Genomic DNA, 133,027 nt, shown 5'->3' with positions numbered 1-133,027 from the left:
ACATCAGCTCACTTCCCCATGCTTTGCACTCACATTTGTGAGTGTTGTTTGTTTTGTGAGGATGGGAACATTGTGCAGAACACGTATCAAATGTAAAAGTTTCACAAAAACTTCCCACATTTGCACAAATTTCCCCCACCGACTAAAGCAGTTGTGCATTTCAAGAAAATAGTGCATTTCTCATGTACACATTTTGCGAACGCAACTGCAGGTTCAAGAAATGGCAAACATTTTCTCAGAAAATAAGATCCTTTCCACATTCAGGATTGCAACTGAGAATGAGATGCTGGTTTTCAACTTGTTTTCTTGTGTTGTAACCTGGCAGGGTAGAATCAGCTTAGGCATTGGATTCCAGGATTTGGGGGTGGCGAAGGGGAGGACTAAACTGCACCATATTTTCAAAGGACACTATGTTCCAAGGTACTCAGCATTGAGTTGCATTTTGCCCCGCAGGAGGCGGGGGGGGGGGGCGTTGGTCTCTTCCAGTTGATTTCAGTGAAGATATTGTCACAATAGGGACAATAGCTGGAACATTGTATAAAAATTAAAAAGTTTCAAAAACTGCTCTACTTTTATGGAAATGACATATGCAAACAATCCCACCACCTACTTTCTGACCTCTGGAAATGTAACAGAAATTAAATACTGGCTCACAAAAATGACTTGTGGGTAAAGACTAATGCCTCCCTCCCTCAAGACAAGTGTCCAGTGAAATGCTTCAGTCTCCGTCTTCCTACATATCCCTTGAAAATCCCAACAGACTGGATAGTAACACCAGACTACAATGGCATGGTTCTTGTGAACTACATTTTCCCTCATCCTCAGCCCACTTCTAACCTCAAATATTAACAGGGGACTGAAGAGAAATGGTTCATCACCTCCTCCCCCAGTGTCCCTGCTCCACTGAATTCAGCAGTCTCCATCTGTCTACATGATGGCCCATGCCCTTGAATAAGACACCAGAAGACAGGATAGCTACACCGGGCTGCACCGCTATTAACCAGCAGGGTCCGTCAGCGGTGCTTCTTTCATGCTGCCCACTTCCACTTCCTGTCGGTGAGAGCTGCAGGCCTGCAAAAGGCTCATTTCAATCACCAGCCTCTAAAGCAGATGGTTGATTTTGACTCATATCACTTTTCAGTTTTCATTTATTGTTATGTATCGATAGCCAAAGATCTCGGGGTGGGTTGCAAAGATTAAAACCCTTAAAATACAGTATTATGCATAACAAAAAAACAGCTTAGCTATAAACAGACAACACACACACATATTCACACAAGCAATTTTAATCACCAGCAATAAGAAATCCCAGGACCCATTGAAGACCCGGTCATGTGCTGCCAAATGCCTGAGAGTAGGGGAAGGTCTTAAGCGGGTGGCAAGAAGTCGGCCATGTTGGCACCAGGCAGGCGTCCTGGGGAGTCCGTTCCACAATCAGAGGACCACCGCCAAGGAAGAGCTCTGCTTTGACGCCACCTCTGAGCCTCCCTTGGAGGAGGCGCCCCGAAGGTCGCAGCGTATGGGCAGGCTCGTGCCAGGAGAGGGGCTCCGTCAGGCGCTAGCACCGATATTACCCTTCCTGCTGTGCTGCTGGCCTGAGGGACTGGTGCTGCCAGGGGCCGGGTGTCTCTCCTCTCCCTTCCGTGGAGCGTTCAGGTCTTGAGCTCTTTTCTCTTCCAGCCTCTCTCTGAATGGATTCACGGACGCAGGTGGGAAGGAAGCCGATGCGTCCGTCTCTCCTGTGCCCACGCTGAGCGTGGCAAAGACGGTGGCTGAGTCAAGGCATTCGGTTGCTTTGTGGATCATCACGGCCCAGAAAACGAGCATTTGCATGCCAGCAGTGGAGGGGGTGAGATCGCTGTAGCTGCTATGCACACGCACACACACACACTCATGGAGAGAGAGAGACCCATCCCTGACCCATTCTCCAGCTGTTTGAATCTGTTGAAGTTAGGAGGGCAGATGGGTAGCTAGAGTGGGAGAAGTTTAGGGCACGTAAGTTACAGAATTCTGCAGAGCAGCTTTTCTCAAGACACAAAGTCATATTATCTTTTCTGAAAACAAAAATATAAACAAGAATGTGGCTTTACACATTGGTTCCTGTGTTTGAACATTCAGAATAGCAGCATAACTTCAGGTAGAAACATGCGGTTGGGAGCTGTGGGCTGTGCAGAGAGAAGGCTTAATAGAGTCATAGGTACTGCTGGAGACGCCCTTAATCCTCCACGCAGAGTCGCGAAGTATCTCTTTTGTTGGGGAAAGAAATTGGTGGATTGCTCTCAGTAGCTGGAGATCCTCAAATCTTCTAAATGGCCAGGAAATACCAAAAAGGGGCACTCCTCCCTCCTTGGGAGGATTTACGTAGGATTTACATAGACTATTACGGCGAAAATAAAGGGGAACGCAAATAAAGCGAAAATAAAGGGCAACGCCGTAGCCATCGCCATTTGTGTACGCGTTTTGGGTTTTTTTTTTACCCAGACGTGATAGGCTACGTAAGTCTTTATGTAGCCTATCACGGTTGAATACAGGGACGCAAACGGCAGCGGCTACAGCAGCCGCCATTGGCGTCCCTGTTACCCAGTGGCCGGATGTCCGGCTGCTGGCAGAGCCAGCCGGCGGCTCCGCAGAATCCCCGCAGAGTGGAGCCGGCCGGGCAGGACTCTGGGGGGAGGGACGGAGCGCCTCCCCCCCCCACCGCAAAGCAGATCCGTGAAACGGTAAATAACTTTCGTACATCCCTACTTCTCAGTCTAATAATGCTGTTTATATAATTTTGTGCCCCGATGTCAGGATTGATTCTGAGCACAGGGAGATAGCAGCTCAGATTCAGAAGAGGAGCAGCCAGAACTGGGGGAGGTTTTTTCACAGGCCAGTTCAGATATGGGTAGGCGTGCTTGTCAGGTTAGCAGCTCCCAGATGGCCGGGCATGAAACCTCATCCTCATCCTCACCCCGCTCTGTGAGAAGCAGCGAGCAGGAGAAGGAGGGGCTTGAGGACTGTGACCTAAGAGATGCGAGGCGGAGATGCAGAGCTAAGAGGGAAATGTCAGGGGCAGAGCTTAGATGCTTGATCCGGTTAGCGATGCGTGAGAGGCTACTATGCAGGGGAGCAGCAGGCGAGGGGCGGGACCACCCTCTCTAAGTGAGCCTAGTCAGACACCCGCCCTTTCAAACTGCAGGCAACTTTCGTTTATCCCATTTGAATCCCCTGGAGGCATTCCTTTGTAGCCAGAGAGTCATCGAGGATTTGCATCTGTAACAAACCTGAGAATAATGAATTAAAGGCATGAGACTGAAGCTCCTCTGTGTGTGTGTGTGTGTGTGTGTGTGTGTGCGCGCGCTTGAGGAAGGAGGGATTTCAAGGGAACCCTGACACCCTGTCCTTTAGCATGTGTTGGACAAATGATCAGTGAGCACAAAAGTCAAATCAGAACCAAAACACTTGAGGCCACCCCAGTATCACTCTGTAATCTGTCCCCTGAGGATCTGAGTTTTATTGCAATAGGTGTATATTTGTACTCTGAGAGGGCAATATCATTATGTCTTACTTTGTCAGCAAAAGGCATTTCGGATTTTTACCTGTATTTTGACAGTAACTCTCCATGGGCTTAATGGAAATTTGAATTGTCAATGTTTCTGTAAAAAGACAATATTAGCAGGAGATAACATCTATTTCCATTAGCAAACAACTGGCTCTTTAAGAATTAATACTGTTCTTCAAGAACATGGTAGCTACAGCTGAGATAAATTAAGCAGAGTTTAATTCATTCTGTCCTTGCATTGTGAAGGAGGAGCTAAAGTATTTGATCACCAGGTGATGAAGAAATTGCTTGGCCTTCAGTTGGAAAAGTTGTATGTTTTCTAAATCATTATTTTTGTAATCCAGTGGAATATGTAGTGAAAGGATGTTTATTTTTGAAAAGGTGCTTTGGGGATTGGAAGATTTATTGAATCACCAAATGAGCACAAGGATTTTGACTTGGCAACAACTCATTCAAAGCTCAACAAAAAGATTTTCCCCAAGAACTTAGAATCTTATCACAAATAGACTTGAGAAAGATTTTGTGTAGATGAAACAGAATTCTACCACTACTCTGTAGTACTGGGTTGGGCAGCTTGTGGCCTTCCAGATGTTGGGCCTACAACTCAGATCAGCCCCAACCAGTACAGCCAATGGTAAAGGATCATGGGAGTTATAGGCAAAAACACCGGGAGACCTGTAGAATATTGAATATATGTGTGTGTGTGTGTGCTGTTACCGTGTGTATTTTAAAACACGGAGAGTAAATTACTTATGTATATACACTGGGTTTTCATTGTGGTTGTATTGTGCTTGAGAAGACCTTTGATGTGGTTTAAATTTGGATCCATGGATCAAGGCGGACAAGTAGGCTTGAGCGCTATCAGAGCTGTTCTCTCCATTGCAGTGCATGCGCCTATGTCCATTGTTACCCCCAACTTTACATCTCCCTTCCCCGTAGGATTCAGTTTAAAGCCCTCCTGAAGAAGTTCTTTGTGCTGTGGCCAAACACATTCTCCCCAGCCTTTGTGAGGTGCAACCCGTCCCTTGCCAACAGCCTATCTTCCAGGAAGTATAGCCTGTGGTCCCAGAATCCAAATGTCTCTCGTCGGCACCACCTTTGTAGCCAGTCACTCACCCAGAGTATTTTTCATTCCCCTTCTGTCCCTCTTCTAACTACTGGAAGGATGGATGAGAAAACTATCTGGGCCCCAAGTTCTTGAGTTTCCTTCCCAAAGCTTCAAAGTCTGACGTGATTTCTTTGTAACTCCGCTTGGCGGTATCATTTGTTCCCACATGGATGAGAAGAAAGGGATACCTGTCAGTGGGCTTTATGGGTGCAGGCAACCCTTCAGTCATGTAAAATGACACAATATTGGGCAGGATAGCTAATATGGGAGAGAGAAACAAAATTCAAAGTGATTCTGCATTGAGCAGGGGGTTGGACTCGATGGCCTTGTAGGCCCCTTCCAACCTTACTATTCTATGATTCTATGATCTTGATAGGCTGGAGCACCGGGCAGAAAAAAACAGAATGAAATTTAATAGGGAGAAATGCCAAGTTCTGCACCTAGGAAAAGAAACCAAATGCACCGTTACAAGATGGGGAATACTTGGCTCAAAAATACTACAAGTGAGAAGGATCTTGGAATTGTTGTCGATCACAAGCTGAATATGAGCCATCAATGTGATGTGGCTGCAAAAAAGGCAAATGCTGTTTGGGGCTGCATTAGTAGAAGCACAGCTTCCAAATCACATGAAGTACTAGTTCCCCTCTACTCAGCACTTAGTGTCACTTGTACTCAGCACTTAGCATTTAGTGCATCACAAACAACAGATGAGCCTCTCCAGGGAGCTTCAAACTATCTGAGGCTTAAGAGGCAGTGCACCTCGTAGTTACAAACTTAGTTACAACTTACAAGTACCTCAAAGAACTCTACGGTCCTTGGTCAGAACTTAGTTAACCAAACGTGGTGCCTTAAAGGACTAAATATACAGTTAGTCTCTGTTTGTTCCACAGCTTCCCTGCAGCCAAGCCTGCTGACTGTGCAACGGGCACACGGTTTCAGCCAGGCTCAAGCCAGGACCTGCTGTCTGTATGAAAACCTCCAAAACAGTGAGTAGGACTGTGCAAGGGTGACTGCCCCCTATCTATGCCCTGGACAGTGAACTCCTATTCCCTGAATTCTACCCAACACATACGCACAACACACGGCCAAGCACTTGGCCAGAGCACTTGACATGTGTCCCGAGGATCGAGGGTGCTGTTGTATGTGCACTAGGGATGTACGAAAGTCACTTACCGTTTCGTGGATCTGCTTCGCGGGGGGGGGAGGCGCTCTGTCCCTCCCCCTGGAGTCCTGCCCGGACGGCTCCTCTCCACAGGGATTCCGCGGAGCCGCCGGCCAGCTCCACCCACAGCCGGACATCCGGCTGCTGGGCAGCAGGGACGCAAATGGCAGCGGCCGTAGCTGCCGCCGTTTGCGTCCCTGTACTTAACCGTGATAGGCTACGTAATTTACGTAGCCTATCATGGCAAAGTAAAAAAAACGAGTACGCAAATGGCGGCGGCTATGGCGGCCGCCATTTGCGTTCGTTATTTTTTGCCGTTCTGGCCTACGTAAATATTTATGTAGGCTAGAACAGCAAAAAATAACGAACGCAAATGGCTAAAAATAGAATGGCTAAAAATAGCGAATGCAAATGGTGGCCACCGTAGCTGCTGCCATTTGCATACGCTGTGCCCAGCCACAGCTGGCCAGGAGACCAGCCGCCCCTGCCACACCTGCCGCCCCCGCTGCACCTGCCGCCGCCACACCTGCCACCCCTGCTGCCACCGCCGCGCTGCCGCCACACCTGCCACTGCCGCCACCACACCTTCCGCCGCTGCCCCGCCACCACACCTTCTGCCGTGTCGCACTTGCTGCCCCCACTGCTGCCCCCGCCGCCCCCACCACCACACCTTCCACCACCACTGCTGCACCTTCCGCTGCCACACCTGCCGCCCCCACCGCCCCCGCCGCCCCCGCCGCGCCGCCGCCGCACCTTCCGCCGTGCCACACCTTCCGCCGCCACTGTCGCACCGCCGCATCCGCCCCAGGTAAATGCCGTCCTGGGGGATTCCACGGGGCGGGAGGGGGGAGGAGGCCGTTCCTCCATGGATTCCGGAGGGCCGAATGCCAGTGCATTTGGCCTCACTGGAATCCGTGGCAGAATTCTCCGCCATCCCTAATGTGCACATAGAGTCAGGGATACATATGCAACCACGCCCTTCCTGGACACTGGCAGGCTCAGGGGTTTTATACTTTCTTTCCTTCCTTGGGGCCTATGGCATCAAAGAGGGGTTCAATGTGTTCTTTGTCGATGGTTGTTTACTGACAGACTGACGCAGTCTTCTAATTCCCCAACACCTCTCAAGGTTGCAAGCATGCAAAGTACTGTTCTTTGCTATTAAAACAGCTGTTGATGCCCCTCTTTCTTGGCCCATCTCCATCTTTCCTACTTCAGCAATCTTCAGCACACACCAAAGCATCCCCATTAGGCCTTCCTGTAACAAAACCATACCCTCTCCATTCACACTCTCCCCTTCTCCTGACCTGGGCTAGAATGTTTCCATCGACACTGAATGTTTTGACTAAAAGGATTTACAATTCAAGATCCTTTCAGGGTCACAGTGATCCGGGACAGTTCCATTAGACAGAAGGAGGAAGGGACAGACAGCAAGCTTCTGAAAAGGAAGGAACTTGGTAAGAAGAAGCAATCTTTACTGATAGTAAGAAAGCTTGATTAGGTGAATGAAAGAGTATAAATGAAACTATATATAAAATGATTGATGAAGGCAAAAGGAGAAGGGGACGGCAGAGGATGAGATGGCTAGATAGCATCGCCGATGCAATGAATATGAACTTGAGCACGCTCCGGGAGAGAGCGGAGGGCAGGAAGGCCTGGCGTGCTCTGGTCCATGGGGTCACGAAGAGTCGGACACGACTGAACGACTGAACAACATCAACAATAAAAGGATTGTATTAAGGTATTTAGGAGAGCAATTCAGTGAGTTAAAGTATATAGCACTTCAAGTCCAGTCTTTCTGCACACGTATCTGTAATGTGTCACCAGAGCAAGGGTGGGCAGAATGCAGATATCCAGATGTTTTGGTGTTCAGCTCACAGAAGCCCCTGCCAACATGGCCAGTGATCAGGAATGCTGAGAGCTGAAGTTCAAAACATCAGGATAGATCTATTTTCTGCCCACACCTGTTCTAAATCATGCCGCTTTCCAGAATTAAGATATGCAATCCGCCAAGGAATCCCAAAATTGTTAAACAGACTGTCTTAAACAGAATGAGGAGACAATGAATGAATCTTGAATATCCAATCCAGACGGTTCTTCAGACTTCAAAATTAGTTTCCAGCGCAAGGCATAGATTTTCTGTTTATTGAATGTCAGATATATGGTCGGGGGGGGGGGGTAACATGGAGGATTTCTCTTATGTGTTCAGCACTGTGAGATCAAAGGCAGAGCTAGCACCGGAGACTCTCATGTTTAAAGATTCTTTTAAAATTAATGATGAAAACTATTTTTGTGTTCCCCATGACACATCCTATGTGTGCAGATGAGTAACAGTGAAGGGTGGTAAGTGCTGACTGGTGAAGGGGTGGTGGCATAGATGGGGGGAAGGGTGCAAAGGCACAGATGATGCAAAGTGAAGAGATTGGGGTGCAGACTGGGGAGATAGGGGTGCAGATGAGCAAAGGGAGGGGTGAAGACAGTCTCTCTGGCAGGCATCTCTCTCTCTCACACACACACACACACGTTACTCATCTGCACACATAGGATGTGTCATGGGACACACAGTTGTGTGTGTGTGTGTGTGTGTGAGAGAGAGAGAGAGAGAGAGAGAGAGAAAGAGAAAGAGAGAGAGGGTGGAGGTTGGATCTGCCAACCCCCCCAGCCAATTTTCAGAGGCAGTGGTGGGGGCTTTTCTATTTCAATACAATCCTATAGAGCAGAGCTTTCCAAACTGTGTGTCGCGACACATTAGTGTGTCGCCGGCAGTGTGTAGGTGTGTCGCGCGAAAATTGTGTGGAAGGGCACCGCGGAGTTCCCTTACTCACGTTTGCTTCGCTTGGTCCCTCCCCTGGAACTTCCTAAAGCAGCTAATGTTAAAGCAGCTTAGCTGCTAAGGCTTAGGTGCTTTAACATTAGCTGCTTTAGGATCACGTGGCGTCTTGATGCAGGACGCACGTGACTGGCAGCGTTGGAGTGGTACGGCGAGGAGTGTGGAAACGCTGGCTGCACGAGGAGTGTGGAAACGCTGGCTGCACGAGGAGTGTGGAGAATTCCAAGTTAGCAGAGCAATTAGTCGAGCAATTTGCAATCAGCTCGGGCGAGAGGGTTCCCCACATCCTCGGTGTGGCTGCAGGGCAGCGGGGGAGAACAACGGCCTGCTGGACGCCCCCAGAGCAGGGAGGGTTGCGCCGCACAGGCGAGGAGCTTCGAGCCTGCGATCCCCAGAAAGGTAGAGGCGCGGGGCGAAGAGAGGGGAAGGGAGGCACTGCCCTGGGAGCAGAGCTCGGCCGACACCGGCGCGGAGAGCTGGCAGCGGCCACCAGCCCTGCATGGTTTCGGGCATGCCCTTCGCGGACTTCTGGCCAAAGTACCACACAGGTGGAAACGCCACCTGGGACTGCACCGAGTAGGCCGTCCGCCATCTTGGCCAGTCGGAACGGAGCTCAGTTGATTTCTGCCATTTATTTTTATTTTTACTCTGCTGTAATTGTGGATTAACCACCCACTGGCGGTGTACCACCGGAGAGTGCTGGAACTAGACTCTGGACATAGGCATTGCAAATATTTACAGCAGTATAGCCTTGTAGTGAGACATATTTATTTACACCATTTTTGTTGGACTTTTGCTTCTCTACTTCATGTGTTTTTGCAGCTGAGCTCCTACCTGGACCTATGTGTCCTAATATGTATTGTAAATACTTTAGTTAATTTTGTTTATTTTTCACATTTTCTCCTAGTCCTGATTCCTATCTTTGTCTCACTTTATCGCTGTGGGAGTGGAGCGCAGGTGCTGTTATTTTCATAAGAAAAAACAGAGAAAGATAAGCACTAAAAACATGAAAGTATGGTACCAAATAAATTGAAGTGTCATTTTACCTCAAAACACTGTCATTTGTCAGAAAAACCAGTAGGATACTTTATTGAGCTTTCAAAATCTATAAAGAAGCAGTCTGCATGATTCACAAAGAGAATGAAGACACCAGAGAAAGCTCAAAAGGAAAGTTACTTGGTTGCTCAAATAATTGCCAAAAACAAGGACCCACACGCTATGGACAACACCACCACAAAGGAATCTTGCTGTGCTATTGTTCAAACAATGTTTGGGCCCGAATTTGAGATAGAAGTTAATAAAATCCCTTTGGCAGATAACACAATCGGAAGACGTATTCAAGACACGTCTGATGACATTAAGCAGCAAATGAAGGATATTTTTCAAGACGATAATATGATCTTTACATTGCAATTAGATGAAGCAACAGATGTCAGTGGGTTAGCACAATTATTGGTTTTTATACGCTTCATTCATACTGACAGAATTATTGAGCAATTCTTGTGTTGTTTAGAACTTCCAATGAGAACTAGAGGTGAAGATATATTTAAAATATATCTTTTGATTGCTTCATGAAGGAAACTTTTGATTGCTTCATGAAGGAAAATAATTTGCAATGGTTAAATTGTGTAGGAATATGCACAGATGGCGCACCCTCAATGGTTGGTTCAACAAAAGGTTTTATAGCTTTAGCAAAGAAAGAGAATGAAAATATTATAATTACTCATTGCTTTTTACATCACGAAGCACTAGTCGCACAAACCATTGGAAATGAATTAAGAAAAGTTTTGGACAAAGTGGTTCAAATGGTCAATTACATTAAAAGTAGACCTCTTCAATCAAGATTATTTGCTCATATTTGTGAAGACATGGGGGCAAGGTTTAAAAAGCTTCTACTATACACAGAAGTTTGTTGGCTCTCAAGAGGTCGAGTGCTTTGTCGTGTATATGAATTGAGGGAAATGATGCTTAAACTTTTTGAGGAAAATCAGCAGAATGAATTCTGCGATCTAATTCAAAGCAAACTTTGGTGCACAAAATTGGCATATCTTGCTGACATATTAGAACATCTGAATAAAATAAACACCAGTATGCAAGGAAAAGGAGAAAATATATTAACAGCGGTAGATAAAATTTGTGCTATGAGAGACAAAATAGCAATTTGGAAAAGGAAAGTGAAAGAAGGAAATTTTGAAATGTTTTCCAAAACTGCTGAGTGCCAGCTAAAATGTGATATCAGCTCGCTAATTGTTAACCATTTAACATTGCTTGGAGAGAAAGTTCATCATTACTTCCCAAATGTTGAAATCCAAGACTATGATTGGATCAGAAATCCATTTCTTTCAACTGCAATGAGGAATTTTTCACTTATTGAAGAAGAAGAATTAGCTGACATAAAAAATGATCGAAATCTGTTAACGATGCATGAACAGGGTGACTCAGACAGCTTTTGGATTCACATTTCAAAAATGCATCCAAACATAGCTAAAAAAGCGTTAAAAATTCTTCTGCAGTTTTGTACTACATACATTTGTGAAGTATCCTTTTCAACGATGGCAAACTTAAAGACACTGAAACGTGGAAGCTTAAAAATGCTTGATGACGAAATGCGAGTGTCTTTATCTAATATTCCACCAAATATTGAAAAGCTGTGTTCATCCCATCAACCTCATACATCCCATTAAAATGGTAAATAGTTATTGGTGTTATTCAACTTTTTAAAATTCTTGCACATATTTACATACTGTTACTCATAAATGACAACAATGTATGTTATTATCTTACAAATCATATATTTTTTTAAATATAAATGAAAGGTTTTCATGAGATATGTTGTATCCCCATACATTTCGTTATTACAATTTATGTATGTGTCCGTATCTCTTATAACGGGTTAGTTTAACCTCCGGTTTGCTAGTAAAACTGAGTTACCGTGTCACGAAATGATGCATGTCTAAAAAGTGTGTCACCAACACAAAAAGTTTGGAAAGCTCTGCTATAGAGAATAGCTTCATAAGCTTGTATCGGAAAAGAAAAGATGCCCCTGCCGAAAATAAGATGGAGGAGGGCAAATCCAACCCCCCACCAAGAAATCTGTTGCTCCAAGGCTTCTTTGGGGAGGGAGATTGGATGTGCTGGATGTGGGCCACCTCTAGCTGATTTTCGGCAGGGGGGTCTTTTCCTTTCCAATACACCCTTATGGAATGATTCTCTATAGGCTTGTAATGAAATGGAAAAGCCCCCCCCCACCCGCTTTAAAAAGGAAATCCCATTCTTTAAAAAGGAAATCCCATTCTACCAACTACAATAAAGGAGGAACAGGACCTCACCAGTGTTTTAAGCGAGTAGCTATAATTTCTTCAGAAATGGTGAGCACAAATCATCACCAACCTTATTTTCAGATTCATTTTGACTGAGTGAGATTTTCTTTTCTTTTCCACTTTAAACTGACCTTCCTCCCTCATTGTTTTGCCAATCCTCCTGAAATTTTCAGGTTATGTAAAACCAACATTTCTTTCTTGCACTTGTAAATTTCAGAAAGGTTGGTAAAGCAACCCTGATTGTATTAATGTTCAAATGACCAACCTCCCAATTACCCCTTTATAATGGTTAGAACGCTTATTTTACTGGCAAAGCCTTAGCTACCAGCCATGACTGTGGCTGGTAAATCACTCTCTGGCCTCTCTGCTGTGATTTTGTCACTGCTTAAATCAGCCTTACTCAACCTGGTGCCCTCCAGAAGTATTAGGCTACAATGCCCATCATCCCCAGACTGGGGGTGATTGGAGTTGCAGCCATGGCTGGGGGTGATAGGAGTTGCAGTCCAACACATCTGGACAGCAGCAGATTGCAGAAGGCTTGTCTATACTTTCTACACTTTACGTTTTACTGTGGAATATGACCAGAGGATTTCATTGTATTAGCTGTGGCACTGTACATGTTACCTCTTTTGTGCTAAGTATTTTAAATTGTATGTATCATAAGGATTTATGATCATTTTTCTAGTCTTTGGTTCATCCTGAATTTGAGAGTTCTTCATTTCCTTTTATAAAGGAGATGAGATGAGACGTGGAAGCAGGGCTATTGCACCAGCCCTGTTGAAAGCCGACTTCATTTTTCCTCTTCCCTCCCATTCCTTTTTCCTTCTGTGTTGTGTCTTTTTAGATTGTAAGCCCGTGTGCAGGGACTGTCCTGTTTTACTGGTTATATGTAAGCTGTTCCAGGAGCCTTTTTGGCAGAGGAGTAGGATAAATAGGAGAATGTGTCTGCATTTTGGTGTGTACTTCTCTTAATACATTCAATCTGAGTATGTAATTTTCATAATCTCGTGCATGTTAAATGCTATTTTCATTAACATATGCATTTCTGTGAGCACATTTTGATTTGTGTGTGTGTGTGTGTGTGTGTGTGTGTGAGAGAGAGAGAGAGAGAGAGAGAGAGAGAGATGGGGAACTCCATTGCAAATGGGGAACTCCATTGCAAAATTCGGAGAATTTTGAATTAAACAGAATTACTGTATTTAAGTTTGCATATTGGTCCTGAGGTGCAAACTTAGATATGTTCACATTAACATGCAAACTGAATGAACTTTACACCCTCCTTGTATCAGGATCCCTCTCCCAGGGCAGTGGGTGGTTGACGGCTCAAGACAAGAGAGGATAATCCAGCAGGAACATCAACTGGTGCGGCCTTCACTTGCCACCATCCCTTTCCTGTCCCATCCCACAGGGGTCCTGGTGGCAGATGAGCCTGTTGAGGGCTTCTGGGTTGGGGTTCTCCTGTCATAGCAGGCACTGACATCTTCTTCACCCTCCTGGTCCTTCCCAGAAAATTATGGTTCCTCAGTTGTTGCTGAGATATATAGCCTGAATCTCCTGAGGAGAGCTGAAATCTGGGCTGGGAGAGAGTCTCTGTGGGGGCTGGAATGCATGACGTTGTCCAGGGAAATGGGCTCAGCAGTCTGACAAATTGGTCCCCTACACGATGAGATTGTTTTCGAAATACCTGGAAAACAGTTTTTACCTCTCATAGTTGGGCAGAAGGAGAGTGTCTCAGGGATCTTCCATTTACACGGAAAAGCAGAAGGTTTCCAGCATTTGGGAAGAGAAGCAATCAGAGGAGTCAACGGAGCCAACTTCCCAGCATCTCCTGTCTCCCATTCATGTTACACTTTAATCAGCTTTCCCTACATCTTTCTAGGGATGGGGCAACTCAGGCTGTTTCCTGTTCCACTTTTGCATGTATTCCCCCATAAGCCCTTTCCATCCCATTTCCACATCTATCAATGAATTTTTAAAATCTGCATGAACATTCACGTCCAGTAATGGTGAGAAATGTCAAAGCAGGGGGTTTTTTTTGAGGGGGGGGAACTATTTCAAAGATTGTTAAGAGGCACCAAGAAAAAGTGCAAGTTGGTAGTGTGAGGGTGGAGAACATAATGATTTTGAGCAGAAATCAGTTGCTAAATTTATTAAATTGAAGTATCTTTGTAGAGCAGTGCCTTCTCCCTTATAAAAGGTGCTCAGAGAGACTTACATGAATATGAAGTTAGAGAACTGAGGTCACAAACCTGAACTCAGTTCACACATATTTTCTGGGATGAAGTGATGTTGGGAAGATGCTAATCGAAACACACAATTAGTGTGTTGAAAGAGTGTTTAAGCCTTCCACTTATCACTTCTTTTAAACTACAACACCATACCACCAAAACTGTTTTAAGCATCTCAAAATCCAAAGCAATCACAGGTAGGTCCTGCAGTATGCCTGTTGGTGGAAATCTCAATGTAGTAGAGAATGAATATTTTCCTTTCAGACTCCAAACCCATTCTATCACAACCAAATGTGTCATATTAGAAAGCAACCCCCCAAAATCTTGCATCATGCCTGCTGGTGGAAATCTCGATGTGGTGTTGAATGATTTTTTTTTTTGTCTCATTCATGACGGTGCAATTCAAAATCCAGAATAAAAAACCTGAATTCCCATGTTATTCAATCTTACACATAAAAAATATTATAATGATGTTGATGGGTTCAAGAAGGGGGCTCCCCCTCAGTGTTCAACCCATCCTGCGAGCTACTGATGTAAGCAACCAATAGGCATGAGTCAACAGTAGGATTCCTCTAGCAATACAGTAAGGCTCAGATGCTTCATAAGGCAATACAGGACCAAGACAACGTGGAGAGCATCTTTGCTACTCCCAGGGACTCCATCCTCCCAATCTGGATTTGGGGCTGAAAGACCCAGAAAAAGTGATAGCTTTAGCTTCTGGTCTTTTAAACCAGCAGGTTTTTTGATGATCAAATCTTTTTATTTCGGTGCTCTGTTGAGAGATGGAAACAGAATCTCAGCATACAACAACCTCTCCTCTTCCACTGGTTGGAGCATGTTCTCTATCTCTGGTCCCAAGGGAGCCGCAGCAGAGGTGAAGGTGACAAGAGCATAAGTAACATCTGAGTCCTGTGAAAGCAGAAAGAGGTTGAGGGCACCATTGCTTGGGAATTAAACCAGGAGCCAATCGAGAAGAAGGTTCTTCTCCCAATTCTTAGAGCTGCTTTACATAGCTAAAAGGCTTCAGTTCTTATGGTGTGCCCCCAAGGAAGGAACCCTAGGAATGTTAATGTAGTCCAGTTTTCTGGTTTTAACTAGGGATGGCGGAGGCATCTGTCTGCGTGGTGAAATCTGCCAAGCTTTCAGTGTCTCAGTCCCATGTGCTTGGGCTCACTTGTCTGCAAGCTGGACCAACTTGACACAGGTCAAGTCAGGCCAGCTGCCATTCCCAGCCATCCTGTATACAAGTCTCTCCTTCTCCCCCCACCCCAGGGAGGGGAGAAGGAGAGATTTGCACTCAATGACCCTGGCACTGCAATTGCCCACTATAGGCAGCTGTGTGCACCCTGTCTCTCCTTCTCCCTTCCAAGGCCCAGCAGGGAGAAGGAGAGACGAATTATGCACAGCCACCACCATGGCTGGAAGACCAGGTATTCCAGCAGGGAGCCTGTGGATTGGCTCATGAATGCAAGCTGAGCCAGGGGGCTCCGGGAAAATCTGTTGAGTCCCAAGCGGGCTGGATTTCCCCCTGCCAGACATCCCTATTTTTAACATCAGCCAGATAGATGTCCCTGGGAAGGTCACAAGAAGGGTATTGTCAGGAGCGCCTTGGCGGCCTCTCCCAGTAGATTCCAATAGCCAAGACACAGACAAAAGCATTTCTTTTCAAAGCTTTAATCCTTTTACAACTTAATGACTCTTTCAGATGCTAATTCACCAGCGACTAAAGCAAGGAACAGCAGAGTGGCCTAAGCTTCAAGTAGTCAGTTGATCCCCGTTTGAAAGAGAGTCACTTGAAGACCCAGAACTTATGGGCTAGGGAGAGATCCTCTCTCTTTCCCTTGGGTCCATGGGAGGCGGCCGTTGCTTGCGCGCCAAATGGGCGCTATGCCTCCTTTCCGCACCCTCCATCGCTCGTCACTCTTTGCGTCTGCGTCGAGCGTCTAAGAAGCCCCCCTCTCGCACTTCCTCACTGCCAGGGTCGCTCTCTATCTCTGGAATGCTGGCAGGAGGAATCTCTGCCAGGTGCTGAGCCTGTGAGGAATGAGTTGGCCCCTCTCCCACGGATTGCTGTTCCTCCTCAGAATCTGAACTGCTCTGAGGCTCTCTGGGCTCTGTTTCCACCCTGACAGGTATAGAGATGGTCATCATCCCCTTTTAACTATCCTCTGCATGGGGTTATTCAGGGGCATGGTTCCTACACAGACCTGCCTTTTAGCTGACATAGATAATAGCTGTTGCTGTATCTTTTGTCCATGAAATTTCTAAGCTTCCTCCCTTCCTCCCTATGTCTAACCCAGTGCCGTCATCACCTCTCATACTAGCAAAATCCATTAAGATAGCTGTGTACATTTCCAGAGCTACACGGAGGGACTGATCATCAACCATGCAGCTGACCCATCGTTACCTGGGCCTGCAAGGCCGTTGCTTGGGGATCCAGCACTTTGTCCATCTGTTCTCCTGGCTCAGATCCTTGCTGAACTTGTGTTGCTTCCAAAGTGGAAATAAAGAAGAGAGAAAAGAGTGAAAATGTATTTATTGCCTTACAAACTGAAATCCAGGCCAGAAGGTGTAGTTTCTGCTTCCACAGACCTCAACCCTGGCCATTCTCTCTCTTTAAAAACAAGATTAAATATTGCCTGTATTAGCAACCTCCTCTTAGCATATAAAATGAAAAGAGATGCCCACAAGCCCTGTCACATACCGTTCTTCTTCCTCAAGCAATAGAAAGCGAGCAGGACCATCACAATCAGAAGTGGAATAGCCAAGCACATGTATACCAGTGACAGTTTCGGTGAAACTGAGAAACATTGAAAAGGGAAAAGATTGGGATTTGTATACTTTGTTTTTTAACCTGCCTTGTTCCTGAAGACTCAAGGTGAGCAGGTAATGTCAAATCAAATCAAGTCCTAAAAATACTTAAAGCTTAAATACCTTAAGTTAACCAATATCCTCTGCCTCTAAATTCTTGCCCAATTTCTTTCCCTATCCCCTGCAAGTAATTAGTATCAGACTTCTGCAGACAGGTTCAAGAAGAAGGAGGTTTGTGAGCTGGAGAGCAGTCACAAATGAACCCCTCTCTCCCTCCCTACATTCCCTTCCCATATGAGCTGCTCACATGAAAGGGATCACCAGAGCATAGAGGTTGAGAGAAAAAAATACGAAAGAAAGAAGATGATATTTCAGGTCTCCTGGTGAAAACAGGGTGTTCCTCTTAACCGCCTGCTGTGGGACACACAGCTGTGCCCACTTATTTCAACCAACACACACAAAAGGGTTATGCAATTTCTAGAGTGATCTCTTGTTATCCCAAAATAACTCACCTGTGATGTTCACCCTCTGGCTCCAGGGAGATATGATCCACCAATCACTCACTTTTTCCTCATAACTGCAAGCAAATTCCCCAGTGTGGTAGAGTTTGGCTGATGAGATGCTTGCAGAGGCATCTGTGTGGGTGTTTCTGGGTTCTCTGGAGCCCTTCGGAGGCTCTTCGCTGCTGGGTGTCATCTCAAGCTTGTCCTTGTAGAAATGGAACCTCTTCTCAGTGTTGCTCCCATTGGCTAAGCAAGTGATGACCAGGGGGTCCCCTTCCCTCAACACTCCAGATGGAGGATCCACTTTTAGCACCGGAGGAGGAGGACCTGGGGTCATCCACAGAAGGGAGGTGATTAGCGGTTGAGCAAGGAATGGCTACGCGATTAAGAGACTGGGGTTCACTGGCTTTTACCAGGTGGGAAGGTTCAAGGCCTGCAGAGGCGAGGCAAGGGAAAAGGGTCAGGCCTAGAGGCCTGGGTTTTTTGTTGGGAGGGGGTATCTCTGAGAGGAGTAGTTTCATTTCCCACGTTAAATTTCATTTTCATTTCCCCAGTTAAGTATCATTTCTTCAGGTTTGAAACAGTACTTTCAGTTTTAACGGAGGAGGGTATAAAAAAGAGAGAGTCAGAAAGACCAGAGCAGTAAGAGCAGAGTTAAGAAGAGCAGAGCCTGAAGAGGGAGCAGGAAGAAGCAGCCTGGGGAAGTCTAAGTACAAATAGGGTAAAGGAACTTGAGTTTTGCAACTTTATTTTCTCTTAATGCTTTTGTATCACTCACCTCTACTGTGTAAATACTTTTAGTTGTGATTTGCTTGCTTTAATTTACCAGTAAACTGTTGTGGTTAAGCCCTGTGTCTAGAGTGTCAGTCACCCCATGCCTATAAGCCTAATCCTCACATTATTGGAAAGGGGAAGGTGAAAGAAGGAAGGTGAAAGAAGGATTTCTTGCCTCTTAAGGAGGCAAGAAATCCTTAAGGAGTTGCTCAGGGGGTCCAGGTCAAAAGAGGAATCCTAGCATCAGGAAACCATAACCTGGTCTGACTAGAGAGTTGTGGGCCAGGCTGGGAAGTTTGGGGCTCTCCAGGGGTTTGGAAAAGAGTCTTTCCTCACCCTACCTGGAGATGCTGAGGACTGAACCCAGAAAACTTTGCATGCAAAGCAGGTGCTTTGCCATTTAGTTAGAGCTCTTAACACATGGAGAACAGATGAAAGAGGCACCCAGGTATCTAGTCAGTCTCCTCCAAAATGGTGAGCTATATTTTATTTCTATCAAATTACCATTATTATTTCTAAATTTGCATATATATATATATATATATATATATATACACACACACACACACACACATTTTCATATGCAAATTGATGTTATCATTTGTACTGGGTTTTTTGTAAGCGGCCACCCTGTTTTGACATGATCAGTGTAATGTGTAGCCTGTTGGGACCTGACTTGCCAGAGAAGAAGTAAAAGCATGTACGGATGTAATTCCAATAAACAGGTTTATGCCTTTACAGCCCCAGTATAGTTCCATAGATAACAGTTCACAACATCAGACTTAAACCAGGTTGAGTCCATGAGCACCAAAACAAAGAAACCCCAAACACCCCTGCCAAGCTGGCAGAATAAATCCCAGTAAATTCAGAAAGCCCAGTACAACTTAGGGAAGCTTTGCAGGTTATCCAAGCATTGTTTCCAGCAAAGGCTCTAGCTTAAATATAGGGGAGTGGCCACTAAAGATCAGTATCGGACACTCCATCCTGGCAGGACAGCCTGCCTCTTAGGCAGTCACTGCATCTCAGAGGACGCCTCTGCTCCACCCTCTTTAGTTCACGATGCAGTAAAGGAGACACCCCTGAAACATCCTGGCCCAGAGAGACCTCCTTCTGCTGCCCTGTTCCCATGGAAGGTTCCCCTGGTCAAGAAGCAGGGGCTTCCATCAAGTTCAGGTCTCCCAGTGTGGAGATAGATTAGATAGGCAGTCCCACCATTCTGTGTCTCCCCCCGCCAGCCAGCCTGGCAAGTAGAAATGAGTTCTCAGGCTCCTGACTGGGCCTGATTCTGCAGCATCTCCTTCTGACTCAGAATCAGAGTTGGAGGCTACAGCTGGGGCAAGGCCTCATATAGCCTAGGCAGACCCCCTGTTTGAAGTCGGAAGCCTTTCAAGTAACAGCCTGTGTGGGAACCGTAGCATAACAAAATTCAGTGGCCCGCAAAAAGCAAGCAGAAGGGAACTATCATCAGAGATAAGACCAGGGAAGTCTCCTAGACCAAAAGATGGCACATCCCTCCATTTCTTCAACTTCTGAATACTTTGCTTTAAATTGCATTTATGGATCCCATCTTATATATATAATTCAAAGTCAGGAGTCCGTTGGTCATCCCTTTTGGACTGCCTTTCCATTGACTGATCCTCATGAAACACACTTTATTGGAAAGCTCTTGACATGCAGATTCCACAAATATCAATGGTTTTCATTATAACACAAAGTCAGGAGTTTATCTATGTCCATAAAGCCTTTTTTTTTTTTTTTAAGAATTGGGCTATCTTCTGTAACAACGTACTGTGAAGTTTTATTTTTAAAATAAAAAATGTCAAGTATAATTAAGCAAACATAATTAATTGCAAACTGGAGCAAAATGAAATATGAACACACACAAAATCTCTGCACACCTTTATAAACAGAGGTGCAGGCCAAAGTACAATGATATACCAGTAACATACGGCCTGTAAACAAATCATGAAGGGATTAAGAGATACCTGCTCTTTGACTGTTTCAATGAACATGGCTAGTTAAGTTACACTTTTTGTTAGATTTTATTTTTCTCAGTGAACCTTGTTCATGGGCAAGCGGTTCTCTTGTTACATGTAAAATAATGCTATCACCTTGAATAGTTTAATGAAGAAGAAAATACGGAACATAACATAACATCCAACAGTGTCATTGCCTTTGCACAGCAGATAGCAACTTTTTTTGCCCCAGACGGCTGCATGGACAATGGGCAGAGGTTGCACCCAAACACATATGCAAATTCAAGAAATAAAGCAGAAGACACACCCTTCGTGTCCCTGGAAACAGCATCAAAGCGACAAATCAGAGACTGTGCTGACGATGCCACCCACATGCAAACTGGACATGCAGGTAGAGCCAGGGGCATGTCCATCATACTGCCACACCCACAAAGGCAAGGAAGTGAGAGAACAAACACACTCATGCTCCTGGGCTGTCATGGCCTGAGACCAATAGCTTTCAGGGAGTGATGTTTCCAGTGGCAGCAACTCTGAGGAGGAATCAGAACCAGTTCCCAGACAGTCCTAGTGGGCTCCTCCAACTCAGATTGCCAACCCTGTCCACTGGATCCCCAGGAGCTGCTCCTGCTCTCTGATTCTGAGAACTGGACCTCTGTGTCATGAACAAGGACCCAGAGCTCTCATCCCCAGGGAAGGAGGGTCCTGACCCTTTGCCCTCTGAGGAGACTCCAGAGTTAATGGTTCCAGGAGACGACTCAGCCACAGAGAGGTGTCAAGACCTAGTTAACCAGAAAGAGCCCAGGGAATGGCTTCCCTGGGCCCAGAGGAGGTTCTCATTACCACCCTGAGGCTCTGAGGGTTGGGGCCATGAGGACACTAACATACCCAGCCACTCCCACGTTGTCACAGCCTGACACTGCTAAAACAGAGCAGAATCCTTTAAGAGACCAAGCCTCAGTCAGTATGCAGATGGGGCCAACCAACCTAAAGTTTGTTACTCTCCTATTTAAGCCTTAGTCTTGCTCTGGTCCTTCTTGGAGCAGCGTACTGACAGCTGGAGCTATCCATGGTGCTGATCTCTTTCTGTTTTCCTTCCTAAGAAACCTGACCCCTGCTCAAGATGTGATCCATAGCAGAACTCTGCAATCCAAGATACATCAAACACAAATGAGAAGGTGCTATTGCATTCATGCCCTTCTTCTCACTTCCTATTGGGGCATCCGGTTGGCCACTGTGGGAACAGAATGCTGGATTAGATAGGCCTCTGTGTTGATCCAGCATGACCCTCCTTATGCCTGGTGAAAGCCAGACTAATGTCCAAATGAATCAACCCAGTTTAGCTTATCCTTTTTCTCAAAGGACTTGTCCTCCAGACCTCGTATTGCCTTAGGGCTCAAGATATTTGTAAATGAGGACTAACAACTAACTACATTTGATCACATCCAGCCCTAGTTAACATTAAAACTCCTTTCTACCCCTCTTCTCCCTTTGTTCTATCTTTGCCCTCTCATCATGTAAGCTCTGTGGGGAGGGAACTGCTATAAAAATATTTCCTCATGTTACTATTGAAAGGACTATGCAGATTGACAGACAGACAGACAGACAGACAAATGTTGGTGGTGAAGAAAAAAAGATATCAAAGAAATTAAAGAACAGGGTGGAATGACTGCATAAGGGAATTCAAAAGGACATAAGAGCCATACTGGATCAGACCAAAAATCCATCTAGTCCAGCATTCTGCTCACACAGTGGCCAACCAGCTGTCAATAGGGATGTCAGAAAATTCCACCATGGATCTTGGTGAGGCTGAATGCCAGTGCATTCAGCCCCCGAACTCCGTGGCGGAATGGCCTGCCACCCCCCCGCCTCCCTCCTGGGACGAGACTTACCTGGGGCGGATCTTCCGGGCGGCGGCGGCTCCGGTGGTGGCGGTGGCGGCAGCTGGTCTTCTGACCGGCTGCCGCCGCCACCATTTCCAGTGTTGAAAAAAAAAAAGATGTGATAGGCTACATAAATCTTTATGTAGCCTATCATGTCTGACTTTAAAAAAAAACAAAAAACGCGCATACACAAATGGCGGCATTCCTTATTTTGGGCCATCTTAGTCTACGTAAATATTTACGTAGACTAATTTTATTTTATTTATTTATTTATTTATTTATTTATTTATTTCTATACCGCCCAATAGCCGAAGCTCTCTGGGCAGTTCACAAAAATTAAATCCAAGCAACACACAATAAAACAATTTAAAATATACAGAACATTAAAACCACAATATAACAATACAACCACAATAAAACCTAGCAGCAGTACAGGAGTTTAAAATACAGATTTAAAACAGCAAAGATAAAAATTTAGAAAGCTAAAATGCTAAAATGCCTGGGAAAATAAAAAGGTCTTCACCTGGCGCCGAAAGGAATACAATGTAGGCGCCAGGCGAACCTCACTAGGGAGCTCATTCCAGAGCCGGGGTGCCACAGCAGAAAAAGCCCTCCTCCTCGTAGCCACCCGCCTCACTTCCTTTGGCAGGGGCTCACGGAGGAGAGCCGCTGATGATGATCTTAAGGTCCGGGCAGGCACATATGGGAGGAGGCGATCCTTCAGGTAACCTGGCCCCAAGCCGTTAAGGGCTTTGAATGTTAACACCAGCACTTTGAATCGGGCCCGGAAATGGACTGGCAGCCAGTGCAGCTGGAAAAGTACTGGCGTAATATGAGCTCGCAGGCCAGTCCCTGTTAACAATCTTGCTGCCCTATTTTGGACCAGCTGAAGTTTCCGGACCGTTTTCAAAGGCAGCCCCACGTATAACGCATTGCAGTAATCCAGACGAGAAGTTATCAGAGCATGGATAACTGTAGCTAGGCTATCTCTGTCCAGATAAGGGCGTAGTTGGTATACCAGCCTAAGCTGATAAAAAGTGCTCCGTGCCACTGAGTCCACCTGTGCCTCAAGTGACAGTTCTGGATCCAAGAGCACCCCCAAACTACGAACCTGATCCTTTAGGGGGAGTGCAACCCCCTCCAGAACAGGTTGAATATCACCTAGCCGGGCAGACAAACCACCCACTAACAGTACCTCCGTCTTGTCTGGATTGAGTTTCAATTTATTAGCCCTCATCCAGTCCATTACTGTGCCCAGGCACTGATTCAGAACAGTCACTGCCTCACCTGGTTTTGATGTAAAAGAGAGGTAGAGCTGGGTGTCATCTGCATATTGATGGCACCTCAGCCCACACCTCCGGATAACCTCCCCCAGCAGTTTCATGTAGATGTTAAACAGCATGGGGGATAAAATAGAGCCCTGTGGAACCCCATGGCACAATTGCCATGGCACAGAGCAGTAATCCCCCAGCACCACCTTCTGGAATCGGCCATCCAAGTAGGAGCGGAACCACTGTAGTGCAGTGCCTCCTACTCCCAACCCAGACAACCTATCCAGAAGGATACCATGGTCGATGGTATCGAAAGCCGCTGAGAGGTCCAGGAGAATCAACAGGGTCGCACTCCCCCTGTCCCTCTCCCGGCAGAGGTCATCCCACAGGGCGACCAAGGCAGTTTCCGTTCCAAAACCAGGCCTGAAGCCCGATTGAAATGGATCTAGATAATCCGTTTCATTCAAGAGTGCCTGGAGCTGTCCTACAACCACCCGCTCAAGCACCTTGCCCAAGAAGGGGATGTTGGCCACGTAGACTAAGATGGCGAAAATGAGGGGGAATGCAAATAGCGTCCACTACACTATTTGCGTTCCCCTTATTTTTGCCGTCTTACTCTACGTAAATCTTTACGTAGACTAAGACGGCCCAAAATAAGGAACACAAATGGCGGCAGCCGTAGCCGCTGCCATTTGCGTACGCGCGGGTTTTTTTTTTTTTTAAGTCAATGTGATAGGCTACGTAAAGATTTACGAAGCCTATCATGGCTGACTACACAGACGCAAACAGCGGCGGCTACGGCCGCCGCCATTTGTGTCCCTGCTAGCCAGCAGCTGGATGTCCGGTTGCTGGCGGAGCTGGCTGGCGGCTCCATGGAATCTCCATGGAGCGGAGCCGGCCAGCCAGGATTCTGGGGGGGAGGCATGGAGCCCCTCCCCCCTGGCGAGGATTCCGGGGGGAGGGACGGAGCGCCTCCCCCCCCCAGCGGAACCTGGCGGAGCCAGGTAAGGGCAATTTCGTACATCCCTAGCTGTCAACCAGGAACCCACAAGCAAGGCATGAGCACAACAGCACCCTCCCACCCATGTTCCCCAGCAACTGGTGTACATAGGCTCACTGCCTCTGGTACTTGAGGTACCATAGCCATCAGGACTAGTAGCCATTGATAGCCTTCTCCTCCAGGAATTTGACCAGCCCCCTTTTAAAGACATCCAAATTGGTGGCCATCACTAGTATTTTCACTACATCCTGTGGTAGTGAATTCCATCCTTTAACTATGCTCTGTGTGAAGAAGCCCTTCCTTTTATCTGTCCTGAATCTCCCACCAGTCAGCTTCATGGGATGATCCCAGGTTCTAGCATTTTGAGAGAGGGAGAAAAATGTCTCCCTACCCACATTCTACACACCATGCATAATTTTGTAGACCTCTATCATGTCTCCCCTTACCCTCCTTTTTTGCAAGCTAAACACTCCCAGCTGTTGTAACGTTCCCTCATGGAGGAGATGCTCCATCCCCTTAATCATTTTACTTGCCCTTTTCTGCACTTTCCACAGCTCTACAACATCTTTTTTCAGGTGTGGTGACCAGAACTAGACACAGTATTCCAAGTGTGGCCACACCATAGATTTGTATAGGGTCAGTATGATCTTGGCTGTTTTATTCTCAATTCCTTTTCTAGTTATGCCTAACATGGAGTTTGCCTTTTTTACAGCGGCTGCACATTGACTTGACATCTTCATCAAGCTGTCCACCACAAGCCCAAGAACTCTTTCCTGGTTGGTCACCACTACGTCAGATCCCATCAGGCTATACTTAAAGATGGGATTTTTTGCCCCAGCGTGCATCACTTTACATTTCCTTACACTGAACCCCATTTGCCATTTAGATATGCCCATTCTCCCAGTTTGGAGACATCCTTTTGGAGCTCTTCACAATCCTTTTTGTTTGTTTGAACCGTTCTTTCCAGCCAAACTTCAGAAACTGAGCACAGCTTGCCACTTGCCTTTCCAAGTGATCTACACTGAAAAAGTAGAGGGAGAAACTGGAAACAGGCTCACTCCATTGGCTCTGCTAGAGACCAGCTCCATTTCCTCCTTCTGTTCCTGAACTATTTCAGTTGTAGCTGGTCATTCTTATTATTTAAAAAAAAAACAAAAAAAACCCTGCTATGTAAGTTTAAGAACTGGTGCCTGAGTTTGGTTCTTTTCCTCTTCCCTCCCCATCCCATTTCCCTTTTGTGTTGTCTCTTTTAGGTAGAAAACCTGTGGGAAGGGCCAGTCTTTCTGGTTATTGATCCTATGTAAGCTGCTCTATGAACCTTTTCTGATGAAGAGTGGGGTAAAAAATGGTTAAAATAAAGAAGCAGGTATAATAAAAGGATTCCTCACCTGTTACTGAAATCCTAATAAAACTGCTGTCTGGAGATTTGATCTTCCGTCCAGATTCCAAAACATAGTACCTGCAGCCAAAGTCATGTCCATCATCTTCTGGAAACAGGGGCAGGGAAATTGTGAAGTTGACCAGAGAGGGAGAGGGACTGATGAGACCCCCCAGGGCCTGGGCACTTCTCCCCCCGGGGCCTGGCCATTTGCTCCTGAGAAATCTGATTCTTAACACGTGATAGTTATCAGCAACTGAGCACGTGAGGTTTATGGATTCCCCACTTCTGTAGACATCTCGCATTGGGGAAACAGAGAACTGTGGAGGTTGAAGGCCACCTGAGAATGAAAGTGGAAGAGCAGACAGAAAGGCTGGGACTCAGGAAGGTAAATCGAGTTGGCTAAACCTACAAGCACTTCTATCTCCCAGAAATGTTGGAGGTACTGACACTGGAGACTGATGCTGGAATAAGAAGATCCCCTATTCTCAGGGGCCAAGGAAATTGACCGGTTTTTAAAAAGTTGGGTAACTCACTTGACCAGCTCCATATCTGAAGCCTAGGGTTGACCATCCTGGGGAAATATGGCCCTTTGGGGGGACGATGGAGCCACATGACAGACCCGGCTTGGCTGGCATTTGTGAGCCAAGCTGCCCAAGAGCTCCCCAAACCCAGGCACTTTTTTGTGCAAAATGGCTGCAGGCGGCAGCGGCAGGAGTCCCCACTACCACCGCCGCAGGGTGCAACCCCCTCCATACTCTCCTCGCCAACACTGGCAAGCAGAGCATGAGGGGTTCGCCCGGGGCACCGGCTGGCACAGCTGCTGCTGCCACCACGTGCAAAGGGCTCCTTGTCCCGGGTGGAGCAGAAGGATTCATTTTGCACACAGCGGCAGGGTTGCTGCGCACATGTCACTCCTTCTGCCCCCGGGGCCTGGGAGGAGGAGGAGAGACTCGCCCATGGAAGCCCTGCCGCTGTGTGCAGAATGGAGGAGGAGAGGGGACTCCCACCCCCATTGCTGCCCTGCTGCTGCCAGTGCACCGTGGAACTCCCCTCTCATCCTCCTGCCCCCCCACCAGCTGACAGCTGCCCTAGCAGAAGGCCCTGGGTGCGATCTCTGACATCCCCTGGTAAGGCTGTAAAAATTCCTGCTGGAAATGCCAGAGGGCCACTGCAGGTCAGCGCCAACGACACCGTGAGAGGTAGACTGATGGGTCAGTACAGCTGGATCAGTCACAGGCAGCTTCCCATGTTCCTACTTTCAGAACCTAAGTAGCCAAACATAGGTTATGGTTGATCCATTTATCTCTCTGTTCAAACTTTCCCTTCCCCACCAAGTAACTACAGCTGCCTCTTCCCCACATCTGAAATCAGAGGTCCCAGCTCACACAGGGCAACTTCTAGGCAGCTTTGACCCCACCCACAGTTCAGAGTAGGAGGTGTATGGATTCCCCACTGTCTGTTCTGGTGGGGAATCCGTGGCGGGGGGGAGGCGATCCTCCCCCCAGAATCTTCGTGAGTGGCTCTGCTCCACAAGGATTCCGGGGTGGGGGGGAACCAGCTTGGGGGCCGCTTACCTTCCCTCCTGCCAGCCGGAGCCGTTTGCCTCCTCCCTGTCCCTGCCGATTCATTGCCATGTCTTTTCTTAAAAAAAAAAAAAAAAAGCTGATCGGCAGGATGTGCCCATAGACTTATATGCAAAATAGAGCCGTGAATTTTGCATATAAGCCTATGGACACATAGACTTAGATGCAAGTAGGGATGTACAAATTACTTACCTGCCGTTCTGGTGGGGGGAGGTCCGCGCAGGGGAGGCGATCCATCCCTCCCCCTGGAATCCTCACTGGCCAGCTCTGCTCTGCAGCGATTCCGCAGAGCCGCTGGCTGGCTCTGAAGCCCCAGCTATATGGCCGCCAATGCCATATCGCTGGCTGGACTAACGTACTGCGGCCGCAAATGGCATCCAGCATAGCAGACGCCATTTGCATCCCTGCTTTAGCCATGATAGGCTACGTAAATATTTTTTATGTAAAATTGCATCGCTACCCTTTTTGTGATAGGCTACGTAAATATTTACATAGCCTATCACGGCTAAAGCAGGGACGCAAATGGCGTCCACTACGCTGGACACCATTTGCGGCTGCAGACCTGCAGCAGATGGAAGTCCGGCTTTGGACGGGCCCGGCCGGCAGCTCCGCAGACTCGCCGCAGAGCGGAGCCAGCCAGGGAGGATTCCAGGGGGAGGGACAGATCACCTCCCCCCCACCGCGGATGCCCCGGACCGGAACGGTGAGTGGGGTTCGAATCACAGCAAAGAGCAGGGCCAGGGACGCAAATGGCATAGCGGATGCCATTTGCGTCCACAGTCCATCAGTCCAACCAGTGATATGGCAATTGCGGCCGTATCGCTGGGCCTTCGGAGCCGGTGACAGGCAGGATCCAGCCAGCAAGGACTTTGGGGGGACGCGGAAGTAAGAGATCTTCTCCTCCATGGACTTTGGGGGGACTGATTCAGTAGAATCTGGCCTCATTGGGGTCCGTGGAGGATTTCTCCAATATCCCTAGATGCAAGATTTATGACTCTATTTGCATCTAAGTCTATGGGCACATCCTCCCAATCGCCATGTTTTATTTCTTTTAGAAAAAGAAAAGACATGGCGATCGGCAGGGACAGAGAGGAGGCGAACGGCTCTGGCTGGCAAGAAGCAGTGGAGTGCCGTTCCAGTCCTCCTGGAGCAGAGGTAAGCGGTCCTGATCCACCGCGGATTCCTGTGGCTGGATTCCAAAGAATCCGGCCTCATTTGAATCCGCAGCAGATTTCTCTGACATCCCTAGTTCAGAGCACTGCAAGTCTGGAATACACAAGCTGCTGTCACCTGGGCTTCATTAATCAATGAGCCCACTGGGCCTTTAACCATTAGCACCCAGGGACTGGTTCACCTGTCAAGATTACAGGGACAAAGCTGCTCCAGTAGGACTGAATCTCCCGCCCTGATAGCAAGAGCCAACAGGCACAGCTGTAATTCCCAGCAGTCTTTTCATCCACTCGAAATATTTCATAAGGCCTCATCCGTGTACGGTACAGCTCCTTGGACATCTGGTTGTGTTGTTCCTTGTAGAATATGTAACGTGACACATTGAGCCCTCCAGGAACTGAACAGGTCAAGGTAACCTTTTCTCCTTGGAGATATACAGGGTGCAGGGGAGACACAGAAAGGATCGCAGCTGCTGGAATTTCTGAAGATCAGAAGGAAGAAGGGGGGGGAAGAGGGAGAAGAATCTAATCAGGGAACGGGTATAAAAGATTGGGCTCAGCCTCAACCAATTTGGTCTCGCTCCTTGAGGGAGTATGCATGTGTACCAGCCTGGAGAACTGATTATTGGTCCTGGGGGTGACATCTCATATATCTTGGGGACCCAGATATGCACTCAGCTGTGGCGAAGGTGTCAGCTTCAACCAGCCGAAGGGATGTGTGAGGTTTCTTTTGTTTATTATTCTTTCTGCATCCATTTATCATCTCTGTGTAGTCAATAAAGTGTTAAACTAATCCATTTGTGACTTTGTTTCACTTTGGCAATCCTTGAATCTGGTCTGGCTGTGACCTGACAGAATCAAGGCCCCTAAATTAATACACACCTAAACACATATGCACATTCATTGCATAAAACAGCACACACAGCCTCAGTCTCTCCAGAAACAGCATCAGACCTACCACTCAGACTGTCCTGATGATGTCACCCATGTGTAAATTGGACATAGGCAGAGCCAATCCATGGAGGCTGAGCCATGCGCACATGCATCACATCCCGAAATGCACAGAAGACAGGGAACAAACAAGCACTTATTCCCAGGCTGTCATAGCCCAGGATTGAGAGCAAGATATGTCAGATAAATTTGTTGGGAGGGGGGGTTTCAATGCATTTTCATAGGCTCAGCACCCTGGACATTGTTTCAGTTCCCACTGCAGCACCCAGCTTGATCTGCAGCAGTCAGGTCAGTTTGTGGATTTTCTGGGAAATTTTGCCTGGATGGGTGTGGGAGGGGAGAGAAGGTCCTGCAATGTGCACGAAGTTTTGAGCCATTTGTGCAAATTATGGCCGAATGTGCAAACATTATGTAAATTGAATTTGCATGTTTGGCGCAAATTTGTAATTTTCAGAATTCGAGCATAATTTGCACACATTGCTCAGAAATTTGCACAAATCACAGGACCTTACCAAAAAAAAATGCACAAAAAGGTCCCAGAGTTTCAGAAACAGCCAGCAGCTTGGCTCCCAGATGCACAGTGAGTCATACATGCCACAGAACTACGTTGAGCCAAAAAAGAACCAAATTTCCTAGCAATGGACATCCCTACTGACTGCCTTCTGAGACTGAAGTTTCCAGTGACAGCAACTCTGAGGAGCAATCAGAACCAGTCACCAGGCAACCCCAGTAGGGCCTTCCAACTCAGATTGCCTGCCCTTTCCACTGGATCCCCAGGAGTTGCTCTTGCCCTCTGATTCTGAGGAGTGGAACTTTGTGTCATGAACAAGGACCCAGAACTCTAACCCCCAGAGGGTCCTGAATCTTTGGCCTCTGAGGAGACTCCAGAGTTAACGGTTCAGGGAGACAGCTTAGCCACAGAGAGGTGTCAGGAGTAGGGATGGACGAAAGTCCCTTACCTGTTCTCAAAGCTTGCTTCGCGGTGGGGGGGAAGTGCTTCGGTTCTCCCCCTGAAGTTCAGGCGAGGGGGGGGGAGGCGCCCTGCCTTGCCCGGACGAAATTCAGGCTGGGGGGGAGGCGCCCCATCCCTCGCTGGAGAAATTCAGGCTGGGTAGAAGCGCCCCGTCTACCCAGCCGCGAAAAAAAAAGTAAACACACACACACAAACGCACCCGTGATAGGCTACGTAACGATTTACGTAGCCTATTACGGCTAGATTTCCAAAGTCAGCCGTGATAGGCTACGTAAATCGTCATGTAGCCTATCACGGGTGACTTTGAAAAAAAAAGAAAAAAGCGCGTACGCAAATGGCGGTGCCCATAGGGCGCCGCCATTTGCATTCCTTATTTGGTCCCTGTAGTCTACGTAAAGATTTACGTAGACTACGGCGAAAATAAGGGCAACGCAAATAGCCCTTATTAAAGATAGATAAATAGCCCTTAAATAGCCTTTAAATAGCCCTTTACTATAAGGGCTACGTAGTCTATCTTTACGTAGACTAGACGTGCCAAAATAAGGACTGCAAATGGCGGCGCCCATGGGCTGCCGCCATTTGCGTACGCGCTTTTTTTTTTTTCCCCAAGTCACCTGTGATAGGCTATGTGACGATTTACATAGCCTATCACGGCTGACTTTGGAAATCTAGCCGTGATAGGCTACGTAAATTGTTACGTAGCCTATCACGGGGGTGTTGTTGTTTTTTTACTTTACTTTTTTTTTTTTGCAATGGTGGCGGCGGTAGCCCGTCGGGAGACCAGCCACTGCCCCCGCCCCGAACGAAACGCCGCCGAACTGCCACCGGGACCCGCCGCCGAGAGGGACATTCGGCCACGGTAAGTCCCATCCCGGGGTGTGTGGGGGGCCGGCAAAGAATTTCCCCACCAATTTCGGGGGGCCGAATGCATTGGCACTCACCCCTGTGAAGTTTCGGGGAGAAATTCTCGGCCATCCCTAGTCAGGAGGCAGTTGACCAGAAAGACACCGGACTGAAGCCATGATGACACTAGCACACCCCAGCCACTCCCACGTTGTCACAGCCTGAGTCTACTGGAAGAGGCCAGGCTTCCTTAACAAAACAAGCCTCAGTCAGTATGCAGATGGGGACAGCCAGCCTCAAGGCTCGCCCTCTCATATGTAAGCATAAGTCCTGTTCTGGTCCTTGTCAAATCAAGATACTGACAACCTAGTTGAGCTTCCAGCCCCGGGAACCAATAAGAGGTTTTGGTGGTGGTCCTCTCCCAGCTTGACCACTGCTCAAGATATGAGGCATAGTGGAGCCCTGCAATCCAAGATACATCACAGACCATCATCAGAACCCGCAGTCTGAAATGGCACACTTTAGTGTGTAGGGAGGCACTGGGGAGCATTCCCAAAATAATGCCATACTCATCAGACCCTCATTGTGCACACCTGCAAAGAAGCCAGTCACTATGGGGAAAGGCGCTGGCTCTTTAAAAACCAGAGGTTGGGAGAGTCAGGACAAATCAAAGGAAGGACTTCTTCACACCAGGCATAGTCAAACTCTGGAATTCCAGAGGTTCTAGAGGAAGAGGAGGAGAAGGAGCAGAAGGAGAAAGAAAAATCCAGTCAGTCATGGAATACCTTCATGAAATTCCAATTAATATACCCTCAACTCCGCACAGAACTGAAATCTCCAGAATTTCTTGTGAGAAAGCCATGACAATCAAGCTGGTGTCAGTTTAAATTTTGAGAGTATGCATGTCATAGGGTCACACATTTCATAAAAAAGAATGATTCATGGAACCCTGGAGTCCCAACCCTTAGCTCCACCTCCTGTACCACATTCCCTTGCATCCTAAATAACCACCAAATTCCTTGTGTGTGTGTAATTCATTTGCAGCAAGAATGATCCTTAGCACTAAATGAGAACACAACCTGGTTACTGTTTAGAAAACAGAACTTGCTTCTTTTACTCCTTCCTCCCCAGTAATAGCAAGCATTTTTTTTCTTTTGATTTTCAATGATTTGTGGAGACTGGCAAAGTATTTTCTTCCTGTTGTTCATATTCCATCAATTGACTATAGGAATTTATTTTATAGAAATAGATCCTCTCTCTCCTTCAGTCTTCATTTAAAGCAGCATTTAAACCAGCATTTTCTCATGTTCTTATCCTTTTTTTCAATTAGCTGCAGACAAAATTACAATGGCAGATCCACACAGCATGTAATATAATACTCAGCAGTATCCACTTCTCTCCTTCACCATACTCAAGATCCTCATATGATATTCACTTCACTAAAACTCTTATGTTGTTAACTCATGTTGATGTAAGGAGACAATGAGTTAACAACTTTGTGATAAGTTGTCTGAACCAGTGGGGGATGTTGGATAAAAGGGAACTTGTTTTCTTCCTTGCTATTTTCTAGCAATATGGATGTCCATCACTGGACATTTCGGTTGTTGTATTTTTCTTAAATTGCCATTTACTCAAATTGCAGCCACAATTTACATAATTTACACAAATTCCGGCTGCAATTTGCTTAATTTGCACAAATTGCGGCCATAAGATGCTTAATTTGTCCAAATTGCAAAATTAAGCATATCATGGCCAAAATTTGTGCAAACTAATCAAATTACTGCCAACAATTTGCACAGATTAAGCAAATTTTGGCTGAAGTTCATGTAAATTAAGCAAAGTGCAGCTGAAATTTGCTTAAATTATGCACATTGCAGCTGCAATTTGAGTGTTTGTTTACTTCTACTTCAAAAAGGCCTCTGACAAGGTCCCTCACTAAAGACTCTTGAGCAAACTTAGCAGTCATGGAATGAGAGGAGGCATCCTCGAATAGACCAGTAATTAGTTAAAGAACAGAAAGCAGGAGAAGGAATGAATGGTAAATTCTTCCAATGTAGGGATGATGCAGGGACTTGACTAGGTCTGGGAGGGCCCCTCTGGTTGCTCCTCGACTCCCCCCCCCCCCGCTTGCCCACTCTGAAACCAGCTTGGCTCCTTACTGGACCCATCCGCTCACTCATGTCTGGCAACTGCCTGTCCTCTTTTCAAGCCGCCATCCTTTACGCAAGAGGCCTCTAATGCTGTGGAAATGGCCCTTTACAGCCACTGTTGTGTGCAACAGTAAATATATGGAAATATAGAGCCCCATCTTGTGTAAAAGATGGCAGCTCGCATGAAGGAGGGGTCAGTTGTGGTGTGTTCCCAGAGAGCTCTCCGAGCCCTCCAGGGGTTCATGCAGCCTGGCTCACACAGGCGAATGGCAGCGGCGTCTGATTGAGCACCCAGATTCCCAATGGAGAGACGTAAACAGTGGGGTCCCACAGTGATCGATGCTTTTCACCTCGTTCATAAATGAACTGGAAGTAGGAGTCAGCAGGAAAGTGGCCAAGTTTGCTGATGACGCTAAATTAGGGATAAGGGATGGCAATGAGGTCTGAAAGTTTATCTACGAATGGGGATAATGGGCATCCCAATGGCAAATGTGGTTCAATGTAGACAAGTGTAAAGTAAAAGCTGACGGGATCTGAGCAAGCAGTGACTGATCAAGAAAGAGATCCTAGGGTTGTGAAGGACTGCTTGATGAAAATGTTGACCAAGTGTGAAAAAGGCAAAGTCCATGTTAGGCATAATTAGAAAAGGGACTGAGAATAAATCTGGCGAGATCATACCGCCCCTATACAAATCTAAGGTGTGGCCACACTTGGAATACTGTGTCCAGTTCTGGTCACCACACCTAAAAAAATGATATTGTAGAGCTGGAAAAGGTGCAGAAAAAGACAGCTCAAATGATCCAGGGGCTGGAGCATCTCGCCTATGAGAGAAGCATAGAACAGCTGGGATTGTTTAGCTTAGAAAAAAGGTGCGTACAGGGAGGCATGATAGACATGTACAATGTTGTACATGTTGTGGAGAAAGTGGATAGGGAGACACTTTTCTCCCTCTCTCATAATACTAGAACCCAGCAGGGTGATCCCATGAAGCTGATGGGTGGGAGATTCAAGACAGATAAAAGGAAGGGCTTCTTCACACAGTGCAGAGTTAAATTATGGAATTCACTTCCACAATAAGTAGTGATGGCCTCCAATTTGAATGACTTTAAAAGGGGTTTGAAGAATTCATGGAGGATAAGGCTACCGATGTCTACTAGTCCTGATGGCTATGTGCTACCTCCAGTATCAGAGGCAGTATGCCGATGTATACCAGTTGCTGGGGAACATGGGTGGGAGAGCGCTGTTGCACTCCTGTCCTGCTTGTGCGTTTCCCACATGCAGCTGGTTGGCCCCGGTTTGAACAGATGGCTGGACTAGTCAGTTGGTCTGATCCAGCATGGCTCTTCTTACATCCGTATGTCCTTAATTGGGGGCTGGAGTGGGAGGAAGAGGGATGGAAGAGGAGGGGGCAGGACAGGCGTGAGCAAGCAGCAGGCCCCTCTCAGCACAGACTCCCACTGAACAGCGAACTGGGGCACTGTCCTGATGAGCTCCTGCCGCCTGAGTGTCTGCTGGCTGAGTTTCGAAAACAAAAAGCCAGACCCACACGGAGGCGCTCTGATAATGCTGGTGTGGTTTGTTGATAACTACTGTGCTCTAAGTTTTGCATGCGTGGGGTATGTGTTTGAGATGGGTCTGTGGCCAGGAAGTCAAGGGCTTGGAGGGCAGCCACAGCACCCAAGGATGCCACCAAAGATAATGTCCTTCCTTGCCAATTTTGTTACCTTGTTGTGGTGCTGGAGCTGGAGCACCTCAATGATGCCGTAAGCTAAACCGTGAAGGGACACCCAAGATGGGAAGGTCATGGCAGGGAGGTCAGACTAAATACGATCCCTAGGGAAGGTAACGGCAACCCACCCCAGTATTCTTGCCATGAAAACTAAATGGATCAGTACAACCAGAGATATTTTGGTATACCATCGGAAGATGGGACTCCCAGGTCGGAAGATGGTCAAAATGCTACTGGGGAGGAACAGAGGATAAGTTCAACTAGCCCCAGATGTGATGACGCAGCTAGCTCAAAGCCGAAAGGATGGCTAGCAGCCGATGGTGCTGGTAGTGAACGACGAATCCGATGTTCTAAAGATCAACACGCCATAGGAACCTGGAATGTAAGATCTATGAGCCAGGGCAAATTGGATGTGGTTATTGGGGAGATGTCAAGATTAAATATAGACATTTTGGGTGTCAGTGAACTGAAATGGACTGGAATGGGCCACTTCACATCAGATGATCACCAGATCTACTACTGTGGACAAGAGGACCACAGAAAAAATGGAGTAGCCTTCATAATTAATAATAAAGTGGCTAAAGCAGTGCTTGGATACAATCCAAAAAACGATAGAATGATCTCAATTCAAATTCAGGGTAAGCGATTTAACATCACAAGGTCATCCCATGAAGCTGAATGATGGGAGATTTGTTGTTGTTGTTGTTCAGTCGTTCAGTCATGTCCGACTCTTCGTGACCCCATGGACCATAGCACGCCAGGCCTTCCTGTCCTGCACGCTCTCCCGGAGTCTGCTCAAGTCCATATTCATTGCATCAGTGATGCTATCTAGCCATCTCATCCTCTGCTGTCCCCTTCTCCTTTTGCCTTCAATCTTTCCCAGCATCAGGGTCCTTTCCAGTGAGTTTTCTCTTTGCATTGGTTGTTGTTGTTGTTCTTCAGTCGTTCAGTCGTGTCCGACTCTTTGTGACCCCATGGACCATAGCACGCCAGGCCTTCCTGTCCTGCGCTCTCTCCCGGAGCGTGCTCGAGTTCATATTCATTGCATCGGTGATGCTATCTAGACATCTCATCCTCTGCCCTCCCCTTCTCCTTTTGCCTTCAGTCTTTCCCAGCATCAGGGTCTTTTCCAGAGAGTTTTCTCTTTGCATTAGGTGGCCAAAATATTTCAGCTTCAGCTTCAGTATCTGTCCTTCCAATGAGCACTCAGGGTTGATTTCCTTGAGGATGGACTGATTGGACCTCCTTGCAGTCCAGGGGACTCGTAAGAGTCTTCTCCAGCACCACAGTTCGAAAGCATCAATTCTTCAGCGCTCAGCCTTCCTTATAGTCCAGCTCTCACAGCCATACATTGCTACTGGGAAAACCATAGCCATGATAGGCTGCGTAAATCGTTACGTATCACGGGGGGGGGGGTAACTTTCGTAGTTTGCGGCTAGGGAGACGGGGCGCTTCTCCCTGGCCTGAATTTCAGCCGGGTGAGGCAGGGCGCCTCCCCCCCCCGGCCTGAATTTTGGATGGGCGAGGCAGGGCGGCTCCCCCCCCAGCCTGGATTTCGGAGGGAGAAGCGAAGCACCTCCCCCCCACCGCGAAGCAACGCTGCGAAAAGGTAAGTGACTTTCGTACATCCCTATTCAGGGGGAGAGGGCGTTTCGGAGCCGCCCGATCTAATGCCCCAGTGATTGCGGCATTCCAGCCACCCACCAGGGTCTCGACCGAGTGGCCGTTGGCGTGCCCCAGAGAATCCCCAAGCGTGTTCAGGAATCCATTTGGATCCATAAGACGCCTGGGGCGGACCATTTTAATGGGTCCTCCACCCCTGCGGAGGGGTTGTGGAACCGAGAAGTCCAACGTCACCAGATAGTGATCTGACCATGACAAGGGGGGGGTATACCCCCGACTTCCAGATCACTCCCCGCTTCTCCAGAAACAAACACAAGGTCTAGTGCATGACCGGCTACATGGGTGGGCCCAGTTAGAATATGGTGCAGCTCCCAGCAGGCCATGGTCTCCATGAAGTCCCGAGGTGCTCCTGTGAGGATGGCCTCCGAATGTACGTTGAAGTCCCCCAACACCAAGAAGTTAGAGGACTGCACACGCACATCAGAGACCACCTCAAGCATCTCGGCCAGGGAGTCAGTAGTGCAGCGGGGTGGACAGTACACAAGCAGAATCCCCAGACTGCCCTTCAGGCCCAACCTCCAGTACATGCACTCAGCAACCTTGGTCTCCCGGAGAGGGGGTCTGGTGAAGACCAAGGACTCTTGGTAGGTAACAGCCACTCCCCCTCCCCGATCCCCAGCCCTTGGCTGCTGTCTGTGCATACGAAAATCTGGCTGGACACATGGCTGCAAGGGTTGGAGCAGCAGCCTCGGCCAGCCAGGTCTCCGTAATACATGCCAGGTCTGCACCCTCATCCAGGATCATGTCATGGATGAGGGAGGTTTTCTGAGTAACAGACCTGGCATTGCAGAGCAGCAAACGAAGGCCAGAAGATGGGGTCACGCCTCCCCCAGCCATCCTTTGGCTCTGGACAGGCCCGGAGCAGGGGACAGATACTACACATCTCTCCCTTGTTCCCCTTATCTGGCATGGCCTGCCCCTAGCGCTCCGCCAGCGCCTGCCGCCCAGCCTCGGTATGTTCTGGCCCCCAACACTCCCCCCACTGTCTCCATCAGGTGGACACATGCCCCCCCGCTCCTGCCTATCAGGCAGGCTACCCACCCCTAAAACCACAACAAAATCCCCCAGACAAAAAAAACACACAAAAAAATTAAAAATCCCCTTAAAAATAATGCCAGGCAGGAGTCCACAGGGAAGGCCTGGTGGTGGTGGTGGTGGTGGTGGTGGTGGCGGCTGCAGCAGTGGTGGCGGCAGCAGAAGCAGCACAGCAGCAGCAGCAGCAGGCCCAGCAGCAGCAGGCACGCCTCTTGAACCACCCGTAATGGCTGCACTCCACCTTTCTAACAGGAACTATATTTGTTTTCCCTGGAGCTATGCACCGCCAATACAATGCTGTTTGCTTCTGAAGTACCTGTGTTTGCTTCTCTCTGTAGAACTTGCCTTGCATCAATTAGACGCTGAAACTACACAGCTGTAACTTCCTAAACAAAGAGAACTCCAACAACACACTCACCTCTCACAGCTATGGAAATGCTGTTGCTTTGCAGGGACTGGATTTCCTCCTCTTCTGGTAACAAGATCCAATATGTGCAGCTGTACTCCCCAGCCGCATCTTCACCCACACGGAATCTTTCATAGGGGCCCCTCGTTCTATGGGGCAGCTGTTCGGGGGCCTGACCTTGTCGTTTTTTGTAGAACATGTATCTTGTCACTTCCTGGCCCTCTGGAGTTGAACAGTTCAGTGTAACCTCTTCTCCTTGGGTGTAAAAGGGATATTTGGGATTCAGGGAAAATCTAGCAGGTGGCGGAGACTCTGACGGAAGAAGAAGAGGGGGAGAAAACAATGCAATCAGTCAGGAAATAAACTCATGTAAGTTCAGTCAATATTCCCTCAACCCATCACAGAACTGAAATCTCCAAAATTTTCTGTGAAGAAGCCATGACAATCACATTGGTTTAGGTTTCCATTTTGATTTTAGACATGCCATTGAATCACGCTTGTCATAAAACTGAACTAAGCATTGATCCCTGGAACCCCAGCTCTCAGCTCCACCTGCTGTACCACATTTGGCTTTTAGAACCCACCGATTTCTGGCTCACAAACTTTCCACACTTTGGCAACATGCAGCTGAGGCCAGCCTTTTGCATGTGAGAGATGCCATCAAGAATGATCCTTACCAGTGAATGAGAACACAACCTGGTTACTGTCTGGAGAATCAAACTTGCTTTTTGAATGCTTCCTGTACTCTTTCCTCCCCAGAAATAGCAACTAAATGTTTCCTTTGATTCCCAACAGTAATTTCTTTCTAGAGAAAACGGCACTGGAATTCTTGGATTATATAGTACTTCCTCGGGAGTAAATGGTGATTAAATTGTGATGAAGAGCATATATATAATAGAAGAAAAGGTGCAGGAACTCAGTTCCAGTGAGTTACACCAGAAAAAAGCACTGATTTCAGATGATTTGTGGAGACCTCCAAAGAATTTTCTCCCTGCTGTTCATATAAGTTCAATTGACAATATGCCTTGTTTTTATAGAAAAAGAACCACTCTCCCTTCCACTCTTCTGGCAGGGAGCATTTCAACCAGATCCATTCTCCCTGGCCCAATTTGCTGTATGGAAAGCACAAAGTCAGCCAGGGGGCTGGTAGAGATCAAACCCTCTGGGGACCTGAGAAAGAAAAAGCAATACCATTTAGTCCCTTCCCTCTGATCTCCCCCAGAACCAAATTTTTACTCATCTCTTTCTCTTTTTCCTTCAGAACTCAAGTATTTTCGCCTTAGCACCAGAACTAGCTGTTTGTAGTTTCCAGTTCTCGTTAGGGATGTCAGAGAATTCCACCACAGATCTTGGTGAGTTTCTTCTTGCAACCACTCTTTGATGTAGACGGAAACTCTCAGGCTTGGCTTCTTTGGCTTCCCCCAAAATCCGTGGCAGGATGAAGCCCCCTGCCCCCCCAGCCTGTGAAAGGCGCATGAAACGGAGCACCTACCTGCTGCCGTTTGCGCTGCTTTGTGAATGTTGGCTGCGTCTGCGGCTGCCATTCGCTTCTTCATTATAGCCGTGATAGGCTACATAAATACTTATGTAGGCTATCACGGCTAATGCAGGGATGCCATTTGCATCCCTGCGGAGGCTGTGATAGGCTACGTAAGTATTTACATAGCCTATTACAGCAAAAAAAAAAAAAAAGGAATGCAAATGGCAGTGGCTATGGCGGCCACCATTTGCGTTCCTTTTTTTTTTTTCTCGTGATAGGCTACGTAAATATTTACGCAGCCTATCACAGCAAAATACAGGGACGCAAATGGCAGCAGCTATGGCAGCTACCATTTGCATCCCTGTGCAGGCTGCCCAGCGGCTGAATGTCTGGCTGCGGGCAGCCCCAGCAGGTGGCTTCGCGGAGTCGCCGCAGAGCGGAGCCGGCCAGGGAGAATTTCGGGGGGAGGGACGGAGCGCCTCCCCCCCACCGCGAATGTCACCCTTCGAAAAGGTAAGTGACTTTCATACATCCCTAGTTCTAGTGTCAGAGAGGTGCAGGGAGATAACACCAATATTCTGGGTTATTATCCAGCGTGAGGAATTATCAGTAATAAGAGGAGGGAGGCCTCACTGGGGATTTGGGGGTTTGGGGTCCCCCTGACATGTTTAGTTAATGGTCCAGTGTCATCTCTGAACTCCAGTTTCTCCCCACTTCTCATTGTCTCTGTTCTCTCTCTTTTATAGGGGTGGACGAAAGTCACTTACCTGTCCTCGAAGGACGTTCGCGGTAGGGGGGAGGCGCTTCGCTGGTCCCCCTGCGAAATTCAGGCCGGGGGGGGGCTTCCCGCCTCGCCCCAGCCGAAATTCAGGCCGGGGAGGAGGCTTCCCTCCTCGCCCGGCCGCGAACGCGAAAGTTAAAAAAAAAAAAAAAAAGCCCCCTGATAGGCTACGTGACGATTCACGTAGCCTACCACGGCTAGATCTGCAAAGTCAGCTGTGATAGGCTACGTGAATCGTCTCGTAGCCTATCACGGGTGACTTAAAAAAAAAAAAAAACGTGTACGCTAATGGCGGCCCCCATAGGGAGCCGCCATTCGCGTTCCTTATTTAGTCGCCCCCATAGGGAGCCGCCATTCGCGTTCCTTATTTAGTCGCTGTAGTCTACGTAAATGTTTACATAGACTACGGCGAAAATAAGGGCAACGCAAATAGCGTTGCCCTTATTTTCGCCGTAGTCTACATAAATCTTTACGTAGACTACAGCGACCAAATAAGGAAGGGGAATGGCGGCTCCCTATGGGGCCGCCATTATCCGTACACACTTTTTTTTTTTTTAAGTCACCCGTGATAGGCTACGTGACGATTCACGTAGCCTATCACGGCTGACTTTGCAAATCTAGCCGTGATAGGCTACATGAATCGTCACGTAGCCTATCAGGGGGTGTTTTTTTTTTCTTTCATTGTAATGGCGGCGGCGGCAGCCGGTCAAAAGACCGGCTGCCGCTCCCGCCTCGCTCGAACACCCGCCGAACCGCCGGCCGGACCAGCCACCGGGAGGGACATTCGGTGAAGGTAAGTCCTGTCCCGGGGGGGGGGGGGGGCGGGGGGGTTCGGAGGATTTCTCCCCGAAACTTGTTCGGGGGGCCAAACACGTTGGCGCTCAGCCCCCCGAAGTTTCGGGGAGAAATTCTCCGCCAACCCTACTCTTTTATGTTTCCTCGAGACTAGGAAAATGTGCATCTTTGAAAGAGTGAAGTAAACAGCTTAGAATTGCTTGGCTCATCTTTCATGGATTATTCTTATTCTTATTCTTAATTACGTTTCTATACCACCCCATAGCCAAAGCTCTCCCATATATCTTTTCAGCCCCAGGCGAAGACCTTTTTATTTTCCCAGCATTTTAAAATTTTAACTAAAATTCTAAATTTTAACTAGAATTTTAACTAAAATAGAGAGCTTCGGCTATTGGGCGGTATAGAAATGAAATAAATAAATAAATAAATAAATAAATAAAATTAACATTCTAGTCTTTAACTTTGCTGTTTCAGATCTGTTACTGTATTTTAAATCTCTGCATTGCTGCTACGTTTTCTCCTGGTTGTATTTTTATACTGTAGTTTTAAGCTTTTATATTATATATTGTTTTTATGCTGTACTTTATGGTTTTAATTTTTGTCAACTACCCAGAGAGCTTCAGCTATTGGGTGGTGTAGAAATGTAATGAATGAATGAATAAATAAATACATCCACTCTGATAAAAGAATAGACCCCTACTCTGAAATTCACTCATGATGCCAGGACTTTGGGACAAATGTCCAGACACCCACTCAACACAATGGTCATGAGAACCCCAAACCAACTGTGTCCATTCCTGGGCAGGGGTTTCTGAACCACTGAGATCCACGCATACTTAACCTCGATACAGGGCTTCTGTAATGCTCTGAATATGGGGCTGCCCTTTGGGCTGCTTCAGAAGAAGCAGCTAGTGTGGAATGATGCAAGGAGGCTGTTGAATGGAGTACCTGTGCTGAAAGAGCTGCACTGGCTTCCAGTTTTCTACTGAGCCAGGTTCACAGTATTCTTATTGACATATAAATCCCTAACCAACTTATCTCAAATATCATCTGCCCCTGTACAGACCCATTCAACCGATGCATTCTTCAGGGGAGGCTTTGCTGTCTGTGCCACACCCTGCAGAGTCTCATCTGGAAGCATCACAGCAACAGGCCTTCTCTGTGGTGGCACCCTCACTCTTAGATGACCTCCCCTCTGTGATACGTCAGGCAATGACACTCATGTGCTTTCAACGGCTACTTGTTTACCCTGTGTGTGTTTGCGTGTGAGTCACACATACACACACACAGCTGCAACGAAGCAGAAGATACTGTCAGGGTGGAAACTGAGCCCATAGAACCCCAGAGCAGTTGATTCTGAGGAGGATCAGCAATCCGTGGGAGAGGAGCCCGCTCATCCCTCACAAGGACAGCAGCTGGCAGAGATTCCTCCCGCCAGCATTCCTGAGATAGATAGTGATCCTAGCAGTGAGAAAGTGCGGGAACGAGGCTTGCTAGACGCTTGATGCAGATGCAAAGAGCGCCGAGCAATGGAGGGCGTGGAAAGGAGGCGTAGCGCCCGTTTGGTGCGCAAGCAACGGCCGCCTCCCGTGGACCCAAGGGAAAGAGGGAGGATCTCTCCCTAGTCCATAAGTTCAGGGTCTTCAAGTGACTCTCCTTCAAACGGGGATCAACTGCCTACTCGGAGCATAGGCTACTCTGCTGTTCCTTGCTTAGTCGCTGGTGATTAGCATCTGAAAGAGTCATTAAGTTGTAAAAGGATTAAAGCCTTGAAAAGAATCCTTTCATCTGTGTCTTGAGTTGGCTATTGGAGTCTACTGAAAGAGGCTGCCAGGGCGCTCCTGACAGATACTTCCTCACAGATCAACATTTTCCAGTCACCTTTCCTCAAGGAAAAGAAAGAGGGAACAAGCCAAAATCTGGGAAAGACAGAGGGGGGACATGGATAGTAACAGCAACCCCTCCACCTGCCTTCACTATCATGGCTTCACATATGCACCTATACATGAAAAAAAGAAAAGAAAAGAATGCAAGTCTTCCAGTCATCCAACCCCCACATAAGAAGTGAGGAAGCCGAAACAAGGAAGGCACATCTGAAGCACGCACAAATACTTTCCCCATCTACCACTCTCCCCTGCTGGTGCATCTGTTGTTTTGCGTACAATACATCTGTAAGTCATTATAGTGACACAAGACATATGGTGAAATTTGGACTCAGCCCTTGTCTCTGTTCAGTGAAAGATAGATACACTCCTACTTGCTGGTAAGATCCCATACCTGGAAAAAAAAATGATAGTGCCTCCCAGCCACCCCTCCCCCCCAAAAATAAAATGTGGGTATGCCAAATTTCATCCCATTTTTATATACATTGTAGATACATTATATAACTTCTTACATAAAAGTGCATCTATACATACGAATTTGCCTGTGAAAATTATATGCAGATTAGTGTGCCCCTTTGACCTCTTTTTTGTTGGTGCAAATCCTCTTTTTTGACCATGTGTACTTGAGCACACTCTGGGAGAGAGCGGAGGACAGGAAGGCCTGGCGTGCTATGGTCCATGGGATCACGAAGAGTCGGACGCGACTGAACCACTGAACAGCAACAACAACCTTACCTGGCTGCCCTCAAGTTCCTCCCCTCCTCTCTCTATAACAATCTGTCAGAAAGTTTACAACGAAAGAAGAGTCATGCTGGATCAGACCAAAGGCCTGCTTCCTGGATGATCCTGTTTTCAGGAACGGGAAGCCCACAAGCAGGACATGACTGCAAGAGCACCCGCTGTCTCATGTTCTCCCCCAGCTAGGATTCAGAGGCCTACTGCCAAAGATACTGGAGGCAATAGGCATTCATCATAACTAGAAGTCATTACAGCCGTAGCCTCCATTACTTTGGTGGCAATCACTACATTTTATTTTTCACTGGGTTGCCTTCTAATCAGTCAAATTGCTACAATCTTGCATCTGTGAAATCATAGAATTTTCCTAAAATTATCCCAGCTTCTAGCTTCATGAAATGAGAGTTTTAGGATTTATGTCCACATGTTGGGGGGATTAGCACACAATCACTCCAGGAACATACTGCTGGGCATCAAATAAAAATAGCTGTAGGAAGCCATCCTGGACCCAGAAAGAATTTGTATTATTTCAATTTATTATTGTTAAATATTTGTGATTCAAGAATGGCAGAGACTGCAGTATATTCACAGTAACTCTTTTATTGTTTCCAACTTAGTGAATAGTCCTAACAAACTCACTGAGGCAAGCTTCTACTCTATGCTTCAGTCTTTCTGCTGTTTAGTTTCACTTTTCTGTGCCATACCATACAAAGTCTTGTCTCTACTTAATTAAGAGGATCCCATTGAGGATCCATTGTACTGAGGATCCCATTTCAGTACAACTTGGCTGCTGGCTACAGGGAGAAATTAATGTTCTTGTTACCTGCAATAGGCACCATCCAGGAAAGTACTGCAAATGAGACTGAAAGAGAAAAGAAGAGAGGGGCTGCTTATGAAACAATAAAAGCTCAAAAGTCTGTAACATCTGGACCAGGACAGTTTCAGCTTTCACAACCTGGCTTGCTGGTGGGAAGGAAGGAAGGAAGGAGGAAGGAAGGAAGGAAGGAAGGCAGGAAGGCAGGCAGGCAGGCAGGCAGGCAGGCAGGCAGGCAGGCAGGCCAAACAAAGAAATGAAATGATCTTTGAGAAATAGAATGAATAGTGAAACTCAAGGAGAGAGAGGGAAAGACTAGAGGAAAATTAACGTTAATAGGGTAGCCAAAAAGCATCACAAAAAGGGAGCGGGACCAAAGAAGAGAACAACTTGCATACAACTTTATTTGTGCTGATGCAAATTTAGAAAAGATTGAAATAGAAACACCGTACATCCCACCGTAGCCATAGTGTGGAAGACTGTGACAAGGGGACCAGTGTGCCTTCAAGTTCAGACTGCTGTCCAGGTGCTAGCTGGAGTTGGGCAACCGTTCTGGTGGGTCGTTACCTCTAGGCTGGAGTTGGGCAGGAGAGCCCTTCAAACAGGACGCCATCGATCCGATACAGGATGGCCCCCTGGCAGCCTTTCAAAGAGAGGACTCTAACAGAGGAGACGTGGCTGCCCTGAACATCAAGGAGAGTGAAGAGGAAGAAACTGAGGAGTGGGAGGGTTACAAGCCGAATACAAACGTTTCCACCAATTCAGAGGGGAAACAGCAATGAGACCCAGGCTGTGGACAGGAGGTGATTTTTCTGAGCCCACAGGTGTGAATCCCACCATCACAACCATTGAGCCACCCTGACCTGTCACTGGTTGCCTGACTGGACAAACAGACCTTTTGTCTGAGGCACGGTGGGGTGGGCCTGTTTGCTCTATTTTCCTCCCTCTCTGCTGCAGCTGCTCCCCGTCCTTCACAGAAGAGTGAGATTGAGCAGAGCAGAATTCAGGTAGCCTCTGGCCTATTTTATTTGTCTGTCTATCTATCTATCTATCTATCTATCTATCTATCTATCTATCTATCTAAAACATTTCTATCCCACCCTATATCATTAAGATCTCAGGGTGTTGTACAGATAAAATCAGTTTAAACAGTATGAAACAATAAATAATTTAACCACCTAAAAAGATATTAAGCCATTAAATAAGCTAATACCAGGTAAAATCTAAAACAATAAAACAGATAAAACAATGTGCTAGGGAATGCATTTAGCCCTCAAAGGCTTTGGTTAAAAGCCATGTTTTAACTTGGTGCTGAAATGAGACCAATGTCTGTGCCAGTCGGGCCTCCAAGGGGAGGGCATCCCACAATTGGGGTGCCACAGCAGAGAAGGCCCTCTCCCACATCCCACCATAGTGTATGCCTCGTACTGGTGGGACACAGAGTAGGGATGCTGGAGAAATTCGAGATGGATTAAAATGAGCTTGGATTTCTAAGAATCCAACCTGTGGAATATGCTGCGGAGCGACTCCCTCAGGCCATGCGGAGTCCATGGCCTTTCAGATGATTTATTTACTTTCCTGAAATTTACGCATATCAATCCGTAGAAAAATACATACATTTCTGCAGAGGAAATGTTGAACGGAGTAGGGGACAATACTCTAAATGTTCTGTACTGAGTTAAATTATGTAAATATTTATGTAAATACTTAGGTAAATACTTACAGAAATATTTCTGTATTTTTCTGCATGACACACACAAAAAATATTCACATCCGTCTGTGGGCGGATGACGGAATGAAAGGTGCCTGAGAATCCGCGAAACACAGACAGAGCGGATTTTTACACAGTCCGTACATCCCAAATGCAGAGAAGGGCCCCTCCAACAGATCTCAGTCCTCGGGCAGGCATATATAGGGGGAGGCGCTACCTCAAATATCGAGGTCGCAAGCCGCTTAGGGTTTTAAATGCCATCACCAAAACCTTGAATTCCGACCAGAAGTGTAGTGGCAGCCAGTGCAATTCCTTTAAAGCTGGTGTTGTATGATCTTCCTGAAATGCTCCGGTCAGCAGTCTAGCCGCTGCATTTTGCACTAGCTGCAACTTCTGAGTCGTCTTCAGGGGCAGCCCCACGTAAAGTGCATTGTAGTAGTCTAATCAGGAAGCTGCCAGTGAATGTACTACTGTGGCTAGGTTATCCCTGTCCAGGAAAGGCCATAGCTGGTGGATCAGCTGAAGCTGGCCCCAAGTACTCCGGGCCACGGGGTCCACCTGGGGCTCCAGTGACAGGGATGGATCTAGGAGTACTCCCAAGCTACGCACCTGCTCCTTCAGGGGCAGTGCAACCCCATCCAGGACAGGATGCTTACCCAGTTCCCGGACTCTTGAATCACCAATCCACAGAGCTTCTGTCTTGTCAGGATTTAGCTTCAGTTTATTGGCAGGAATTCCCGGGTCTGTCAGCAGCTTTTGACACTAATGGTATTGTCAGGGTGTACACTGAGCCCATAGAATCCCAGAATAGTTCTGATTCTGAGGAAGAGGAGTCGCTCCTGGGAGAGGAGCGCGCTCCTCTTTCCCAGGGCCCACAGCTGACGGAGATTCCTCCCACCAGCATTCCTAGCTTAGATAGCAGTCCTGGGAGTGACAGAGCGTGGGAAGCAGACTTGATGGACGTGCGTCGCCGACGCAGAGAGCAGTGCCAAATGGAGGGCGCAGAAAGGAGGCGTAGTGCCCGGTTGGCGGGCAAACCACGGCTGCGCCCAGAGGATCCGAGGGAAAAGGGAGGGACTCTCCCTAGCCCTTAAGTTCAGGGTCTGCCAGTGATTCCCTTTCAAACGGGGACCAACTGTTCCAACTTAGGGCAGAGGTACTCTGCTGCTCATATCTAGTTGCTAATAGTAGAGTTGTTAAGCTGTAAAAGAGGAATAAAGCTTTGAAAAGAATCCCTTGTCTGTATCTGGACTTGGCTACTGGATTAGACTGAGAGAGGCCTCCAAGGAGCCCTTGACAGGTATCTTCGTGGATCGGCTCTGCAGGATGGGAGTTGGGGGCACGGTGCTACAGTGGTTCCGCTCCCACCTGCAGGGCCAATTCCAGGAAGTGGTACTGGGGGATTCCTGCTCTACCCCATGGCTATGAAGCTGTGGGGTGCCACAGGAATCCCCTAGCATCACTTCCCTTTTCTCTAAAATAATAATAGTAATAGCAACAACCCTTTTCTTTGCTTGTAGGTAGTTCTGTATTTGCTTTTCTTTTGTTCTTGTGTGTCTCTGTGTGTGTGTCCCTGTGTGTGTGTGCTTGCGTTGTGGTCAAGCAAAGCAACACACATGTCCACGTTTCAAAATACAGGGGCAAAGCACTGCATCTGTTATTTAAATAATATTCCCCTGTGTGGCAAAGCAAACAAGCTGAATACGAGGCATAAATGGTATGTAGGACTCTGCAAATGTCTGTTTTGTAAAGCTTATTGGTAAGGACAATTGCAGTATTACATCATAGGTTGTGGAGAGATTTGAGAGTGTGATGACTGGGACAATGAGTTTTTCTTTGAAATGTATAAAAAACTCTGGTAGACTACTACTACTATGGATGTTCATCAGACCTCCAGATAACACCTTATGAAAGTCCTCTTATGAAAAGAACCACAGTAGTATTTGAGGAGCAAACCTGTGTGACATGAGTAGGCAATGCCTGATACCTGGCCAAAGGCATGCAATTATAAAGCAAAATTGAATTTGTGTAAGGAAATGAAAAATAGCTTGACACTTAAAGGAAGAAAATGGTCTGTACGACTTGGATAAAGCAGTTCCCTGCAGAATCCATGGGCTGGATTCATAGAAATCTGAACTCAACTGAATCTGTTGTAGATTTCTCCAGTCTGCTCCAGTGGGGAATCTGTGGTGGGGGAAGGCGATCCGTTCCTCCCCCCCCCCCGGAATCCTCCAGAGCAGTTCTGCTCTGCTCGGATTCTGGGGGCAGGGGACTGGCTTGCGGGGTGCTTACTTTCCTTCCTGCCAGCCAGAGCCGTTCGCCTCCTCCCTGTTCCTGCCAATTGCCATGTCTTTAAAAAAAAAAAATTAAAAACGGCGATCGGGAGGATATGCCCATAGACGTATACGCAAATAGAGTCATGAATCTCGCATATAAGTCTATGTGTCCATAGGCTTATACGCAAGATTCAAGGCTCTATTTTGTGTATAAGTCTATGAGCGCATCCTCCCAATTGCCTTTTTCTTTTTAAAAAAGTAATGGCAATCGTCAGGGACACGGATGAGGCGAATGGCTCTGGCTGGCAAGAAGCAGCCGAGTGCCATTCCACCTCCAGTCCTCCTGGAGCAGAGGTAAGTGGTCCCGATCCACTGTGGATTCCACAGCGGATTTCTTTGACATCCCTACCACGGGGCAGTTGCATGCAATCAATCATCTCTTAAGTCCAAGATGGCAAATTGGCAGTCCAGAGCCTGGATGCCAACTTTATCTGGCCCCCAGATTGCCAAAGTTAGTAATACTTGGGGAGAGGGGTTATTTGCACTTCAAAGAAACCTACAGCAGATTAGGGATAGTGACCGCCTCCTAATCACCACTTAAACACCTAACTTCTCTGATTATTTCTTTATGACCTTTGGTTTGCATTTCTGAGAACAGCACATTTTATCTTTGCCTAGCACAAAAACTGCTGGGCCAAACTGTCTGACCTTTGGCAGGTGGAATCCCCTCCATGGGGGCTGAGAGGTCTCCAAATTTCATGCACTTCTGTGGAAACAGTGAAAAGTTAGAGCTCTTCGGTTTGAGAGTTTTTGTTGAAAATAAAATTAACTTCACCTAGCACAAAAACTACTCAGCTAAACTAACTGAAATTTGGCAGGCGGAATTCCCTTCATGGGGGTTGATGTGTCTCCAAATTTCATGTATGTATCGTGAAAACTGAAAAAGTTACGCCTGTTTCTATTTTCCCGTGCAAGTCAATGGGGAAACGTCGTATCAGAATGATTTGGATATCTGAATCTTGCTTCAGATCTGAAGTGAAGCGGATTGGGTCCAAATCAGTCCGAAGTGAAGCAGGGCTGCCTCGGAAGGTCCAAAGCAGCATCTGAAGCAAAGTGAGGGGTCCATGCACAGCCCTACAAAAAGCTATAAAGAAGCGTCGACAAGTGGACACAGTGGATTAAGGAAATGGACATGCAGATACAGGTGTTTATCGGTATTGTTAGTATCCTTTCATTTATATGAAGACGTGGAGAGGATGCAGTGTGCAAGGTGGGAAGCTGAGAACAGAAAGAAACTTGAGAAGGAGGGTGGAACCTCCAAGGGAAGAAGGAGCCTTACCAAGGAGTGCAGAGAGATGGCTGATAGACTCCTGTTTGATACAGAAGGAGAGGCAAGTCCCCAAGCCTAAATAACCAGCCCCAGAATTAAGCTAGCACAACACCCAAAATTGGTCACTCATGGGGCAGCCGTCTTTTTCCCATACAGACTCTGGAAGGAACGTTATGTGAGTGTGCAGCTCCGTTTCCAGGGATGATCCCAGCCCCCTTTTGGAAGTGCATGGCAGGAGCGGCACATCCCAGCCTCTCGGGGGACAGAAAGGAAAGAAAGAAGAAAACAGTTTAAAAGCCACCAGAACACCACATACTGCTGTAGGTTTAAATCTGAAGAAACGATCTGCCCCTGCTGGTACACAGGGGACAACCGAAGGCAAACGGGTGCGGGGAGGTTTAGATCTCTGAAAGACTCCAGTTGCCAGCAGCAAAAAGGCTTTTCCTGTGTGGTGCAGTGGAAGACCAATCCACAGTTGGTGTAAAGCAGGCATAGAAGCACTAATGCAAAGCGTTCTGGCTCCACTGGGTCTCCTTGTGAGGTTTACATTGATCTATCTATGCCCTCCAGATGTGTTGACTACAACTCCAAGCATCCCCGGCCAGCAACTCCCTGAAGTTCAAAATGGTTTTGGATAGAGGCAGCTCCAAAGGCTATGTTTAAAAAAGACACTTCTGCTTCAGCCTCTCACCCACCACCATCAACATTCTGTCACACTGAGCTGGATCTAGAGCAGGCATGGGGAACCTCTGCCTCTGTGTGAAGCAATTTCAACGGGCCAGTTCCAGAGGACTAACCGCCCCCCCCCCAGCCCCACCTCTGGAAATACAAGACGCCACAGTCTTGCAACTCCTTAAGGGCTTCCAGATTTGTTGTGGCATGAACGTGGATGCGCTAGAACCCATTTCATCATATGGGCACTTATTCACACATCCAGATGAAGCGGGTGCTGCGGAGTGCCTATTCTACTTTCTAGTGAGGGCTAGGAAGCTCCAATTCTAGTTTCACGTTACTTGCCCACTGCCACCCCCAAATTTGGCCAAAGCTCTCAGTGGTAGTGATTTGAAAACTAACTTTTGATTGAAAATCATGCTGCATTTATTTCCTTCACATTTATTTACTGGAATATTCTCCTTTTCCTTCTGATTCAGGATCCTCCAGCAAATCATTTCATTTGCCTTAATTGTAAGACAGTCTTCTTTAGTCTCTCCCATGTAAAGTTGAGTTAATTAAACTTTACAAGTATATTCAAATCAAGTCAAGGTTTTACATTTGGAGGGGTGGGGGCTCAAGCTGTCTCTCCCCCCGCCACCTTGCAATAGCCCTGTATGCTGTTTCCCATTGTATGTCCTCCTGCCAACTTAGAGATGCCTGTAGCAAGATTTCAAACTCTGAGAACCTGCATGTGAGGTGGAAAGGAGGGCCCATGCCTTCTATTACTATCAAGGAAGACCTAAATTCATTAAAGACTACTCCATGCACTCATTAATTGGGTCCATAGTTTTCCATCAGTTCCCACCACCAGTCCCTCTTTTCTGCCTAGAGCAGGAGACTTTTCTTTCGAAAGAAAGGCAATGGAAGGCCCTTGATGAACAAACAAAGCCATCCTTTGGGGTTCCTCTCAGCTGGGGCCCTGGATGCAATGAATCTTCTGCTCCAAAGTTGCTCCCGCATTGCTGGCAAAATTCCTCTCTCTGCCTTGAGCAGTTGAATAACAAGTAAGAATCTGGCAGGGGAAGGTATACTTATCCACATGCACTGCAAAGCTTCAGCTGTTGGATATCTGCCTGTTGCAGAGCTGTGGAATGCACAAGAACTGTGCCAAATGATTAAAAAGTGACACTCCTAGCGTCTAAAACTGGCTTAAATCAATAATATTTGAGCAAGAACAGAAGCCAGCTTTAACTGCATAGGCTGATTGCTGGAGGAGGCCTTGGAGAGAGACTGAACAAAAAGAACAGAGGGGGGAAAGCAGTGAGAAATCAAAGAGGGGAAGAGATACATGGATGCTGAGTCCCCCATCTTAGATGGGCAGACAGAAGAGGGAGGCCACAAACCTGCCACCAGAGCAAAGAACTCCATGCTCAGCCAGGATCCCTTCATGGTCACAGCTGAGTCCTCAGGTCCACCAATGCCCTGCTGTCTTTCCCAAGAGAGGTGACAAACTGGATCTCCCCACTCTATCATCTCCAGACACAAAAATCAAGGGAGGAAGTGCAACATCACATGCATGCACACACACACACACACACACACATGCACTGCACCCACATCCCCTGCCAAGAACACCTCTCAGCTCCTGGGTCTTGATGTTACGATAGGTGCTATTTAAAGCTGTCAAGCAGAGCTAACCACATCCGTCCCCCTGTGGCTTCTCTCATCCCCTTAGCCAGGATATCGCCTTAAGTAAAAGTCGAAAGCAAGAAGGAGGAGAACCCTCAATAAGAACCACCAAACTAATCAGTAGACCCACAGTTGAAGCAAAAAGCAGATGAAACTCAGGATAAGAATACGTTTTATTGACTAAACATGTAGGTACATGTACACCAAACTAAAGTTGCTCTGGAAGTGAAGCACAAAGTCTCAAGCTGAGATAGGACCATTCCTGTCTTGAAAGTACAACGAGGTGTGTTAACATCCAATACAGTTAAATGAAAGAAACTGTATGTTACAAGGATAGATAGAACTTAGACATAGCGTGCTGCAGACACAGAGTCTCAAATGAAAATATGCAATCAGCTGTCTTCAGGAATGTGAAATGGTGTAACATCTACCATACAGAAATGAGTACAAGAAGGTGTCATTTTAACACATAATCATAACGACAGTAAAAGTAAGTAAGTTATGTCTACCCTGCAAGCATAATTACAATTCAAAATATATTTTGATGATAATGGCTAACAGTAAATATGCTCATACAGGAATGGATTCAGTTCATAAATATCACTTTACAACAAATGATAATAATAGCAAGTTATCAGACAACAACTCTGGAATGTAATGCGGTTTCTGTGCTTCATCAGATTCAGAAGAATGAAACTACTGTTTATGTGTAATCAATATGTAGCCAGACTGTATTCCTCTCAAACACCATGTCAGTTCTGAGAACTTGGAAAGGCATTTTTGGGACAATTGATGGGAGTGCTTCAATGAACATTTCTCAGAAACTATGTGAACTCCAAGGAAATAAATATTTCTGTTGTACTAGTATTTGTTGTTGTTCAGTCATTCAGTCGTGTCCGACTCTTCGTGACCCCATGGACCATAGCATGCCAGGCCTTCCTGTCCTGCGCTCTCTCCCGGAGTGTGCTCAAGTTCATATTCATTGCATCGGTGATGCTATCTAGCCATCTCATCCTCTGCCGTCCCCTTCTCCTTTTGCCTTCAGTCTTTCCCAGCATCAGGGTCTTTTCCAGAGAGTTTTCTCTTCGCATTAGGTGGCCAAAATATTTCAGCTTCAGCTTCAGTATCTGTCCTCCCAATGAGCACTCAGGGTTGATTTCCTTTAGGATGGACTGAACTGACCTTCTTGCAGTCCAGGGGACTCGTCAGAGTCTTCTCCAGCACCACAGTTCGGAAGCATCAATTCTTCGGCGCTCAGCCTTCCTTATAGTCCAGCTCTCACAGCCATACATTGCTACTGGGAAAACCATAGCTTTGATTAGACAGACCTTTGTCGGCAAGGTGATGTCTCTGCTTCTTACTATGCTGTCTAGGTTTGCCATAGCTTTCCTCCCAAGGAGCAAGTGTCTTTTAATGTCATGGCTACAGTCACCGTCTGCGGTGATCTTGGAGCCCAAGAAAATAAAATCTGTCACTGCTTCCATTTCTTCCCCTTCTATATGCCAGGGAGTGATGGGGCCAGATGCCATGATCTTCATTTTTTTAATGTTGAGTTTCAAACCAGCTTTTGCACTCTCCACTTTCACCCTCCACAAGAGGCTCTTTAGATCCTCTTCGCTTTCTGCCATTAGGGTGATATCATCTGCGTATCTGAGGTTGTTGATAATTCTCCTGGCAATCTTTATTTATTTATTTATTTATTGCATTTATACCCCGCCTTTTTTCCCTTGCAAGGAACCCAAGGCGGCTTACATTATCCTCCTCCTCTCCATTTTATCCTCACAACAACAACCCTGTGAGGTGGGTTGGGCTGAGAGTCTGTGACTGGCCCAAAGTCACCCAGTGAGCTTCTATGGCCGAGTGGGGACTAGAACCCGGATCTCCCAGCTCCTAGTCCAACACTCTTGCCACTACACCACACTGGCTCTCTTAATTCTTAATCTTAATTAAGATTAATTAATTAATTAATTAATGGAATCTTAATTCCGACCTGTGATTCATCCAACCCGGCATTTCTCATGATGTACTCTGCATATAAGTTAAATAAACAGGGCGACAATATACAGCCTTGTCATACTCCTTTCCCAATTTTGAACCAATCGGTTGTTCCATGTCCAGTTCTTACTGTTGCTTCTTGACCCTCGTACAGGTTTCTCAGAGACAGGTAAGGTGGTCTGGTACTCCCATCTCTTTAAGAATTTGCTACAGTTTGTTGTGATCCACACAATCAAAGGCTTTAGCGTAGTCAATGAAGCAGAAATAGATGTTTTTCTGGAATTCTCTTGCTCTCTCCATGATGCAGCGAATGTTGGCGATTTGATCTCTAGTTCCTTTGCCTCTTCGAAACCCAGCTTGTACTTCCGGTAGTTCTCGGTTCGCATACTGCTGAAGCCTAGCTTGTAGAATTTTGAGCATCACCTTGCTGGCATGTGAAATGAGCGCAATTGTACGGTAGTTTGAACACTCTTTGGCATTGCCTTTCTTTGGAATTGGAATGTAAACTGACCTTTTCCAGTCTTGTGGCCACTGTTGAGTGTTCCAAATGTGTTGGCATATTGAGTGCAGCACTTTAACAGCATCATCTTCTAGGATTTTAAATAGCTCAGCTGGAATACTGTCATCTCCGCTAGCTTTGTTGTTACTAATGCTTCCTGAGGCCCTCTTGACTTCACTCTCTAGAATGTCCGGCTCAAGTTCAGTGACTGCACTATCATGGCTGTCAGGGACATTCAGATCTTTCCTGTATAGTTCTTCTGTGTATTCTTTCCACCTCTTCTTAATCTCATCTGCTTCTCTTAGGTCCCTGCCTTCTTTGTCCTTTATCATGCCCATCTTTGCACAAAACGTTCCCTTGAGATCTCTAGATTTTCTTGAAAAGATCTCTAGTCTATTGTTTTCCTCGATTTCTTTGCATTGTTCATTTAAGTAGGCCTTCCTGTCTCTCCTTGCTATTCTCTGGAACTCTGCATTCAGTTGGATATATCTTCCCCTTTCTCCCTTGCTTTTCGCTTCCCTTCTTTCCTCAGCTGCTTGTAAAGCCTCATCAGACAGCCACTTTGCTCTTTCTTGCATTTCTTTTTCTTTGGGATGGATTGAGTTGCTGCCTCCTGAACAATGTTACGGACCTCCGTCCATAGTTCCTCAGGCACTCTGTCTATCAGGTCTAATCCCTTAAATCTATTCCTCACCTCCACTGTATATTCATAAGGGATATGATTTAGGTCATACCTGGTTTAGTGGTTTTCCCGACGTTCTTCAATTTCAGCCGAAATTTTGCGATAAGAAGCTCATGATCTGAGCCACAGTCAGCTCCAGGTCTTGTTTTTACTGGCTGAATAGAGCTTCTCCATCTTTGGCTGCAAAGTACATAATCAATCTGTTGTACTAGTATATTCCTGATCAAATCTCACTCCTAATAGAAGACGATAAATCTGAGTGTGTGAGGTTATCTTTGGCTTGTCTTTCACAAAGAGGTGACAAACTGGATCTCTCCACTCTGTTATCTCCAAACACAATGATCCAGGGAGGAAGCACAACGTCCCACGTGCGCAGGCACACACACACACACTGTACCCATATCCCCTGCCCAGGAAGCCACTCAGCTCATGGGCCTTGATGGTACAATAGGTGCTACTTAAAGCTGTCAAGGGGAGCTAACTACGCCCGGCACTGTGGTTTCTTCCATCTTGCCTCCAGTGTGGAGCTGGGGCTGAGAAAGCAGGTTAACAAAGCAATTGCAGGCAGCCAGCAGATCACTGCAGACGGTGACTGTAGCCATGTAGCTGAGCTGGGGGCAAGTGGGGTGCTGACATGTGCAGGAGTAAGGCGCATTGAACTCAGCAAGACTTACTTCTGAGTAGACATGCACAGAGTTGGTTCTCCTCTCTGCTCAGCTTTGTATTTCCACATCCAGCTCATTATCAAACCTCCTGTTAGTTATCTCAGAAGACCCTTGGGTGAATGGGGGTGGGTTTTCCAGGGAACAGCTGGATTGAAGGAGCTTCCACACACACGCGTGCACGTGTGCGCGCGCGCACACACACACATAATGGAAGAATATAGTTCTTCATATTCCCTGGCATGTTTATTCCTCATTTTGTCCATTCCCTGAGCATGTGCAGAGTGTGCTTTTTCAAACAAAGAGAAGCTCGCTGATCTTTCCCTTCATGCTGCACTTTGTACAAGTGTGACTGCTTCAGAAAGAACTTTCCATTATGCTGTCTCTTTTTCTTCATGAGTTTCATAACAGAAGTGTGGTGCAGTGATGAGAGTCCAGCCCAAAGTCACCCAGTGAGAGAACTAACAGGTTTGATAATGAGCTGGATGTGGAAATACAAAGCTGAGCTGGGGGCAAGTGGGGTGCTGACATGTGTAGGAGTGAGTCACTTTGAACTCAGTAAGACTTACTTCTGAGTAGACATGCAGAGTTGGTTCTCTCCATTTTAGCCTCACAACGTCAACAACAATGCTGGATGTGGAAATAGAAAGCTTAGCAGGGAGCATAATACCTCGTGCAGGGCTCTAGACCGGCATGGTAATTTTAAAAGGTTTTTTCTTTCTTTCTTTCTTTCTTTCAAACAGCGTTGCTTTAAACCAAGAGTGCATCGCTCGGGCCCACCTAGGGCAGCCTTGCTTTGGGAAGCCCCGAGGAGGAGGAAATGTTTTGGCTTAAAGTAAGTGGAGACGGAGGATTTCAATTGAAAAAGAACACCCACAAACAAGGCGGTGAGCACAATTCATTTAAAAGAAAAACAACTTACGTATTTATTATCGGAATATACTACCTTGCGTTTTTATTTACGAAAATTTCGCGACTCTGTGCGGATGTCAAAAAAAAAAGCCGCATGACTGCTGGCTCCGCAGGACCTCGTGGTGCCATTCCGCAGAGGATTCTGTGGCACGGACTGACGGGAATTTGATCCCATTTCAGTCCGTGGCAGGATTCTCTGACATCCCTAGGAGAAGGAGAAGGCTTTTTTCAATCCTTGGGGAGCATGTCCACAAAGTCTCAAGGCATACATAGCCTCAAGGAACCTTGCCATTTGGATTTGTATGAGACATTTATGAAACCCACCCTTACCACCCAAAACATAAGAACTTTAGCAGATAACAAGCAAAATGGCTATATTTTTTATTTTTTGTATATTAGTAGTTCAGTTGTTCCTGAAGAAGAGTCATCTGACAGGAGCTGGAGAGATGCCCTGGAAAGCTGACAAAGAGGTTCATCAAGTTCACTTGATATACAACACCAGGAGGAACGTTATCCTTGTCCCTCTCTTTTTTTTTAAGTGCCACTGATTTCCATGGAGCCTACTCAGAATCTCTAAATTTACCAATGGGCTTAGCTTGACCTGAAGGAATGGGTGGACAACAGACACCCCACTTGTAAAGAGGCCTATTTCTACTACAGTATCTCTTTATTTTGCTGTTCTGTTTATGGGCTGAAACAGAATTTCACTATACAACAACTCATTTTCTTCCACTGGTGGGCATCTCTTCTCCGTCACTGGTCGAGAAGGCATCGGAGCAGAGGAGAAGGTAATGGGAGCATAGGTGATGTCTGAGCCCTGGGAAAACAGAGAGAAACTGTGGGTGATGTTGCTCAGGTATTCAGTTGGGGGATGGGGAAAAGCTTGTTGAGTACAACGTTACTTCTCCATCATTTTAGAGCATGATTACAAACCTGAAGGTTTTCAGCTCTCATGGCTTAACTTCAACACACGGGAACGTCTTTTTAATATAAGTTGACAGGCAAAAGAATTTGTAGGACCCCGAGAAACGTAAGGCCCTTCTGGATCACATCAAGAGCTGGTCTAGTCCAGTTTTCTGTTTTTAACTCCAGACAGACAAACACATGCCCCTGAGAAGCTCACAGGTATATCTTTGGCCATGATAATCACCCACTCTTGTTTATCCCAGGAAGCATCCTTTGTACATGGAAGGCCCGTTTACCTCTCATGACTATCACTCCTGCAGACTTATCTTCCCTGAATTTACCTAGTCCCTATTTGTTGTTTTTAAAGCCATCTAACCTAGTGACCATCAACTTGCAGTAGCATATTCCATACAGACAATTAACATTCTCCCCGCTCCCCATTTCTATAAGGAAAACTGGGGGGGGGGGGGCTGTCACTACAATTTCTGAAGTTCCTTGAAGAAAGTCATGAGGGTTAAACTGGTTTATATCTGTCCTGTAGAGAAATCTCCCAAGCTTGCCATGGGTGGACTGGAAATCACCCATGATTCCCACTCACTCTACCTCAACCTGTAAGGCTGCTGCTGCTGCTTCCTGGGGCGCCGGTGTTGCAGGATCATCCACTTCCTCCTTGCTTTCTCCCCGCTCAGATTCCTGCCAATATTTTGATCCTTCAGAAATGGAAATAAAAGAGAAAAGAAGACATATAATTGTAATGTCCATCAGCATTCTTGACGTCTGCTGTTTTGCAAATTCATCTCAATCCACCAAAGAGAGTATAGTTCCAGAAAGACCTGATTTCTGGAAACGCCCTTGTTTAAAACAAAACCACTGCCTATTACCAATGTCCACTCAGGCCAGGTAAGGAAAAGAGATACCTGCAAACCCCATCACATACCGCTCATCTTTCTCCTGCAATAGAAAGCAAGTGGGACCAGCAGCGGAAGAGGCAACCATGCATATCTCAGCAGCGCTGTGTATGACTCTTGTGTCTGAACTGATAAGAGAAAAGAGCAGGGGACTGTTTATTGGGGGAAGTTGTTTAGCCTGCCCCATTCTTGAAGGTTCAGGCCCAAAAGGTAGCAACATCTGTAATTAAATCATTAATGAATTATATCATTTGTATCCTGCCCTTTAGCCCATAAGGCTCCAAAGGCAGCTGGCAAAGATAAGACATAAGACAGACTCACATTTCTAATCTCAAAGACATGACACCAAAGGAAAGGTTATGGAGAGGAAGGGGGGAAGCAAATAAGAAGACTAGATTCTTAAATTATGTAATATATTCTGAAAATCCAAACTAACCATTAAAAAGCAGATCTTCCTGTGTCCAAATGAAAAAAGGGGCCTTCTTGCATCATTTCCAGAAGGTCAGATTTTTAACTTTCAGCAGTTGGAAGTCTGATTGCTGGGAAGTACCAAGCCGTTATCCCTCCTTCCTCAGTTCCTTGCCCATGTGAAGTGGCCATGTGAAAGACATCTCCCAAGTGACTATAGAAAGTGATTACCAACCTAGAGGAGATGGTGTTCAAGGAATGCTGGGGGAGACCTCCACCCTACCCTCTTAGAGTTCAATGAAAGCAAACAGGTTATCCCACTGATAAAGCATGACCTCACCACTGGGTATTGCAACCATTCCAAAGTGACTCACCTGTGACATTCATGGTCTGGCTGCAGGGAGACACAATCCACCGGCTGCTCACTTTTTCCTCGTAACTGCAAGCAAATTCCCCAGTATGGTTAGATTTGGCCTGTAGGATCCTTACAAAGGCATTTGGAGAGGTCTCTCCAGGTTTTCTGTAGCTCTCCAGGGGCCCATCATTGCTGGATACCATCTCAGCTCCATCTTTGTAGAAATGGAACCTTTTCTTAGTGTTGTTCCTGCTGGTTGAGCAAGTGATGAGCAGAAGGTTATTTTCATTCACCACTCCAGATGGAGGATCCACTTTCAGCAGTGGAGGCAGAGGAGGATCTGGAGGAGGGATCCACAAAGGAGAGGGGATTACCTTGGAAGTGTGGAGTGACCTAGTGGTTCAAAGTCCGTGGCCAAGTCAAGTAAGTCTGGGATTCATGGAGCTTTTAACTGGAAGCCATATCTGGGTCAGAGAGCTGAGACTGGTATCATGTTATGTTGATTGCCAGTTGTGTGGCCAATTATGGAATGTGGAAATTTTATTTTGTGCATCTGGAATTCGAGCAGGGAGCATTCTCATCCCTATCTGTGCCCCCCCCCCCGCAATCTGGAACTTGAGACCTTGCAGTATTATTTTCACGTGTTTCCACACCAGTTCTTTTCTCTGGAATTGCCATCCATTGTTCACTCACATTTTACAGTTCATTTTTATGAAAAACCCAGATTCTAAATCTCAGTGGAGGTGGGGCAATGGACTCCCAGATCCAGTCAGGCACCCATGACATCCCTAGCAAGGGGAACAATGAGAAATTGCCTTTTAATGTCCCGTGTGAGTAGGCGCTTGAATTATTCACACACACACCCAATGTTTTTTTCAGACTTTTGTGGTGATTTTTTAACTTCACACACACACACACACACACACACACACACCCCAAACCAAAATGCAATTGTAGCACGGGTCTGTCCTCTGTGATCAGAGAAAGCACTAAGGGCTCAAAACAGGTGATGTTTTTAACTGAATGTGTTCTGCTTGCCGGTCCTGCACTTTTATGGCTTCCTGTGAATTCCAGAGAGGGGTAGGGATGGACGGCCTCACCCGAGTCCACGCTCGGGAGGTGCTCAAGGAAATGTGCTGCTGCTTGCCCATGCAAGCCGCCATTTTGATGGAAGATGGGGGCACTTGATTTCCATATATCCGATGTTGCACACAATGGCAGCTGTAAAGGGCCATTTCTGCAACAGTAGATATACGAAAAGGGAGGAAATGGCCCTTTACGGCTGCTGTTGTGCACAACATTAGATACAGGAAAATCTAGAGCCCCCACCTTTTGTAAAAATGGTGGCTTGCATGGAGGACGGGCTGCTGCCAGGCATGAGTGGTCGGGTCTGGTAAGCCCCAGCCATTCGCGCAGCTCAGCAGGCAGGGGCAGCAGCTCGCCTAGCCCAGTTTGGGGAGGTGAGCGGGGGGGGGGGATCTAACAGACTCCCAGACCCATTCAGGTGCCTGAAACATCCCTATTGAGAGGAATAACAGTACATTGCCCCTTAAAGTCCCTGAATGAGTAAGGGCTTTAATTATTCATCCCCCTACTGGATTATTTCTTCTGCTTCCTTTATTCAGGTCCTACCTGTCCCTTTTGCTTGGTCCCCCCCCCACCACTGTTTTTATAAAGCAAAATAGTGTTATTTTGCTCTATGAAAAAATGAAAACAAAAAATAAAGGAAAGGAAGAAGTATTCGTAGCTTTGTTGTTGGCCCTAAACCTATTCAGGCATTATAAAATTGGAGGCATGGAGGACACATGCATTCCCACATCATCTCTATGCCTGAAGTGTCATAATGCCTGAATAGGGCTCCTTTCTTTTAATGCAGCTCAATGGTTGTTTCCTGCTCATTTTCACATTCCAGGCAGCCTTCATCCCTGGCACCACCCACTGCAGGATATAAAGTGCATTTCCCACCACATGCGGCTGCCATCGACAAGACTATTTTGATCTCCTCCAATCTCAAGCAGCCACTCACTCACCTGTCACAGCCACAGAGACAATGTTGCTTTGCGGGGATCGGGTTTCACACCCTTCGCGGAACATCCAGCGGTACTCACAGCTGTACGTCCCGGCACTGTGTTCGCCTGCAAGCAATACTTCATGGGGACCCACCCCTTTACGGGGCATCAGCTCAGGGGTCTGTCCTTCTTGTCCCTTGTAGAATGTGTATCCTGTCACATTCTGTCCATCAGAAGCTGAACAGATCAGGGTAATCTGTTCTTCTTGGACATACACAGGGAGTTGGGGATCCAGGGAAAGAGTTGCAGGTGGTGGGGAATCTTGTATTCCAGAGAAGAAGTAGAGCAAGAGAAAACAATCCAGTCAGATAGGGAATAAACTCATGAAACACTGACTAGATTTCCCTCACAGAGTTGATATCACCATGATTTCTTGTGGGGAAGGTATGTTTAGGTATATTTTTGAATTGTAGATATGAAACAGAAGTCACAGTTTTCTTTTTTTTTTCTTTTTTTCTTTTTTAACTAACTTTTTTTTTTCATTTATTTGTCTTGTAACACACACTTCCACACCAGTGGTACTCTGCTTTTAACCTCTACTGAGTAGAGGAGCAGGCACAGGCCAGTCTAGAACAATCACAAAGCTAGACACAAAAAGGGAAAAGAGGCAATGGAAGGACAGGACTCTCCAGTGGTGGTGACCTGCAAGGTGTGTGCAATGTTTGTTTTCTTGCCTGAGAACAACATGGCCCACACCTGCAACAAGTGCAAGTTGATCACGCTGCTGGAAGAAAAAGTAAGTGGACTGGAGCGGCGACTGTCGACCCTCTGGGGAATAAGAGAACACGAAGAGTTCTTGGACAGAATGGGGGAACTACAGCAGCAAAGGGCAGACCAGAAGCTTGAAGAGCAACAGCAAGCTAAGGCAGAATTGGGAAACGCTGAGGTGAGGAAAAATGCAGTAGAGGATACTCCTTGGAAAAGGGTGACAGTTAGGAGAAGAAGAACTAGATGCCACTCTGCACCGGTGGAAGCAATGGAGCTGTGGAATCGATTCCAGGTACTTGCGGATGAGACTGGAGGACAGCCTGCAGAGGAAGAATCACAGGGGAACCTACATGACAGCGAGCAAAAGGCTGAAGGTCAGTCAAACAGAGGCTATGAAACCCAGGCCTACAACAAGAAGAAGAGAAGAGTGGTAGTAGTGGGAGACTCCTTGCTGCGTGGGATCGAGACCCAAGTATGTCGTGAAGACCCATGGACTCGCCAGGTATGTTGTCTTCCAGGAGGACGGATTAGAGACATGACTGAAAGGTTGCCTACACTCATAAAGCCCACTGACAGGTATCCCTTTCTTCTCATCCATGTGGGAACAAATGATACCGCCAAGCGGAGCTACGAAGAGATCACGTCAGACTTTGAAGCTTTGGGAAGGAAACTCAAGCACTTGGGGGCCCAGATAGTTTTCTCATCCATCCTTCCAGTAGTTAGAAGAGGGATAGAAAGGGAACAAAAAATACTCCGGGTGAATGACTGGCTACGAAGATGGTGCTGACGAGAGAGATTTGGATTCTGGGACCACGGGCTATACTTCCGGGAAGATGGGCTGTTGGCAAGGGACGGGTTGCACCTCATAAAGGATGGGAAGAATGTGTTTGGCCACAGCATGAAGAACTTCATGAGGAGGGCTTTAAACTGAATCCTATGGGGAAGGGAGATGTAAAGTTAGGGGTAACAATGGACGAAGGCTCGTGCACCACAACGGAGAGAACAGCTCTGATAGCACCCAATAATAGTCTTCCGACACATGTAGGAAGAAAGCCAGACTATGAAGCACATGGTCTTCGATATCTATATACTAATGCCCAGAGTGTGGGAAACAAACAGAACGAACTTCAACTCTTAATACAGGAGGGAAATTATGACTTGATAGGTATAACTGAGACTTGGTGGGATGACTCTCATGACTGGAATACAGCAATTGAAGGATATAACTTGTTCAAAAAGAACAGGAGGAACAGACAGGGAGGTGGGGTTGCACTGTATGTGAAAAATACATATCTCTGCACAGAAATACAGGAGGATGAGCTTGGTAGCCCCATCGAGAGCATCTGGATCAAAATAAATGGAGCAAAGAATAAAAGGAACCTGATGGTCGGAGCCTACTACCGGCCACCCAACCAAGGAGAAGACAAGGATGAAACTTTTGAAAAGCCAATAGCCAATGTTTTAAGGAAGCATGATGTAGCAGTAACGGGGGACTTCAATTTCCCCGATATTTGTTGGGAGACAAATTCTGCAAAACATGGCCCCTCCAGGAAATTCCTGGCTTGTGTGGTGGAAAACTTCCTCCTACAGAAAGTAGAGGAAGGAACTAGAGGATCAACTATCCTTGACTTGATCCTAACCAACAGAGATGACTTAGTGGGTCAACTAGCAGTTACAGGAACTCTGGGGGAAAGTGACCGTGTCGTACTTGAGTTCTTGGTTTAAGGAAAGCAAAAGCTGAGTGTAGTCAAACACGTACCCTGGATTTTCGGAAAGCTGATTTAAACTCAGAACAATGATCAGTAAGGTCCCATGGCAAGCGACGCTAATGAGAAAAGGAGTCCAAGATGGGTGGGAGCTTTTAAAAAAAGGAAATTCTCAAGGCACAATTACAAACAATTCCAACAAGAAGAAAAGGTGGAAGTCAACAGAAGAAGACAATGTGGCTTCACAAAAAGCTTTGGGATGACCTGAAAACAAAAAAGGACACATATAGGAAGTGGAAAGAAGGCCAAGTAACAAAGGAAGAGTACAGGCAGGTAGCACAGAATTGCAGGGATGGTGTCAGGAAGGCTAAAGCTGAGAACGAGCTGAGGTTAGCGAGGGATGCTAAAAGCAACAAAAAGGCTTTCTTCAGCTACGTGCAGAGTAAAAGGCAGAGGAAAGAAATGGTGGTTCAGCTATTAAATAAGGATGGCAAAACGATCACAGAGGACAAAGAAAAGGCAGAGGTGCTCAATTCCTACTTTGGCTCAGTCTTCTCCCAAAAGAGGGTCTATGAGCCCCCTGGCAAAGGTGAAGTACAGGCTGAAGGGGCAGGATTGCAGCTTGAGATCAATCGGTATATGGTCAAGAAACACCTAATTACTTTGAATGAGTTCAAATCTCCAGGGCCAGATGAACTGCATCCTAGAGTAATAAAGGAACTGGCAGAAGAACTCTCAGAACCGCTGTCTATTCTCTTTGAGAAATCATGGAGGACGGGTGAAGTGCCAGATGACTGGAGGACTAATGCTGTCCCTATCTTCAAAAAGGGTAAAAAGGAGGAACCTGGGAGCTACAGACCAGTCAGTCTGACATCAATCCGTGGGGAAATTCTGGAGCAGATGATCAAGCAATCCATCTGGAAGCACCTTGACAACAATGCCGTGATTACTCGAAGCCAACATGGATTTGTCAAGAACAAGTCCTGCCAGACGAATCTGATCTCATTTTTTGATCAAGTAACCTCCCTTGTAGACCGTGGGAATGCTGTAGATATCATATATCTCAACTTCAGCAAAGCTTTCGACAAAGTGCCCCATGATCTCCTGATGAGCAAACTAGCTCAAAGTGGGCTAGATGAAACAACGATCTGGTGGATCCACAGTTGGCTACAGAATCGGACTCAAAGAGTGCTTATCAATGGGATCTTCTCAAACTGGGGAGAGATAATGAGTGGGGTACCTGCTCAGTCCTGGGCCCAGTACTCTTCAACAATGTTATTAATGACTTGGAGGAGGAGGTGCAGGGAATGCTGATTAGGGATGTACGAAAATCACTTACCTTTCGCGGATTATGTTTATGGTTGGGGGGGAGGCATTCCGTCCCTCCACCCGGAATCCTGGCCGGGGGGGGGAGGCGCTCCATTCCTCCCCCCCCCCGGAATCCTGGCCGGCCCGCTGTGCTCTGCAGGGATTCTGCGGAGCCACCGGCCGGCTCCGCCAGCAGCCAGACATCTGGCCGCTGGCTAGCAGGGACACAAATGGCGGCGGCCGTAGCCACCACTGTTTGCGTCCCTGCAGTCAGCCATGAAACATTTACGTAGCCTATCACGCTGACTTTAAAAACAACAACAACAACAACGTGCGTACTCAAATGGCGGCGGCCACGGCCGCCGCCATTTGTGTTCCTTATTTTGGCACGTCTTAGTCTACGTAAACGTTTACGTAGACTAAGACAGCAAAAATAAGGGGAACGCAAATAGCGTAGCGTCCGTTATTTGCGTTCCCCTTATTTTCGCCGTCTTAATCTACGTAAATGTTTACGTAGACTAAGACGTGCCAAAATAAGGAACACAAATGGCCGCCATTTGCGTATGCGCATTGTTGTTGTTTTTAAGTCAGCTGTGATAGGCTACGTAAACATTTACGTAGCCTATCACGTTTTTTTTTTAAAAACCTATGACGTGTTTTTGTTTTTTTTAAAACTGGAAATGGTGGCAGCAGCAGCCGGTCAGAAGACCGGCCGCCGTAGCAGCCGCCGCCGAACCGCCGCTGAACCGCCACCGAACCGCCGCCGCCAGGAAGATCCGCCCAAGGTAAGTCGTGTCCCGGGGGGCGGGGGGGAGGCCGTTCTGCCACCGATTTCAGGGGGCCAAATGCGCTGGCATTCGGCCTCCCGAGATCCGTGGCAGAATTTTCGTACATCCCTAATGCTGATCAAATTTGCAGATGACATAAAATTGGACGAGATACCTAATACTTTGGAAGACAGAAAGAAAATGCAAAGTGATCTGGATAGACTGGAGCGCTGGGCAGAAAACAACAGAATGACATTTAATAGGGATAAATGCCAAGTTCTGCACCTAGGAAAAAGAAACCAAATGCACAGTTAGAAGATGAGGGATACATGGCTCAACAACATGACAAGCGAGAAGGATCTTGGAATTGTTGTCCATCACAAACTGAATATGAGCCATCAATGTGATGTGGCTGCAAAAAATGCAAATGCTCTTTTGGGCTGCATTCATAGAAGCATAGCTTCCAAATCCCGGGAAGTACTAGTTCCCCTCTACTCAGCACTGGTTAGGCCTCATCTGGAGTACTGTGTCCAGTTCTGGGCACCACACTTTAAGAAGGATGCAGACAAACTGGAGAGGGTTCAGAGGAGGGCAACAAAGATGATCAGGGGACTGGAAACAAAGCCCTGTGAAGAGAGACTGAAAGAACTGGGCATGTTTAGCCTTGAGAAGAGAAGACTGAGGGGAGGTAGGATAGCGGTCTTCAAGTATTTGAAAGGTTGTCACAGAGAAGAAGGCCAGGATCTCTTCTGGATCATCCCGGAGTGCAGGACACGGAATAATGGGCTCAAGTGACAGGAAGCCAGATTCCGGCTGAACACCAGGAAAAGCTTCCTGACTGTTACAGCAATATGACAATGGAACCAATTACCTAGGGAGGCGGTGGGCTCTCCCACACTGGAGGCATTCAAAACGAGGCTGGACAGCCATCTGTCAGGGATGCTCTGACTTGGATTCCTGCACTGAGCATGGGGTTGGACTCAGTGGCTTTTTAGGCCCCTTCCAACCCTACCATTCTATGATCCTATGAGAACAGAAGTAGGAATCCAGCCTGGGAATCCCAACTCTTGGCTTCCCCTGCTTTTATACACTCCCTTGGCCTCTAGGAAGCCACAGAATTCTGGCTCATTCCCTCTCCATTTCTTGGTAACAACCAGGTAAGGCAGACCTTTGTGTATGTAATTCATTTACAACAAGAATGTTCCTTACCAGCGATGGAAAACACAACCTGGTTACTCATTGAGGACCATTGTCGTGTGTTGTTTCCTCTCCAGTGAGAACAAGCAAAAGCTTCCCTTGACTTCCAATGTGTTGTGGAGACCTCCAAGGCATTTTGTTGTTGTTTATACTCAGTCCATCGGCCGTCTTCATGCATTTTGAAGAAAAGGAACCAGTCTCCCTCCTCTCCTCTTGGGTATAAACATTTCAAAGAGATCTGCTGTCCCCGGATAAAGACACTGTATGGAGGGGACCAGGACAGCCTGGGGGCTAATGCCTCAGAACCTGAGAGAGGAAAGGCGATGCCATTAGCCAATTCCTTCTGATTGCTCCTTGGGGTAAATGCTAATTGAGACGTAGCACCAATTTTCTGGGACCATATTCAGCACTAGACAGTGCAGGCAGCACTAGGACATTTGACAACAAGCGGAAGTGTAGATCACAGCCCAATTCAATCTGTGGAGATTAGCCTTACTCTGTTGCTCATTGTCTGTGTTGTCTCTGGTCTTTCCCTAGATACACAGTTCTGGAGAGGGGGTATCTGTGCATTTTCGAGAAGATGAGGTAAAATGCTTAGAAACTTGGAGCGCTTGAACTAATCGTTGATGGAGCATTCGTATATTCCCCCCAGGGTTGGCAGCGGAGTCCTGTTGAGTGCGCAGACCGCCGTGCTTCCCCGACTCAGTGCACACCGAGTTGGGTGAGCATGGCAGGCCACACTGCTCTGCCAAGCTGCCATTCTGTGCAAAATGGCGGCTCGGCCTTTTCTGTAAAGGCCAATTTTATGTAAATGGTGGCTGCAAAGAGGCCCATTTATGCTACATTACAGGTGCAAATGGTCTATTTAGACCATTTATGTCTGTAATATTGTGTAAATTGGCCTCTTTACAGCTGCCATTTATGCAACACAGCTTTTATGGAAGAGGCCGAGCCACGATTTTGCACAGAATGGCAGCTTGGTGGAGGAGTGGGACGCTGAGTACCGCTCGCCGGGTGCCCACAGACCGCCTAGAAGCTTGCTGCACACAGCAACCAGGGTCAAGTGGAGGGTGGGGGCCCATTGAGTGGCATGCTGCAGGGCAGGGGTGTGTTTGCCCATCCCTTATCCCCCCTCCCCGAGGAAGAGCAGGCCCACATTCTTCAATCCACTCATTCATCCTGCATGGTTTTCTCTTGGAGAAATGTGGCTCCCTAAACACAGGTCCATACAGAAGGCTGTTCCTCTCCTCCACAGGCCTTGTACGTTACCAGGACGTTATTTGATCCTTGGGGCTTTTTTTAAAAAAAGATGAATTGCTACAGTCTTGCATTCTGAGTAATCACAGGAATTTCCTAAAATGATAACAGTTTCTACCTTTATCTGATAAAAGTTTTCAAGCTTTATTTTTAGCAGTGTCTTATCTTATGACTCACAACACTATTTCTCCAGTGACTTTTTGCTGAAAATCAATTAACAACAGCTGTAGGATACCAGCTTGGGCTCAGGATCTATTTCTATTATTTAGGCTTACTATCATTAATTAATTGTCTGCTGACTTCAAGAATGAATTAATTTTCTGGTTACCTGCAGTGAGCACCATCCAGAAAAGGGCTGAGGCTGAAAGGGGGAGGAAAAAAAGAGTGTGAGCATAATTAAAATAATAATAATAAAAGTTTAGGTGTCCATAAACTCTGGACCAGGGCAGTTTGAGGGCTGAACTGGTAAAAAACCCTCCCCTGCCCCTCCCACTGTACACTTGATGACTGAGACACTGCCACTGTCTTATATAATGTATCTCTAAAGTCCATTTCAGGATTACTGTACTAGAAGGAAAACATGTGACAATTCAGTTTCTCTTTCTAGTTCACTTTCGCTTTAGTCATAGCAGTGAGAAAGTTGAATTAGTTGCTTCCTTGAAAACAATATCAAAAAAGCTACTGGGGTAGCTGATAAGCCGGAGGGCATGAAGCTTTTATTGCTTTCTCATGATTGGTCACTCATGGAAGTTTATGGGTCCTTTACATGATATCACAACCTCCAGGGAATCTCCCATGCTTTCTGACCTTTATCCCGGCTTTTAAAAGATTGGGGATAATGCAGTTACAAATGTTAATCCACTTTAATGGCCATGTGTAATTGCACATACTGCTATACCACAGCGCCATCTAATGAAACACGTAGAACTTGCAGACAAAGGAAGTCCCCCCATCCCCCCAAAAGTACATGTCAGCGAGTGTAAGGAGCAGATCTTAATCCTGCAAATAATCCAGAAGCAGAAGCCCCAGTAGGTTGCAGGATAAAACACTTGGTTTGGAGAAGCCCAGAGAGAAGGAAGGTGGACTCTGTTTTTCAGCAGGGGAGGAAAATGGAACCCTTGGCAATTCCCCCAGCATTGTTCCACTTAAACTCAGAGGAAAGGAAGGAAGGAAGTTGAACCAAGCAAACCAGTGGAAAGATCTTTGAGGAGGAGAATGAATCATAAAACGCATGGAGGGAGGGGGAAAGGCTGCTCAACGGAAATTGAGAAAAGTCACTCACTACCATGAAACCCGACCTGACCCAGCAGTGGCAGCCTGATAAGTGGACAAAAGTACATGTCGAGCACGGGAAGAGAGACAGTTTCTTTGCTTTGTTTTTCTCATTCTTGACTGCAGCTGCTCCCCACGGTCCGATCTCAAGCAGCTTCTGGCCTAGTCAATTCTGACTTCTAAGGGGAACTGTTGCTTATCATGAGCCCTCTCCAGCAGGAGCCCAAAGGGTTGCAGGAAAGGCAGAAATTAGTATGGTTGGTCATGCTCCTAGAGCCTTAATTAATAATGGTTGAAGATCTATGAAGTCCTCCAGAACTGTTTTGAACACTGAACATGGTGGAGAAAGAAAGAAAGAAAGAAAGAAAGAAAGAAAGAAAGAAAGAAAGAAAGAAAGAAAGAAAGAAAGAAAGAAAGAAATCAAGGTTGCAGTCCTATTGATGCTTATCTGGGTTTAAGCCCCATGGAACTCAATGGGACTTACTTCTGAATATATATAGGATTACACTGTAAGTGTGTGTGTGTGTGTGTGTGTGTGTGCGCGCGTGTGCGTATCATCAGTAATATCCTGGGATACCTTCCTTTATGAAGCAAAGGCTAACTCGGTGAAAGAAAATTGCATTCCACAGTGGGAGCCGGTGTGGTGTAGTGGTGAGAGTGTTGGACTAGGAGTCAGGAGATCCGGGTTCTAGCCCCCACTCAGCCATGGAAGCTCACTGGGTGGCTTTCGACCAGTCACAGACTCTCAGCCCAACCCACCTCACAGGGTTGTTGTTGTGAGGCTAAAATGGAGAGGAGGAGGATTATGTACGCCGCCTTGAGTTCCTTAAAGAGGAAAAAAGGCGGGATATAAATGTAATAAATAAATTCCATTTGTTGTGGACTACCATCTTGCTGCCTCTGATTACCACAAGATAATGACAGTTACCCTATTATATCCTATTGTGCTTGTTTAATGGAAGCCATTAATTCTCCACCATGCATCGCATTCAGAAAACCACCCAATTTGTGCAAATTAAGCTGCACTTAAACAAGAGATTTGCGACCCAGGATCACACCAATGTAAATGAGTGTACTGCATTACCTGCAGTTACCGCCAAGAAACCACTTCCTTCAGGAGCACAATTACTAACAAAATGTATTGCATTAGACAATCATTAACATGCACCTCTACTAATATAGTTCATTTAACTGAATGTTTTTTTTAAAAAAATGGATGCCCTATGCACTATGTAGGGAAAACTACAACAGAGCTAAGGACAAGATTCTGTAACCACAAATCTATGATCCTTACCACAAAAAAAAAAAACTGGAGCAGCCCTTTGCAAGACATTTCAACCCACCTGCACTGTTGCTGCATATAGTCTCTTTGATTTACAGTTGCTTCCAAAAGAACAAACGAAGGACACTGACATGCTTGACAAAAGGGAAAACGTCTGGACCTATAGACTCAGAACTCTTAGCCCAAATGGCCTTAATCTGGAGGACAATTAGTAAGCATTATACCAGTCATACCTCTGTTTCTTCTCCTAAGGAATTTTTTATCTCCAAGCATTCAAAACTGCCACTCCTGGTATCCCTTTAACATCACAGCTACTGATGAAGTCGGAAGCTGAAACATTTATCTCTAAATAAGTTTTTAAAATACTCTGTTGTTAGTCTTTCTGTCATATACGTGTGTGTGTGTGTGTGTGTGTGTGTATACACACACACACACACATATATATATATATATATATATATATTCCACAGACAAAGTACTGCAGAATTCAGGTGCAATCTCTCTGAAATGGTATTGTGTGTATGCCTTCATTAAAACACAACCGCAGAGTGAATGTGAGTTCAAGGTCCGAGGAAAAGGAAATCAGTGCAGACAGACTCCCCAGGCGGTGGGGGAGGAGCACAGGGGGACAGCCGATATATTCCAAGAGGAAAATTTGCACAGCTTGGAGCAACAGGAGTATGCTATTTAGAAAGAATGGCAAGGAATTACCCTTAAGCTACAAGGGAATCTGGAATTTCATCCATTGGGAGCCTGGATGTCATGGATCCTCAAATGGTCTTTCTGCTTTCAGCAGCAGGAGTCCAGCAAGAGAAGATTTTCTTATGCTACACTTCACCTGTTTCATTTACTCAGCTGTTAAATGCACAGGAGCCATGCCATATACTAATTTAAGAAGTGACACCCCCAGCTATACTTGATAGAAGACTGGCCCAAATTAGTAAAGTTTAAGCAAGAACAGAACGCACATTTGCTTGCATGGGCTGATCAGCTGAGAAGGATTTGGATAAAGATAGGAAGAAAAGGTTGGGGAGAAAAACTGTGCCGTAGTGGGATGCAGGAGGGACGATGGACCCTGAGTTTCAGATCTGAGATGGGTGGAGAGAAGAGAGAACCATCAAACCTGCCATCAAAGCCACGGAGTCCATGCTCAGTCATGATCCCCTGGAGGTCACATGACTGGTTCTCAGCTCCACCACTGTCCTGCTTGCGTTCCCAAGAGAGACTACGGGGCTGCATCGACTACCAGCTCTGTCTGCTCACAGCAAAGAACAAGACAGGAACTGGAGCATCACCTGCTTCCCCCCAACAGAGCACGTCACCCCCACACAGCTCAAGCAGACACCAAAGGTTTATTTTAAAGCTATAAAGGGCTGCTAACCTCATCCGGCCTTGTTCTGCTGTCTCCTGTCCTCTCTTCTAAACAAAGCACTTCAGAAAACCAAAGAGCGGCAAGGCGGGGCTGGAGATGAGAAACAAAAGAACAGGGCAATTGTGCTCATTGGGCATCATAACTGGGGCCTCAGTTGACATGGAACATTCTCCATAGGCCTTAAAGATACAAAGACCCAAGCCACATCCCAAGGCAAGGTCTTCCATGTCTCAGCCACCTCCCCTCCACAAATTCAACCACACAGCCCATGTGTTGTCAGCTGAACCTGGGAGGGCTGTTAATACAGGCCTGCAGCAAGGTTTCTCCACTTTCAAGGGTGGGAGGGGGGATCTGGAGGCCAGGGTGCACTTAAGGCTTAAGGGGACAGTGTGTAGTTATTTCTCAGTGGTGTACTTCTGAGTAGACATGCAACCACAACCCATTCACATACCAAGAATAACATACACACACACACACAGTGTGCATCACTTTCTACCTTAGTCTACTAAGGACACTGTAGATAGGAAAGCTTTTGAAGATGGTTTGGAAACTAGAGGTAGTGCAGGAGCCATGCCATATACTAATTTAAGAAGTGACACCCCCAGCTATACTTGATAGAAGACTGGCCCAAATTAGTAAAGTTTAAGCAAGAACAGAACGCACATTTGCTTGCATGGGCTCATCAGCTGAATCTATTCAGCTGATATTCTAAGTCCAGAATATGGACTTAGACTGGTCAATACAAGCATATTGCAGCTGTGCTACATCAATTGCATGGGCTCCCAGCCAGTTTCCGGGTCCAATTCCAATCCAAGTGCTACTACTTCTGTCCTTTAAAGCCCTCAGTGTTTTAGGACTGGGGTACTTGAAAGATCATCAGTTCTTCATATTAGGGATGGGTTAGAATTTTTTTTCAATTCAGTCTTGATGAGAATTTACCAAAATTCACAAATTTCTCCATATTCAGGATAAAAAGAACCTGAAATTTAAACAATCAGAATGAGGGAGAAAGTGAAACTGAGAGGTTTGTCCATCCAGGCCCAGGGCTTTGCACCCAGGCCTAGTGCTTAGCTCATAAAAGTCTGGGATTGAATCCCTGTGTGTTCAACTATTGTAGAGGTTAATTAAAGTTGCAACCTCTCTTTTTTTTTTTCCTTGCAGGCTCCTCATCTTTAACAGCTATATGCCAGGCAGGCATAGTCGTCTCCATGCTGGGAATTGCTGTACCCACTGAGTTTGGCTGGAGCCAATGGGTGAGAATTTTGTTTCAGTTTGGTTTTGATCAGAATTTCCCGAAATTCGCAAACTTCATATTCACAAGACAAAGAACTTGAGTTTCAAAAAAGGTCAATGCAGGAGAAAGTGAAACTGACAGATTTGTACATCTCCACTCCATATATGCTCACCCATTCCTTAGGATCTTAACTGGGGGGCTTCTGCAAGCGCTTCTGCCATCCGCATCAAACCAGGTGGCTCCCAGGGAGGCCCTTTGTGTCCCACCCAAAGAGGTCCACCTGGTGCTCACTTTATTGTCTTTTTGGCACCATTTTATTTCCACAGGCTCTTCAGGTCTTTTTAAGTGTTGTGCCATGCAATCCTCTATACCAAGTGTGCCGGGGAGGGGGAGGTATGCCAATGCTATGCCAGCACAACAGCTGGCTGCCTACTCCAAGGGAAGCTTGGAAGACAGCAACAAGGGAGAGGGCCTTCTCAGTGGTGGCCCCCCAATTATGGAATGATCTCCTTGATGAGGCCTGCCTGGTGCCAACATAGTTATCTTTTCAGCACCATTTTAAGACCTTTCTCTTCTCCCAGGCATTTGGCAGCATATGATGAGTTTTAATTAGGGGTGCACGAACCGCACTCACTAGTCCGTCTGGGGGTCTGCAGGGGGGGAGGTGATCCGTTCCTCCCTGCGGAATCCTCCCTGGCTGGCTCCACTCCATGGTGAGTCCTTAAAGCCACCGGCCGGGTCCGTCCGCAGCCAGACTTCTGCCCGCTGCCGGTCTGCGGACGCAAATGGCGTCCGGCATAGTGGACGCCATTTGTGTCCTTGCTCTTTTAGTGATAGGCTACGTAAATCTTTATGTAGCCTATCGCAGCAAAGAGCAGGGACTCAAATGACATAGCGGATGCTATTTGAGTCCCTGCTCTTTGCCGCGATAGGCTACGTAAAGATTTACGTAGCCTATCACGAAAAGACAGACTGGCAGCGGACGGCTGCGGACTCAGCAGATGGACCCGGACCTGGCTGGCAGCAGGTAGGGTCCGTCCGGGAGAACTTTGCAGGGTGGCGGATGGGGGTTGGTCAGTTCCACTACAGCCTCTTTAGAATCTGGCCTCATTGGAGTCCGTGGCAAAATTCTCCACCATCCCTAGTTTTAATCGGTCCTGGATTGTCTTATGGTTATGGTTGATTGCTTGAGATTGCTTGCTTGAACTTGTTTTAGATATATGTTCTCGTGTGTATATCGTCTGGGTGTTTTTTATGTAAATAGCTTTTAATCTCTGCATACTGCATTTTTAATGTTTTTAATCTTTGTAAACCACCCAGGGAGCTTTGGCTATTGGGTGCTATAAAATGTAACAAATAATCAGATCGCATACCCACCCAGCATTTTGCCAGTCACATTAAGCAGCCCACAGCAGGGCGAGTGCAGTGGTATCCATAGACGTTACACTGTTAATAGATGGAATTTACCATCTACTAAAGATGGGGGAAGCACTGGACACACAACTGAAGTGCTAAACAAACAACTCTGAAGCCCCACCTGGAATCCTAACTTAACAGGTTGTACAGAGCAGTTTACTCAAAGCAAAGCATGCTGGGAACTCTTGATTTTCAACACCTCTAACCACCATGGCACATCTGCAGCATTTATTTCACAGCCCTCCACTTCCTCTCAGTGAGATCTGTGGACTGCAAAAAGCACATTTTGACCCTCTTCCTGTGCCACGGCAGCCAGTTCTTTGGGCTTCAGCGCATGCAACATGGCCCAAGCGATCCTTCTCCCTGTGCTACTAGGTGAGCAGCCTTTCCATGGGTGGGGTCTGCCTCCCCTTCCTTTCATGCAGCTTCTGGATCTTCTCCTCTTTCCTCTTCCAGCCTCTCTTCTGATGGATTCATGGATGGTGTCACTTGCAGGTGAGAAGACCATGAATTCGGGGAAGGGACAGTGGCTCAGCCATGGAGCTTTAGGGCTTTACTTAACAGTTCCCAAGCAGCAGGGTAAGGAAAGACCCTTCCCCACCTGAGTCCCTGGAAAGCTGCCACCCATTAGAGTAGACAATACTACTCATTGTAGAAAGAAACCATCTTCATCTGTTGTCAGTCATTTAGCACCCACTGTGAGGGTACTAAAATGTCGACTGAGTCCACCTATATGGTCATCTTAAGGGCTGCGGGAAAAAAACAACACTGCCCCGAAAAACAAGCAGGGACCTTGAAATGAACTAATATGTCTTTTCTGTGGTGGTACTCAAATCCGCAATCCCCTCCCCAGGCACCCTCACTATTATCATCCTTTAGACACCCCAGTCTGTCCTGTTTATCTGAAATTTAATTTCCGTGAGTTTGATGAAGCTGTGGTGCTGCTGGGTGGAGAGACTAACTGCTGGAGTCCCAAGGGCTGGTGTTTCCCTCTGCCTTGCCCCACCCTGGAGCCTGCTCAAGCCTGCAAGTGCCCTTGAGACCTTGCTGGAAGAGGGGTTTGATGGAGACAGACTGAATCATCTTACAGCCATGAGCATCTATGGAGCTTGAAGGAGGAGCAGCACTCTTTACCTCCCTGGGTGAGAGACAGGGAGGGGAGATGCAGGTGAGAGCTGGGAGGAAGGCTTCCACGAGAGGCGTGGCTGCTGTTTGCTTTGTGAGATGTCCACCTGCTTGGCTCTGTAGGTCGTGCGTTCTTATTTCTGAGCCAGGATTCAGTCTCTCTCCTGTTCGACATTAAGCTATTGGATTAGGTCAGTTTATTTGCATGGTTTCAGACAAAGTTCCACGGCTTGAATGCTGTTTAATTTTGTCTTTATTTATGGACACTGGGGTTATTTGTAATTCTTCCTGTTAAGTCTGTTGAGTGGTTATATCTTTATTGCAGTTCATTCAATAGTCTGGGAGCTGCTTTGAGCACAATCTCTGGGGAAAGCAGCCTGCAAATAAATGGGTGGGGATGTTTCAGCGTCGTGAGATTCAGAGTGCCATCCCATGGGTTGCACCCTCATGAGGCAGAAACCCCTGAACCAGGAGGTTTCTGTGAATCCAGTGCCCTGCCAGGCTGCTGCTGTCGGGGTGGGGGGAGTGGCAGAGGCGATTTTAGCCTCTCTGGGCTCTTGAAACTTCATTTTTTTTGTCTGTACTTCTGTAGTTTTGCTTAAAGGGAGTGTGCTGCCTGAAATTTAATTCAGGTGACCATTATATCTACTACTGTGGGCAAGAATCCCTTAGAAGAAATGGAGTAGCACTCATAGTCAACAAAAGGGTGGGAAAAGCAGTACCGGGGTACAATCTCAAAAATGACAGAATGATCTCAGTACGAATCCAAGGCAAACCATTCAACATCACAGTAATAATGAGAGCCAGTGTAGTGTAGTGGTGAGAGTGACAGACTGGGAGCCGGGAGATCCGGGTTCTAGTCCCCACTTGGCCATGGAAGCTCACTGGGTGACTTTGGGCCAGTCACAGACTCTCAGCCCAACCTACCTCACAGGGTTGTTGTTGTGAGGATACAACGGTGAGGAGGAGGATAATGTAAGCCGCCTTGAGTTCCTTGCGAGAGGGAGAAAGGCGGGGTATAAATGCAATAAATAAATAAATAAATAAATAAATAAATAAATAAATTCAAGTCTATGCCCCAACCACTGAGGCCAAAGAAGCTGAGGTTGATCGGTTCTATGAAGACCTACAACACCTTCTAGAACTAACACCAAGAAAATATGTCCTCTTCGTCAAGAAATAACTGGGATAAGAGACAAGCATGGCCTTGGTGTACAAAATGAAGCAGGACTAGGGCTAATAGAGTTTTGCCAAGAGAACACGCTGATCATAGCAAACACTCTTTTCCAACAGCACAAGAGACGACTCTATACATGGACATCACCAGATGGTCAATATTGAAATCAGATTGATGATTTGCAGCCAAAGATGGAGAAGCTCCATACAGTCAGTAAAAACAAGACCTGGAGCTGACTGTGGCTCAGATCATGAACTTCTTCTTGCAAAATTTCGGCTGAAATTGAAAAACGTCGGGAAAACCAGTAGTAACCTATGGCTGCGAGAGCTGGACCATAAGGAAGGCTGAGCGAAGGAAGATGGATGCTTTTGAACTGTGGTGCTGGAGAATGTCAGAGAATTCCGCCACGGATCTCAGTGAGGCCGAACGCCAGTGCATTCGGCCCCCCGAAATTTGTGGTGGAACAGCCTGCCCCCCCTGCCCCCCACGGATCCCCCCCCGGGATGAGACTTACCTGGGGTGGATGTTCCGGGCGGCGGCTCCGTCGGCGGCTTTGGTGGAAGTGGCGGGCGGTCTTCCGACCGGCTGCCACTGCCGCCATTTCCAGGCTTGTGGAAAAAAAAAAAAAGACATGATAGGCTACGTAAATCTTTACGTAGCCTATCATGGTTGGGGGTGGGTTTTAAAAAAAAACAATGCGTACGCAAATGGCGGCGGCTACGGCTGCCGCCATTTGCGTTCCTTTTTTTTTACCGTCTTAATCTACGTAAATCTTTACGTAGACTATGATGGTGAAAATCAAGGGGAACGCAAATAGCGTAGCGGGCGCTATTTGCGTCCCCTTTTCATTCGCCGTTTTAGCCTATGTAAAGATTTACGTAGGCTAAAACGATGAATGAAAAAGGGACGCAAATAGCGCCCGCTACTCTATTTGCGTTCCCCTTGATTTTCGCCGTCATAGTCTACGTCAATATTTACATAGATTAAGACGGCCAAAAAGAAGGAACGCAAATGGTGGCAGCCGTAGCCGCCGCCATTTGCGTACGCGGGGGTTTTTTGGTTGTTGTTTTTTTTAACCAGAGCCCTCCACGGCCGGAAATCCGGCTGCGGATGGCTCTGGCCTGGCCGGGCCGGGCCTGGCCGGCTGCTCCGCGGAGCTGCCGTGGAGCACAGCCGGCCATTTGAGGATTCCGGGGGGAGGAACGGAGCACCTCCCCCCCTCGCCAGGATTCTGGAGGGAGGGACGGAATGCCTCCCCCCCCACACACCATCAACATAATCGGCGAAAGGTAAGTCACTTTCGTACATCCCTAGTGCTGGAGGAAAATTCTGGGAGTGCCTTGGACTGCAAGAAGATCAAGCCAGTCCATACTCCAGGAAATCAAGCCAGACTGCTTACTTGAGGGAAAGATATTAAAGGCAAAACTGAAGTACTTTGGCCACATAATGAGAAGACAGGATACCCTGGAGAAGATGCTGATGCTAGGGAAAGTGGAAGGCAAAAAGAAGAGGGGCCGACCAAGGGCAAGGTGGATGGATGATATTCTGGAGGTGACGGGCTTGACCTTGGGGGAGCTGGAGGTGGCGATGGCCGACAGGAAGCTCTGGCGTGGGCTGGTCCATGAAGTCTCGAAGAGTCGGAAGCAACTGACCGAATAAACAACAACAACAAAGGGAAAACCACTAAACCATTCCGGTATGACCAAAATCATATCACTTATGAATATACAGTGGAGGTGAGGAATAGATTTCAGGGATTAGACCTGACAGACAGAGTGCCTGAGGAACTAGGGACGGAGGTCCGTAACATTGTTCAGGAGGCAGCAACTCAATCTATCCCAAAGAAAAAGAAATGCAAGAAAACAAAGTGGCTGTCTGATGAGGCTTTACAAGTAGCTGAGGAAAGAAGGGAAGCGAAAAGCAAGGGAGAAAGGGGAAGATATACCCAACTGAATGCAGAGTTCCAGAGAATAGCAAGGAGAGACAAGAAGGCCTTCTTAAATGAACAATGCAAAGAAATCGAGGAAAACAACAGAATGGGAAAGACTAGAGATCTTTTCAAGAAAACTGGAGATATCAAGGGAACGTTTTGTGCAAAGACGGGCATGATAAAGGACAAAGAAGGCAGGGATCTAACAGAAGCAGATGAGATTAAGAAAAGGTGGAAAGAATACACAGAAGAACTATACAGGAAAGATCTGAATGTCCCTGATAGCCATGATAGTGCGGTCACTGAACTTGAGCCGGACATCCTAGAGAGTGAAGTCAAGTGGGCCTCAGGAAGCATTAGTAACAACAAAGCTAGCAGAGATGACAGTATTCCAGCTGGGCTATTTAAAATCCTAGAAGATGATGCTGTTAAAGTGCTGCACTCAATATGCCAACAAATTTGGAACACTCAACAGTGGCCACAAGACTGGAAAAGGTCAGTTTACATTCCAATTCTAAAGAAGGACAATGACAAAGAGTGTTCAAACTACCGCACAATTGCGCTCATTTCACATGCCAGCAAGGTGATGCTCAAAATCCTACAAGCTAGGCTTCAGCAGCATGTGAACCGAGAACTACCGGAAGTACAAGCTGGGTTTCAAAGAGGCAAAGGAACTAGAGATCAAATCGCCAACATTCGCTGGATCATGGAGAAAGCAAGAGAATTCCAGAAAAACGTCTATTTCTGTTTCATTGATTATGCTAAAGCCTTTGATTGTGTGGATCACAACAAACTGTGGCAAATTCTTAAAGAGATGGGAGTACCAGACCACCTTACCTGTCTCCTGAGAAACCTGTATGAGGGTCAAGAAGCAACAGTAAGAATGAGACATGGAACAACCGATTGGTTCCAAATTGGGAAAGGAGTACGACAAGGGTGCATATTGCCACTCTGCTTATTTAATTTGTATGCAGAGTACATCATGAGAAATGCCGGGTTGGATGAATCAGAGGTCGGAATTAAGATTGCTGGGAGAATTATCAACAACCTCCGATATGCAGACGATACCACCCTAATGGCAGAAAGCGAAGAGGATCTCAAGAGCCTCTTGTTGAGGGTGAAAGTGGAGAGTGCAAAAGCTGGTTTGAAACTCAACATTAAAACAACTAAGATCATGGCATCTGGCCCCATCACTCCCTGGCATATAGAAGGAGAAGAAATGGAAGCAGTGACAGATTTTACTTTCTTGGGCTCCAAGATCACCGCAGACGGTGACTGTAGCCATGAAATTAAAAGACGCTTGCTCCTTGGGAGGAAAGCTATGGCAAACCTAGACAGCATAGTAAGAAGCAGAGACATCACCTTGCTGACAAAGGTCTGTCTAATCAAAGCTATGGTTTTCCCAGTAGCAATGTATGGCTGTGAGAGCTGGACTATAAGGAAGGCTGGGCGCCGAAGAATTGATGCTTTCGAACTGTGGTGCTGGAGAAGACTCTTACGAGACCCCTGGACTGCAAGGAGGTCAAATCAGTCCATCCTCAAGGAAATCAACCCTGAGTGCTCATTGGAAGGACAGATCCTGAAGCTGAAGCTCAAATATTTTGGCCACCTAATGCGAAGAGAAAACTCTCTGGAAAAGACCCTGACGCTGGGAAAGACTGAAGGCAAAAGGAGAAGGGGACGGCACTTATAGTCTACGTAAACATTTACGTAGACTATGGCAAAAATAAGGGCAACGCTATTTGTGTTCCCCTTATTTTCGCCGTAGTCTACGTAAATGTTTACGGAGACTACACGTGCCCAAATAAGGAACGCAAATGGCGGCAGCCATGGCGCCGCCATTTGTGTACATGCTTCCTCCCCCCCAAAGTCAGCCGTGATAGGCTACGTAAGAATTTACGTATCCTATCATGGTGTTTTTTGAAAATTTAGCCATGATAGGCTATGTAAATCTTTACGTAGCCTATCACATTGGTTGTTGTTGTTGTTTTTTTACTGGGAAATGGCGGCGGCGGCAGCTGGTCAGAAGACCGGCCACCGCCGCTGCCGCTGCCGAACCGCTGCCGAACCGCCGCCAGGAGCCGCCAGCACCAGGGACATTCGCCAAAGCTAAGTCCCATTCCGGGTGGGGGGGGCGGAGAATTTCTCCACCAATTTCGGGGGGCCGAATGCATTGGCATTCGGCCTCCCGGAGATTCGTGGAGAAATTCTCCGCCATCCCTACATGTCCCCTCGAAAAATGCCGATCGCAGAGCTCGATGCCGCCCAGCGGAGTGGAGGCAGCTCAGCAAGTGGGGGCAGGGGGCGAGTGGGGGCGGGGGCTTGGTAAGTGTGGCTCAGGGGCACGGGGGGGGTTTCCACCAGATTCCCAGATGGAATTGGGCACCCACACCATCCCTAATCCTGGCCTCTCCACACCCTACCCCGCCCACCACAATGCCCCCTTCCAGATATCTCCAAGGCCATCTGAGGCCGTATTTGCAATCTCAGGAAGCAGCCGGCATGGTTCTTTCTGCAGCGGCCGCAAGGAGGCAGCAGTGGAGCAGGGGAGTGTGGAATTGGATTCCACACTCCCCCTTCCAAGGACATAGCATATGCCTGCATACGGCCTCAGAAGGGGGGCTCTGAGGAATCCTATGGTCCCAGGGATGCTCTCCCAGAACCATAGGATTGCTCTACTAGAATATTTCATGATTTTTTTTTATTGCTGACTTTTTTTAACTTCATTTATTCACACATGCACACATTTATGGTGAGCTGCCCCTTGGAAAGGCAGGGAAGGTACCACCCTGTGGAGTAAAGTTGATTTTGTAGAAACTTATTTTTACCTTCAGGGAAATTCAAGCAAATTTAACTTTATGTTATTTTTTAAACTGTCAGGGAGATTTGTGCAAATTCACAAAAGCGCAGTAATTACTATGCATAAGAATTTGTGCAAATCTCCCCAAAAGTTTAAATACATAAAGTTAAATTTGCGCAGATCTCCCCCAAATTGCTGGGGGATAACATTTGTTGTTGTTTATTCACTCAGTCGCTTCCGACTCTTCGTGACTTCATGGACCAGCCCACGCCAGAGCTTCCTGTCGTCCGTCGCCACCCCCAGCTCCCCCAAGGTTGAGTCCGTCAGCTCCAGAATATCATCCATCCATCTTGCCCTTGGTCAGCCCCTCTTCCTTTTGCCTTCCTTTTTGCCTAAGTAGGAGGTTATTTCTCTGGACTGACAGGTGTGAATTGCATTGTCACAACCATAAAACCGCCCCTGATCCAGCTCTGGTAGCTTGAAAGTTGGACAAACATAAAGGTAATTGGCAGGTAGGGATGTTGGAGAAATCCTCCATGGACCCCAATGAGGCTGGATTCTATTGAATCTGGCCCCCTGAAGTCCGTGGAGGATCGGATCTCCTATATCCTCCTCTATCGCGAAGTCCTCGCCGACAGATCCTGCCTGCCGCTGGCTCCGAAGCCCCAGCGATACGGCCACCATTGCTGTATTGCTGGCTGGACTGACTAACTGTGGATGCAAATGGCATCCAGTGTAGCCAAATACACCATTTGCGTCCCTGCTCTTTGACGTGATAAGCTACCTAAATCTTTATGCAGCCTATCGTGCGAAGGAACAGGGACGCAAATACATCAGATTGAGACCAGATCTCAAGTTACTTCAGGCCTAGTCAGTTTTGACTTCTAAGTGGAGCTGTTCCTTATCATGGGCCCTCTCCACAGGTGCCCATAAGATTCAAAGAATCTTACGGCTTGTCACATTGCTAGAGCATTTTTTTTTTTTTAAGGTTGAAGGGCTATAAAAACCTGCCAAACTATTTCGAGAAGTGAACTCAAAGGATTTGAGTTTCCCCAGCCAAGCACTCCGTTTAGTCCATAGGCCTTAGCCATAAAAAGGTAAAGGTGTCCTCAACCAGTCGTGTCCGACTCTAGGGTGTGGTGCTCATCTCCATTTCTAAGCCAAAGAGCCAGCGCTGTCCAAAGTCGCTTCCGTGGTCATGTGGCCTGAAAACCGAGGTGCACGGAACGCTGTTACCTTTCCTGCCAAAGTGGTACCTATTTATCTACTTGCAATTTCTTGCTTTCGAACTGCTAGGTTGGCAGAAGCTGGGACTGAACACGGGAGCTCACTCCGTCATGCAGCACTCGGATCTTGAACTGCTGTCCTGCCGAGCTTCCGGTCTGCAGTTCAACGTCTTAACCACTAAGCCACCGCGGCCCAACCTTAGCCATACCAGAGGTTTTATTTAAAAGTATTCAGGGCAGCTCATCACATCTGTCCTTGCCGTGCCTTCTCTTCTAATCAAAGTGCTAAAGAAAAGCAAAGAGCAGCAATGTGGGGCCAGAGGTGAGAAAAAAGGGGCAAAGCAATTGTGCTCACTGGTGATCATAATTTGGGTCTTGGCATGGAACTGAAAGACCCCAAAGAGGTCATCTTCATCCATTCCGATGCTCACCCCAAGCAGGGTCTTCCGTCGGGGACCCAAGCAATAATCTGTGTCCAGGAAGGAAGCCACACAGCCCATAAACCAGAGCACAATGTAAACAGTCCTATTAAACAGCATGGCAGCATGCCCTCCCATTTCCCATGCAATTACAGCATGATACTGAGATTTGTGTCATGTGCTTGCATTACAAACTAGGGATGTCGCGGGCACCTGACTGGGTCCAGGAATTCGTCGGGCTCTCCCTGCTCATGACCCCGACTGCGCTCGCTGAGACACTCCTTGTTCGCCGCCTGCTCGTGCCCACTTGCACTCTCCAGGACTCACCACGATCCTGTTCAGTGAGCACCGCCATTTTCACGCCTGTGCTTTCTAGGAAAAACAGGAAGTTAAAAAAATGCGCATATTCAAATATGCGCAGTTTGGAGCTGGGAAACCATGCGCATTTAAATATGTGCATGTTTTAAAACTTCCTGTTTTTCCTTGAAAGCAAAGGTGCGAAAATGGCGGGCGTTCATCGAATGGGATTGCAGTGAGCCCGGGGAACTCGCCAAGCTTGTGGGTGGCCCGAGCATGGGTCCGGGGGGGTGCGAGCAGGGGCGCTGCTTTGGCAAGTGCCCGGGGAAACCAAGCTAGGGTGAGTTCTTACATCCCTGTTACAACCACGTTACATTTATTTTGAACTCCTTGTCCTGCAGTTAGAACAGTATGCATTTGTGTATGGCACTCTGTTATAAACACAGTGGATTTTGTGCTGTGTTTATTAGCTAACCCTCTCCAGAAACAGATAACCCATTGCTAAGCCTTTAGTTTAGGTTAGTTTAGTTATATAGATAACATTTAGGATGAGATCCTGTGCAGTTTCTGTGAAAATGTATAGGGATACTTTTCAATAAATGTGATTAGATATTTCTATTTTAATGTTACTGGGTTATGACACGCTTTAGTCCCAATGAAATCAGTGGAACAAATTAGTTATGCCTCAGATTTCCTGATGACTAAAGCACGACTAATTTCCCCTAGATCTAACCTGGTGTCATTGGGAATTGCCTCTTGGCCCTTGCTTCCTCTGTTATTCTGTATGTCCCCATAGGCTTGCTGTGCATCTGCTTTTAGGAATAGGTGTGCCTGAGGGAGAATTGTTCCTCCCTTGCACAAAGGCAAATGTTCTAGCTACAATTTCACAAGATGCAAAAGGGTATGAATGAAGACAGCTTGAAATAAAGCTAGCATTTGGGGTGATTAAAAGCAAGAACAAAACAGATGAGCGAAAAACCACATCTTTCCTGTGGTTTAGCCTCTTGAATAGATCTGAAGCGGGGAGGGATGTATGCATGTTTTTCTGCTTTCTCTGCTGTGGCACCCCAGTTGTGGAATGCCCTCCCCGTGGAGCCCGGATTGGCACAAACATTGCTTTCATTTCAGCACCAAGTTAAAACAGCTTTTTATCAAAGCCTTTGAGGGCTAAATGCATTCCCTAAAATAGCACACTGTTTTAACCGTTTTATTGTTTTAGATTTTAAATTGGTATTAGCTTGCTTAGGGGGTTAATATGTTTTTAGCTGTTTAAATTAGTTGTTTTGTACTGTCTAAATTGATTTTATCTGTACGCCTCCCCGAGATCCTAATGATATAGGGCTGGATATAAATGCTTTAAATATATATATATATATATATATATATATATATGCATGCATGCAGAGAAGCAGCAGCTGGACTTCCACAAAGAGAATGTCTTGAGGAAAGCTCATTGTGGAATCTTGGAGTTTAGTCTATAATCCTATTGCAATGGGATTTACTTCAAAGTATATATGTACAGAGCTGCACTGCTTGTGTCCTAAGCATATCACGTTCTAGTGTAAAGTTTAGTTTATGCCATGATTCACTGTGGACCCCAAGATTAAGCTGTTGCTTATTGACTGTGTTCTCTCTCTCCCTCTCTCCCTCTCCCTCTCCCTCTCTCTCTCTCTCACACACACACACACACACACACATTTTTGGGAGACTGGGAATGTGTCCATTTTAGAAAGATTTGGGTGAAATACTTAGCAGTACTTAGCTAATCTTACATGGACTATTCATATATCCCCGCCCCCCTTAGAACAGCAGACCCTCCTTCCGCAACCCACTTATCCATTGACTATGCTTCTCTTTTCTAGAGCTTTTGCTTTCAAAATACAGGTGGAAAGACATTTTCTGTTTCTGTCCTCTCTCTTTAAAGAAGCAAATCTCCTACTTTGCCAAGAAGATATTCAATGTTTGTCTTTTTTAAAAACTCTGCTACTATCCTTTGTACTGTGTAATAAAATAATTTCCCTATTTTTCCCCAGTTTCTAGCTTTATCCAATACACATTTTTAAGCTCCCCCCACCCCTCTGTGGCTTTCCATAGGGTTTAGCACAGAATTGCTCAGTGACATACTCCTAAGGATCACATAACAGCTGTTGGAAGCCAGGTTGGACAGGAACAATTTGTATTATTGGCTACAGGCTACAGAGATGAATTAATTTCTTGTTTCCTGCAACAGGCATCATCCAGAAAACGCACATACACGCACACACCCTGAGAATGAGGCTAAAAGAGAAAAGCAAAAAAACAAAAAAGGAAACGCAAACAAATCTGGACTAATGCAATCGCAGCTCTTAAGCAGGAAGGAAGAAGGGATGGACGGGGGGAAAGAAAGCTCTTAGCTCAGGAGAATAAATAGTAAAACACATAGAAGGAGAGGGAATGGCTTACTGAAACCGGTAGAGGAAGAAATCAAACAGTGAGTGCTTGATATGAAAGGCTTAAAGTCAGAGGGGGAAAGACTCAGGCAGAGATCAGGAGGGCTAGGTTGATCCCAAAAATGTTTGAGAAGTTCAAATTTTGATATATTCTTATCAAAAGCAAATTGAAACAGAATTCTCACCTATCTCCAGTAGCCAAATTCAATAGGTGCAGCTACTGCTAGCCTGAAGAGGGCCATGATGTGCCTGCCTGCCTGCCATCTAGCTCTTAAAGATAAGGAGCCTGTTAGAATAAAGAACTGACAATCCTGACTATCAAAACAAAACACTGAACGGGGGAAATAAAAATGGACAGATTCGTCCATCCAGGCCCAGGACGTTAAGTGCTTAGCTCTTAAAAGTCTGCGTTTGAATCCATGTGTGTTTAGTCACGCTTGCGGTGCTGAATTGTGGTCCCCTCTTTTTTCTGCCAAAATTGCTCCCTCTGCCTTCAGCAGCTGAATAACAAGCAGGAATCTAGCAGAAGAAGATTCTGAACGTGCTATGGAGAACTTTGCTTGTTGGATTTGTGCCTGTTAGTTACACAGCTGTTGAAAGCGCAGGCACTGTGCCAAATAATTTTAAAAAGGAATTCCCCTAGCTGTACTCCGCAGTAGACTGGTCCAGATCAGGTAAACAAGAACAGAAGTCCAGCTTGATAGCACACCGGAGAAAGATCTGGACAGAAAATGGAAGAAAAGAACATAGAAGACAAGCAGTGAGTAAGGGATGGAAAGTGAGTTTCACAGCTGAAGTGGTCAGAGAGAAGGAGGACAAGTTCCCAGGCCACTAATTCCATCCTTGGTCAAAATCTCTTGACAGTAACAAGCCTGCTTCCTCCACTCCACTGCTGTCTTGCTGCTATTCCCAAGAAAGATCATGGGGCCACCCCCACCCCCAACTCTGTCCTCTCACAGCAAAGAAGAAGACAGGAACTGCATCGCCATCCCCTTCCTGCTGGCACCTCACACACACACAGCCAAGGCAAGCACACAGCTCACCTCAGAGGCCTTGGCCTCAACAAAGGCTTTATTAACAGCTATCAAGGACAGCTCACCACATCCAGCCTCGCTGGGCTGCATCCTGTCCTGTTCTGGTTAGTGATGTGCTTAAGAAAACCAGAGAGCAGCGATGTGGGCTGGAGGTGAGAAAGCAGAGGACCAAAGCAGCTGTGTGCTCAGTGTTGTGCTTCATCCTTGGTGTCTTGGCATGGGAACTTCCTTCATAGGCCAAAGACACCAGAGGACACCGTCTTCACTGCTGTTTGAGATGCAGCCTGCGCAGCACGGTCCCGTGTGCCCTTCTCCTTGTGCTACTGGGTGCATATTCCCTTCCAGGGGTTATGTATTTATGTATTTATTAAATTTATTAATCGCCCATCTGGCTGGTCACCCAGCCACCCTGGGCGATGTACAACATACAATAAAACAGTTTAGAACAATAAAATTCTACAATAAAAACATTTTCTAAAATACCCTAACCACCCCAAATGCCTGCCTGAACAACCATGTTTTTAGTGCACGGCGGAAGCTCATTAAAGAGGGGGCATGGCGGAGTTCCCTAGGGAGGGAGCTCCACAGAGTGGGGGCCACCACAGAAAAGGCCCTCTCCCTCGTCCCCACCAGTCTAGCTGTCCTGGCTGATGGGACAGAGAGAAGGCCATCCGAGGCTGATCTTGTTAAGCAGCCTGTCTGGTGTTGCTGGAGGCGCTCCTTGAGATAGGCTGGATGTGACTCCTTCTTTCTTCCCCAGAGCCCTCAGAGTCCCTGTAATTTTTTCCCCTCCTTTGTCTCCCAGCTTCTCTCCCAGCGGAGTTGTGGCTGCCGTCCCTTTCAGGTGAGAAGGAAAGGAGTTTGTCTGTCATTGTGTGCTCAGAATGGGGCTGACTGTTGCTTATACTTAAATCTTCTAGGGCCACCCAGAAAATGAGCTTTTGTTTCCTGACAAGGCAGGAGAGGAGGCAGCTGCTCCCACCCTTTCCTGCTCGGCTACTTTCCTCTGTCACATTAATCCTCTGAATATTCTAGGAAATTCTGACCCAGTTTCTTAGCTTGCCTCGACACCATTCCCCAAGTCCCCTGGGGAAAGCAAAGACATTTAAATTGTTTCTAGAAAGCCATTTACATGTGTGGTGCACAAGTGCCTTTGGGATATATACAGCGCGGTGCAGTACAAGTGGGACCTGCAACGAAATGTTGCAGAGCTCAGTGCTCCTCTGCCAGCCGTGCCACACTGCAGGGTACTCCATTCCATCCCCTGCCCTCCTCCGATTTTCCACAGACGTTCCTGGAAGACACACTCACCATTCTATGACCACTAAGCATGCTCAGTCCTCATTGGTGTGTGTCTGTGTGTGTGTGTGTGTGTGTGTGTGTGTGACCATTAGGGTGTATTGCTGCAGACCTTTGGGTTTCCCTGAGCATACTGATATATCTCTCTTGTTAGTTGGTGGCCCCATCTTACCTAGACAGCTGTCGGCACTCGGCTCCTGAGTTTGCTATTAGAGGGAGAATCAGCATAGGTCTTTGCAAATCAGCTTTTGTGAATATTTTCTCCAGCTGATTTTTCCTTGTCATACACAGAGAATGAAAAAAAAATCACATCTATTAGATAATTAATCCAGTTTAATTTTTCACAGGAAACTGAAACTAAATGCATGCATAAGAAAAGAAAATATGTGTTCCCCCCCAGCCCGCTTTTTTCCTTCTGGTGTTGTTGGTTTTTTTACAGTCAGGATGACAAGTGGGAACCCCTAGAAGAATCACTCCTGTTAGGGCTCCAGCCAACTTGGAACAGGAGCCTTCTAGTCCTGTTCAGGCTTTGCTGAGGCAGCAGCAGGGCGGGGGGTGGGGTATCAAAGGAAAGAAGAGGGAAAGAAACATATTTACTTTCTTATCCCCTGCCTTAAGGCATTGTCCTGATGTGCTATTATTTAACACTGTTATTCATGGGGAGTGGGATCTGGGAGAGTGGGAAAGGGAAAAGGTGTCCTTTTTCCTTTCCTATTTCTTGAAAAATCTGGTTCAGGGAAGGTAATTTTTAACCTCAAAGCACCCATCCTCCCCAAACTAATTACCTCCAACTCCATAATTACTTGCCATAAGATGTTAGGGCTTGAGCAGGTCAATTCCCTCTATCCACCTGACCACCATTTTCCTGTTGTTGTTGTTTTAAAAAAAGCAACACCCTCACATTCTATGTTGCAATAAAATTAATTGATAGACTTACAAAATCTGCCCAACTTCTGGTTCCTTTAGATACCTTGTTTTCCTCCCCTGGGGCAGAAGTAAGAGCTGCCCTTACAAACGAATGGAGAAATCCGACATTTTAGCATAGCAGCATCCCTCAGCCCCTTACAACAAGAGGTAGTGGCAAAGATAGATCCCTCTTCAGCATTTAGGGATGTCAGAGGAATCTGCTGCAGTGGATTCAATAAGTTAGATCTCTATGAATCTGATCTGCGGATTCTGCAGCAGATGGACTTTTTCAGAGCCGTGCAGATTCCATAAACTTGTGGACTGGTTTTTCATGGGGGGGGGGTGGATTTGCACTAATATACATTAACTAATGTGCATTAGCACAGTGCTGAAGTGTGCTTATGCACAGTAGTGTGAGTAGAATGAAGTTCTGGTACACAAAAAAACCAGTTTCATCAACAAGCAGGCAACGGAATGAAAGATGCCCAACAATCCAGGAAACACAGACGGAACGGATTTAACAAAATCCATACATCCCTAACGGCATTTGCTGTGAACCTGGAACATCCATTTCCAAACAGTGGGGTGGGTTGCTCTATTATTTCTAATCACCATATGCTCAGCTGCCAGCAAATTCCATAAATCCTAGAGTCTCACAGGTCTTTGTTAGCTCTTTTTGGGTTATTTGGTTCTTGTTTTTTAATCTTTAAATTTATATACATGTATACTTTTATATACCTTGGGAGTCCCTTTAATATGTAGAAACTGCTGTTTTTGGATAGCAGAGTGCTTTCAAACTGATAGGCACACAACTACCCAGGTTTGCTGTTAGCTGGAATGATAGCAATGCTTTATTATATCTTTTTCTTCATTCTGTGCCCTGCCTTGGAAGACTGATTCCCTAAAATGTAGGGAACCAGCTCATGAAAACAGCTTTACAAGGGTTATCATTTAGCATCTAGGTGATCAGAATCTTCTTTCCCTTTTCTTGTAATGGCCAGAACTTCCACCAAAAATACCTGCAATTCTTTCCTTGGATCCCACACATTCTGTGTACATCTCTGGGGAACACCTTACTTTGAGGTGTTCTGCCCCTAAGGTGCTGATGGTGACAGGATACAAGTTCTACCAGGAACGACAAGATAAGTCCTTCAAATGGATGGGGCCCCATAAAGTAATCCATGTGGATCAACATACTGCTAGGAATTACAGCTGTGCATATGGGAAGATGCTGATCTCTGGACAGAAGGCTGAATCCCCACGGAGCAACCTTGTCTCTGTAGCAATGACAAGTGAATCTAAATGGCCTCATGAAACCTAAGAGATGGCAGCCTGAGTTTAGAATTGTGGGGTACAGTTTATTTTCTGAAAGGAGAGATACTGTGGGTGGGTTGGGGGGCAGGATTCAAAGCTCCCTGGAAGCCACACTCTTAGACCTAGGACCCCTTACCTCAGGTGTGGGGAAATGGGCAGCTGTAGATATTCGGAGATTATGAAAGCTAGAGATGGGGAAGAAAATAATTTCACACTTTTGAACCACTATGCGAACCGAAACTTAGTTATCCTTCAAAAGTTGCACATTTCCAAATTTTGCTGTAGAATTCACCAATTAGAAAATGCATACAAAATGCATTTGCAGCCCTTCTCCGTGAGCCCCTGCCAAAGGAAGTGAGGCAAGTGGCTACTAGGAGGAGGGCTTTTTCTGCTGTGGCACCCCAGCTGTGGAATGAACTCCCTAGTGAGGCTCGTCTGGCACCTACATTGTATTCCTTTCGGCGCCATGTGAAGACCTTTTTATTTTCCCAGGCATTTTAGCATTTTAGCTTTCTAGACTTTTAGCTTTGCTGTTTTAAATCTGTATTTCAAATTCCTGCACTGCTGCTAGGCTTTATTGTGGTTGTGGTTGTATTGTTATATTGTGGTTTTAATGTTCTATATATTTTAAATTGTTTTATTGTGTGCCGTTTGGTTTTAATTTTTGTGAACTCTCCAGAGAGCTTCGGCTATTGGGAGGTATAGAAATGAAATAAATAAAGAAATATATTGGGGAAAATAATGTTAAAATGAATTATATTAGGAAAACTACTTGCAAAAAATGTATAAATTAGGGAAAAATGCATGTTTTAGGAGAAAGGGGAACAAAAATGCTTATGAATTTCCCACGTGAACTTTTTAAAAATGAAATTCTCAGACTTGAGGACCAACCAAACTTAAGACTGGAGAAATTCTCAAAATCTGAGATGAACTGAACTTAACAGTAGAAAAATGAGAAACTGAGAGAAACCAAAATTGAGAGATTTGTCCCTCCCTAATGAAAGGTACCCAACATGCCCTAGCACTGAAATAATTTTCCGGACAGAGGCCTGCTTCAGATTAAATCCTGCCATTCCCCTATGGATATTTTACAAATGCATGTTCTAGAAATGTATCAAAGATATTATTGTTGAAACTAAGACAGAACTAGATAGGGAGAGGGTGTATAATTTGAACAGAACTCATAAACAGGCCGTCTGTTCAGATAATAAATTCCTGGGAGGCAGAGATGCTTAACAGTTTAGCAAACCAATGTTTACCTTCCCTAAACATCTCCACCAACACCTTTCACCATATTCCCCCACTGTGCTTGGTAGACCGTCCTCTTCCTCCACTCTTCTCTGTGTCCCCGAAGCAAGATGTTTACAGAAGTGGGGAATCCACCAACCTCACGTGCTTAGTACCTGAGGACCGTTCCATGTTGAGGATCCTATTTCTCAAGGATGAACGGCAACTGCACTTCATCCAGCCCTCATCCTTTCTGAACACCTTCACGTATTCCTTGCACTTGGTTCCACAAGACAGCGGCAGATATTCCTGCAGTTACCAGGTTGCAGAATCCAGATGAGAGATCCCTTCCCCAGGAAGCAACTCCATCAGCCTGTCCATAATGGGTGGGACCTTATTTTTTCAAGATGAATCTGTGGAAGGGAAGGTGGGAGGCTGTTATTTGGAGATGGAGAGGAACTGGGTATCTTCATCATGGAGTTGATTCTCAAACCATTTGGGCTTCATGTATATACAGATGGGCCACAGTTAAGGGTGGAACCTTCTCAAGATAAAAACAACACTAAGTTGATATAATAAAACTAAATAGGAACACACTTAGTTTTTAAAAACTATAAGAATGGAGGCACATTTGGTAAAACCACATTTGTAAAAATGTGTATGGTTCTCATCACAATATCTCAAGAAAGCTATCATAGAGCTGGGAAAGGGGCAGAAAAGGGCAGCCTAAACAATCTAAAGACTGGAATATTTTCCATACCAGCAAAGTCTAAAGCATTTAGAACTTTTTCATTTAGGGAAAAAAACACCATGAAGCAGGGACATGGTAGAGATCTATTAAATGTATTCATTCATTCATTCATTCATTCATTACATTTCTATACCACCCAACAGCTGAAGCTGACTGGGCAGTTCACAAAAATTAAAACCACAAATACAGCATAAAAATATAAAATATAAAAGCTTAAATCTACAGTATAAAAGTAAAAAAAAACCACACCAAAATAAAACCTAGCAGCAATGCAGACATTTAAAATACAATAACAGATTTAAAACAAAAACTAGGGATGTAAGAACTCACCCTAGTTCTGTTCTCTGTGCACTCGCTGAAGCACCGTCCCTGCTTGCTTCCTCCCCCCCAAACCTGTGCTCAAGCCACCCAAGAGTTTGGTGAATTCCCCAGCACTCACTGCGAACCCATTCGGTGAGTGCCGCCATTTTCACGACTGTGCTTTCTAGGAAAAACAGGAAGTTAAAAAAATGTGCATATTCAAATATGCGCAGTTCGGAGCTGGGAAAGCTAAATAAGCACAATATTAGAGGGATTATATGGGGCCGTGGTGTCTTAGTGGTTAAGTCGCTGAACTGCAGACTGGAAGGTCAGCAGGTCAGCAGTTCGAGACCCGAGCGCTGCGTGACGGAGTGAGCTCCTGTCTTCAGTCCCAGCTTCTGCCAACCTAGCAGTTCAAAAGCAAGAAATTGCAAGTAGATAAATAGGTACCGCCTCGGCGGGAAAGGTAACAGCGTTCCGTGCACCTCGGTGTTCAGTCATGCCGGCCACATGACCACGAAAGCGTCTTCGGACAGCGCTGGCTCTTCGGCTTAGAAACGGGGATGAGCACTGCACCCTAGAGTCGGACACGACTGGTTGGGGACACCTTTACCTTTACCTTTACCTTTAACCAAAGCACTTTAGAACAGCAGTGTGTGACTGGAGGTGAGAAAACAGGAACTAACAGTTGTGCTCATTGTACATCATAATTTGAGTCTCAGCATGAAACATTTTTCATCAGCTCCAGAACTCTCCCTGTATCCCAAATCAGGGTCTTCCAGACCTCCATCCAAATCTCCACAAGTTAAAGTTCATAGCCCATCTCCAGTTTCTAGAACTTTGACTGCAGAACTCATGGCCCACACATGTGCTGGTAACGTATGTGATCGGTATGTTAACAGGATTCTACGCAGCTCCTGGGCAGTTCTGTAAACATAGGCCTGCAACACGGTTCATTTTAGTACAAGAGAAGAAAGGAAGAATGGAGTCTGGGTTGGACTCAAAGAGGCAATGCAAAGGTAATTCTCTGTGCCTGTGTACTGTACAATTGTCCCCAACAGACTGCTGGTGATTCAGCCCAGGGAGAGGGGAGGAGACTGGGACATAGGTCAGGCCAGGGAGGTCCCTTCCATCACAGGGATGGACAAATCTGTCAATTTCAGTTTCTGTCAGTTTCTCATTTTTCCAAAGGAGGAAAAATTTGGCTCATCTCAATTTCCATTTGGCTTGTCCCAAACTTCAAGGATTTATTTCAAGTTCACAGAGCAAAATTTGTATGCATTTTTGTGCACATTTCTGCTGATACATGCATTTTTCTATGCAATTTTGCCTAATCTGCTTATTTTTTCTAAGTAATGTTCCTACTTATAATTCATTTTTGGATATTATTTTTAGTAATATATGCATTTTTGCATGTACTTTCCCCCTAATATATACATTTTTTGTATGGATAAAACCATGGCAAAATTTGGAGAAGTGTGGCTTTCAAAGGATAATTGTGTTTCAGTTTGTGTCCTGGTTTAAAACCATGAAATTATGTATGTTTGCATTAAGATATGAATGGGAACTGAATGCCTTTCTCTGCCATCTCTAATCAGCAGCAAATGCTCATCACCGTCAGGGAGAAAAGTGAGAATAAGTCAGAGCAGCCCATAAGGCACAGCACAATTTAAGCCTCCCAACTTTGTTTCCCAATTGTTTCTTTTAATTGTTATTAGCAATTCTGTTTGGATGGTGGAAAAAGCTCAACCAATGAGAGAGAAGTCTTGATCTAACCAATAAGCAGTTCACTCCTTTTATTAATCAATTCAGTGCATAGACTTATTGAAACTGGACTCGCACATTGCCCAACTTTCAGGTTGAATTGGAATATCATTTGACGCTTTGCTAGGGGGGAAATGAACCATGTCTGCGACATGGAAGGGACTAGGGGTGTACGGAACTCACCCCCGAGTCTGCAGGGGGGTCCACAGGGGGAGAGCTGATCCGTTCCGCCCCCCGGAATCCCCTCTGGCTGGCTCCGCTCCTTGGCAAGTCCGCGGAGCTGCTGGTTTGGTCCATCCTCTGCTGTCTTTGGACACAAATGGCGTCCAGCATAGCGGACGCCATTTGCGTCCCTGCTCTTTGCCGTGATAGGCTACATAAAGATTTATGTAGCCTATCACAGCAAACAGCAGGGACACAAATGGCGTCCGCTACACTGGACGCCATTTGCGTCTGAAGACAGGCAGGAGCAGACAGCACAGGCGGCAGCGGCCGACCGGCAGCAGGTAGGGTCCGGCCCCGCGCGGATTCCCCCAGGTGGCGGAGGTGAGTCTTTTGTTCTGCCACGGACTTCAGGGGACCGGATTCTTAGAGGGACAGGATTCTGCTTTTACAAATATACAAAAATGTATGTGTATTTTGAATCGAAAACAACATGGGGGAGAAGATATCAAATATGCATATACAACCTTTATGTCATGTTCCATAATTCAAAAGATGTTACAAGGATAAGCCAAAGAAACCGAAAATGGTATAACCCTTGACATAGCGCACTTACATAGAATGGTTTGCACATTCTTCCTGAAGTGCATTATGAAGGGAAGGCCAAGTCAGGAATGAATTTGAGCATGCAGAGATAGCAGCTCAGACTCAGAATGGGAACAGCCAGAACTGGGGGAGGGTCCCTCCCTTGTGAACTCAGATATGGCAAGGCCTTCTTCTCAAGACCTTGGCACACAGATGGCTTGGCCTGAGGTGCCCCCCTCTCCTCCTCCATGAGAACTCAGGTCTCAGGGGAGGAGGAGAACAAGGGGCGTGACTTGAGGGATACTAGGGTCCAGCGCAGAGCAAAGCGGGAAAAGTTAGAGGTGGAGCTCAGACGCTCCACCTGGTTGGCTATGCGTGTTAGCCTACGTAGGTGGGAGCAACTGTAAGGGAGGGGCATCCCCCCCCCAAGCTAATCTACCCAGGAAGTTCTTGTTCAAACTTCTGGCAACTTCTCTAACTTCCACTTCGGCTCCTCTATTGGTATTTGTAATTGTGTGGAGTAGCTGTTTCCTTTGTAGCCTGAGAGTCTCCTAGGATTTGCATTTGTAATGAACCTGGTCGTCAACTAAGAACGTAGTGAGCCTGAAGCCTAGTATCTCAGAGTGTGCTGATTGCAAAGGGAGAGGACAAAGGAATGTGACAGGCCACACAGAGGCCACACATCCTTTTCACAAAATGGCGACCATGGGAGTGATGGACGGTTCTGGGTAGGTGTGGGCAGCTCAGTGAGCATGGGGGGGGGACTTGTGAGCAGGTCCAGGAGAGCGCAAGTGGGGCAGCAGCTTGGTGGGGGCCCAGAGGACCCAGATGGGGGGCATCTATCCAGGCTGTCCATCCTTATTGAAATTGGGGTCAAAAAGAACAGAAGAGATTGGTGACTTATCTGGGCACAATACTTTCCTATGTTTGCCCCATATCCTCAGAATGTCTGGTAAAGTTGAGCTTTCCCCCATCGCTTTTCTCTGTTCTTAGGATGTAACCACAGGACTGCATCTTCTGATTGCTTACTCAAGTGTTCCCATCTAAATGTCTCTTCTTGAGAACTTTCAAACCTGTCCAAATCTTTATCCATTTTAAAAAATTAGCTTGAAAAAAACACTACAGTGTCCAGAGCTGCAATTCCACCTTCCTTAAATGTCCACATTATTTTAAAATTAACCCTAGCTTTCTCTTTCCCCCAAATACAATTATTAATCATATCTTGCCATTCTTTCATATCAGATTCTGAAGTAGCACTGGGCAGATTTGCAACACACACACACACACACACACACACGTTACAAAACATAATTTGCAGGAGGGCATTCACCTTGATAGCTACTATTCATCTGAAGCATGACAAAATAAATTTTGACCATCTATTCAGCTTTGCTTGAATTTTTCTTTCAACCTCTTTTTCTTTCAGTTTAGATTATTTGAGTCTTTGAAGTTACAAGAAAACCAAATCCGCAAATAATGGATAGCTTTATGTTCAGCTATGAAGCACATTAAATGTTGGATCTGGTGAATTTCTTTGTCAGGAAGAAAGTTAAATGTTCTGTTTGCACTGGATTCATATTGTAACCAGACACCTTGCTAAAGTCCTCGGTGATTTCAAGGACCCCTATTAATGACTCTTGTGGTTCAAGAACTGTTAGGGCTACATCGTCTGCAAATAAATATGTTTTAGCTTCATGGTCTTGTAGGTTAACCTACCCATGATGTGTGCAGTTGCTGTCTACTGCTGTGGCTGAGCGGTTACAGAGCTGCTCTGAGACATTTGCATTGTGGGTTTGTGGCAGCTCCTTTTCTTTTGCCACCATCATCACTATGTTTTGTTTTGTTTGCAAAAAATGCGGGGGGCACCTTGCCCACATTTGAACTCCCATCTCCTGATTCCCAATCCCAGGCATCCCTCTCACCTTCACTACTGCACTTCCCTCCCCTCTGGTCTTGTCTCGCCTTGCCCCCCCCCCACTCCTATCCAGCATTCTGCTACCAACTTTATTCCCCCCTCTCATGGCTTTGAGCACAGGACACCCTCCTCAGATCCCTACACCGGGTCCTTCTCTGCTCCCAGATCCTGCAGAAACTTTCTCTCCTTACCTCCAGGGGAGGCTGGTGGCTCAATGTCAGTTTGGGGGGGGGTGAATCCACTCTGGGTTTCAGTCAGAACTCTACAGAAGCTATCCAAGGTGCTGCACCTATTTGGGGGCTGGGGTTCAGAACCTTGGACAGCTCCTTTAGAGTTCTGATGGGTTCTGACTAAACCCAGAGAGGATTCTTCATCCCACTGACATCGGAGCCACCCGCCTCCACCGCCTCCAACCCCCTCTGCGGCCTTATCCCTTGTCCCCCTATGACAGACACATCTGTCCATGTTGGTTTCTCTCTGGTTCTCACTTTTTTCCAACCTCAAGTTTGGTTCATCTTGAACTTGGCGGGTGGGGCGCTTAAGTTTCCACAAAAATGAATATGCAGTTATGTGTGCATTTCTCCCAGTACTTGCATTTTTGAATATGATTTTGCCTAATATGCACAGTTTTGTAAGCCATGTTCCCAATATGATGCATTTACTTTCACTAATAATGCATCTCTATGTGCATTTTGCCTTAATACACACATATTTGTAGGCATCTTTTGAGCAGAGAACTCCACTGCAAAATCTGGAGAGGTGTGAATTTCAAAGGATAACTGAGTTTCAGTTTGCATCATAGTTGGAAGTGTGAAACTGGACACAGTTGCATCAAAATTTCTCACCCGTGCCTATATCCACCCCTTATATATCGACACTTTCTTGCCTGTGGCCTTTGCTGGTCCAGCACTAGCCCCCTCAGCCACTGGAAGGGCTCCTACTCACTCACGTGACTCCACGCTTTCTCCTGTGCTGCTCCTTTGTATGACACTGCCACCTTAGTCCCTCTGCAATGCCAACCCTTGCACTTCCTTCAGATCCCTCCCCCAAACCCAAGTTTTCTATGCAGCTTTGGCAGATCCCCTTGTTTTGTTTGCTTGTTTGTTCGTTCATCCTTCATTAGATTTTTATACCACCCAACTAGCTAATGCTCTCAGGATGCGGTTTGTTTACAATAGTCCCCATATTAGTCATAGAGAGGGCCTTCTCTGTGGTGACCCCCACTCTGTGGAAATCCCTCCCTAGGGAACTCCGCCATGCCCCTCCTTAATGAGCTTCCACCGCACATTAAAAACGTGGTTGTTCAGGCAGGCATTTGGGGTGGGTTAGGGTATTTTTTAGAAATATGATGTTTTTAATGTAGTATTTTATTGTTTTAAACTGCTTTTATTGTTGTACATCGCCCAGAGTGGCTGGGTGACAGCCAGATGGGCAATTAATTAATTAATTAATTAATAAGTGAATAAATAAATATCCTTCTGTAGCCAAGTTTAACTGCAGTAGCTGCATATCCTTCCCATCTTCAGCTACCCCCGTTTCCCTCCCCTTCCTCTGTCATCTCCCTTGTGTCTGTTTGCTACATTTAAGCCCCTTGGGGCAGAGACCTGTCTTCTTGTCCTTTGCAAAGTGCGATGTACGCAGGTGGTGCAAGATGAATAAATATCCATAACAGGAATACATTTTCAATCCTGATTTGCAGTGAGCAGAAAAGGCTGAATCTGTTGGCAGCACCAACTTGAAAATCAAACATTACGTTTCTTCTCTGTCTTTTTCATTGCTGATTCCACCAATTTCCCTGTCCCTTAACACCCATTTTCATAGCTGCACCATATTTAGAAGTCTGAAAAGTATCCTCAGTTTTGCCACCAGCTTTCCTACTGTCTCCCAGACATCCTGGAATGTGAGATAGTTTTAAATTGTCATTTGTTCCACTACTCCACAGAGAGTTGAGTTAAAAATGGTTCTTCCACAGAAATACTACGGCCTGGCTTTTTCAGGAGATAACAGATCTCTCACTAAACTCAACAGTAGCAGAGTCCCACCCCACCCCAGATACAATGGCATTCTTTTTCTCTTCAACTGTTCTGTTAATAGCCGGGGGAAAGTGAGCCAGACTTCCATACGTTCTCTTCCCCAGTTTGCTCCTGCCAATTATACCGTGAAAGAGTATCCCCATGTGTAGACCCAGCACTACCACAAGGCAAAGTGAGGTGGCCCCCTCAGGCGGAAGATCCTAGGGGCGGCAGCAGTGAGATCTCCGAGAACAGGGCTATGTGCTTGCCTTGCACCTCCTAAGTTGTAGACTCCCTCAGGGTACCATATAGGTATGAATCCACTGGAGGTGGTCATTAGGAGGATTGGACATGAATGCATCAGTATTCTGACAGTATGCAACCCTAGTTCTCTGTATCATCTGAGTCCGGAGAGACAGTGCAGGCCCCAAACCAGTGTCTGGATGCAGTGGTGGACTGGATGAGGGCCAATAAGCTGAGGCTGGATCCTGACAAGATGGAGGCACTGTGGATAGGTGGTTCTCTTGTCCAGGAATTAGGAAAGTGACATGTTCTGGATGGGGTTGCACCCCCTCTGAAGGAGCAGGTGCATAGCTTGTGGGTGTGCCTAGAGCTGTCATTGTCTGTGGAGGCACAGGTGGCCTTCACATTGAGGAATGCCTTTTTCCAGCTTCGGTTGGTTCACCAGATCCAGCTGTTCCCAGACAGGGATAGCCTGGCCACTGTGATCCATGGACTGATAACCTCAAGACTGGACCATTTCACAATGCACTTTGCTGCACAGGGTTGCCTGTGCTGTAGGCCCAGAAACTGCAGCAAGTGCAAAATGCCACTGAGTGGGAACATATTACGCCACTTCTGAAGACGTTGTACTGGCTCGCAATAAGCTACCAAGCCAGGTTCAAGATGCTTGGGCTGATGTAGAAAGCCCAACACAGCTCAGAACCCAGATACATGGTGGAGCCCCTTCTCCCTTATGCACCTGCTTGGATCTGATTGGGGGTGCCCTCTTGATGGTGCCATATTTGCCTGGGGTTCAATACCCAGCAACCCAAGAAAAGGCGTTCTCAAAACAGGCATCCCAACAATGGAATTCCCTTCCCCCTCATACCCATTTGACATTGAATGAATCTTACAAGCTTCCGGTACCAATGAAGGACCTATTTGTTCACCCAGGCTTTCAATTGAATTTCTTTCTTTCTTTCTTTTTTCTTTTCTTTTCTTTTCTTTTCTTTTCTTTCTCTTTTTGCTACATTGTGTAAACTACTGTTTATCTGTGTTACTGTTCTACCCTGTTTGATGTTCTTTTTTGGTTGACGTTGTATGATTTTATTGTGTTTTATTGGTTGCACCTCACTTTAGGATTATTTTATAATGAAAAGCAAGTAGTTAATTTCATAAATAAATGCAGAAATAAACCTGGGTCTTCTTGCTGAAAGAAAATCTCCTGAATCTGAAAATGTAGGTTCCCAAATTTTTCAATGCCTCATTTCTCTGCTGTCTTGAAAAAAATGGCAGCCTTCTTCATCTTGCTGCATTTTTCAGCAAAGACAGCCGATTTATGTTATTACCAAAGTTGTGACCTTCACAATTCTCAAAAATCTCTAATATCTCCATCTGAAAGTATGTGGTGCTTTAAACATACTAATAATACATGTTTGGACGTATAGTTTTCCTGCAAAAACTTTCTCTGGCTCACCTGAACAATATTAAGGTACCAGTACATAACCTGAATGAAGTTTCAGTAAGAGAATTATAAACTGGACATGATACCATTCCAGTTAGAAGGAACTTTATTATTTCCCATGTTATGTTTTGGTATATAGAGAAATCTGATCAGTAAACACTGTTCAGCTCAGAAGTTCCAAGTTCAGCCCATCGGTCTGTTGACAGATGTGCTATCTCCAAGATAACATTTACAGTTTATGTTACATGTCATTTTCCAGTGACGTATTCCACATCCTTTCATCCACAAAACCTTTATCAGGATTTCCAATCATGGGAGCTTTGTAAGCGCATTCACAAGTACTTTTTCAGATTTTCACCCTGAATGTGCAAGCTGTGGAATAGCCAGGGCCAGAGGTACAAGGATGCTGGGATGGGATGGGGTAGGCATATATGCTCATGTTTGTCCTGTCCCCCAGCTTAGCCCTACTTATTGTATTGTAGGCAAACACCTGCCTAGGGCCAATATCTCTGCAGGGTTTGGGGATGGCATCAACTATCATCAGCACAGGTTTCAGTTCTCCACTTTCAAGTGCCCATCCCATGCCTTCAGGACTTGAAATGACAGGAATTAGTGTACACGGCTGCTTCCATACCATGTTCTGATCATAAATTATTTTCAGATGTTGTTGCAATGTATCCTGGGTTGGAGGCATTGATTACTGATGTCCTTGGGAGCCAACTTCTTCTCTCCATTCACACAATACACAGAATCCTGAGCAATGCCCAGAAATCTGTTCAGCTGCCCAGTCGGTTCATTGTTGCCCCCGTTGTCGCAAACACTTCTTCCCCTCAAAGCAAAATCCATGGGAACGTCGACAGGCTGGGTTGCACGATACTGAGAGCAGTTTAACGATGAACACCTGTGCTTTGAAGATGTGGATGAACCTTGAGATCCCTATGACTCTTCAGTGTAGTGTGCAGTAGAGGAAGGAAGCGATCAGCTAGGCATGTGCAGTAGAGAGATCATCCAGTTCTAGGGAGCCATCTGGAGTTTGGACTGCATAAACGGTAAGCTTATTTGCAACAATAAGTTGTGAATCTGCATCAAAGTTTTCTCTGCCCTTTGTGGAGCAAGCTGTCCCACTCCCTCAGGTGGGAGGACACATGTCATCCCCCTCCTGCTGCTCCTCCCACACCTCCCTCTGAGGGGTCCTTCTTCAGAGCAAGGCATTGTGGGTGAGGTGGACATGGAGACCACCTGTTCCACTGCAACACAGGTGGTCTCCAGGACCACCTCAACCACAATACTTAACTCTGAGGAAGGATCCCTTGGAGTGAGGGGGTTTGTATCTTGCGAGCTCTCTGGAGGTCCATACCAGCCACCACCTCACTCTGGGGCCTATATGTGAAATCCTTTCCCTAAGAAGCAATCCCATAAAAGCCAGCTCTTCAGTGGGTGGCTACAAGACTGATGGCCTTCCAGTTGTGGTTAGGGATGTCGGAGAGATCCACAACAGAACCAAATGAGCTCAGATTTATGAATCACCTGTCAGGCAGATTCCACGAACTCATGGACCATTTTTCTAAATTTCCCAAATTTTGTGCAAATTTTGTCATAGAAAAACACACAAACATTTAAAACCTGGCCAAAAATGTGCATTTCCCCCATAGACTAAACTGTGAATTTGCGCATGGGGGGGATTTGTCCATGTGAATTTGTGCAAATTTGGAAACTAAAGAATCCAGTTCCGTCAATGGGTGGACGACAGAATGAAAGGCACCTGACACAGACAGAACAGATTCTACACCATCCATACATCCCTAGTTGTTGTGCCTTACTTATGGAATTCCTTCCCAAGGAGGCTTGCCTGGTGTCCACACTGTTGGCTTTTCAGTGTTTGGCAAAGACATTCCTTTTCTCCCAGGCAGTTTAGATTTTACAGCTTAGATTTCCCATACTGTGCTGATTGCTTTTAAATATTTTATATAACATTTGCTGTGCCGATTGTTGGGGGGGGGGGGTTAATTGTGTACTGTTTTTATTCTTTTATCATGTCATCCACCCAGAGAATTTTTTGTTATTGGTTAGGGTAGAACATAAATAAAATAAGACAAAAAGAAAGGAAGACATGATACATGATTTCTAGTGTACAGATGTCTCAGCTGGCCTGCGGTTGCTGTATTTGCACTGAGGGCAAGAGTCCACTGGACTCATGTTTTCCCCAGAAGTGGTGCACATCACTCTAACCTAGGACAAAGCAATAGATCATGTTGCCAAAATTCATGTTGCAGTAAAAAAAAAAGAAAGAAAGAAAATTCTGGGCTTTGAATTTCATGAGTTTGAAAAAAAAATGGCATGACACTATAGAAAGAAAAATCCATAACATTTTTTTGCTTATGAACTGATTTTTAAAAATTAAAGTTATTATTTGTGAAGATGCCTACAAAATACTTGCTATTAAAAAAATGATAACCACAAATGGGAAATTGGTGGACATTTTCCAAGATGGCATCCAACCTACTAACCACCACCCCCCAAAAAAAAACAGCGATCTAGAAATATCCAGTTACACTTAATTTCCCTCAAATACCACCACCTTCCTCAGTTTTTTTGAGTGGTCTAGTCTAAAAGGTGACATCTGAGCCCTTGTAAAGAAGAGGGCAGAGGAAGGTGACATTAGACCTTGGATGGCTCAGGAGCCCATTCTGAAGGAGCCTTTAGTTTTCAGCATTGTTTTAGGGTATGTTTACAAATGCGAAACAATTCAGCTCTCATGGGGTGCCTCAAGAAACGTTTGATATAAGACAATGGACAAAAGAATTGCCAATACCCTTCCAAAAGTAAGAATAACTCTGCTGAATGAGATTGAGATCAAAGATTCATTTAGCCCAGTTTTCTAACAGCACACCCAGTATCTGGTGATTCAGTGACAGATTGAATCTTTACCTGGAAGGTCCATGTCACTCTCATGACTTACATACTTGACAAAACCCTCCTTAGGAATTTGTCTAGTTTTTTTAAAAAGCCATCTAAGCTACTGACCATCACCACTTCCTGTAGCGGTGAATTCCAGGATGATTATATACTCCCCTTCTTTTGCCATAACTAAAAATTGGGGAGAAATTCCATAATTTTCTGATGTTCCTTCAAGGATGTCATACTGGTTGAACTGCTTTATATCTGTACTGTGGGTGGTTCTCTGAAGCCCAGGCACAAATGGACTGAAAATTACAAGTGAATCTCCCTACTTACCTGTAGTGCGACCATTTGGGCCTCCAGTGTTCCAAGATGGTCTAACTCTTTACTTTTTCCTGACTCAGGTTCTTGCTGACATTTCAGTGCTTCTAAATTGCAAATAAAGATAGAGAAAGAAAAGAAGGGGTGGGAATGTATTACTTAGTTATCCTTCTTATCTATTGTCTTGCAAAACTCAACCCTAATCCAAATCAGAAAGTGTGTGTGGGGGGGGGGCAGTCTCCTGGCAACTCACTCTTTTAAAGCAAAATGGACCACTGCCTAGTCAGCACCCTCCTTCCAGGGCATATAATTAGGTTTAGGTATGGCAGAGCATTTTGTCTGGTCCACATATTTAAGCAAATCATCCTAGGGATGTCAGAGAATTCCGCAACGGATCTCGGTGAGGCCGAATGCCAGTGCATTCGGCCCCCTGAAATCCGTTGCGGAATGAAGCCCCCCGCCCCCCCAACCCTCGAAAGGTGCACGGGACGAAGTCCCTGCCGCCCTCACCCCATGAAAGCCGCACGAAACGTAGCACTTACCTGCTCCTGTCCATGCTGCTTTGCGAATGGCGGCCATCCTGCGGCTGCCATTCGCTTCCTCCTCTCAATAGCCGTGATAGGCTACGTAAATACTTACGTAGGCTATAACGGCTAATGCAGGGATGCCATTTGCGTCCCTGAGGAGGCCATGATAGGCTACGTAAATACTTACGTAGCCTATCACGGCGAGGGGGGGGAGGAAACCCCAGTGTACGCAAATGGCAGTGGCTACCGCCATTTGCGTACGCTGGGGTTTTTCCCCCTGCCGTGATAGGCTACGTAAATATTTACGTAGCCTGTCATGGTGGTGGCTACGACAGCTGCCATTTGCATCCCTGCAGGGCCCGGATGTTCGGCTGCGGGCGGCCGGAGTCGGCCGGCGGCTTGGCGGCTTGGCCGCAGAGCGGAGCCGGCCGGGCAGGATTCTGGAGGGAGGGACGGAGCACCTCCCCCCCACCGCGGATTGCCTGGCGCAGAGTCAGGTAGGGTTTCGTACATCCCTAAATCATCCTAATTCACATTTCCGAGACTAATGTGTTTATTGGAATACTGTCACCCTTAAGTCTGCACACCTCTCCAAATGTTATGATGCAGTTCTTGGCTCAAAAATTGCATACAAAAATATGTATATTCAGGAAAGTGTTGTACAATAATGCATGTATTAGGGAAAGTCGCATACAAAAATAAACATGAATTTTCAGATTTGTGTGGTTCTTTTAAATCACAGACTGATGTGGAAATTGGACTGAACAGACTTACGACTGACATCATGCAAAATTGATATGGACCAGAAATATTCTAATTTGTCCATCCCTACATGTAATTAAAGGAGATGCCACAAGCCCCATCACCTACCACTCATCTTCCTCCTGCAACAGAAAGCAAGTGGGACCATCAGGATCAAAAGTGGAATGGCGAAGCGGAGATAACCCAATGATACTTCCCAGTAAATATTCCAGTGATGGGAATTTAATTCCAGAACTGAAAAGAGCAAAGGAGGCGTGGGATTGTGTAGTATTTATTTGGATCTTTAATCTGCCGTGTTCTTGAAGACACGTGTTGAAGACACGTGTTCTTGAACTCTCAGTGACAGTTTGTAACATTTAAACCTAAATAATTATGTTGTTGCTTTCGAACTGTGGTGCTGGAAAAGACTCTTACGAGTCCCCTGGACTGCAAGGAGGTCAAATCAGTCAATCCTAAAGGAAATCAACCCTGAGTGCTCATTGGAAGGACAGATACTGAAGCTGAAGCTCAAATATTTTGGCCACCTAAAGTGAAGAGAAAACTCCCTGGAAAATACCCTGATGCTGGGAAAGACTGAAGGCCAAAGGAGAAGGGGACGGCAGAGGATGAGATGTCTAGATAGCATCACCGATGCAATGAATATGAACTTGAGCACGCTCCGGGAGAGAGCACAGGACAGGAAGGCCGGGCATGCTATGGTCCATGGGGTCACGAAGAGTCAGACACGAATGAACGACTGAATGACAAATTATGTTGTAAAAATCCTGAAAGTTAATAAACCGCCTACTTATAACTAAAAGCATATCCTCACCCTAAAACATCTGTATAAATGAAAAAGGATGTTGTACCATTTCTAGGTGGTAACGGTGCTCCAACTTAACCAATCAAGGAATGCAAGAAGGAAATTTGATTGCTGGGGAGAAGCAACTAAAAAAAGTCCCCTCGCCCATTTCTCTCCATTCCCTCCCCATATAAGATGGCCACAGAAACAGCCCTGCCAGATGCTGTCCCCAAGTGACCACAGAGGGTGAGACCAAGACCAAGGAAGGAAAGGAGACTGAGGGTGCAATCCTATGGCCACTAGTCAGTGGCTAGATGGCCATAGGATAGGACGGTTCCCGAAGAACTGACCTCCACCCCCTCCCGCTTCACCTCGTAGGCAGCACAGAATGGCCCCGCACTCTGCACTCGGAAGAGGAGCATGGAGAGGCCAAAGTGGGGCGTTCCTGGGGGCGGGCCGGGGCGAGGAAGTCGGAAATGCTGGTACGACACATCCTAAGTGTTGTCCAGCTGCCGCTTCCCGCGCTCCGAGGTCCCATGGCTAGACAACTGGAATCAGCTGTCTAGCCGCAAACGCCAGGTGGGGGGAGAGAGGAGGAGATCCGCTCCTCACCACTCCTCCTGCCCTGCACTGGATAGGCAGTCGCCCCCAGGCTCGGAGGTGGCCATCATGCCAGATAGGATTGCTCCCTCCAAGACTTAAGTCAGGACTAACTCTTCGTATTAATTTCAGAGGGGCCTAAGGCTGCAATCCAAGACACACTTGCCTGGGATTAAATACCATTTATTTATTTTTATTTATTATTAAATTTATTAATCGCCCATCTGGCTGGTCACCCAGCCACTCTGGGCGATGTACAACATACAATAAAAACAGTTTAAAACAATAAAATTCTACAATAAAAACATTTTCTAAAATACCCTAACCCACCCCAAATGCCTGCCTGAACAACAACGTTTTTAATGCACGACGGAAGCTCATTAAAGAGGGGGCATGACGGAGTTCCCTAGGGAGGGAGTTCCACAGAGTGGGGGCCACCACAGAGAAGGCCCTCTCCCTCTCCCTCTCCCTCAGCACTGGAGTGATATGATCTCGCCGGCGGCTGCCTTTAATCAGGCAAGCCGCCGCGTTCTGTACCAGCTGCAGTTTCTGAACCGTCTTCAAGGGTAACCCCACATAGAGCGCATTACAGTAGTCTAAACGAGAGGAGACCAGGGCATGTACTACCGATGGGAGCAGATGGTCGGGAAGGAAGGGGCGCAGCCGCCGTATCTGATGGAGTTGATACAGCGCTGTCCGGCTCACAGCTGACACCTGAGCCTCCATGGACAGCTGGGAGTCCAAAATGACCCCCAGGCTGCGGACCTGGTCTTTCAAGGGTAGCCATACCCCATTCAACACCAGGTCAGCATCCCCCAGCCTCCTCTTGTCTCCCACCAAAAGTACCTCGGTCTTGTCAGGGTTCAGCTTCAGCCTATTCCTCCCCATCCAGCCACTCACCATCTCCAGACATTTGGACAGGGATTCTACGGCCAACCTTGGTGAAGATTTGAATGAGAGGTAGAGCTGCATGTCATCTGCATATTGATGACACTGCACCCCAAACCTCCTGATGATAGCCCCCAGTGGCTTCACATAGATGTTAAATAGCATCGGGGAGAGGATGGAACCCTGTGGCACCCCACAAGTAAGTGGCCACGGGTCCGAAACCTCCTCTCCCAGTGCTACCCTCTGGTACCTGCCGGAGAGGAAGGACCGGAACCACCGCAATACGGTGTCCCCAATGCCCAACTCCTCCAGGCGGTCCAGGAGGATACCGTGGTCAACGGTATCAAAACCCGCTGAGAGGTCGAGGAGAACAAGGAAGGAGCATTCACCCCTATCCAGAGCCCTCCTCATATCATCCACCAAGGCGACCAAGGCCATTTCTGTCCCATGCCCAGGCCTGAAGCCCGACTGAAATGGGTCTAGATAATCAGTTTCTTCCAAGTGTGCCTTCAACTGCACCGCCACCACCCGCTCAATCACCTTGCCCAAAAATGGCAGATTTGAGACTGGGCGAAAGTTATTCAGAAGTTGAGGATCCAAGGAGGGCTTCTTTAAGAGCGGTCTTACCACTGCCTCCTTGAGGGCTGATGGCATCACTCCCTCCTCAAGGGAGGCGTTCACCACCGCCTTGATCCCCTCACCCAGTCTCTCTCTGCAGCTCATAATGAGCCAAGATGGGCAAGGATCAAGTAAGCAGGTGGTCGGCCGTACCGATGAAAGCACCTTGTCCACTTCATCAGGAGGAAGAAGCTGGAACCAATCCCACAAAACCGGGTTGCCACAGGCCGCCTCTTGCTCACTAACTGTATTCACAGCGTGCAGAGTAACACACCTAATCTGATCAACTTTATCTGCAAAGTGCCTTGCCAAGGCCTCACAGGAGGCCTTAGAATGCTCCAGTGGTTCCGGAGCCACAGGACCGACCAGGCTCCGGACCACTTGGAACAGCCTCCTGGGACAGCACTCTGCAGATGCGATGGAGGCAGCATAATATTCCTTTTTTGCTGCCTTCCCTGCCATGTGATAGGCTGAAGATACAGCTCTAGCCCGTGTCTGATCGTCTTTGGAGCGAGACTTCCGCCACCGGCGCTCTAGCCGTCTCACCTCCTGCTTCAGAGCTCGTAACCGCGGATTGAACCATGGTGCAGTCCAAGCCCTGTTCAGTGGGAGAGGACGTTTCGGAGCCACCTGATCTAATGCCCCAGTGATTGCGGCATTCCAGCCACCCACCAGGGTCTCGACCGAGTGGCCGTTGGCATGCCCCAGAGAATCCCTAAGCGCATTCAGGAATCCATTTGGATCCATAAGACGCCTGGGGCGGACCATTTTAATGGGTCCTCCACCCCTGCGGAGGGGTTGTGGAACCGAGAAGTCCAACGTCACCAGATAGTGATCTGACCATGACAAGGGGGTGGTGGATATACCCCCGACTTCCAGATCACTCCCCACTTCTCCAGAAACAAACACAAGGTCTAGTGCATGACCGGCTACATGGGTGGGCCCAGTTAGAATATGGTGCAGCTCCCAGGAGGCCATGGTCTCCATGAAGTCCCGAGGTGCTCCTGTGAGGATGGCCTCCGAATGTATGTTGAAGTCCCCCAACACCAGTAAGTTAGGGGACTGTACACGCACATTAGAGACCACCTCAAGCACCTCGGCCAGGGAGTCAGTCGTGCAGCGGGGTGGACGGCACACGAGCAGAATCCCCAGACTGCCCTTCGGGTCCAACCTCCAGTACATGCACTCAGCAACCTTGGTCTCCCGGAGAGGGGGTCTGGTGAAGACCAAGGACTCTCGGTAGATAACAGCCACTCCCCCTCCCCGATCCCCAGCCCTCGGCTGCTGTGCATACGAAAATCCAGCTGGACACATGGCTGCAAGGGTTGGAGCAGCAGCCTCGGCCAGCCAGGTCTCCGTAATACATGCCAGGTCTGCACCCTCATCCAGGATCATGTCATGGATGAGGGAGGTTTTCTGGGTAACAGACCTACCATTGAACTCAGTGGGGCTAACTTCTGAGTTATGCATAGGATGGTGCTGTAAGTGCATCTAACTGGATTAAACCCATTCTATGTATGTGTCAGGAGCGCCCTAGCGGCCTCTTTCAATAGACTCCAATAGCCAACTCAAGACACAGACGAAAGGATTCTTTTCAAGGCTTTAATCCTTTTACAACTTAATGACTCTTTCAGATGCTAATCACCAGCGACTAAGCAATGAACAGCGGAGTAGCCTATGCTCTGGGTAGGCAGTTGGTCCCCATTTGAAGGAGAATCACTTGAAGACCCTGAACTTATGGGCTAGGGAGAGATCCTTCCTCTTTCCCTTGGGTCCACGGGACGCAGCCATTGCTTGCACACCTAACGGGTGCTACGCCTCCTTTCCGCTCCCTCCGTCGCTCGTCACTCCCTGCATCTGCATTGAGCATCTAGCAAGTCCCCCTCCTGCACTCTCTCACTGCCTGGGTCACTATCTATCTCAGGAATGCCGGCAGGAGGAACCTCTGCCAGCTGCTGTGTCTGTGAGGGATGAGTGGGCTCCTCTCCCACGGATTGCTGATCCTCCTCAGAATCAGAACTGCTCTGGGGTTCTATCGGCTCAGTTTCCACCCTGACAGTATGTATGTATGTATGCATGTCGTTACTTACAGTATTTTCATCCTGCTCCTCAGCCAAAAAGACTCCCAGAGCAGCTTACAAACCATCAGTTAAACAAGACAGTTCCTGTCCATAGGCTTACAATATAAGGAGACATAACACACGAGGAAAAAGGGATGGGGAGGGAAGAGGAAAATGAAATGGTTTTTCAGCAGGGCTGGTGGAATGGCCTTGCTTCCCCTCTCATCTCCCTCTGTTACAGCCTGGTGGTGTATATAGCTGCCATTAAAATAAAATAAAAGTTGCACCTCAACCTCTAAAGGTTTTCCCAAATGGGAAAAAAGAATATAAGCATATTGCATCATCTTCACAAGGCACCCAGAGTCAGACTTTTTTGACAAATTTCAAAGAAAATAAGTCTGAGGCACGGGAAGAAGCCACGGAAGAACACCTCCTTCACACACACACACGCACACGCACTCTTGGATGGATGGATTTGGATGGAATTGACACAGGAACGAAAGGAAGCATCAGGACCCCAACCTTGAGCAGAAGACCGGAGTCCAACAGAGAGGAGAAGAAACCAGAGGCACAAGCCATGGAGGCGCTGAACCCATACCCTGACTCTGAGCCTGTCAGCCAGGAGCCCCTCAAGTAAGAGACTCCACAGACTGGAAATTCTTGCCTGCAGCACTCCCTGGCTGCCTTTACATTAAAGAACCCCCCCGCAGTCCTACCGCTGCGGAGCCATTACGCATTTACAGTGGGCTCCCAGGTGGTGACCACATGATTGCTGAGAGGGGACTTTTAAATGTTCAAGGTTGCACAGAACTTGATGAAACAGCGCCATCTAGTGGCTGTTTTGATAGCACAACAATCCGACATATTTTAATACTTCATTATTTCTGGATCTATTTAACATGGAATAACCAGAAAATACCTCTGGATGTGCCCTGGAGGTTGACGATGCCATGAGAAGGACCCACACACTTCTGTGAGTGAGCAGTCTCAAAAGCAGGATAAAATCTCCATGTGAAGAAGCCCCATGAGCAGCCCCCTGAGAACTTGCCAGTGCTTGCCAGCATGGGCAACCCGTAGGATGTAAGGTGACTGAGAGAAGTCAGGGTGCTGGGGATCCTGGCAAGAGGACTGTTCCTTAAACTCTTTGGGAAAGGGAAGGAGCTTGGGAGAAGGAGTCCAGCCCGAGAGGGTTGAAAGACCTCCATCCAGATCTTGTCAGAGCAAGTTTATTTCTTTATTTCTTTATTACATTTCTATCCTGCCTGTTTTCCTCCTTAAGGAAACCAAGGCGGCATACATAATCCTCCTCCTCTCCATTTTACCCTCACAACAACAACCCTGTGAGGTGGGTTTTATTTATTATTATTATAAACCCATAATAATAAATTGTTATGGGTTGGGCTGAGAGTCTGTGACTGGCCCAAAGTCACCCAGTGAGCTTCCATGGCCAAGTGGGGACTAGAACCCCAGATCTCCCGGCTCCCAGTCCAACACTCTCTCCACTACACCACACTGGCTCTCAAGTTGTCTGCTTGGAGCTTTCCAAGGTCCCAACACTCCAGCCTGGCCCTTTATGACTGACTTAGCCACCATTCATTGTGCTCCTACTTGTGGCCAGGTCAGGAGATGGTATTTAAGATAAACTGGGAAAGCTGGGTGGTTTTATCTCCCTTGTGCAAAAATATGTAATATAAAGCACAGAAAAGAAAAGGGTTATGCCTGTACCAAGTGAGCTCTAGTCGCTAAATGCTGCTACCCCAGGTTTTAGTCTGGTTGTATTGTTATACTGTGGTTTTAATGTTTTATGTGCTTTACATTGTTTTATTGTGTGCTCTTTGGTTTTAATTTTTGTGGACCGCCAGAGAGCTTTGGCTATTGGGCGGCATAGAAATGAAATAAATAAATAAATAAATACCCATCTGATACTGCCAAGGCACTCACCTGTCATGTTCATCTTCTGGCTCCAAGGGGAGGTGACCCATCTGCTGCCCATCTTTTCCTCATATATGCAAACAAATTCCCCACTGTGGTTGGGCTTAGCCTGTAAGAAACTTATGGACATGTTTGAGGAGGTGTCTCCAAGTTCTCTGGAGCTCCTCGTAGGCCCTTCACTGCTGGAGGTCATCTCAACCCCATCTCTGAAGAAATGGAACATTTTCTCAGCACCGTTGCTCCCACTGGCTGAACAAGAAATGAGCAGGGGGTCCCCTTCATTCACCGTTCCAGACGGAGGATCCACTTTCAGGACTGGGTGAGGAGGGGGATCTGGAGGGGGCATCCACAGAGGAGACATGATTACAGGGGAGTCTGAAATGGTGAACTGTCTGTGGCTTACTGGGTTCCAACAGGAAATCATCTCTGCATCAGATTCGCTATAGAGAGCTGTAGAACTGAGATGGGTATTACATTTGGGAGAACTCAGTGTGCCTGTGACTGAACTGCCTCTTTCACGGCAAGTTATGGAGCTTGGAACATTTATTATGAATCAGGAGGAGAAGTTTGAGAAGGGACCCTTCTCCTCCACCTCTCCTTTCCGCAAGCACTGGAGTAAGGGATTTCACAGTACCAACAGCTCTGTTCAGGCATCACTCTGCCTAGTTGCCTGAACACGTTATCAGGGAGTGGGCCATGCTGTGTAGCCCCATGACATCACACATGGCATGTCCTGTCCTCCCCCGCCCAATGTCCACAAGGATGGCTGCCAAAGGAAGGCCACTTTGCAGACGTCCATGCTCTGCATGCAGACACCTGTGGGGTAGAGTGATGTGCTATGCATGATATCAAGGGTGGAGCTACATAGCACTGCCCCTATCATATGTTCAGGTAAGTGGGTAGAGATTGGCTGAACTGGGGTAGTGTGTGCTGCCAATGTAATGGAGTAGTTCCTGTGGAAATTCAGCTGCAGTAATTCAGTAGGCAGGAGAGAAACAGTTTGAATTTAAATTCATAACTAACTCGGGTATTTACCTTCAAGCAAACATCAGTCATGAGCCTGACCAAAGGAAACAATTAAATCAGAACCTCTTAAAGCCACTCAAAGTTATGGTGGCCCAGATCCAGTAGGAAGAGACTATCCAGCATTTCACACTGGGCGTGTGGGGCAGGAGCTGAGGGTACATGATGGGTGCAAACAAGTTCTTTGCCTGGAGCATAGAAGGGACACTAACCTAGAGGAGCCAAGTAAGACGGAGTTCCTTAAGTGAACGAATGCTTCAAGGATATTGTAGAGAAGCCCCATTCCTGTAATGATTGCTCCTGTGCTGTAGCAGAACAGGCCCTTGGAGCAGGGGGTCTGAGAGCATCATATTAAGCAAACAGGAAATAAGGATGGCTTACCTCTTAGGTAACAAACTCCTAAATTCTTGTTCCTTTCAAAACTTCAGAAAAGGACCCTGAGTCTTTTTCCATGAGCAATTCCAAGCAATGTAAATATGGCCCACAAGCTCAAGGTGACAATTTGGCTGGATGAATATAGCCCCCACACATACAGACCCAAATCTTACATAACTGATACAAGTCCCCACCTCTCACTGAGATCCAGATAGGATGGCTTCTTTGTGAAAAGACATTTCCCTTGGATTCCCTCTCTGAATATTGGCAGGTATATTCTCCAGAGTTCTCCCTCATGGCTTTGAGGATCAGCCAGGCGTTCGTGTTTTGATGAGGAATCCTTTCGGAGATCTGATTCTCTCTATGATGGATAAATTGGTATTGCATACCCTGAGTGTCCCTGGGAGCTGAACACCAGAGGGTAATGTTTTCTCCTAGAAGATACAGAGGTCCTGAAGGATCGAAGGAGAGGCTGGGAGCTGGCGGAGGTACTGAGAAGCAATACAGAAAAACAGAAGAACAGCCTTAAGGGGTCACATAACTCTCCCTCCAACTAGCTAATTGCCACCTCTGTTTTTAGATGTAGTACTGTCAGCATTTTTGTTTTATAAGACCTTTCCATTTTAGAAGTGCTTTACAATCCTTCTTGTGATTGTTTCTCGGTAAGTTTCTGGGAGAGTCACAGTGGCCCATGTAAACATTCTTTTTCTAAAAACCTAACCCCACCACCCCCACAATTACTTTTCCTTCCGCATTATTTTCTCTGACTCTGAATAGGATTCTCTTCCTCTTATCTAGGCCACATGCCTGGGCTAACATGGAGAGAGAAGCTGTAAGTGATCTTTGTGGAGAAACGGTTAAAATCTTGAAGTAAAAGCTTTTCAAAGTATTATCCAAAGACTGTTTTCTGTTATATAAAATCTTTTTGTACATGAACAGCTAAAATTCTTAGGTAAATAAAAAACTTTGTAGTTTGCCTCCTGTAAAGGTTCAAAGAAACAATATTATATTGTGGCCCTCATTTGGCAGTCTGAGGGGCCATAAAAAATTAGCAGAGGGGTCATAATTCAGAGGTAGAGCCCCTGCTCTGCAGGCAAGATCCATTGATCCACTGATTCAAGATTCATTCCCTGGCATCTCAGATAGGACTGGACAAAGTTCTGCCTGAAACCCTGGAGAACCATTACTGCCAGTCAGTGTCAACAATACTGGGCTAGACAAACCAAGGGTCAGGCACAGGGTAAAGAGGGGTGTGCAAATCAGCAAAGCTCAAGCTCTCCAAAGTACTCCAAATTCCATCTCAAAGCTCATTCTGGCTCGAGTCCATATCAGATTACGAGCTTCCTTTTTGTCTTTTTGCATGAAAATCCGTGAGTATTTTTGTGTGTATTTTTCCAAATGTACTGATCAGTTGTGTGCGTCTTTGAACTGTATGCATTCTTTTCCCATTGATTAAGTCATGTCTGTGTGCATTTTTCAGAAGTGTGCATTTTATATGTGCAGTTTTCACACTGCAAGCTTGGAGATGGACGGACTTCAACCACAGATTACATCCAATTCCATGTTCAGTCCGGAAGGTGCAAACTAGGTAAATCCTAATCAAAAATGAACTGAAATGAATGTCTCATACATCCCTAAGTATAAGGGGGTTTCATATGTTCCTATACTGCTGCTGTGGGCAAGGGTGTAGCTATCACATGAGAGGGTTCTGTTTAAGTCCAGGGGAGACTGTACACACCTGGACTTAAATGCATATTTAAGTCCATTTATGCAGCACAGGGGCATCACAAAGAATGCAAGAAGTCAGTCACCGATAGGTCAAAGAATGGACATTCCATTGCCTCTAACTGGCAATTTAATCATAGGCCAATGAATGATCCATCTGCAAGGGTGTACATTTGGATGGATGGGGGGCGGGGATGGTGCAGCTGGAATCAAAGGCCAGGCACACCTCTGTCAGAGTGGGTGGGACAGTCAGTCAATCCTGAGAAGAGAAATTCAAGGAGGTAGAGTTAAAAGAAGGGTCCAGAGGACTTGTCAAGAGGAAGCTGAGCTGGAAAAGCTGCAAGAGGTTCAAGGGGGCAGCAGAGTGCTCGCAGAGGCAGAGGGTGCTTTCAGACAGAGTAGGAAAAAAGCCAGAAACAGTGTTGGTAAAACATAGGAGCATTAAGGTGGAAGAAGTGGTGGGAAAACACGGGAGGATTACAAGTTAAAGATGACATCTGGCCCCCCTGTGAAATTCTGTGAATGAGGCAGGGCAACTGCAGGATAAAAGCCGTTTTCTGGAAGCACTCAGAATCTGTCAGCAGAGCAGAGACCATCTAGAGGAAGAGGAGAAGGCAGAAAGAAGACAACTGAGGATTGAATTCATGTAGATGGAAACTGAAGAGGAAGAGTAAGACTTCTGTAGCGGTCCTTTGAGAGCTAAAACCATCTCTGTTAGCTCAAGATGTTGAGCTCAGGAAGCTGTGATGTTGCCAGAGAGTATCAGCATGTAAACCTTTTATGTTCTGAGTCTTCACTGTTGGACCTGACCAGAAGGAAGACTTCAGTCCAATCACTTTTAAACCAGGGATAGAGAAACTGTGGTCCTCAAGATATTGTTGGACTCCAAATCCCATGAGCCACAGACAGCATGGCTAATGGTAAGCGATTATGGGGGTGGTAGTCCAAGAGCCACAGGTTCCCCACCCATGTGCTAAACAAATTTGTAGGTTTTAACTGGGGAGGAGTTAGTATAAGGGAAATGGGCTACATATTTTCTAGGGAGGTGACCTAGTGTTCTATTGTAAGAATCCCAGAACACCAGAAATAGACACTTAAAACTAAAAGTGAAACCAACACAGTCACTCTGTCTGCAGCCACCCTGACTGTTTCCTCCACTTCCTGTGTCTACCAGCTCCTTTTCATGCCTCTTCTACAACTCACAGCATGCAATTCAACTACCACAATACCACACCTAGCTCAAGGCAATTGCCACTTCTTGAGATTATAGCAACATTTAAGCAAGCATGGAACAAAATCTATTTGAACCTGCTAAATAAATATTTGTTCTATGGTACAAATAAGTTTTAAATACATTTCATTATATTTGGTTCCATTTAAGTACTGTCCTGATCTAGCTACCTCATGCCCAAAGTTATCTAACTGCTGGATAAAGGCGAAACATTGGTTTCTTTACCAGACATGGTTGGTAGTAGTTGAAGATAAGAGACAAACTAAGCAAATGGGATCCTAGCATTATAGTACATATAGAATCATAGAATAGTAGGGTTGGAAGGGGCCTATAAGACCATCGAGTCCAGCCCACTGCCCAATGCAGGAATCCAAGTCAGAGCATCCCTGACTGATGGCTCGTCTGAATGCCTCCAGTGTGGGAGAGCCCACCACCTCCCTAGGTAATTGGTTCCATTGCCATGTTGTAATATATCCCTGTAATATATCCCTGTAGCCAGAAGCCAAGTTGTAGTGAAAACGGCAAATGCTATTTTGGGCAGCATTAATAGAAGTATAGCTTACAAATCCGAGGAAGTACTAGTTCTCCTCTACTCAGCACTGGTTACGCCTCAGCTGGAGTACTGTGTCCAGTTCGGGGCACCACACTTTAAGAAGGATGCAGACAAAGTGGAGAGGGTTCAGAGGAGGGCAATGAAGATGATCAGGGGACTAGAAACAAAGCCCTATGAGGAGAGAACGAAAGAACTGGGCATGTTTAGCCTTGAGAAGAGAAGACTGAGGGGAGATAGGATGGCGCTCCTCAAGTACTTGAAAGTTTGTCACAGAGAAGAAAGTCAGGATCTCTTCTTGATCATCCCGGAATGCAGGACAAGGAATAATAGGCTGAAGTGACAGGAAGCCAGATTCTGGCTGAACATGAGGAAAAACTTCCAGACCGTTAGAGCAATACGACAACGACAATGGAGCCAATGACCTAGGGAGGTGGTGGGCTCTCCCACACTGGAGGCGCTCAAGATGAGGCTGGATAGCCACTTGTCAGGGATGCTCTGACTTGGATTCCTGCACTGAACAGGGGGTTGGACTCCATGGTCTTGTAGGCCCCTTCCAACCCTACTTTTCTATGATTCTTTAATTCTATGAACTGGAGACAGTACTCAAGATGAGGCCTAACCAGTGCTGAGTAGAGGGTTAAAAAGTAGAGGGCTAAAGCAGAGCTGATTCGGTCTACTGAGGAAATTTGCACAAATCGAACTGGGAATCAGGAACACAAACACAGGCATGTGTCTGACAATTTGTGAATCTTTTCAGCAGACACATGCTCATGCTCGTGCTTGGAGCTTCGAATGGGGCACGCTTGCATGTTTTGCAAGCAAAAATGACATTCTCTTACAAAAATGACATTCTCTTACACTTTGAAGCATGCCTGCTCTGTGGGTATGGACTCACCAATCACGTTAATCCACAGAGCATTGCTCCTCAAGGATATATGATTTCTTCCATCAAGACAGGTCCTCCAGTAGTTGCAGCTGTACTCCCCAGTATCCTTCACAGTAAGATATGGCAAGGAGTAACTGTGCTGCCGTGATCCCCCAAGAGTAGTCAGTTCTACTTTGTCCTTCAAGAAGATGAATATCCCCACTCTAAAGTTTTCAGACAGTGAGCAAGTTAGCAGAACGGACTGTCCAGTGGTGTAATGAAAATGCTGGGGTGTCACAGCCAAACATAGAGCTGGGAGGGAAGAATTCAAATATTACTGGACTGTTGTTGTTGTTATCATGAAATGGTATTTCATTTTGAAAGAAAGTTAATTGGTGCCTAAAGCATGCCAAAATTGGCACCTACTGAATTCCAGGAGGGAGGTCATCCCATAAGGTGGGTACCACCATGGGAAAGGCCCTCTTCTGGTTGCTGCAAGATCTGCAGGTCATGGTCCAACCAGCAAGGCCTTCTCCAATGATCTGGCCTGGTCCCAAGGAGTTCAGGGCCTTATATACCAACAGCAGGACTTTGTACTGGGCTTGGTAGCTAATACGGAGCCCATGCAGTTGCTTTAGCAATTGTGTAATATGTGCACAGCCAAGCACCCCACACAGCATCCTGGCTGCCACATCCTGCACTGGCAGCAGCTTCCGGACCAAGCATGAGGGCAGCCCCACATGAAGCACATTCCACTAATCTAAATGTGAAGTTCCCAGTGCATGGACTACAGCAGCCAGGTTATCCCTCCCTGTCCAGGAAAGGGCATAGCTGACATACCAAGTGGAGCTGGTAATAGGCACTCCTACTTTCTGCCAGGAGGTACAATTTGCCTGGGTCTTCCACAGCAGAGGTTACTTAGAAAGAAAAGCAAGGAATGGCCCTGGACCAACAGGAGACGTTGCTATCAGTTGAATGGCTGGGAGCAACGAATCTGCTGCTACCATGATTGGCAAGGTTCCTCTCTCTGCCTTCAGCAGCTGAATAAGAAGCACAAATCCAGCAGGGGAGACATCAACATGCTCTGGAAAGCTTTCTGTTGGGTTTCTTTCTGTTGCAGATAGGGATGGATGCATCAGTCATTTTCAAATTCTCTCAGTTTCTCATTTTTCCAATCTTAAGTTCAGTCGGTCTCAAACTTTGAGAATTTCTCCAGTCTGATTCATCCCGAACTTTGAGAATGTTTTTCAAGTTTGCATGAAAATTCATAAGCATTACAATGCACATTTCTCCCAATGCATTTGTATTCATTTTTGCACAATATACACATTTTGGAAGCAATTTCCCTAATATACTGCATTTTTGGATCCTCTTTTTGTATGCATTTTTGATCGGTGAACTCCATTCCAAAATTTGGAGAAGTGTGAATTTTGAAGGATAACCAGGAGGTTTTGGTTCACATAGTGGCTCAAAAGTGAGAAATTAGGTAAGTTTGCATTAAAATGCCAACTGAATGCATTTCTCCCCCATCCCTAGTTGCAGAGCTGTCACATGCACAGGACTGTGCCAAACTCTTAAAAACTAGCGCTCCCAGTTGCACCACCCTTCAAGACTGTCTGAAATCAACGATATTTTAGCAGGAACAAAAGTCAATGTTACCTGCATAAGCTGATCGCCAGAGGAGGAGTGAGACTGGAAGAAAAAAGAACAGAAGTGAAAACCAGTGAGAAATCAAAGAGGGGAGAGATCAATGGAAGCTGAGTTTCCCATCTGAGGTGGGCAAAGGGAAGAACATGGTCACAAACCTGTCAACAACGCAAGCAATCCCATGTTCAGTCAGAGTCCCTTGATGGTGATATGGCTGATCCACTGATGCGCTCTTTTCTTGTCCAGGAGGAGTGATGAGCTGGACTTCCACAACTGTACCTTCTTCCAACAAAGTCCAAGGCAGGAAGTGTAACATCAAACATGCAGGGCCCCAGCCAAGCACACACTTCAGCTTATGGACTTTAGTGGCAGTGGCGGTGTTATTTAAAGCAATTGAGAGCAGCTAACCACATCCAGCCTTGCTGGGCCTCTTGCTTTTCTCCTCCTTTCTTGTAACCAAAGCTATATATATATATATACACACACACACACACACACACACACACACAAACATACACAGCAGCAGCAATGTGTGGCTGGAAATAAGAAAACACAAGAAAGACACTGAATGCACACAACTTGAAAACATCGACTTTTCAAAGCCTAAGTATATTGTGTTCCGTAATTTCGATCTCAACATGGGACATTTTTCATGGGGGTGGAAGAGAGCAGAGAGTGGTCATCAAAAGCAGCAGCACTGACCCCATCTACTACACTGCAAGTTGGGATCTTCCATCTCAACCTTCCAAAGTTGCAAATTAAATCATATTGCCCATGTGTTTTCTCTTGAACTGAAATTGCTGATCGTGATTACTGATGTGCTTTCTGCCAAACCGTAACTGCGGATCTTCAGGCTCAACGTATTTGGGGAGGGGAAGTGGTGGTTGCAAAGGGCAGAAAGATAAAAACCTTCAGGTGGGAGAGCAGGAAGAAGATCTTGGAGGGGGAAGGCTTTCTAAGGAAGCAGTGTTGACATAGATTTTTGTTGTTGTTTTTAAGGCAGTCTTTCTTTAACTCGGTTTCTCCACTGCAGGAAGTGGCAATGGAGCTGCAAGACCTGGTGACAGATGGGCCTTCCTTGGAACTATGCTACATCATGATGTGGCATCATTTCCAGAGCTGTTGCTTGGGGGAAAGAAGGTGGGCTCTTTCTGGCCAGTGGTCCAGCACTGGATCACAATATGCTCCAAAACGTGTGAGCACCTTACCAGCCAAATGAGTCATCCCTAAGGCTGGTTTTGCTGGTATGGTGAAACGTTGCTGTCTTATTAGAAAAAGCTGGAAATGTTATTAAATAATAATATTTATTAAATAATAATTTTATGTATTTAATATATTTGTCTTCTCAGCCACCTTTAAAGACTGCCATCTTCCCAATGTGTCAAATTATCTTTTGGGGTGTGCAGTTATTACATGCATGGACGTGTGGAGCAATGAGCAAGGGGGGAAATCTTCTATGATCTTCAGCATAGCAATTTTGCTCCTGACGTCAGTCAGGAAATGTCTGTCAGAAGGTGCTGAAGAATAGCTTGCTTGCTCTATGGAAAAAGTGTGCTACGAATGCTTGAGGCCGAGCTAGTGGTCAGCACATCTCAGCCACCACAATGCAACTGCAGCATTCCTTCCGTGCCTCTCACCCCCACTTCCTGTCAAGAAAGTCGATCAGGACTTCCAGCTTCTCTCCCAATGGACTTGCAGACGGCATCCCTTGCAGGTGAGAAGAAAAGGAGTTTATCTGATATTGTATGCCCACCATTAGGATGGTGCTTTCTGTGTGGTGCAAACCTAGAAGCAAACATCTGCTTCTAGGATGTCCTCCCAGAAAAGAAATGAGTGTTTCTTTTGTAACAAGACGGGAGGTGAGGCCACTGCAGCTGCTCCTACCCGTTCCTCAACTGATACTTTCATCTGTCATTTTAATCTTCTGAATATTCTAGGGAATTCTAACCAAGGTTTCTCAGCTTGCCTTGACACCATTCCCCAAGTCCCCCAGGGACACTTACATTGATTTTAGTAAGTGGATTATATGAGTAGTGTAGTTGTGCCTTTGGAGTAGAGTATTGTACAAGTGGGACCTGCAACTAAACATTGCAGTGTGGAGTACTCCTCTTCAGGGTCCCAAGAAGCCAGCATGCCACTTCCAGGATACTATACAACAAACACTAACCCCAGTTAAACAGTTCACAACCATATTGTCAACAGTGCGCAATAATTTGACCTCCGTATTTCTGCAAGTAGATAGCACAAGTTGTACAAGATCTGTTTCCAGGTGTGAAATGTGTTTCTTTAAGACTGATTACTAGGGTTGACTGAAAGGGAGTATACAGCTGATAGAAATCAGAGCAATTGGGAGTTGTTCATTTCAACCCCCGGCATTGTGAAGGAGTTGTAGGGATGTATGGATGTTGTTAAATCTGTTCCATCTGTGTTTCACAGATGTCAAACACCTTTCATAGAATCATAGAATAGTAGGGTTGGAAGGGGCCTACAAGGCCATCGAGTCCAACCCCCTGCTCAATGCAGGAATCCAAGTCAGAGCATCCCTGACAGATGGCTGTCCAGCCTCGTCTTGAACGCCTCCAGTGTGGGAGAGCCCACCACCTCCCCCTCCTTTTTTTTTTTTTTTGCCAAAATAGGGCTTCTGCAAGGACTTGAACCTGAGTTCACCACTGCTAAACACAATATTCTACATTGTCGGATGTAGGGATGTACGAAAGTCACTTACCTTTTGACGAAATGTGATCTGAGGTGGGGGGGAGGCGCCCCATCCCTCCCCCCAAAATTCTGGCCAGGGGGGAGGTGCCCCATCCCTCCCCCCCAAAATTCTGGCCGGGGGGGAGGCGCCCCGTCCCTCCCACCGCGAATCCTGGCCAGCCAGGTCTGCAAATGTCAGCGGCCGGAGCTGCCGCCGTTTGCATCCCTGCAGTCAGCCATGATAGGCTACGTCAATGTTTACGTAGCCTATAACGGCTGAGTAAAAAACAAACAAACCGCGCGTACGCAAATGGCAAATGGCCATTTGCGTTCCTTATTTTGGCACGTCTAGTCTACGTAAACATTTACGTAGACTACGGCGAAAATAAGGGGAACGCAAATAGCATAGCTACGTATTTTCGCCGTAGTATACGGCGTAATGTCTCGTAATGACCATCCCGGCATGTAACAGCAATAACAACGTTTTCCATTTATGAAAGCAATCTAATGGTTTCCTGTGCCCCCAGACATGCACATAATATTTTGGTTAGCTACATTCCCATTCATACAGTAAGCCAAGATGAGCAGATTATGAACTTTGTATTGGAAAACACAAAGCATCCCTAACATATGTTTCTGCTGCCATTTTCCCTCTCACAAGCCATCCTCCATGGATTCCAGTCAAGATTTGCTTTGAAAGGGAGTCTTTAGTTTGGAGCCTTTCAGGTTCTGCTGTGTTCTCCTCCTTCCTGCAGCCCACACATCTCTTCTGGAGAATAATCGTCATGCCCATCGTCATCATCATCATCCAGTATTATGTATTTTGACTAACATTGTCTTTGCTGGGTCTCAGTCATGAGCCCTCACAATACGCTGGGCAACCAAAGGAATACTTCCGTTATTGGTAAGGCCTTTCTTTCTCTTCACCTTTGACTCCATTTTGTGTGGCCCCAATCTCCAAAATACACCACTATTTTTCCCAACTGTAACTGTAATTCCAAAATGTGTGTGTAAGTGAAGGTCTTTCAGCTCACCCTAGTCTACTCCTTTAAAAAAAAAAACGAAGAAAAAAAATGTGGTAACACTTTCCTTATGGCTGCCTAAATGGGCAGCTATCTAGGGTCAAGTTGCCAGTTAGTCAAATGTGATGATGGTTTAATGACAAAAGCTTATACATGACAAGGTCACAAATTCCCAAACTGTGCTATTTTTTTTCATTGTGGTTGCATTGAAAGTTAGAGCCAATTTGAGTACAGTCTTCATACTTTACACCGATGTGGAATTCTGGGTGTTTTTGTTTTTTGTGGTTTTTTGAAGTGCTGCATTTCATTGTCTGCTGTTTCCAGGAACCAGAGAAACATATGCTTGAGATGGTGGCACATCCACCTTTCCAGTTTCATTAGACATTATTCGGCGGACCCGAGGTGAAGATGTGGGATTGCTGCTCTTTGTGGAAACTGCAGCAAAATGTGGTACCTAAGGTCTAGTTTTGGCCTCTTCTCATCTTTTATACACTACTGATGGCAATATGCCAATTTCATTGGGGTTGAAATTGGGGTTGAAACCACAATGGCTTTCTTGTGTGGCCAGAAACTGAAAACAAATGCGGAGGACAGAAAACGTGGAGTCATCATGATGTGAGTGAGCTCCACATGTTGTCCTAGTAGCTTTTCACCTACTAAAGTAATAGAAGTGAAACTCTTGAGAAGTTTCTTAATGATCTCCCCTGCATGTAAGAAGAACAAATTCTTCCCCTTTTGAAGACTCTCCAGTGGTTTTCTGATTATTTTCTAATGATCTGTCATTTGTTGTTTGTTTGTTTTTGATATTTTGTTTTGACTTTCTATCCTCTTTCCCCATACATGCCAACATTTTATCCCAGGTAACCCATAAAGTCTCTGGTGGTCTTGTGCAGAGGCCAGGATAAGCTCAACGACTGGTTTGTACGGGTGTCTGGATTATGTATACATATGGTTGAGGGGAGGGAATGTTAACAGTGAGTTCAGAGGGAAATGGAAGGCAGAAAGTGCTGAAAACCTTATTAATAGAGTTCATTCGCAAAACTAGGCTTATTGATGGCAATTAACACATGCAGTGCGATAATATAAAATGTGCATGTTCAAGCCACAGGAGTAAAAGATCAGTATGAACCAATGTTTAATACTTAGGTGTTGTTATTTATATTATGACATTAAATTCTTCTTTTCTCTTCTGAGGCCAGTTCACAGATTGTCCTTTCAGTGAGGCCCCAAACTGAAAAATCCTGGAGCATCCACCACATTCACCTGTTCTATAAGACGATTTGTACATAGTAGGTTCAGTATATGCACAGGAACCTTCAGTTCTCAGGGTAAAGGCTAGAACAGATGATTTCCTATTAACTGTGAATGAGATTGGGGTGGGGTGGGGATTTCAGCACAGCAGAGACAGAGATAGAGATATGATGACTCCTTTAAAACCAACTTCCATTTATTCTGCTTAGCAGCACAAGGATTTTCTTTTGCAACCAGAACAGCTAAAAGACTCAAGCTACCAGTAGAACAAGTATGTTGACCCTTCAGTAGCAAACCCCAATAAATGAGCCCATTTCACTGTCAAATAAAGTATCCCCCCTTATATTTTCTCATGCTGTGAAAAAAAATTATCTCCCTAGGGAAAGAAGGGGGGGAATGCTGAAATAATATGGGGAGGAGAGAGAGAGAGAGAGAGAGAGAGAGAGAGAGAGAGAGATTCAAAGGTGCACTCAATACATATTTTGTCCAAAGTGTTGTAAGTCAGCTATCCTTTTTCCAGGAAAGTATAAAAATAAAGATGTATATTAAAAATTTGGTAGATCAATCAGAATTGTTCTTTCTAAGAACATGAGAACATAAGAAGAGCCATGCTGGATCAGACTAAGGGTCCATTTAGTCCAGCATTCTGTTCATATTTCTAATTGTTGTTTCTAAAAAAATATGTTCTTTATATGTCTAAAATAATTAAAAATTACAAAATATTGTAACAACAGAGCTTAATGTGTAATATCTTACACATAACTTCTAGTTGTTTCTAAAACATATCTTAAAACTTAATTGGCTCATAAAAAATATACAGCTAAATACTGTAAGCTACCAGAACTGATGTAATGGGATCAACTACAGTTGAAAATGTTATCATCCCTCCCCGCCTATCAAGAACACTAATTTATTATTAAATACAAAATATTGTAACAACAGAGCTTAATATGTAACACCTTACACATAACTTCAGGTCTAGTTTGTGCCTCTGCTCATCTCTTATATTAGTAGCACTGATGGCATCATGAAAATGACTTTCTGGAGTAGCCTTCATTAAACAGATGTGCCCTGTGGAGGAAACAGAATTCAAGATTGTTGACATACTTCAATTACTTTTCAGGTGTGGGGTGGTTCTTGAAGGCAGTTAACATCATGGGACTGAAGCTCTGGATGTGTCTTCTAATGACCTTCCCTGCATGTAATAACAACAACAACAACAACAACAATCTTTTCCATTTATGAAGACAATCAAATAGTTTTGTGTGCATTTTCTCATCTTTGTCCTTCTTTCACCTTTCCCCATGAATGCAGACATTTCCTCACAGATTACACTCACAGAGTCTGGTGGTGGGGTGAAGCGGCCAGGAGAGACTCTACGGCTGACCTGCACCGTGTGACTGGATTCTCTCTCACAAGCTATTCAGGGTGTTGGGTCCGTCAACCATCAGGAAAAGGACTTGAGTGGTCTGGAACTATTGGGTATGATGGTAAACTTTACTATAACAGCGCTCTCAAAAATCAGCTCATCTTCACAAGGGACACCTCAAAAAGCTGGGTGTTCCTGCAACTTACTGACCTGAAGCCTGAAGACATGGCCCTGTATTACTGTGCAAGATGCACACTGAGGAAACCCCTCTGGGAGGCAGTACAAAAACTTCACTTCCTGAAAAACAGGCATTAATCAGCAATTGCTTTACATGCAACAGATGGCAACAAGTTCATTTTTCATCTTGTTCCCTCAATCTCAAATGCATGATGTGCCCTTGCAGAACTAAACTTCATCTATCCTAATTTGGGTCAGGTTTCTGGGTAATGGGAAGCCCCCATTTCAATTTCCTAGATGTCCCCTTGGATTGTATTGTATGACATTCTCGTTTTATTACCAGGGGGCTTCTGGGAAATTAAAATGGGATCTGATGGCCGCCAACAGGAGTCCCCCCGACTTTGGTAAGCCCCTCCTGTCGATGCACTATTCCCTCCGTTTCGAGTGTACTGTCAAGTCTGCAATATGTCCCCAGCTTTCCCTACCTGTGAAATTAGGGGTGAAATTACGGGTGTTTCAGCTCAGCCCCAGAGCAAATCATTATGTACAATGTGGCAACTCCTTCTTCATGGCTGCTTTCCCTTTTCTTTGTTTTCCTTGTGACACTTGAGAAGCGGAAGAGGTAGCTACTGAGGGTCAAGTTGCCAGTAGGATAAACACACCTACAGTCAATGGCAAAAGCTTATACATGGAATTTAACAAATCAAGGCTTTGGGGCCATTCCAGTTCTGGTTTCATAGAAAGGAAGAGCCACTGGGATTACAATCCCAGTCGTTAATATGTATATAGCATTTGGATGGGTGTCTGGAAGTGCAACAGCTAGGGATGGATGGGCCAATCCCTGTCCAGTTTTGGCGGGTGCCTGCTGAAGGGCTGCCCCCACTTGATCCCTCCCAGACCCGCACTTGAGCCCCCATGAGCTTACAGAGTCACCTGCACTCCCCCTGGATCCCATCCACAAGTGCCTGACATTTTCCTAAGCTTGTTTTTTTTCAACAAAAAAAGGAGGTGTTTAAAAATACACATATTTAAATCTGCGCAAATTCAGACTGGGAAAAGTTGATATAATCAATATTAGAGGTGTAAATGGACCATTTATGCCTCTAATATTGCATACATCAACCTTTCCCAGGTTGATATTGGGCCCACTCTAGTTCTGCCCACTCTAGTTTTGCTGATTCACACATCATTAACTGTAACTAAGGTCCTAACCCCACTCAAATCAAGGGTCAAACCAAATATGGAAGCTCACTGGGTGACTTTAGGCCAGTCATAGACTCTCAGCCCAACCTATCTCACAGGGCTGTTGTTGTGAGGATAAAATGGAAGAAGGAGGAGTATTATGTATGCTGCCTTGAGTTCCTTGGAGGAAAAAAGGTGGGATATAAATGCAATACCCCTTCATGGATCACTGCCTTATTGTGGCAAAGGGGCTTGCGTAACTCAGTGAAGCCATAAGCTATGCCGTGCAGGGCCACCCAAGACGGACAGGTCATGGCAGAGAGTTCTGACAAAATGTGGTCCACTGGAGAAGGAAATGGCAACCCACTCCAGTATTCTTGCCAAGAAAACCCCATGGAACATATCACAAGGCTAAAAGAGATGACGCCGGAAGATGAGCCGCTCAGGTCGGAATGTGTCCAATATACTACTGGAGAAGAGCAGAGGGTATTTCCAAGTAGTGCCAGAAAGAGTGAAGCGGCTGGGCCAAAGCCGAAAGGACACTCAGCTGTGGATGTGTCTGGTGGTGAAAAGAAAGTCCGATGCTTTAAAGAACAATATTGTGTAGGAACCTGGAATGTAAGATCAATGAATCAAGGTAAGCTGGAGGTGGTCAAACATGAGATGGCAAGATTGAACATCGACATCTTGGGAATCAGCGAACTAAAATGGACAGGCATGGGTGAATTTAATTCAGGTGACCATCATATCTACTACTGTGGGCAAGAATCCCTTAGAAGAAATGGAGTAGCGCTCATAGTCAACAAAAGGGTGGGAAAAGCAGTACTGGGGTACAATCTTAAAAACGATAGAATGATCTCAGTACGAATCCAAGGCAACCCATTCAACATCACAGTAATTCAACTCTATACCCCAGCCACTGAGGCTGAAGAAGCTGAGGTTGATCGGTTCTATGAAGACCTACAACACCTTCTAGAACTAACACTAACTAACTCAAGGAGGCAGTGATAAGACCGCTCTTAAAGAAGCCCTCCTTGGATCCTCAAGTTCTGAACAACTTTCGCCCAGTCTCAAATCTGCCATTTTTGGGCAAGGTGATTGAGCGGGTGGTGGTGGTGCAGTTGAAGGCACACTTGGAAGAAACTGATTATCTAGACCCATTTCAATTGGGCTTCAGGCCTGGGCATGGGACAGAAACGGCCTTGGTCGCCTTGGTGGATGATATGAGGAGGGCTCTGGATAGGGGTGAATGCTCCTTCCTTGTTCTCCTCAACCTCTCAGTGGCTTTTGATACCGTTGACCACGGTATCCTCCTGGACCGCCTGGAGGGGTTGGGCATTGGAGACACTGTATTGCGGTGGTTCCGGTCCTTCCTCTCCGGCAGGTACCAGAGGGTAGCACTGGGAGAGGAAGTTTTGGACCCGTGGCCACTTACTTGTGGGGTGCCACAGGGTTTCATCCTCTCCCCGATGCTATTTAACATCTATGTGAAGCCACTGGGGGCTATCATCAGGAGGTTTGGGGTGCAGTGTCATCAATATGCGGATGACACGCAGCTCTACCTCTCATTCAAATCTTCACCTAGGTTGGCCGTAGAATCCCTGTCCAAATGTCTGGAGACGGTGAGTGGCTGGATGGGGAGGAATAGGCTGAAGCTGAACCCTGACAAGACCGAGGTACTTTTGGTGGGAGACAAGAGGAGGCTGGGGGATGTTGACCTGGTGTTGAATGGGGTACGGCTACCCTTGAAAGACCAGGTCCGCAGCCTGGGGGTCATTTTGGACTCCCAGCTGTCCATGGAGGCTCAGGTGTCAGCTGTGAGCCGGACAGCGCTGTATCAACTCCATCTGATATGGCGGCTGCGCCCCTTCCTTCCTGACCATCTGCTCCCATCGGTAGTACATGCCCTGGTCTCCTCTCGTTTAGACTACTGTAATGCGCTCTACGTGGGGTTACCCTTGAAGACAGTTCGGAAGCTGCAGCTGGTACAGAACGCGGCGGCTCACCTGATTAAAGGCAGCCGCCGGCGAGATCACATCACTCCAGTGCTGAAGGAGTTGCACTGGTTACCAGTTGTTTTCTGGGCCAAATTCAAGGTGTTGGGTTTGACCTTTAAAACCCTATATGGTTCCGGCCCAGTCTATCTTAAGGAGCGCCTCCAGCAACACCAGACAGGCCATTTAACAAGATCAGCCTCGGATGGCCTTCTCTCTGTCCCATCAGCCAGGACAGCTAGACTGGTGGGGATGAGGGAGAGGGCCTTTTCTGTGGTGGCCCCCACTCTGTGGAACTCCCTCCCTAGGGAACTCCGTCATGCCCCCTCTTTAATGAGCTTCCGTCGTGTATTAAAAACGTAGTTGTTCAGGCAGGCATTTGGGGTGGGTTAGGGTATTTTAAAAAAAATTTATGGTAGAATTTTATTGTTTTAAATTGTTTTATGGTATGTTGTACATCGCCCAGAGTGGCTGGGTGACCAGCCAGATGGGCGATTAATAAATTTAATAATAAATAAATAAATAAATACACCAAAAAAAGATGTCCTCTTCATCATAGGGGATTGGAATGCTAAAGTAGGAAGTCAAGAAATCACCGGGATAACAGGCAGGCATGGCCTTGGTGTACAAAATGAAGCAGGACAAAGGCTAATAGAGTTTTGCCAAGAGAACATGCTGATCATAGCAAACACTCTTTTCCAACAGCACAAGAGGCGACTCTACACATGGACATCACCAAATGGTCAATATCGAAATCAGATTGATGATGTCCTTTGCAGCCAAAGATGGAGAAGCTCTATACAGTCAGTAAAAACAAGACCTGGAGCTGACTGTGGCTCAGATCATGAGCTGCTTCTTGCAAAATTTCGGCTTAAATTGAAGAACATAGGGAAAAGCACTAAACCATTCCGGTATGACCTAAATCATATCCCTTATGAATATACAGTGGAGGTGAGGAATAGATTTCAGGGATTAGACCTGATAGACAGAGTGCCTGAGGAACTATGGACGGAGGTCCGTAACAGTGTTCAGGAGGCAGCAAAGAAAGGCAGGGACCTAACAGAAGCAGATGAGATTAAGAAGAGGTGGAAAGAATACACAGAAGAACTATACAGGAAAGATCTGAATGTCCCTGAGAGCCATGATAGTGCGGTCACTGAACTTGAGCCGGACATCCTCGAGAGTGAAGTGGGCCTTAGGAAGCATTAGTAACAACAAAGCTAGCGGAGATGACAGTATTCCAGCTGAGCTATTTAAACTCCTAAAAGATGATGCTGTTAAAGTGCTGAATTCAATATGCCAACAAATTTGGAACACTCAGCAATGGCCGCAAGAGTGGAAAAGGTCAGTTTACATTCCAATTCCAAAGAAGGGCAACGCCAAAGAGTGTTCAAACTACCGCACAATTGCGCTCATTTCACATGCCAGCAAAATCCTACAAGCTAGGCTTCAGCATTATGCGAACCGAGAACTACCAGAAGGACAAGCTGGGTTTCGAAGAGGCAGAGGAACTAGAGATCAAATCGCCAACATTCGATGGATCATGGAGAAAGCAAGAGACTTCCAGAAAAACGTCTATTTCTGCTTCATTGACTACGCTAAAGCCTTTGATTGTGTGGATCACAACAAACTGTGGCAAATTCTTAAAGAGATGGGAGTACCAGACCACCTTACCTGTCTCCTGAGAAACCTGTACGAGGGTCAAGAAGCAACAGTAAGAACCAGACATGGAACAACTGAGTGGTTCAAAATTGGGAAAGGAGTACGACAAGGCTGCATATTGTCACCCTGCTTATTTAACTTATATGCAGAGTACATCATGAGAAATGCTGGGTTGGATGAATCACAGGTCGGAATTAAGATTGCTGGGAGAATTATCAACAACCTCCGATACACAGACGATACCACCCTAATGGAAGAAAGCGAAGAGGATCTGAAGAGCCTCTTGTTGAGGGTGAAAGTGGAGAGTGCAAAAGCTGGTTTGAAACTCAACATTAAAACAACGAAGATCATGGCATCTGGCCCCATCACTTCCTGGCATATAGAAGGGGAAGAAATGGAAGCAGTGACAGATTTTACTTTCTTGGGCTCCAAGATCACCGCAGACGGTGACTGTAGCCATGAAATTAAAAGACGCTTGCTCCTTGGGAGGAAAGCTATGGCAAACCTAGACAGCATAGTAAGAAGCAGAGACATCACCTTGCCGACAAAGATTTGTATAATCAAAGCTATGGTTTTCCCAGTAGCAACGTATGGCTGTGAGAGCTGGACTATCAGGAAGGCTGGGCGCCGAAGAATTGATGCTTTCGAAGTGTGGTGCTGGAGAAGACTCTTACGAGTCTCCTGGACTGCAAGGAGGTCAAATCAGTCCATCCTAAAGGAAATCAACCCTGAGTGCTCATTGGAAGGACAGATACTGAAGCTGAAGCTGAAATATTTTGGCCACCTAATGCGAAGAGAAAACTCTCTGGAAAAGACCCTGATGCTGGGAAAGACTGAAGGCAAAAGGAGAAGGGGACGGCAGAGGATGAGATGGCTAGATAGTATCACCGATGCAATGAATATGAACTTAAGCACACTCCGGGAGAGAGCGCAGGACAGGAAGGCCTGGCGTGCTCTGGTCCATGGGGTCACGAAGAGTCGGACACGACTGAACGACTGAACAACAACAACAATAAATGCAATAAATAAATTAGGGGTGTACGAAACACTTATCTGGTTCCGCTGGGGCCATCCACAGTGGGGGGGGGAGGCATTCCATCCCCATCCCCCCGGAATCCTCACCAGCCAGCTCTGCTCCGCG

The 133,027-nt window shown here is 46.3% G+C and overlaps 3 protein-coding genes and 1 long non-coding RNA gene across 9 annotated transcripts; 1 reads left to right on the top strand and 3 right to left on the bottom strand.

Moving 5' to 3' along the window:
- Positions 1–14,096: 14,096 nt before the first annotated feature.
- LOC146343060 (uncharacterized) lies at positions 14,097–52,303 on the bottom strand. The gene is made up of 7 exons (XM_084806610.1): positions 52,170–52,303; positions 44,805–44,843; positions 38,320–38,619; positions 17,513–17,830; positions 16,894–16,989; positions 16,597–16,679; positions 14,097–15,098 (listed from the first exon to the last, which is right to left on the bottom strand). The coding sequence occupies exons 1-7, from the start codon at positions 52,297–52,299 to the stop codon at positions 14,949–14,951; spliced, it is 1,116 nt and encodes a 371-aa protein (XP_084662736.1). The 5' UTR covers positions 52,300–52,303; the 3' UTR covers positions 14,097–14,948.
- Positions 52,304–57,029: 4,726 nt separating this feature from the next.
- On the bottom strand, positions 57,030–72,621 carry LOC146343059 (uncharacterized). 2 transcript variants are annotated; one of them, XM_084808693.1, is made up of 8 exons: positions 72,472–72,621; positions 69,123–69,155; positions 67,550–67,843; positions 61,813–62,112; positions 59,802–60,122; positions 59,049–59,147; positions 58,715–58,821; positions 57,030–58,022 (listed from the first exon to the last, which is right to left on the bottom strand). In XM_084808693.1, exons 1-8 carry the CDS (start codon positions 72,494–72,496, stop codon positions 57,873–57,875), a joined length of 1,329 nt encoding a protein of 442 aa, XP_084664819.1. In that variant the 5' UTR covers positions 72,497–72,621; the 3' UTR covers positions 57,030–57,872. The 2 variants fall into 2 exon arrangements, with proteins under 2 accessions (XP_084664819.1, XP_084664818.1); XM_084808692.1 differs by having other exon boundaries at positions 72,476–72,614.
- A 3,049-nt stretch (positions 72,622–75,670) lies between these two features.
- On the top strand, positions 75,671–76,549 carry LOC146343058 (uncharacterized). Its single transcript, XR_014783984.1, has 3 exons — positions 75,671–75,745; positions 75,827–75,865; positions 76,224–76,549. It is a non-coding gene; the product is annotated as an uncharacterized LOC146343058 (long non-coding RNA).
- A 15,791-nt stretch (positions 76,550–92,340) lies between these two features.
- On the bottom strand, positions 92,341–120,977 carry LOC146343057 (Fc receptor-like protein 5). Of its 5 annotated transcripts, none has more exons than XM_084806603.1 (8): positions 120,694–120,825; positions 120,548–120,580; positions 118,919–119,200; positions 114,709–115,005; positions 113,126–113,449; positions 106,346–106,471; positions 104,964–105,055; positions 92,341–92,966 (listed from the first exon to the last, which is right to left on the bottom strand). In XM_084806603.1, the coding sequence occupies exons 1-8, from the start codon at positions 120,716–120,718 to the stop codon at positions 92,922–92,924; spliced, it is 1,224 nt and encodes a 407-aa protein (XP_084662729.1). In that variant the 5' UTR covers positions 120,719–120,825; the 3' UTR covers positions 92,341–92,921. The 5 variants fall into 5 exon arrangements, with proteins under 5 accessions (XP_084662729.1, XP_084662734.1, XP_084662731.1 ...); XM_084806604.1 differs by lacking the exon at positions 92,341–92,966 and adding an exon at positions 101,420–102,767; XM_084806608.1 differs by lacking the exon at positions 118,919–119,200 and having other exon boundaries at positions 114,709–114,875; positions 120,694–120,958.
- Between the last annotated feature and the right edge of the window lie 12,050 nt (positions 120,978–133,027).

Source organism: Heloderma suspectum, chromosome 6, assembly GCF_057233095.1.
Source record: "Heloderma suspectum isolate Gila_16-S chromosome 6, 16-S_ref, whole genome shotgun sequence".
Classification (NCBI taxonomy): Eukaryota; Metazoa; Chordata; class Lepidosauria; order Squamata; family Helodermatidae; genus Heloderma; species Heloderma suspectum.
The sequence above is the reverse complement of the archived record's forward strand: the minus strand, read 5'-3'. Positions and strand labels throughout refer to the sequence as shown.

What these genes read in the sequence shown, in the direction of transcription:
- LOC146343060 (XM_084806610.1), bottom strand. Translation starts at nt 52,299, where the DNA reads ATGATAGAGTGGGGAGATCCAGTTTGTCACCTCTCTTGGGAAAGACAG. An exon ending in CCAGAGGGTGAACATCACAG is followed by an intron (nt 16,990 to 17,512) that starts GTGAGTTATTTT and finishes AATGTTTCTCAG; the next exon opens with TTTCACCGAAACTGTCACTG. An exon ending in CAACGGCCTTGCAGGCCCAG is followed by an intron (nt 15,099 to 16,596) that starts GTAACGATGGGT and finishes CTGCTTTCACAG; the next exon opens with GACTCAGATGTTACTTATGC.
- LOC146343059 (XM_084808692.1), bottom strand. Translation starts at nt 72,587, where the DNA reads ATGCAGCCCCGTAGTCTCTCTTGGGAACGCAAGCAGGACAGTGGTGGA. An exon ending in TTGCAGGAGAAAGATGAGCG is followed by an intron (nt 58,822 to 59,048) that starts GTATGTGATGGG and finishes CCATTTCTGAAG; the next exon opens with GATCAAAATATTGGCAGGAA. An exon ending in CAGCAGCCTTACAGGTTGAG is followed by an intron (nt 58,023 to 58,714) that starts GTAGAGTGAGTG and finishes CTGTTTTCCCAG; the next exon opens with GGCTCAGACATCACCTATGC.
- LOC146343057 (XM_084806603.1), bottom strand. Translation starts at nt 120,718, where the DNA reads ATGGGATTGCTTGCGTTGTTGACAG. An exon ending in CCAGAAGATGAACATGACAG is followed by an intron (nt 106,472 to 113,125) that starts GTGAGTGCCTTG and finishes TGCTCTTTTCAG; the next exon opens with TTCTGGAATTAAATTCCCAT. An exon ending in TTGCAGGAGGAAGATGAGTG is followed by an intron (nt 105,056 to 106,345) that starts GTAGGTGATGGG and finishes TTTGCAATTTAG; the next exon opens with AAGCACTGAAATGTCAGCAA.